Raw genomic sequence first — 144,179 nt, 5'->3', positions numbered from 1 at the left:
AGTAGACAGTAGGTAGTCATCATATTCATGTGGTGATATGGACCAAATGACAAAATGTCACAAAATACTATTATATGGCCTTGTAAAGCAATAAAAAATAGTAATGTTTATTGTTGTTTCTATCATAACATCACCAGATCCAGGTCCGATGTTGAGTTTGTTGTTATTTAGTTTGATTTTCAGACTTCCTTTGTGGTCACAGATTTGGGCCCACCTACTTTCTTCTTCTGTCCATGGCTAACTCCAGGCAAATATTTCCATAATATTAAACCCTGCCCGTTTCACCCAAAGTTAGAATTAAATGGTTTGGCTTGGCCACTAATTCCTTGAGGCATTTTTCCCTCAGCAAATTATCTATCTACCTATCTATCTTTAGATGGACCTGTATCTATATCTGTATCTATATCATCTATATCTATCTATCTGTATCTATAGATAGATCTATAAGTATATAGATAGATACATTTAAATTTTAAGATCTGGAAGCAACCTAGGTATCCATCGTTGAATGAATGGATAAAGAAAATCTGGTATATATACACAATGAAATACTATTCAGCATTCAAAAAGAAAGAAATTCAGTCATTTATGACAATATGGATGAACCTGGAGGACATTATGCTAATTAAAATAAGCCGAACAAATTGGTAATGGGAAAGCAAATCTCTAAATTGAGTGATTCTCTCAATTTATATATAATGTCAAACAAATAGTAAAGGAGGCACTAGGAAAATACTGGTTCACCTGTCAGGTGTACCCTTCTCAGGCTTCCAGAACACAGGCTGCTAACTACTCTTTGTAAAAACAAACAAACAAAACAAACAAACAAAAGACAGACAGAAAATGTGGTTTGAATTGCCTCTCCCTAAATTTCATATATTGAAGACTTAACTTCCAGTATCTCAGAATGTGACTATATTTGTAGATGGGTTCATTAATGAGGGAATTAAATTGAAATGAAGTCATTAGAGTAGACCCTCATCCAATAGGACTGGTATCCTAAGAAGAGAGAATTTGGACAAAGACTTATACAGAGGAAAGACTGTGTGAACACAAAGGAAGAAGATGGACATCTACAAGCCAAGAAGCGAGGCCTCAGAAGAATACAACCCTGGTGATACCTTGATTTCAGACTTACAACATTTCAATTGAAAGAAAATAAACTTCTGTTATTTAAGCCACCCAGTCTGTAGTACATTGTTATGGCTGTCCTAGCAAAGTAATGCAATAAATGTTTTGACTTTGTAGGCCACATAAGATTCTGTTGCATATTATTCTGTGTTCTCTTTCTCCTCCCTCTCTTTCACTCTTAAAAATTTAAAAATTATTCTTAGGCCAAATTTGGCCAAGGAGCATAATTTATCCTCTCCTAGGATATTCAAGGACTTTCAAAGCCTTTGAAAGTTTGATCAAATTTCCTACTTTGGTAAGGTGTTCCCTAAATTTTCTAAACTTCCATTTTATGGCAAAAGATACATACAAATGGCAAGTCTAACATACAAATGGCAGCAATTATTTTTCACGTAAAAAATGTAACTAGAGCAATTTCTTCTACCAATGTACATCCGACAATCTCAATTTGATGTAAATATCTACCTCAATATTTTAAGTTCACCGTTAATGGACACTTAAAAGCTTCAGTGTTAAAACGATATATGAAAAAAAATCATAACATATTTTTATGTTGAATACATTCTGTGGAGTAAAGACTATTACTAAACGTGTGTTTTCTCATGTTCATTCTACTAGCAACCTTCCAGAGTGCTTGTTATTATAATCATTTTACTAATGTGGAAATCAAGAAAGATGAAGCAACTGTCCATGATTACTTAGCATAAGTAGATTATGTGGTTAGCTAAGGTTTGGGTCAGAATCTTTGTCCCACAATCTCACATTTAACCACCATACTATAATGGCTCTCAAACCATGGCACAGTTTTATGTTTACTATGAGAAAAGCTATAAAAATGTAGAAAAATATGTATCACATAGCACTGTAAGTGAAAAAGAGGAGAGATAATATGGTGCTTATTTTAATCTTATTTACATGTTTAGGTAAATCACAGGTATGATGCTACTCTAGTTAATTATGTGATTTCTGTTTGTCTTTTCTCATAGAGTGTGTGACTTATCTTTTTAGCACTTTTTTTTTCTTCAAAATATTTTGGTGAATGAGTATGGATAAATAAGTCAGACTTATAGAAAATCTAAAGAACAAAATGGTATAATTTGAAAGTTACAAAAATTTTGTGTTCAATTCTGCAAGTAAATAAGTCCATGCTTAGTTTAATAATTTATATTATGTAGATAAATAATGAATAAGCCAAAATGACAAATAGTTATAAATATTCTAATACACAGGGAGTAGACTTGAATGGTTTTGTGGAGGGATATGCTTGAGGGAAATCTTTGCCAGGTGATAATTCTGCTTTGTTTTGAAGAAGCATATGATGTTGTGTAAATTCCTGGGTTTTCCTTTTTAAGTTCAGTGATGCATCTGATGTGCCTACAGTATTTTTTGTAGAACTGAGTTATATTTTATTGCCAAATTTGAATTTGGTAGAACATCCTTGAAAAGTAGGCCAGCACCCCCATGCAATGTAAGTACAGTTGATCTACTTCATAAATTATTCTTCTGTCACCTCGTTTTCACAACAGAATCTTTGTGATATTGTCAGATTCTCATATACAATACAAGAAATATAATCATCATAAAGAGGAAGATTGTCAATCACCTGCCCAAGTTAAGCAATGTAAATAAACAGGCTTAATAATTCCAGGTTTTAATTGTAATATCTATCATGCAAGTAAAATATATGCTTGTGCCTATGTAGAACCTTAATAAAACATTGTTATTATTTAGAAAATGGTTTTAATAGGCCCTGTTATCTTGTCTTTAGTAGGTTTCTGGGCACAGGAGAACAATACCAAAGCAAAATTTCTTTAGCTATTTTTATTTGGACACCTGGATAACTACGTACATTACATTGCATTGAAATTATTTTTATTTAATATGACTTTAGATTTACTATCTCTAGAATACTATCTCTAGAACGATTTTATGTTCATATGAGTAGGGATGTAAATATGTACATGTGAGGGTGTTTATGTACACATTGATGTCATGTGTGTTTGTATTTTTTCCAAGCCTTACTCACAGGAGATTGAAAAGCAGATTTTCAGTCTGCAGGAAGAATATTGAGAAGCATCTTCTTATCCCATCACAAATAGACCCTGAAGTGTATAGGAGTTGTAACATTAAACGCCCCTGTGGTTTATCTTGTAGCTCTCTGACACCCTGCCTCTACATAGTATTGTTCTTCACAGAATGATTCGAGCTTTAGAAAATGATCTACCAGGGATTTTTCTTCTTTTCGATTATCATTGTGGGTTCAAGGTTGGGAATATTCAAGGAAAATGGATATCTTTATGAGAATAGGTAGAATTTACATGTAGAAATGAAGATTAAAATGGCAAATTATTGAAAAAAGGTATACTCTTCATGGGTTGCCAATGGGGGTTGGCGGGGGTGGGCTGGATCTTGAAAATCAAGTTGGAAAAGGAGAAATGGCCATAAAATAACTTTCTGAGCATTTGAATTACTATATATTCTCCTCTGACCTTGAGATCAGTTGTATTTAGCATTTGTTTCATGTCTTGTTTTTATTTTAAAACTCCTTCTAGTTATCTTTAAACCTTTAGTAAATGCCCACATAGGCGATGAGGTAGAGGTTCTTTGGAAGTGTATAGTGGGGCTACAATTGCACATAAAACCTTCACAGCTCCTCTTTAGGAGGAGGGTAACTAGAAAGCAGAGGCCTGAGGTGTAGATATCCACCTCTACCTGTCACAAGTTTGTTTGTTTGTTTGTTTGTTTCATTAGGAGCCATCTTGTAATATAGACGCAGAATGCAATAGAGCATGGTCTTAAATAGGCTAAGAGAAGCTGGCTTTCAAAAAACATGAGTAATCTCTAGGTCCTACCATTATGTAGATTGGACCTATAGAGTTGGCAGTTACTTGGGAGATAGATACACACACAAACAATACTATACACACTAATCTCTTAAGAAACAATAATGATTTCTAAAGATAGTATTCACTAAATCTACATTAAAGGAAAAATCTTCACATATGTACACATAGATAGAGTCATGGATAGACAGACACTTAAACAGATACATACTCAGAGACCAATACATACAGCCTTACAGGTACCGAAACAGAGACAGGCTGATAAACACATGTGGTGACAGAATAACAGATAGAAATTAAAAATGGGGTAGGAATAGTCAGACCCCATGACAGGGGCAGGCAAACTGAAAGACAGTGTGAAACATACCACAGAGAGAGATGGATGGATAAACAAGTAGACAAGCACAAACGGGCATACAGGGGCAGAAAGAGATGGATGGGCTGACAAGAGGGACAGTGAGACTCAGGCTCAAGCTCAAACATGGGCAAGCAGTTCCAGTCATTAATAGACAACCTAACATAGATATAGACATGGACATATGTGTATATACTTGCATTATTCTTACACAGGAATTTTACCCTATATGTTCATGAGGTAAAATTCAGTAACAAACCATTTTCTTTTGTTTATTAAGGATACTTCTAAAGTATATCCAGCAATGCATTTTTTATTATATAAATGTAAAAAAACATTGATATGTATGTAAACATGCCTTGTAGTTTCCCTTCATTTTATCTAGTACTGCTGTCTTTGGGTAAGAAAAACAAATAAAATAGTCAAGTTATTGTGAGGTTGCTTTTGAAATGTTACCTTAAGGTCTTTTCAAGCTCTGTAATGTAAGAGACAAGTCCGAAAAGAAAATGATCAATTTTCTTTCTCCAGTATAAGTAATGACAATTATAAAAGAAACAAAAGAACAAAACACTTGTGCCTCCAAAACATTATTAATGTCAAAACCATTATTGCAGTTCTTAGTCTTTTTGCTATAGGTCACTGAAATCCTTTCTAAGTTATGAATACACTTGCTATTTTTTGTTGGAAATAAGATGAGGAAAACAAAGAAATATATAATACACCTAAGATTGTGTGAAATTTTAAAGCTTGATTGAATATATACTGGACCTTAAATTTTGTAGAAAGTTTTAACTATTGCATTATATTTAGCTTTGGATTTACTTGAAATAGTTACTCAGTCTTTCAAATGTTTTACAATTATAAGAAAATTTATAGGATGACAAAGCCTAATGGTTGTTTAGGAGCTATGTTTAGAGGTTTGGAAGGATGTATAGACTATATAATTAAGTGCATATGTTAAATAATATCATTAGAAAATATGTTGCAGGTAGTAACTACATGGTATTTGTAACCATCTTTTCTTTTCAATGATATGTGAACATAATCAGCCAGTATAAAACAATTTATCATATTATTTTAAATCTACTATTGTGTATTATATATGATACTTGAAATTAAGGCAAGTTAAGAATTGGGATTTGTGTTTTGCTATGAAGTTACTCTTGGGTGAGGCAACAAACAAAATTTTCCACTTTTTATTAATATCCAAAAAGTATAAATGTGTATATAATGCACATCCCTTTAAATAGCTCTGTTGAGGTATAATTTACATGCCATAGAATTCTTTAAGCATATAAGTCAACGACTTTTGGCAAATTTATATTGTCTACAACTATCACCATAATCCAGGTTTAGAATATTTTCATTATCCCAGAAAAAATCCATGTGTCCATGTATAGTCCTCTCATTTCTCACCCAAGGCAACCACTAGTCTCCTTTTTCTCTCTCTCTCTTTGCTTTTTTGGAAGTTTCACATAAATAGAATCATGCAATATGTAGTCTTCTGTGTCTTGCTTCTTTTGCTTTGCATAATGCTTTTAGGATCATCATACTGTAGCATCATTTCATTGCCCAATAGCATCCCATTCTTTGTACATACCAAATTTTCTTCATCCATTAACTAGTTCATGTACATATGGTTTGTTTTGGGGGTTACTTTTTGTGATTGTGCACTCTCAAAGAGTGAAGATGGTACTTATTTTCCTAGAATCTCTATTCACATTATGAATGTGTGTTTGAAAACCAACTAATGTTCAAATTAATTTACTCTATGTTGATATTTGTAAAAGTCATTTTTAAAAGCTAAGAATAAAGCACACAAAACAAATTTTTAAAAGTTTGTTATGAAAGTATATTAAGGTTATGCATAATGTTATATTCTAGCCTGATAAGATTAGATTATTTATTTTAGATATAAATAACTTAACTTGTTTAACATATCTCGGAGTAAAAATATAAATGATAAACATATAATCTAGTTAAAATTATTTACTATTTTGCTTGTTTCCTGTTTTAAATGAAAAAGTTATTTTCTCTTAAAAATGTGATGTTTTCTGATTGAATAAACTATTATAGACATATAAAAATCTACAAATAATTAGCTTTACCATAATATTTTATTCATAACAGATTTTACATTTTAAATGCATTTGATTCTATTTCTAAAAATTTTCTACATTTAATTTTTCCTACTACCATTAATTACTAAGTGAAAGCTCAAGTTAGTTTTATAAGTTTTTATCTTTAGAGATTCCTAATCTAATGAAAAAAAATGGGCGTATATTTCCAAATCATGTAGACATCTGAGGCTAATTGTAAGTTAGACTACTTATTGATAGGGTTTTTATCATGTTTTAAGTTACTGATTTCCCATAAAGCATACGAACTTTTTTCAATTTTATACTTAATGATAATTTTTCCACTTATTTACTTGTGATTAATTAACATGGTATGACGCCTTTATACATATTTGACTTTGAAATTGTCAACTTGTATATAAAGCAAAACTTATTTGACTTCTAAATGGCTTTTTTTCTGCCACATTTTTTGTCCGTATCAGGCAATGAAACATACGATTTACTACAACACTTCTTATTTGTTTAAGTATGATAAATGCATGTCTTTCCAAGGCATTTTTCTTTCGTTGAATTCTTAAGTATGCATTTCTCTAAGTGTCATTATTTGCTTTTATTTTTCTATATTTGCTCTATCTGGATAGTTTCATTCATTCTCACATTTTTGACTGTATCTAAATCTACAACTATACTCATTACTTTTTTCCTTTTGATTCTGACCTGGTAGTTATTGTTCAATATCCAACAGATATTTTGTTTACAGAAAAAGTACTATTGAGAAAAACACAGTAGGAAATATTCAGGAAAGTGTAAAGAAAAAATAGCGTCTACTTTGTTTGTTGAGAGAATACTAATATTTTTCCATTTTATGAGGTTTTTGACCATGCACATTTTTGCACCAGGAACAAAAAGATTTTGCATTCTAATTAAATGCTCCATCTCCTATCTTTGTTCTCATGGATGCCATAAAATCAACATGGTCTCTCCCTGCTGCTAATATGGCCAGCCTTTACTTGTTTCAATTAAAATGATTTTAGATAGGGGATCTCATACTGAAGCAGTTTTGCAATAAATAGAAATAAATATCTTGTGTCTGAAATGTTTTTGTTGTGATCCTCTAAGTGATATCATTCAATTTTTCTGTGTGTCTATTAATATATGAATTGATTTTTCTAAAGAAAATTAAGTACCATGTTATTTCTGTTATGTTAGAAGTATAAGGGATTAGTAGCAGAGATGTGTAGAAAGCTTCTTTAATTGGCTTTACAATCATTCTTTTTGAACAAAAAAAATTTTATTTTTCTTTGTATTTTAGACAAATACACATAGACTAAAATTATAAAAGCATAAGTATAACATTATACTTGAGAATATTTGGTGGAATCTCCCCCCATTTCTTTTTTGTTTCAGTTTAACTAGATTGCTAATTCCTAGGAGGAGTAGAAGAGTGCTATAATATATCAGCCTAAGGAGAATCATATGCACTCAAGTACATGAACTCTCTCATTCCCAGTCATGCCTACCCCCAACGAACCATGATTTCTGTTGGATTTTTAAAATTATAATTGTTACATTCTCATGGATAAAAAATTCAATGAACTGTTTTGGGTAAAAAAGACATTTGTTCTTAGCTTTTGTTTTGCAAGGTGCATTTAAACAAAAATATTGTGATGGCATCATTGAAACATGGATATATCAATAATACTTTGGGTATAATTTTTAATTAACTTTAATAATGATTTAAATTACCATATTTGTAAAATAGAGTCAACACCTACACTAGACTTTTGAGAGTCCTCAATTGCAGCCAGTTTTTATAACCTAATCCTGCCCTGTCTCCTACCAGATCAGCATGAAATAAATGTGACCTCATGACTTAAACTAAGCCCTGGAATCTGCAGTAGCATCATGAAAACTCTAATCAGTTTTATTTGGATGCCTATAATGGGGAGTCACGTAACGCAGGAAGTCGGTAGCGATTAATGGCTTATGCGCAAATTAGGCAGGGCAAAGCAGTTTAAAGAGAGCAATAGAGTAGAGGGAAGCTCAAGAAAGAGGTTGATGAGGTATCCCATAATTATGGAGCTGTAAGGTAGAGGCAGTATTAATGTGAGGAGCTTGTTGGGTCCTGGATACACTCAGTTTCTGCTGGATTCCGGGAGACATCTTAGTACTCTGGTGTCACCCCAGTTGATCTGAAGGAGGCTCTTAGCACTGTTGCCAATCACAGTAACTGTCCTTATACTACAGTCTCTTTTGGAGAAAATTATTTTATTTTCTTTCCTTTTTAAATCTCCAAGACCCCTTATTTTCATGTGTTTCTTGTTTTAGTCAGAGGAGATACTTTTTTATTTCACCTCCAAATATATAAATTTATGTTCACTTAACATCAGCCAAGGGGCACTGTAGTATCACACTGTTGTATGCTGGTAAAAAGCTTAGTTTCTAGAGCCAGTGATGATAAGTTTAAATCTAGCTCCATCATTTACTAGAACTATATATTTTATGTCTTTAAATATTCTGTCAATGACCTATATAACTAAAATTAAATATTCTTCATTAATGTGTTTCCATTTTTCCTTGTATTTCCTACAAATGTGTCTGTGTATATTAAAGCTCTTATGTGATATATAGTCATTACTATTTTTTCTTCAATGTTATTGGTACCCATTAATGTTATAAAGATCTCTGATTTGTCTCAGTTAATAGTTTTGGCCTAAATATATACTTGTTTGTTTTCGATACAGTGAACTCTGCTTCTTTATGTTTAAATTATCTACATCTCTGCACATTAAAAATTATATGAATCACTTTGCGTCAGGTTTATCTTGTATATAGCAAAGATTTAGGATGGTTTTGTAATATCTGAAAAGTTTTCTCTTTTAAATTATCTTACTGACTCACATTTATGGATTTGAGAAATGTTCATGAGCTCCATCTTTTTTGGATATTGGTAATTATTAGAAAAGTCAGTATTCCACATGCTTCCTGATTTCTTACCCTCTTTCCTCAAACCTTGGTGTTTATATCATTTCTATATTTAGGCATTAAGTACATACCTTCTATTTCTTCACCCAAAACCTCACATTACTTTGAATCTTACATCTATAGATAAATGTATAAATTCCTTCCTACTCTAGAGGTTTTTCTAGTCATTTTTGATTGACTTGTATTGACCTTTTCTACTTAGATCAGAAACAGTTCATGAAAATATTTCTTGTGTATTCCAAACCTTTTATTGCTTTTATTCTTAAAAGATTATTTAACTCAATATAAATTCCTTGGGTCATAGTTCCTTCCCTTGAACACTTTGAGGGTATTTTTCCATTTTAATCTAGCAGTAAAGGCTCTGCAAAAGAATTTCAAGATTGGCTTTTTCCCCTCTTGTTAATTTCAATATAAAAAACTTGTATTTTTTCTTTTCTTCTCTCTCTTTTTTTTTTTTTTTGTTTTTTGGCCTGGCTGTCTAAAGCATTTTCTGAATAAGAATTCATGTTTGATATCAAGTAAACTTACTGAGATACGTTCAGTGTTAACAGTTTGGGACCATTTTTTTTCCTCTGGGACATGACACCATCTTTTCAAGATACAGATTCAAGCCTTTTTTTGGATTACAGTAGTTCCATCTCATCTGCAGGGGATACTTTCCAAGACCCCCAGTAGATGCTTAAACTGCAGATAGCACTAAGCCCTATATACATGCATTTCCATCTTAACTATCATGTACTGTAGCCATAACTTTTGCAGTTTAAGAAAACTAGTACAAATTTATTTTTTTCCGTATTCACAATCTCCAAATAGAAGATTCATTCTTAACATAGATCTTAGCAACCTAAACATACAATTTATTTTTTCCTTATAAAGTAGATAACTTTGACTTTTTCCCTTTAAAAAATCACTTTACAGCTTCCTTTTGGCATAGCCAAATTACCAGCATCGCTACTCTTGTGCTTTGGGACTATTTTTAAACCAAGTGAGATTTACTTGAACACATGCACTGTAATATGCCAGGGTCAATCTGATAAGATTTGACTGCCACTGAGATGATCTGAGGCAGCCACTCAGGGACTAATGGGCAGGTGAGCATGGGTACCTTGAACTAAGGGATGATTCATGCTCTGGGTAGAGTGGAGCAGGACAGTGGAAGATTTCATCATGCTACTCAGAACAGCAGGCAAGTTGAAACTTAAACCTTGTTTATTTCTGGAATTTTCTATGTAATATTTTCAAACCGTGGTTGACCATGAGCAACTGAAAACCTGCATAAGGGAGGATTATTATATGAACTTTTTAAAACTATTAGTTCTGTTTTATTATTTCTATTTTATTCCATGGGAATACATTTACACAAATGTTAGCTCTCCTTATCTGTATTTCACTTCTACTGTTTTCTGCATGTCACTTATTAGCCTTTTTAAAAAAACCAGATAAAATGTTTTTTCTTTCACCTGTATTTTATTTTCTGTGTTTCTTTTGACTATTTTTTGCTTCTCTCTTTTTTATGTCTATCATTTTTTCCTTAATCCCTTTTAACTCTCTTTAAAAATTGTCTTTTTAATTTTTGCCCATTTTCTATCCTGGATATCTTTTTTTGATATTTTTATGATTGTATTTTACTTCTTCCCTGAGCTTTGCCCGACAATGTGACAACTATCCTCATTGTTTTTTTATGTGTTCCTAGAGATGGTGAAATTCTGGTTTGTGTTTATGCCCTGTAGACATAATTATCTGTTAATTTTTTTCTGTAAAGTTAGATTTTTCTGTAAAAATTAACAGATATTTACATGAAATTCACGGAAATTGTTTGATTACCTACTCTGAAGCAAAAATTACATAGGGTGGTTTACCTATTTTCTTTAGTTATTCTTTTACCATAGTTTCCCTTTCTCTTTTTAAAAATTATAGATTGCATTTGTGTTGATTTTTACTTATTTTATAGATGTTTAGATACCCTAAACTATTAATTTGCAAGTAAGTCCTGTAGGTGAGTGTCCAGGGCTGTGTCCCAGGCTAGGCAGAAATTTACTTTTGAGGGACCTGGAGAGGTGGCTCCTGCCTGCAATTTCAGCAACTCAGGAGGCTGAGGCAGGAGGATCGCTTGAGGCCAGGAGCTCGAGACCAGCATGAGCAAGATAGTGAGACCCTGTCTCTCCAAAAAAAAAAAAAAACAAACAAAAAAAAAACCCAGCCCACTTTGGTAGCACACACCTGTAGTTCTAGCTACTCTGGAGACTGAGGCAGGTGAAGTGCCTGAGCCCAGGAGTTCAAGACTGCAGTGAGCTAAACCCTAACTTAGTTTTACTACAAATGGAATTTTGTTCTTGATTTCTTTTCTTAATTATTGGTTTGGGATAATTTATTTGAAAAAATTAAATAAAAGTGAATGAGAGGGAGAAATCTCAACAGAATGTTATGCTGAGGCAAAGGGATTCTGGTTTGAGCCTCAGTTGTGTCTATGGTTAGAAGTCAGACTTATGGCGGGGGTAAGTGTGAAAGACAAGTGGAGCGACTCAACTAGGACCTATTGGTTTGAGGGGCTTAAGGGAGAAGTCACTTGTGGTTGACACTGATCTTCTAAATTGTATTCCCAAAGTTGCATCATGATGTACCAGGTTCTTGGCAATCTGGTCTGGACTTGCCAGCCATCCCATTACTCGTTTACAGGAATGACATTACAACAGCATAATGTCTTCTGAATGTATCCTACCTTTTTCCAGTGAAGTATTTTTGTTTATAAAGACCCATTCCTTTAGCATATTCTTCCTTCCATCTTAGTAAAGTTGTATGCATATTTCAAGATTCTTGTCAAATATTGCAGCATTCATCAAATTTACACAAATATTATTTTTCATCCCTTACAATTTTATCACACTTTTGTACCTCTTTTATGTTACTTATGTCATTTAACTTTGTATTATGCTAATGGTATTTATCTTATTCTTATCTTTCTCAGAAAGAACTCTCCTGATGCCCCACTTTAGATTACACCCAGTCTGTCTGTTATCCTTTTTCCTCATCATATACAAATTACAGTTATGGGTTTGTTTTGTAATTATGTCTGTCTTCCCATTAAATTATAAGTTCTAATTGGCTGGGTTGTATGTTTAGCAAAGAGCCTAATGATAATAAGTGCTTAATAAATATTTTTATTCATTCAATTAATTGAATTTATTACATTACCTTATTGTGGTTCCATATAAATTGCATATTGTCTTTTTATATCTTTAAAAAATGCCATTGAGATTTTGATAAGGATTGCATTAAATCTGTATATCACTTTGGGGTGGTACAAACATTCAAACAATATTAAGTCTCCCAATTAATGAATATGGGAGTCTTTTCATTTGTTTGCATTTTCTTTAGATTCTGCATCTATGTATTGCAATTTTCAGTATACAAGTCTTTCACCTTCTTAATGAAATAGATTCATTAAATTTATATATAAAGGAATTATATTATAAATATTATTGACCCTAATATAATACATATTAAATTTATGCCTAAATTTTGTTTTTGTAGGTATTATGAATGAAAATTCCTTTTCAGATAGCTTAATGTTAATGTGTAAGAAACGATGGATTTTTACATGTTGTTTTTGTATCCTGTAACTTTACTGAATTTTTTTATTAGTTCTAAGAGCTTTTTTAAATAGAGTCATTAAGGTTTTCAATATATAAGGTTATATTGTCTATAGACAGGAATAATTTTACTACTTTCTTATTTCGATGCCACTTATTTCTTTTTCTTGCCTAATTGCTCTGGCTAGGACTTCCAGTACTATCTTATGTAGACATGGTGAGATTGTTTATCCTTGTCTTGTTGGTGATCTTAAAAAGCTTTCAGTTTTTCACCACTGAGTGTGACATTAGTGGTGAACTTTACACATATAGTCTTTATGGTGTTGAGGTAAGTTCCTTTTATGTCTAATTTGTTGAGCATTTTTTACCATAAAAGCATGTCGAATTTTTGTCAAATGCTTTTTCTGCATCTGTTGAGATGATGATGTGATTTTTCCCCTTTATTCTATTAATGTGGTATATCACATTGATTCATTTATATGTTGAACCATTCTTGCACCTCAAGGATAAACCCCACTTGGTCATATGGTATAATACTTTCAATGTGTTGCTGAATTTAATTTGTTAGTATTTTGTTGGATATTTTTGTATCTATATTCATCAAAGATATTGGCCTACAATTTTCTTTTCTTATGCTGTCTTTACCTGACTTTGGTACCAGGGTAATGCCGATCTTAAAAACGAGTTCAGATGTGGTTCCTCCTAGTGTATTTTTTGGAAGATATTGAGAAGAATTGACATTAATTCTTCGTTAAAAGTTCACCATCATTTTCTAGTTAATCCTTCCTGTTTTGCACTTTTCTTTGTTAAATGTTTTTTATTGATTGATTTAATCTCTATACCAGTTGTAGGTCTGTTCAGCCATCCTACTTTTTATGATTTAGTCTTCCTGGATATATATTTATAGAAATTTATCCATTTCTTTTACGTTATCTAGTTTGTTGGCATGTAATTATTCATAATAGTCTCTTATGCTCCTTTTTAAATGTTTGTGATATAACTTGCAATGTCTCCTCTTTAATTTATAATTTTATTTGAGTCATCTCCCTGTCTTTCTACATCTTTTTAAATCTAAGTATTTGCCAGTTTCCTTTATTTTTTCAAAAACCCTAGTCTCAATTTCATTAATTTTTTTTCTACCTTTTACTTTTCTATTTTACTTATTTCTGTTTGAATCTTTGTTATTTTCTTCCTCATGCTAACTTTGGGCTTTGTTTGTTCTTTTTTGTTCTTGTTCCTTGAAGTGTGCAATTTGGTTATCTAGTTGATATATTTCTTTTTTTAATGCAGGTATTTATTTCAATAAATTTTCTTGTAATACTTAGTTGGTGCATCTCATTAGTTTTACTGTGTTGTGCTTTTGCTTTTCTTGAAGTATTTTTCTAATTTCTTTTTTCTCTTACCCAATGGTTGTTAGAGTGTGTTGTTCAATTTTGACCTATTTAGGAATTTCCAGTTTTCTTTCTAAAATTCTATTGTGATCAGAAAAGACTTGGTATAATTTCAGTCTTAATAAATTATTAAGACTTATTTTCTAACCTAACACAATTTGTCATAAAAAAAAATTCTATGTGCACTTGTGAAGAATGTGTGTTCTGCTGCTGTTAGGTAGAATATTTAGTGTCTGTTAGGTCCAGTTAGTTGATAGTGTTGTTCAAGTCATCTATTGATTTTTTGTATGGTTACTACCCATTCCTGAGTGTGGGGTATTGAATTATTCCACTCTTATTGCATGACTCTTTGTCTATTGATGTTTGCTGAACATGTTTAGGTGCTGTGACGGTGAGTGCACATAAATTTATAATTGTTATATTTTCCAGGCAACTCTTTTATCATTATACACTGACCTTTTTTGTATTTTGCTTCTGTTTTTGACTTAAAGAAGTCTATTTTGTCTGACATAAGTATAGCTGTCCCTGCTTTCTTTTTGTTCCCATTTGCAGGGAGTGTTTTTTTTTCATCCACTTACCTTCAGCCTGCATGTGTCTAAAGTGAGATTTTTGTAGACAGCATTTAGGTAGGTCTATTTTAAATATTCATTTGGTCACTCTGTATGTTTTGATTAGAGTTTAATTCATTTACATTCAAAATAACTGTTAATAAGGGAAGATTTCCTACTGCCATTTTGTTATTTGTTTTCTGTTAGTCTTGCAGTCCTTTTGTTTCTTCCTTTTCTACTGTCTTCATGTGTGTTTTGTTGATTTGTTTTCAGTGTTAAACTTTGATTCCTTCCTTTGTCTTTTTTGTAACTTCTATAGGTATATGTATTTTTTCTTTAATGTGTGTGTGGTGACCTTGGGGCCTACATCACATATATTATAACATTATATTTTAAGCTGATAACAACTTAAATTCAATCACTATCACTTACAAAACTCTACACTTTAACACCCTCATAAACATTATATTATTGTTGTCATAATTTATACCCATTTGTATTGTGTGTCTCTAAACATATTTGTTACCATTATTTTAATACTTTGGTCTTTAACTTTTTTACTACAATTAAAATAATGTACCTACTACCATTATAATAATATAGCTGTAGTGAGTAAGCAATGGCTAGATAAAGAATCACAAGCATGTATCAGTTGTCTTTCTCATATTATCTCCAAGCCAAAAAGACAGTAATTTAAAACCTTTGTCAAGGCTTTTTTGTAACTCTCCAAACAATTTTCATTAGACACTACTAAACCTAAATGTCAAGTATCCAAACCGTGGCTGATATTTTTATTTTTTAACAACTGCAGCAAACAGAAAGACAGTTCTAACCTATAATGAAACCTCCCTGGTGCACTTGAAAAAGGCTTTAAGAAAGGATAATCAATGGGTACAAAAATACAATTAGATAGACGGAATAAGATACAGTGTTTGGTAGCACTATATGATGAATATCATTAACAATAACTTACTGTATGTTTCAAAATAACTAAAAGAGTGGCATTAAAATGTTCCTAACACAAAGAAATGATAACTGCTTCAGGTGATGGATATCCAATTACCCTGAGTTGATTATTACAAATTCTATGCTTGTATAATATCAAAATATTGCACATAGTCCGTAAGTATGTAAAATTATACATCCATAAAAATTTTAAAAGATTAAAGGTTACTTAACGTTGTCCTCAATGTTTTGTCTATTTTTTTCACTCACTTATCAGTGCAATCTATATACATTTATAAAGTACCTGGCCAGGTACTTTTATAGTTGCTGCAGCTACATCAGTGTGTATGACTACATTGCCAGCCCTCTAAGGGTTGACATTCTGTTAGGACATTTCTTACCTTCTAAAATTTCTCTGCATGTATTACATACATACTCATTAAAGAATCTAAATAAAAGTAATTTTCTTGAATGCCTTGTTTACACAAATTTTTAACTTCAGTTATGCTTTGCCAAAGAGATTACACACCTTAAATAAAGGCTTCCAGCATGGGCTAAGAATTGCTTTCTATTTCTTATATACTAATATACTCCAACATGATTGAAGATATTAAAGCATTGTATACTTTCAATAGTTTTACCTATTGCCCTAAATAGGGTGGAACTACATTTGACATGCTGTGCATGGAAAATAGAGATACATGTAATATAAGTATTTAAAAGTAGTAACCAAATAACTCCACTGTGACTTAATATTAGTTTTCAACATTATATATCTATTTTCTCAAATATATCCTTCACACTGAACTCAAAATCTAATCTTACTAAATTCAAGATATTGTATCTCTTTTTCATCTTCTTATAAACCAATCTGTAGTGGAACCTTTGAAAACTCTATGTATCACTTTATTATTAAATTCTTTAAAAACTTAAAATTGAAATGACATATTAAAACTTTTATAAAATAGTTTCAAATAACTATTGATCATGATTATTAGGGCTATTCACGTATACTGTGATTCTTCTTCTTACAGGCAAATTATTAGATTGGAATTTACTACCACTTTAAGAAAGAAAAGAATACTAGATTTGTTTTAGCCCATGAAATTAAACTAAGTCTCATAGGTCAATCGAAAGTTAAAGGAATTGATTGATGGTGTCAAATTCCAACTTTTCTTTCCTTGTTGTAGAAATGTTATTTGTGTAGAAATGAGGTCTTTGTCATACTGAGTCACTGAAAAACCATTATAAATGAGATCTTCCCACCAAACCATAGTGGACATATACAACAAGTAAGAAATAACCTTTGAAATAGTGATCCAAATTTTGTGTTCTATGTTATAAAAGTAGAAAATTGCCCATTATAATAAAGGTAGGAAAAAATAAATATGTTTATGTTTGTTGAATTACAGATATTTCTTTTTATGAAATATCTTTAATCTTAAATCTTGTTAGATGATGCTCAGATTAAAGGCATCTTTATTTTTTGTACTATTTGCTTTCCATATTGTAAACAAAAATAAAAAATAAAATATATTTCCTCAGAATTATCTATAGCAAATTATCCCATTATAGCCTAATCTTCACAACAAAGGATCATGCTTAAATAATGTTTTTTGTTTGTCTGTTTTTGGAAGAATTTCTTCTTCATGGACAGCTTTACTTGTTATATTTGTTAAATACTCATTCTTATTAAGCATTACTCTCCATATTTGGAACTAGACATTTTTGTTTTTTGTTAAATAACCTTTTAAAATCTAAGCCTTAATAGTGCAAATTTAATCATTATTATAATTACGATTTAGAGCAAACTGTTGAAGATATTCTAATTATCTCTAAGTTAGTCCTGCAAATTATTACATGAAAAAAGTTTTCTGTATTAAAATACATATAGGTATTATTTACTACTGTACATTGTTTCAGAAATGTACATATTATTTGGCAAAATAAAGGTTTTAAATATTTTCCAATGAAGAAATAACTTTTATGCTTTTTATCTTAACTTTTCCCAAATGTATTTGACCACAGGACATATTTTTCACACATCACTTATTGACTGCCTCTGAAACTACTATTTTGCATTGGATAATTTAGAAGAAATCTATTATTACAAGTTTCTAGGGAAAGAATAAATTATACACAATTTGCAGTATAGTTTATTTTCTTTTTTGCATTTGGATCCTTAGAACACTGAAAATCTATGCAGCTGGCAAGAATTTGATTAAATATAGCAACCTATACTACACCACAGTTTAGAGAAAAAGGAAGATTCATATCATATATGAACCACTTACTGGCTGTGAGGGCTTAGACAAGTTATTTTAGCTTCAGTTTTTTATTTCTCATTTTAAATAGTTGTTGATGATGATGATACCTAAGAAACTGAGATATAATAATTGACTTCTTTCATGTAAATCTCTTATTTCAATGACTGCCATGTGGAAAGTACTAAATAAAAATATGCAATTTCCTCATCTATTTAGAAAAGAGAAAATTACTATAAATCTTACATTTTTGTTTTTCATAGTGGTAATACCATTTTGCATTTGCACCAGGAATGTGTGAGATTATGTACCCATCTCTGACTTTAAGATTTTTAAGTTGTCACCCTTCTAGTGGATATATAGTTGTGATTTTAATTTGCATGCTGGTAGTCAGCATTTATTCATATGCTTATTTACCATTCATATAATTATTTTAGTAAATTGGCTGTTTAAATATTTTGTCCATTCATTAAGAATGTTGTTTGACTTCATGTTATTCTTATTATTGAGTTCTAAGAGTTCATTACTGAAGTTCTGTGTCATATGTGTTTCTGTTCTAGCACTTGAGATGACAAAGGAAATCCAATTGTCCTTGCTCTTAAAAAAGTACTGTTGTCCTTTTTTCTGTAGAAGCTTCAAAATGTTTTATTTGAGTTTATTTTCTTCCCTGTTGAATGTCTACATGTGGATTTATTCCACACCGGAGCTGTTGTGCTTCTTGAAATTGAATAGACAAGAATTCTATCAATGCTAGAATCACCTTAATTACCTATTTAAAGTCAACTCTCTCCACTTTGTCTAATTCTTTCTTGTTAGACATCTCACTACAGTTTCCATGCCTCTAACAATTCACTCTTATTTTCTATTACTTTATCCCTCTCTGCTTCTTTATAATTGACTAGTTCACTAATTATCTTTTAATCTGTGCAAAAGAATAGTTTCATCTGTTCACTGATTTTTAATGTCTTTTTAATTTCTTCATGTTATCCAAATTTTTGTTATATTTGTTCTGATTTGTTATTTTATAAATTTGCTTATTTTTAAGACATATTTTTATGTTCTTGATGATTAATATTCTGTTATTGGTCTTGGAAATGCTAATTCTTTTACGTTTTGAATTCATGATGGAAATTTCGTCTTATGTTGCATAACTTAAAGAGTGTATCATTATTGGCACATTTCTCACCTGCGTAAATTTCATTCACTTGCAGTTGTGGCAATATCTGGTCAAAGTAGTTTTACATTAATTTATTTAATAGACCTTTTGCTGTTAATATTCATTTCTCACCTCGTGCAAATAGGGTACTAGGTTTATAGTTCTTCAGGTAAGTTATATTTATTTATTGTCTTGTTTGTTTCTTAAAACAAGAATTATGGCAGTGCCACTTCTGGGAGGAGCCAATTCAAATTCCTGCTTTAGGTAGTTTAAAAGGCCCACACTCTATCCTTGTGTACAGATTAAAATCAAAGCCAATAGCATATTAAGACGTATTTCCTCTCTCAAAATCTTTGCAAAGGGTACTACTGTGATTTTCAATTTTGGCTTTATTTCTGCCACAGTAATATTTCTATTAATTTTCTGAGACGACAAACTTTGCAGAAGAAGTCATTGTCAAGGATAAAAATGGACATTTCTAAATTATGGAAGGAGAAATTCACTGTGAATATAAAATAATTCTGAACTTTAATGCTTATAACAACAAAGGTTCAAAATATTGACCAAACTATCATGCCTATTTCTCAATAAATGCTAGATTAAACAGAAAGAACAATTTTTAAAACCATAGAAAAAAAGTAAGTGAAACAACTTCATTGATAAGCTTGATTTGATAGACTTTTGTCTGCACCCAACAGATGTAGAAGAATACACATGGAACATTCATCCAAATAGGAGGAAACAAAGCAAGTCTCCAAATTACTAAAGAAACAATATGAAACAGGTATCAAGATAAATAAAATACAGTGTAAAAACAATATAATAAGAAACAATAAAAAACACAATTTTTAATGATTTTTGCTTTATGTTAAAATGATTAACAAACACAATTTAAATATTCTATCAAAAGTGAAATGAATGTAAACTTAAATTAAAAATATGTAGAACTGAATGACAACAAAAGTATTAAATTCAACAATTGTGTTTGAATAAAGTAGTGTAAAATTAAAATATATATTCTCTATTTTATCTAATGAAAAAAGAATGTTTGAAAATAAGAATGCTTGAAAATTAATGTAATATGTATAATTCAGTGGGTTAATCATAGAAAGGCAACTGAATACACTGAAACAAAGAAAAAAAGGGGCATAAGAAGAAGAATGTAAAAGAAAAATCCAGAAACCAAAAATGAAAGCACTATATTATACATCAAAATAATTGTAACAAAATAAGACATAAAGTCATATCAAATTATTAGTGATATATGATTATACAATAATAACAGGGAGTAACAATAAAAGAATTAAAAATAAGCAAAATAAATAATAACCACTGATTAGTTCAATCAAGACAAAATGTTTGGTACAAAAATAAAAGTGAAAAATGATTGCTAACAACAAATATTGCAGGGACACATCCACCTGATACACAGACACACACATTAACACACAAAAATATTCACACTAATACAAAACTCACTGTTGTTCTAAAAAAAAATTTTAGTGGCACATGTTAGCAAATTCTCACATAAAAGATAATTTTTATCTTATCTAATTTTTTTAACCAGAATGTATTAAAAATGACAAATTTCTAGAGCACTTAATTTTGCTGGTACATAACCTTCATATCAAAGCTTGTTTAGGTCAGTGTGAGAAAGATTGAAGGTTAATGACATTTTCAAACATTAAAAAATTTTTTTAAAAAATTTGAAAAAGTAAAACATTGTGATAAAATATATTTTTTCTCGGAAATTAAGGGATAGCTTACCATCTACTAATTTAAACAAACTTATAACATATATTTAAAAAGTTATAAGTAGATGCACAAGGTTTATTTGGTCAATTTTGACACACAATTATGAAAAGAAAATAAAAACATAAAAATATATTCTTTGTAACCTACAAATAGAGGAGATATGAAAGAGAAATTCATTTACCTGATAAGAATATCTAACAAAAACTTGCAAAAATATATCATGTTTCATCATACAATCTTAGAAGCAGGCCCTTTAAAATTAAGGTCAACAAATTTTCTATTCAAAATCTTATTGGGGGACATGTTCAGGAAAATAAAGAATAAAGATCAGAGAAACAATAAAATTATTTGTTTCTTTTTTCTCACCCTTATGATTTTTTAAATAAGTTATTGGCATACAGGTGGTATTTGGTTACAAGAGTAAGTTCTTTAGTGGTGATTTGTGAGATCTTGCTGCACCCATCACCTGAGGAGTATACGCTGCACGACATTTGTAGTCTTTTTTCGCTTGCCCTCCCACCAGTCTTCCCCACGAGTCCATTGTATCATTCTTATGCCTTTGTGTCCTCATAGCTTAGCTCTCACATATCATTGAGAATATATGATGTTTGGTTTTCCATTCTTGAGTTACTTAACTTAGAATAATAGTCTCCAATCCCATCCAGGTCACTGCAAATGCTGTTAATTCGTTCCTTTTTATGGCTGCATAGTAGTCCATCATCTAATATAAATTACATAATATTACATAATATCACAGTTTCTTTATCCACTTGTTGATTGAGTTGGTTCCACGATTTTGCTTTGTGAATTGTGTCACTATAAGCCTGTGTGTACGTGTATTTTTTTTTTTTTGAATAATGACTTATTTTCTTCTGGGTAGATACCCAGTAGTGGGATTGCTGGATCAAACGGTAGTTCTACTTTTAGTTCTTTAAGGAATCGCCACACTGTTTGCCATAGTGGCTGTATTAGTTAACATTCCCACCAGCAGTATAGAAGTGTTCCCTGTTTACCACATCCATGTCACTGTCTACTGGTTTTTGATTTTTTGATTATGGTCATTCTTACAAGAGCAAGGCGGTATTGCATTCTGGTTTTGATTTGCATTTGCCTGATCATTAGTGATGTTGAGCATTTTTTCATATGTTTGTTGGCAATTTGTATATCTTCTTTTGAGAATTGTCTATTTATGTCTTTAGCACACTTTTTGATGGGATTGTTTTCCTCTTACTGATTTGTTTGAGTTCATTGTAGATTCTTGAGGAAGTCAAACTGTAATTATTTGCTGACAATATGATCGTTACCTTGAAAACCCTAAAGTCTCCTCCAGAAAGTTCCTAGAAATGTACATCTGACAAAAATTTTAAAGAGTCTCATTTTTTTATTTTATAATTTATTTATTTTTATTTATTTATTTATTTTTTATTATACTTTAAGTTTTAGGGTACATGTGCACAACGTGCAGGTTTGTTACATATGTATACATGTGCCATGTTGGTGTGCTGCACCCATTAACTCGTCATTTAACATTAGGTATATCTCCTAATGCTATCCCTCCCCTTCCCCCAACCCCACAACAGTCCCCCGTGTGTGATGTTCCCCTTCCTGTGTCCATGTGTTCTCATTGTTCAATTCCCACCTGTGGGTGAGAATTGATTTCTTAATTTACTCAGGATACTATAACAAAATACCTTAGACTACGTACTTTATAAAAATAAAAGTTTATTTCTAACTATTCTTTATTTATTTATTTATGTATTTATTTATTTTTTTGAGACAGTCTCGCTCTGTTGCCCAGGCTGGAGTGCAGAGGCGCAATCTCAGCTCACTGCAAGCTCCGCCTCCTGGGTTCACGCCATTCTCCTGCCTCAGCTTTCCGAGTAGCTGGGACTACAGGCGCCTGCCACCACGCCCGGCTAATTTTTTGTATTTTTAGTAGAGACGGGGTTTCACCGTGTTAGCCAGGATGGTCTCGATCTTCTGACCTCGTGATCTGCCCGTCTCGGCCTCCCAAAGTGCTGGGATTACAGGCATAAGCCACCACGCCCGGCCTATTTCTCGCTGTTCTGTGAGCTGGAAAATCCAAGATCAAGTTCAAGATATGCAGCAGATTCAGTGTCTAGTGAGAGCTTATTTCCTGGTTCATAGAGGGCACCTTTTCCCAGTTCTTCAAATGGTGGAATAGGTAAGGTGGCTCTCTGGGGCCTCTTTTATAAGGGCACTCATCCTATTCAAGGGGGCTTCTTCCTCATTACTTAATCACTGCCCAAAGGCTCAACCTCAGAATATCATTACATTGTGATTAGATTTCAACACATGAATTTCAGGGTAATACAGACATTCAGACCATAAAAACGATTACAGAAAATATCTAAGTAATCTTCTTTGGAATTAATATAAGAGAATTAATTGGAATTAATATAATTATAAGAGAATTCAGTAATTTTATTTGCTGAAAGAACATGCCTTTCATATATATATATGAATTATTTGGCATATATGTGTATGTATATATATACATACACATATATATACACACACATATATATATATATATACACATACACATATATGCCAAATAATTCGATAATAAAAGCTTAAAGAATAAATAATTTGCAAAAGCCATGGGAGATAACAGTGCTTAGAAATATATCTATCAGCCTGAGGTCAGGAGTTTGTGACCAGCCTGGGCAACACAGTGAAACCCTGTCTCTACTAAAATACAAAAAAATTAGCCAGGCATGGCAGCGTGCACCTGTAGTCCCAGCTAATTGGGAGACTGAGGCAGGAGAATTGCTGGAACCCGGGAGGCGGAGGTTGCAGTGAGCCAATATCACACCACTGCACTCCGGCCTAGGCGACAGAGCAAGACTGTGTTCCCCACTCCCCCCAAAAAAAGAAAGAAAAATAAATATATATGTATATCAAAATTATGCAAAACATTTACAGATAAAATTTTAAAATTCTATAGGGATAGAATGTTTAAATAAATGGAGAAATACATTTTATGGAAGAGAAGATTTGTAAAATTGGAAAATCTGCCCAAATTAACCTGTAAAGTAAGTGTAATTTCATTCAAATACACAACATAGTTTTTGATGAAACTGAACAAGGTGATTTTATAAAAGTGGAAAGTGTTAAAATCTAAGACAACTTTTCAGAAATATGTAGTGACTCACTGTATCAATTAAAAATGAATTATTATGGTTATAAAAATATTGTCATATTAACAGGGTGATAAATAAATATATTACCATAAAATTATAGCCTAGAAACACATATACATTGCATATGCATTGAAACCTATATGAAAAAAATGTGTTTAAAAGCATATATGTTACCATGAAAATGCACTAGTCTATGAGAAAATTTCAAAATTAGATTATTTCTTTAGAGTAAATTAAAGGAGGTGGATTAAAGATCTTAATGTCTAAAGGTGAAAACGCATGTATTTTGATAGAAAATATGTAATATCATGTGACGTCAGTGTAGGGAAAGATTCTTGAACAAGAATTAAAATGTATAAATCATAAGGAAAAATAATGATGAAATTGATAGCTCTAAAATTACTACTTTTAAGCTGTCCAAAAACAGCATCATTTCCAGTCTGGATATGATGTAGAACTATTTCTTCTTGCTTCTCCCTTCTAAGCACAACTATAAACTCTATAAACTACTCAAGAGGCAAGCAAAAGACAATGCTGACAACTGGTTTGGAACCCTGGATTTGAGAACGTTGCATCAGCAGTATATGTCTTGCATATACCCACACAACAGAAGAAGCCTTGCAGGCATTTCTTGACCTGAAACCTAGTAAAAGTAGGCATCCTATGTAGGCTAATTTTTTCACCATGTTGAAATGAATACCCTCTGATATCAGGTGAGTGCAATACCAATGGCAAATGAACGATCAGAAATTCTGGCATCAGTTAGTGGCCAGAAGAAGTGTTCTCCATCCCATTTAGGCCTGATATTTCCTTACTCCACTGGGATAGCCCAGTAAAGGTGGGCAGAACCAACAAGAGAGACCCAAGCCACAAGAGTCGTTCTTAGTGGACCTGAGACTCTTCCCCTAAGCAAAGTGAAGACATACCCTTCATATTCAACAACATAGGCTGATAGTTAAAGGATGGAAAAGGAAATTCTATTTAAAACATTAAAGATAAAAAGGAAGCATGTGTGACTTTATTAATATATATATGGCCTAATAAAGTAGACATAAAATCCAAGAAAACTATTAGAAATGTAATAATGACAGAAGATCCATTAGACAAGATGACCTAACAATCCAATTGTGTCCTCAGTAAACAAGAAACCTTCAAAATTCATGAAGCAAAAATGTCTAGACCTGAAAAAAGTAAAAAAAAAGAAAACAAAAAAAAAACACGAATATAATTGGAAACTGTGTCTCCCACTTAGCAACTGAGAGAATTACTAGATAGAAAATAACAAAGGATATAGAAAATCTGAACAGCACACTCAACCAGCAGGATCTAACTCACATTTATAGAACCCCTCACCAAACAACGGCAGAATACACATTTTTCAACAATCAACAGAACATTAATTGAAGTAGTCTGTATGCTAATTCATAAAATAAATCTCAATAAATTTAAAATAAACGAAGTCAGACAGAATGTGTTCTCTGCCAGCAATGACATTGAAGTAGAAATCAATAATAAAATGACCACAGGAAAATCTCTAAAAACATGAAAATTAAACAACACACTTTTAAATAGTTTACAAGTCAAATATAAAATCTTTTTAAAAATGTAGACCAGAATGAAAATACATATGGAACATACAAAAATGCAAGAGATGCAGCTAAAGCAATGCTGAGAGAAAAATTTATAGCACGGAGTGCTTACGTTACTGACAAGGACTAGTCTCAAACCAAAAATCAAAGTTTCTACATCAAGAAACTAGAAAATAGAAGAGCAAATTAAACTCAGAGCAAAAAATCTGGAAGGAAATATTCAGAGCAAAAATCAATAAATTTGGAAAATGATAGAGAACATTGATGAACACTGGTTCTTCAAAATAAAATTAATAAACTGTTAAGACTAGCAAAAACAAAAAAAAGAAAACACAAATTGTCAATATGAGAAATGAAATTGGGGATATAATATAAATTTACAGCCATTAATAATAGAATACTGACTGGGCACATTGGGTCATGCCTGTAATCTCAGCACTTTGGGAGGCTGAGGCAGACAGATCACTTTAGGACAAGAGTTCAAGACCAGCCTGGCCAACGTGGTGAAACCCAGTCTCTACTAAAAATACAAAAATTAGCTGGGCATGGTGTCAGGTGCCTGTAATCCCAGCTGGAGGCTGAGGCAGGAAAATTGCTTAACGTAAGAGGTGGAGTTTGAAGTGAGCCGAGATCATGCCACTACACTCCAGCCTGGGTGACAGAGTGAGACTCTGTCTCAAGAGAAAAAAAAAAAAAAAAAAAAAACTATGAATGCCTTGGCGAACATCAATTAGAAAAAAATGGAACCGTTCTTCAGAAAGCACAAATGACTGAAACTCAAACATGATGCCTTATAATCGATCATTTAAAAATGAAATTACTAATGTAAAAGCTCCCAGAAAAGAAATCACCAATCTAAAATTGTTTCACTAGAGAATCACAACATTCAAAGAATTAGCAATTTTAGAAGAGGGAATATTCATTAAATCATTTCACTAGGCTAGTGTTACCCTAATACCAAAGTCGACAAAGATAGTACAAAATCAAAGAAAACTATAGACAGATATCTCTCACAATTTTGTGTGCAAAAAAGTTGATATATAAGGAATCTCAAAATATTAGAAGATCAACTGTAATATATATGAAAATAATTATAGGCCATGATCAAGTGGGATTTATTTCTCAGTGCAAGGCTGGTTCAACACTCAAAAATCAATAATGTAATCTACCCATACCCACTAACTAATGAAGAAAAATCAGTTGATCATATCCATTGACACAAGAACATTTAACAAAATCCAATAACCATTCATGATAGAAGCTCTTAAAAAGTTAGAAATAGAGGGGAATTACCTCAACTTTTAAAATAACATCACCCTAAGCTTATAGCTGATATAATTCTTTATGGTGAAAGACTGAATGCTCTCCTATATGAGATTGGAAATAAGGAAAGTATATCTGTTCACTCTTATTCAACATAGTATTGAAAATTCTATTCAGTGTAATAATGCAAGATAGAGAAATACAGATTGAAAAAGAAAAGACAAAACTCACCATTTGTAGATTAGATGATTATTTCTTATTACATAAGAAATCCCAACAAGTCAAATTCCCCAAATGCCTAAATGTTTTAAGACTCAGGGTCAATTAAAAAAAACACATTTCAATATAAAAAAATGAAAATACAGAAATTTAATGAAAACACAATATTATGTACAATTACTCCAAATAATTTGCAATACTGAGGTAAACACTTAAAAGACTCTGTATGGTTTTTTACAATGAAAGTTACAAAATGCTGATGAAGAAAATCAAGTAGGCTTAAATTAATGAAGAGACATAACTTTTGTTCATGAGCTGGAAGAATCAATATAGTAGGGATGCCATTTGTCTGCAGAATTATCTAAAGCTGTTTAATGCAATTTTAGTAAAGGTGCTAGAAAGAATTTTCATAGACATAGACAAGTTTATTCCATAATTTAAATAGAAATATATAGGCTCTGCCAAAGATCTGTAAAGAAAATAAAAAGATCAACACCAGACAAAGCAAAAATATTTGCCAAACTTATATCCGACAAAGTCCTGTGTCTAGAATACACAAAAAGAAAAATCAAAATTCAACAGCCAAACAAACAAAAAAATCTAATTCTAAAATGGCCAAAGTTATGAAGAGGACATAAAAATGGCAAATAAGCACATGAAAAGCTGTTCAACATTATTATGCAGCAGGAAAATATCAAAATCAAAACCACAATATCACTACACCAGAATGGCTGAAATAAAATTTTTTAAAAAGTAGGACACCAAAGGCAGGTGAAGATGCAAAGAAGCTGGGTCAATCATATATTGCTGGTGGGAAGGTAAAATGGTGCATACACTCTGGGAACCAATTTGGCAGTTTCTTGTAAAAGTAAACATATAATCACTATACAAACTAAACTATCATTTGAAAACTTATCTTCTCAAAAAAACTTGAACAAAAATATTCATGGTAGTTTTAATCATTAGAGCTCAAAGTGGAAATAGCACAGATATCCAACAGGTGAACAAGTAAACTAACTGTGTATATACATAGCATGGAATACTACTCTGAATGGAAAAGAACAAACTGTATACACATTCAGTAACTCAGATGAATCTTGAAAGGAATATGCTAAATAAAAATCCACATTCATCTTATCCATGAACATGGGATGATTTTCCATTTCTTTGTGTCCTCTTTGATTTCCTTGAGCAATGGTTTGTAGTTCTCTTTGAAGAGGTCCTTCACGTCCCTTTTTAGCTGTATTCTTAGGTATTTTATTCTCTTTGTAGCAATCATGAATGGCAGTTCATTCATGATTTGGCTCTCGGCTTGCTGGTTGTTGGTGTGTTGGAATGCTTGTGACTTTTGCACTTTGATTTTGTATCCTGAGACTTTGGTGAAGTTGCTTACCAGCTTAAGCAGCTTTTGGGCTGAGACGATAAGATTTCCTAGATATAGGATCAGGATATCTGTAAATAAAGACAATTTGACTTCCTTTCTTCCTATTTGAAGAGAGGAATTTTTATTTCTTTCTCTTGCTTGATTGCACTGGACAAAACTTCCAATACTATGTTGAGTAGGAGTGGTGAGAGAGGGCATCCTTGTCTTGTGCTGGTTTTCAAGAGGAATGCTTCCAGTTTTTGCTTATTCAGTATGATATTGGCTGTGGGTTTTTCATAAATGGCTATTATATTGAGATATGTTTCTTCAATATCTAGTTTATTGAGAGTTTTTAACATGAAGAAATGTTGAACTTTATCGAAGTCCTTTTCTGCATCTAATTAAATAACCATGTGTTTCTTGTCTTTAGTTCTGTTTATGTGATGAATTACATTTATTGATTTGTGTATGTTGAACCAGCCTTGCATCCCGGGGATGAAGCCAACTGGATTGTGGTGGATAAGCTTTTTGATGGGCTGCTGGATTTGGTTTTCCAGTATTTTATTGAGAATTTTTACACTAATGTTCATCAGGGATATTGGCCTGAAGTTTTCCTTTTTTGTTGTATCTCTGCCAGATTTTGGTATCAGGATGATGCTGGCCTCATAGAATGAGTTAGGATGGAATCTCTCCTTTCAATTTCTTGGAGTAGTTTCAGAAGGAAGGGTGTCTACTCATCTTTGTATTTCTGGTAGAATTCAGCTGTAAATCCATCTGGTTCTGGTCTTTTATTTGGTTGGTAGGCTATTACTGCCTCAGTTTCAAAACTTGTTATTGGTCTATTCAGGGCTTTAACTTATTCTTAGTTCAGCCTTGAGAGGGTGTATGTGTCCAGGAACTTCTCCATTCATTGGAAAAGGTCTAATATCCAGAATCTACAAGGAAATTAAACAAATTTATAAGAAAAAAACAAACAACCCCATTAAAAAGTGAGCAAAGGACATAAACAGACACTTCTCAAAAGAAGACATTCATGTGGCCAGCAGACATATGGAAAAAAAGCTCAACATCACTGATCATTAGAGAAATGCAAATCAAAATCACAATGAGATACCATATCATGCCAGTCAGAAAGGCAATTATTAAAAAGTCAAGAAACAACAGATGCTGGGAAGGTTGCAGAGAAATAGGAAAATGGTTTAACACTGTTGGTGAGAGTATAAATTAGTTCAACCATTGTGGATGACAGTGCAGGGATTCCCCAAAGATCTAGAACCAGAAATATCATTTGACCCAGCAATCCCATTAGTGGGTATATACCCAAAGGAATATAAATCATTATTTTACAAAGATACATGCACACATATTTTCCTTGCAGCACTATTCACAATAGCAAATACATGGAATCCATCCAAATGTCCATCAGTGATAGACTGGATAGAAAAAAATGTGGTACATATACACTATGGAATACTACACAGCCACAAAAAAGGATTAAAATCATGTCCTTGCAGAGACATATATGGAGCTGGAGCCATTATCCTCAGCAAACCAAAGTAGGAACAGAAAACCAAACACCGCATGTTCTCACTTATAAGTGGGAGCTAAACAATGAGATCACATGGACACACACTGGGGTGCAACACACACTGGGGCCTGTCGGAGGATGGAGTGGGGGAAGAGAGAGCATTAGGAAAAATAGCTAATGCATGCTGGGCTTAATACCTAGGCAATGTTTTGATAGGTGCAGCAAACCACCATGACACATGTTTACCTATGTAACAGACCTGCACTCCTGCATGTGTACACCAGAATTAAAATAAAAATAAAAACTAAATAACATCCACATTCAAAAGGTGAGCAGCTATATTATTTAATATATAAGACATTTGCAAATGACAACATTTTAGAAATGAAAACAGGTTAGTGCATGCTAGTGGTTAGGGACAGGGACTGAATTGGAGGTAATCAGTGGCAGAGAATTGTCAGGAAGAGATGGGCATGGTGATATAAAGGCGACAGAAGGGATCCTTTTGGTAATGGAACTGTTCAGTATATCCTGAGTGTGGTGGTGTATATATGAACTTGCACATGTGGTAAAGTTATATAGAACTAAATAAACACACATATACTCTCTGTCTCACACACACACACACACACACACACACGCACAGATGTAAGTAAAGCTGGATAAATCTGAGTAAGATCTATGAATTGTAAAAACACCAATATGTTAGTTGTTGTTTTATAATATAGTTTGCAAAATTTTACCATTGTGAGAAACTGGATAAAGTGTACACAGGTCTTCTCTCTATTATTTCTTATAGTAGCATTTGAAACTACAATTTTCTTGATAACAATTCTAATAAAAGTATACATAATAAAATGCAATAAAATATATTTACAACCCATATATTTGCAACAAAGCATAGTATAGAGAATATATATATTCTATACATTGAAAATAAAAATAAAAAATGAATAAAAGTTTTTTTTACAAAAATAATTTTAAGGACAATGGAGAGGTAGAAACCAGGATTCTTAATTGATAAAGCAAAAGTTGTTCAAGACACTTCTCAAAAGAAGAGATACAAGTGGCCAATAAACTTATGAAAAAATGTTTAACATCACTAAATCATCGGAGAATGCAAATCAAAACCATAATGAGATACCATCTCACACCACTCATAATGGCTATTATTAAAAAGTAAAAAGATGCTGGCAAGGCTGCAGGGAAAAGGGAATGCTTATACACTGTTGGTGGGAAGGTAAATTAGTTAAGCCACTGTGGAAATCAGTTAAGAGATTTCTTAAATAATTTAAACCAGAACTACCACTTGATCTGGCAATCCCATTACCTGGTGTCTATCCAAAAGAAAATAAATCATTCTATCAAAAACATACATGTACTCACATGTTCGTTGAGGCAAAACACTATTCACAAAAGCAGAGACATGAAATCAACTGAGGTGCCTATCAATAGTTGATTAAAGAAAATGTAGCACATACACACCATGGAATTCTATGCAGCCATAAAAAAGAACAAAATTATGCCCTTTGCAGCAACATGAATGATGCTGGAGACGCTTTATCTTAAGCAAATTTGTGCAGAAATAGAAAACCAAATACCACATGTTTTCACTCATAAATGGGAGCTAAACACTGGGTACTCATAGACATGAAGGTGGCAAGAATACAAACTGGAGACTACTAGAGGGATTAAGGAGGGTAGGGAGCACGGGGTGAATACTTATCATGTACTATGCTCAGTACCTGGGTGATATGATCATTCATATTCCAAACCTAAACATCACACACTATACCCAGGTAACAAATCTGCACACATAACTGCTGAATCTAAAGTAAAAGTAAAAAACAACAAAAAAAGAAATAGTTGTTCAATCCCACTAGTAAGACAATTAACATTAAACAAACAATATCATTTTATATCACACAGTCATTGAAAACTAGTATTCATAAACAATATTAAAGTGGATACACAAAGGACAAATATTCATTTCTGATAAGAATATAATTGGCAACAATCACTTCATAGAGAAATTTGGCAACTCCTATGAGTGTTGAAATGTGTATCCTGTAAATTCCAGTAATCTTACTTCTGCGAAAGTGAAGTTTATACATGTAACAGTTAAATGCTTAACCAAAATTTCAATCACATCCAAAACTTAGGATGCCAGCTCTTGCATTACTTACCAAAGTTCGTCAAGTATAGGTTTTCTAAAGGAAGTAAACATTGTGAATTTATTATCAAAATTTTTCTTTAAAAATGTGCTGTAAGTTTGCCTTTCTATACAGGTAAAACAGCTGAACTGTTGAGAAATGTGCAAATTTCTTTGATGGCTTAGATAATTTAGAGATCTGTCACTTAAGAATTTGACTTAGAAATTACTGTAAATAAATTTAGTTGAAATCAGCATTGTCTTGTCAATGAAAAATACTTATGAAGTGCTATACATATAACTGAAGAATATATGTGTGGATATGAGGTACTATATTTTGTTTGTCACTGACAAAGACATTTCAATTACAATATAGCACTTATAATGAGAAATAGCCAAATATAATAAAATGATGTAGCTAATTCATAAAAGAATAATATATTTTTAAGATATAGAATAGCATTATTATTTTTGATGTATTATGTATTCTGCTACCTTGCTAAGGACACAGAATGCTTGAAATAATTAGTGAATAAATTAATGAATGATCATTTTCAAACTGTAGGCTTAATATAATACTATGTACAGAATTTTAAAAATTTTAAAAACCATAACTAAAGCACCTCAAAAAGAACAGAATATTTAGTTATATTTTTGGATTTTGAGTATCTAGCACAGTATGCATTCAATAATCACAGACTGAATTAAATGAATCAAACAAAATCATACCTGAGTAGCAAATCTGCAGATATCCTATTTAACCCAGGTACTGACAAAAGGCTGGCAAATTTAATGTTAGTAAAATACTCACTCTTCACTAATCTTTCAACAATTCTAAATACATGGCACCTTGTGTGGTATAAAGCTAATTATAGGTTTACACAGGTGTCAATTATACTTTAGAGAATGACTATTGACCATGATCCAGTGCCAGTCCTGAATTTCAGGATGACAAGTTTCTAAGAGTGGCTGACAGCATTTAGGAATGCAAAGAAATGAGGAAAACAATTGCAGTTAGTGGCTGGTAGAAAACAATGGGCCAGTTTGATATCTACATAAGGTTTAAAAAATTCCCATGGCAAATCACTAAAATCTGACACTCCATTAGGTGATAAAATAAAAATATTTCCCTTAACATTTTGTATTACCTATTTCTGGAAGAAAAAGCATTAGGTGTGATGGACATTTCTGGCTTTTCTGGATAACTTGTAAGTATTAAGAAATTGATCCTGTGTGGGAATGGGAAAATAATTCCATTCGAAAGGTAATACATGTCAGATCACAACCAATGTAATACCTGGAAATTGAGAGGAAAAGAATGACTCATTCCAACTTTATAAGCAGGAGTAACAGGTTCAGGAGTTCTTAGTCATCAACTGCCCATCTGTACTCCCCTTCACCTTAGCCCTCATTATCACTCCAAGACATAATACCATCATCTGCCTTGTAACCAACAGAAAAAATTCCTACCTGCCTTCAACAAACTCAGAACTTTCTATTGATCTCCTATCCCTTGGATTCTATTTTCTATATGTCTATATATCTGCTTTTCTCACTCACATTTATTACTGTTCCCGAATTTTGAATCCCTTCCTCTGAGTCCTTGGGAATTCAGTCCATACATTGGTAAAATCCCACACATTCTCAACGCACTCTCTGATATTCTCCTCCGTTTTTTATTACTTAAAAAGTGTTCTCCCTTGAGGACACTGCTTTTCTTGAAGCTCTCTCAAGTTGGGGTTGTCTTCTTTCCTGCAAATATATGAAATTTAGACAAGGAGAGCTGTCTTCTGCCCTTTCCATTGCCTTTTCTAGACCATTCTCCTCTTTCCTAAACAATGTCCTCCCTAATTTTAAATCAAATGCCTTTACACCACACACTTATGTTGCAGCCATAAGTGCAGCCATAAAGTCAGTGAATGAGAAACAGAAAACATCAAGGCTGGAGGTCAAGGTTCTAGTTAATCAGACCTAAGAGGATTTTTGCTGAAGGCAGGCCAGAGTGATATCATCTGAAGGATGGTAGGTGATGAGGATTTTAATCAGATATTGTGGACAATTAGATATAGAACATGGGTATTCTGGCTAAAACTGACTCAGCAGGATTTCTTCCTAAGATTGGGTAAGGCAGATATAGATACAGAAATCCAGAGGTTGGGGCCTAGTGGAGAAAATTACTCAGAAGAGCCTGATGAAATTTTGGTCATGGAGAAAGTCTTTGTCAGGCTCTTTTCAATACTCTGACCTCTCAGTTCCAATTTGTTTTCTCTTACAATGGCACTTTCCTCCAACTATCTTGGACATTAATTTCTATGGTTAAACTTAGTTATTATTAATAATCGTAAATGTAATATCCATTTCAAATATCCTATTGTCTGACCAGTTCCTCTCCTCTGGTTTACTCCCTCTGATACCTAACTCCAACAATTCATCTGCACCATCAGGACCTATATCCACTAATCCTGATATTACATTGTCTTTTCCTATATCTACCAGAGTTCAATAGGAAAACAGAAACTATTCTGGGTACTTAAAACAGATGGAATTTAATTCAAGTATTGATTATAAAGTGATGGAGAAGGCAAGCACATCACAAATCAATCCAGAGATTACCAACAGCTGGAGGCTATGACCAACTGGAGGCACCAAAGAAAGAGGCTGCCTTACTTTTGTGATTAAAGACATCAGGAGCCAGAATCACTCAGTGGAACCTGGTTTCATGACGGAGTTTCTCTAGTGAGAGTTGGAGCCATATATGTAAACTGGCACTGTCAAAAATGCTGCCGGAGGCTCAGGAAAAGGAGAAATACCCTGCTTTCTTCCTTTGTCAGTGACTGGTTGAGCCAAGCCATAAGTCAGCTGAAATGGGAGTCTGAGGAACACATCTTCCAAGGTTAATCGCCCTGAAGTAAATAGTAGGAAGGATGGAAGAGTCAATGACTACATCTGAGGGCAAATGGGCACTGAACCAAAGATTTTACATTTGTGTCACTCAGCACCCATTTTCACGTTTTGACTCATATTTAAACAACCCAATGCATCTGCCTAACATAAAACAATTATATATAACACAAAGGAAGATGCTCTCACTCTCAAGAGAGACACAAAATCCATTTGGTCACAGTGTCTACCTCATGTCACTATCTACAGGCAATATATAGTCCTCTCCATTAGGTACAGATATGGTTCTTAATAGTCTGATGACCTGCAACATAAACTACAAAGATTAACATTACCCGCAATCCACATAAAAATAGTAAGAGAAAAGGAAAGGAAATAAATGATTGACAATCACATATCTACATTAGGGCCAAACATTGAAGGCCATAAGAAAAGTCACATAGAACAAAATATGAGATATGATTTACTATTAAGAAGCTTCTAGTATTGTTCTCTCTTCTGACAAATTCCTTTCTTGAAATATAAAAGCTATTTGTGCATCATAAATAATGGTTTAAAAGAAAATTGACATAATGATAGCTTAAAGGAGAGCAGCTGTGAGAAAGTATTTGTAATTGAAACCTTTGCAGTATCCACATAGGAAATAATGCATGTCAGAGAATATTCTTCCTAAAACTGAGATTTTAAAGCACTATTTAAACCTGAAAATTTTTTTCTATTAATGTTCAAAGCAGTTTTCAACATGAAAACCTAGAGAAAATAGAAAATCAGAGAAATTGTGCCTTACCTAATTAAGAAATATTTTGAGAGCTCACAATGTCAATGTAGTTTATAACAAGCAGAAACCACTGGAAAAATATGTAAAGAGTAAGAGTCTTGGTGATTGTGCTGATGAGGGCAAAAGAAGGTAAGAAAATGTTGGGAGGAATAATTATCTCAAATAATTAGGTTAAATTTATGAAAATCAAATCCTTCTGTTCATATTGATTTTTGTATGCTGAATTTCACCTTAATATATAACAGACTTTGCTAATTTGTAACTGGTTCTTTTAACTGGTGGCCAGATGCTAGAAGGCAAATTAAATTATTTAAGCAAAGGTCCCTTCTATAAAGTGGCCCTGGTTTAGTAGCTTTTGCTCTTGAATGAAACTTATTTTTTAAGACATGGCAACTCTTACATCATTTGCTTCTTATAGAATAATAAAAGATGTTATATTTACCTTGATTTTTACAATAAATTTTATTTTATTCATATTGATATTTCTTCAAGACCTTACATACACTTTTTCATGACAACCAATTGAAGTGGAAAACAGTTATTCCATGTTTTAAACAACAACAAACAGCTGGTATTCTAAACTCCCAGCATTCAAGCATTATTACAATGGCATACTTCATTCATTTTTCACATATATTGTTTGGAATTAGAAGCCTATATGTATTGAGCACCTGCAAAATTGTATACAAAGACAAAGATTGATAGATAATATGGAATTACTGCCCCTAAAGGAATTTGGAGTATATTACGGAAGACTCTCTTATAATCAGATTATTATAAAATAGAGAAGGGAATAGGATAGAGAGATGCACATAATGAAGCTTGTGAATATCCAGGTTTATACAGTTGTGCATGTGCAGGGAGGGGACATGAAATGATTCCTGAGGTAATAACACTCGTCCAGATATTAGTCTAGAACATTAAGTCGGAAGTAAGTTCATTAAAGAGGAAGATGGGAAGAACATTCCTGGCAGAGGAGACAAAGCAAACTAAGAAAATGATGAACTACAAAGTGAATTATAAATAAAATTTAAAAATACTAAACAAAGTGTCTAAATTATGGTGAACGTAAGCAGTACATGCTGTTTGATTGTAACGTGAACAAGGCTGGTTTCATGGGCGTGCAACCTGTGATGGCTTCACGTGTCACGAAAAGGATCTGGTCAGTTAATCTCATACACAGGGGAAGTCAATAAAGGGTTGTATGTAGGGAAAATATATTATGTGATACACACCTTGACAGCAACTGGAAAGATGGTTATGGATAGTTATAGGTAAGATATGTAAGTAGGTGTACACAGGATATAAAGTGAACACAAGTTAAGTTAATGACATGATTATAAACAAAGATTAGGAAATCAACTCAGGAGCATATAAACAGAAATGTATATGAATTTAACAATCAATGAATGAATTGTAAGATTAAAGAAAGGCAGACTTTAACAGTGATTTCTAAGATGCTGGTATAGTGTCAGTAACTACAATAAAGAATATCAGAAGAAGAGAGGTTCAAATATCAAAGATTTCAGACTTGAACATCTTATCAATAAAGTGCCTTATGCTATTTCAGGACAAGTTACAGGATTGATTTTCATTAGCTGAAATCAGGAGAACTGTTTAAATTACCCAAATAATTAGAAGATGGCTACCGAAAGGACATAATGCTAAGGAAATGAAGATAAAACATAATTAAAGAGAAGCAGATAGAGCAGGAAATAACAGCTGCCTGTGGTATCCATGGTTGCAATGGGTCTACAAACAGATAGTAAAAAAAAAAAAAAAAAAAAAAGGCAAATCCTTCTGGGGTATTTTTAATAGTTGAATTGAAAAAAAGTATCTGTTACATTTGGCAATTATTGACTTTCATATGTGTGTATATAGTCATGTGGTGGATATAGAAGCCAGTGGTATTGAAATGATAGTTCAGTTGACTGCAAGGAAGTAGAAATGTCAATAAAAACTAAAAAACTTGAAAGAAAAATAGAAGAATAACATTGAATAATATCTCCAGAGGTTGTAGGATCATGGGGATGGCTTTTATAGTTATTTATTTTTTTATCATAGGAAGGCGCTTGAAATTGCTTATGACTTCTGGAGAGAAGCCAATAAACAAAAGGGATAAAAATTATAGAACAGAGGAGATAAAGGTACAGCAGAATTTATATGAATGATGGAGAAAGCAAAGCAGCAGTTTCAATGGCTGTAATTTTTCTCCAGCTGCTCTTAATTTCCCTTGTATTAGGAAGATGGAAATTAAATAATCATATACATTCTGGATGAGATATTCACTCAGTGTATTAGTCAAAAAGATAAGCCGTCCATCCCTACCACCTGGAGGCAGAGAAGCTTTTCATTTCCTTATCATGTTCTTTTTAAAAATTTTAAATTTTTTTAATGGACAGATACAATTGTATGTATTGTACTAAGTATGACATGATGTTTTGAAGTATATTTACATTTTGGAATGACTAAATCTAAGTAGTTAACATATACATTTCCTCAAATAGTTACCATTTTTGTAGTGAGAACATTTACATCCATGATGTTTTGAAGTATATATATATTGTGGAATGACTAAATCTAGGTAATTAACATATGCATTTCCTCACATTGTTACCATTTTTGTGCTGACAACTGGTACATCCATTCTCTCAACATTTTTCAAGAATGCTATATATTGTTAACTATAGTCACCATGTTATACAATAGCTCTCTTGAATTTCTTCCTTCTATGTAACTGAAATTTTGTATCCTTTGACCAATGTCTTTCCAGCCCCTGGAAGTCAGCAGTCTACTCTCTACTTCCGTGAGACTTCACAAAGGAGTGAGGTTATGCTGTATATGTCTTTCTATTTCTGGCTTATTTCACTTAACATAATGTCCTTCAGGTTCATCCATGTTGTCAAAAATGACAAGACTTTCTTCTTTAGAATATGAACCTTGCTTTGGCAAACACTGCAAGGGCATGTTGTATGTTATTTCCCACTGTACGTCTAGCACAAAGACTGACACTTAGTAGGTGCCCAAGAAGCATTAGTAAAGAAATGGAAAAGGAAGGAGTAAAGAACATAATTAAAGCACAGTAGTAACAAACAACCTGGCACGTGCAGAAGTAGTACAGTGTGGCTGGTGACACATCAAGTATGAGACAGCAGACGTGAAAAAAAATACAAGTCACAGAAATTCTTAAAGGTTAGGTCAAGTTCAGGTGCTAGAAACTTTTTTTCTATATCAGAATTATTGTATTTTTTTATACTTAGGTTCAGCTCAGCAAAGGATATTTAAGACAGCGTGTAAGTTTTTTGAAGTTCATGTGAAAATATGTATTTCCATGCTCTTAAAAATCACCAGTCTTACGTTGCTCTCTTTCTAATTTTCCATATGGCAGCATATGATTTTGCTTTCAAACCTAATTCTGATATGCTTTACAGGCATTCATAAAAAGATCTGCAGAAAGCAGTAGGATTTAAAATCTACTAATACATGAACAACTGTGCCATCCTGGAGTCAAAAATTTCAGAGCAAGTAGGCATCAAATTTTTCTAGACAAATAATTCCTGGAACAGATTTGTGGGGAAGTAGATGGATAGAAGCAGGTTTATATCAAGCAATAACTGAAAATAATCAGAAACAGCTTAGATGTATCCATCTCTCTTCTTCTTCCTGCACCTCTGCCTCCATATTTCTCTCTCTCTCTCTCTCTCTCTCCTTTCTCTGTCTCTCATGTCCTATATTTCCAAATACATTGACTTCAATGCCGTTTTTAAGCTTGAGTACATATAAATAAACGAACAAAGTTGAATTTTAAAACCTGATGTCACTTGTGGAGGTTAAAGACAATGAAATGCTAAAGATGAAAGAAATTTTGCTACAATATGCCTAATATTGTAGATATCACTCGGGTATTTGGGAATGGCAATATGGGCAGAAATACTGGAATGTCATTGAGAGCTACTGTCTTAAAATTTCACAAGTGTAACTACAGCAGTTGAACTCATCAGTGGTACACAGGCTATTTCTCTCCACTCTTTCTTAATTATGACATGGGACAAATTTTTTGTTTCTCCATTATTATTACACAAGAACCAGAACAATAAGATTGTAATTAGAATATAATAAATGCAGTTTCTAGTAGAAAATAATTTTGTCTTTAGTAATAAAGGAAAACACAGACTTAAAAATTAAATTGTTTATGTACTTTGAAAACAAATTAATATATTAAATGCTGTTAACCATGCAAATTGTTATAATAAATTAGTTTTTAAATTGAACATTATGCTTATATCATTTTAAATATATTTCTATAATTTACTGTAAAGTAATTATCAGGTCAAATATGTTTTTGAACCAAGTATTCAACAGAATGGGGTGCAGTGGTTCCATTTTTATGGAATACTGCTGATTTTCACAATGATATTGGCTTTTGTATGGCTAAAACATAGGTACAACCACAACAATGAAACTTTATAAATCTGAGTCATATTTTACTATATCAATAAGTCATATTTTATTGCATCAAACAAAAAAAATTGATCTCTGTTTGTACTCAGTTAATTTGGCGTTAACTTCTGAACAAATCACACTATGCTCTAGGAAAGTGAAAGAAGAGTATAAAGTTCCCTCAGAGAATACTTCCAAACATGTATTTAAGGAGGAACTTGTCAGATAATAATATGATTCCTCTTTGTGCTGCTTTATGTTAAGAACATTTTTCTATCTTGATTTCTTAACAGCAGTATTTTAAGGGGAGTAAAAATGATCAGTATCATAGTAATGTATTCTAGATATTAACTGCATGCTAAACAGTGATATTGAGTGGACTTCCTATTTTTAGAAAACAGATTGTAACTGAAGCATGAAATTTGTTATGGAAATGAGTGGATCTCATCACTTTTATTTTTCCATAGAAAAGAAACATAAATAAAATAAAATATTTCTAAAAGTTAGTTTTATTAAAATTTCTGATGATATCCATCAATATATAAACTAATTTCTAGTTCATTTGAGCAAGATTATTAAACGTATTTTAAAGCATACGTTTTAATAAAATGTCAAAAAGAACATAGTCACCCACAATATAGTAATATTTAATAAAAAATGTGTTGATGTCTGAATATAGTTTTATAAAATCTATTATAACTCTAAATATTAAATAAATCATTGGTGATGTAAATATATTAATTCATCATTGTATTACGCACCATATAGTCCTAATTTCTAGTTACTTATCTGTAAAAGTGTATATGTACTCCTTTATATATGTTTGAATTTAGAGTGCTGTATTTATATAAAAATATTAACCCAAACATTCATGCATCTCTTACTTGCTTTCCAAATTCTTGGCCTATTTATTTATTTGTTCACATTTTTTGTTAGTAATGTGTGGAAGAGTTCTTCAAATTTTTGCAACATTTACCAATATCAGTGTTTTAGTTTTCCAATTCAGCTTAATCTATAAAATATAATTGTCACCAACTAAGAGTTACAGATTGTGGCTGGTGGCAGGGGAATCTCTAATCATTTATTGTGCACAATTTAATGAATAATGTTTGAACAATAAATAAGCAAATTTAATGAATACATTAATAATTTTGAGAGAATTCTTATATGCTATATAAAAAGAAATATACTATTACATAGGAAACATTGCCAGGTACATATATGTGTAATCAGAAATTTTTAACTGAAAACAAATGAGCGTGTGAGTATATGTGTGTAATTGTAACTCTATTTTATTCATAGTTTTAAAATCATCTAGGTTTTATCTGGCACTATTCCAGTTTTAGTAAAAATGTCCATTCATTTTAGTATCTTTTACTTAGAAAAAATAAATATAAACAAAGTGAAAATTAAATAAAAATATTTCTAAAACCCAGGATTATTAAAATACTAATGGCAACAATATACATATTTTATGTTTAAAAAGAGTAGAGAGGTCAGACCAAGTGAGCATTCACTTATAATTTACACTTAGTTACTGAAGATTTAGTTTGCTTTAGTTACTCCATAAATCACTTCTTTTCTGAGTAATGATGCCCTCCTGTGAACAAAAGTTGCATCTTTAATAGCACTAAACAAAAATAATCCAAAAAAAGAATCCCTGCATAATTATCTTAAAAGAAGTGCTAATCAAATAAAAAAATTACTATCCAATTAAATGTCGATATAAATGATTCAAAATGTAAAGACAAAATGTGAGATAAGATAGTATTTTCTAGCAAATAAGCTGTAGGGTATTGTAAGTCGTGAAGAAAGTGCGCTATTTGAGGAATAGAATAGTCTCAAAATGTACCTATTAATTAGATTTCCTGGGTAATTAAATTTTAGCCAAAAAGATGTTATTTCAACCAGTTTTGTTTTCTTTTGTTTTGTTTTTTCACTCTGTTGTCCAGGCTGGAGTGCAGTGGCATGATCTCAGCTCACTGCAACCTCTGCCCTCCAGGTTCAAGAGATTCTCCTGCCTCAGCCTCCCGAGTAGTTGGGACTACAGGCGTCTGCCACCACACCCAGCTAATTTTGTATTTTTAGTGGAAATGGGGTTTCACCATGTTGGTCGCGCTGGTCTCGAACTCATAACCTCAGTTGATCCACCTGCCTCGGCCTCCCAAAGTGCTGGGATTACAGGTGTGAGCCACTGTGCCCGGCCACAACCAGTTTTTAAAATGCACAAGCTTGAACTAGTTTGTATGAGTCCATATATTTACTCAATAGTTTATTTTTTTTAATTGGGGCCTTAGCATTCTATCAATGACTTGAATTCCAGATATTGATATTTTGGGGGTAATATGTGTTTATGTGGATATACTAGGAGTATATGTTAGCTGGATACACCAGGAGATTTTCTCTTTTCTGATAAAATCCATGATAGCAGTGCTTTCTTTACCTGGGTAAAGGCTAAGGTGCATTGGCTCATCTTTCTAGGCAAGTGTCACATTTCCCTCAGCCTCAAATTTTGGCTCAAGGATACATTTTCTTCTATATTTAACATTTTAAACAAGTATCGGTTATTGAATATCTTAATTACTGAATGTTTGTAAATTTAATCTATCAATTCAAAACTACCTTTTAGGTAGTAAGTATGAATAGTGTATTTAGGAGTATAATAAATCCGAAGTAATTTTTCTTTAAATTGACCTAAGTTTTGACTGGACTCTTGATTTTACCTGACTGCAAGAAACTACTGCCTTAGTTGTTTGTAGTGCCTTCATTAGGTTTGAAAGCATTATGCTATTTTTCTGTCAATGTTGTACACCTGTAAGTACAAATTGCTATCAAATGTTATTGTTAATAAAGAAAAAGTTAGGTGCACATGCGCTGATTTCGTTTGGGAGTTTTGCCCCCTCTCCCCTCTGCTGCTGAGGACCCACAATGGCTGTGTCTCTCCTGCTTCCAGGCTCGCAATCACTGTGCTTTTCCCCAGCTATGAAGTTGGGTTCTTCTCTTGCTATTAGGCAAATTCCATCTGGATGTTTCTTTTCAGAGGTCTTTCTCTTTGCTTACAGTTTCCTCAGAGCACTCTGTAAAATTTCCTCAATGAGTTTAGACTTCTGGAACTAATGCTGAGAAAGGGATGGTTGTAGGCAAATGCCTTCTTTCCAGTCACAAACCTGTCCAGAAGCAAAGATGCAGAGTAATTGCTGTTAGAATGAGAGAAGAAAAAGGTCAAAAAATGTAGGGAGAATAAAATAGGATCTGTGAAATTAGAGTTTGTATGTCAAAAATGGGCATACTACCACCTAAATATGCAAAGGAAATAAAGCTTTTTATTCTGTATAATTTATGTACTTTTTCTCTTAAGTCCCACAACCTGCCCTCACTCTTTATCCTGATGTGGGTTAAGAGAAAAAAAAAAAAAAAAAAACCCGTTTAAAGTAGCATAGGGTTCTTTGAGTTAAAAAATTTTTTTCTTCCGTGTAAATGCTCAAATACCAAACCTGTATGACATCTGGTCCTTTCCAAGATGGTGTTTGGATATATCATGGGAACCTCAAATACTTAAGATATTCTAGTTGTTGTCGAGTAGCTCCTTTGATTTTCAGCCTGCATTGGTGACTGGATACTTGTTCTTTCTGACTTTTCAGAGAGAATTTTTGGCACCTGTTTTTGACATCTGTGGTCTTGGTCATATTTCTCATGTATAAAACCCCAAAATACAAAGGTCTCTTGGTCTTAACCATCACCCTTGAACCTCTCACCACCTACACGTCCCCTTACTAGAGCACACAGAAAGTTCTGAATTCATTGTTATCTATGTTTAGGGTTGGGAGAGTCAGAAAAGCTTCTTCAGGCTTATTTTTCTGGCAACTTCCCAATAACCCAATGATGCTGTTGCCTACACAATGGGAAAATTGGTTATACAGTGCTTTTTTTTTCTAGAGCAGTGTTTTTCAATATTGTCTGAACATTAAAAACACTGGGTATTTGTTTAAAAATAGGTATGCGCAGGCCTTAGATTCCATTTTTTTTTTTATAACTGAACCTAGAGTTAGGATTAGGGTCAGAAAATTTGAACATTAACATTGACTCTCTGAATGCAGAGATTCAATTTTGTTAGTCTATAATGGGGCCTTTGTACAGACAGTCTTGGGCTTGCCAATTTCTATTTCTCTGTGGCTTAGGTTTCTCAAAACTGTATGAAACTTCTTTCTGTAGCTTAGCAATAATGGTTTCAGAGATATACCTTCAAAACTATGGGATATTATCTGTGATTTAGTCAACCAGGATTGGCTCCCGATGTGTGAACGGAAGCTAATAGAAAATAGATTCTCATATCTATTTTTTGCGAACTCTGAGTTTTAAGATGATTTCTTTTTGGTATGCATTTAATAAAGAAGCAAAACCCAAAATAAAACTACTCATTGAAACTTAAACCTAGATTTTTTTTTTTTTATTCAATGTAGCATTTGCCCTCCCTCTTCTCCTTAGGTTCAGAGTCTTATAGTAGGTCTTTGACTATCAGGAAACATGATTCATGGGAAAAATAAAAATTCATCAAAGTAATAGACTCCAAATGCAATTGTGGCTACAGTGTTTGTTTTCAAATATATCCAATAACAGTCATTATATGCATTCATATATTCTAGTAGTTAGGACTTCCAGTTCTACCATCAAATAGGTAGTATTCTACCTTAGCCATTCACTAGTTTATTAGCTCAGAGTAGCTACTTAATTCTTGTGCCTCAGTTTCTTTATCTTCTGGGGAAAAGCACTCTGCATTTTCTGTGATAGCACTCAAGTACTTTCAGTACATGTGGTTTGCAAGTGAATGGTCTCACTAAATGCTCAAATAATGAATGACAGAACATTATAATGGTTAGTTTGTACCCTTTAGGGCCAGATAATTTCTGATGGAACCCAAATTCTGCAACTTAACAGATGGTTGAACAAGGTCAAGTGAATTAACCTCTCTGTGTGTACATTTTCTCATCAATATAATGTAGATAGTAATAGTATATTATGTGTTGCAGTTATTGTAAAGTTCTAAGTTAATCTATTCAAAGTTTTTAGAATTATGGAAGTAAGTGCTGCAAGTGTTCACTGCTCTCATTATGTTTATCATCTTTATTATTACTATGCACACAATTATATTGTTATAAATAGTGCAAATCCTTTAACACATGTCATCTCGATTATTACAGGAACGAGTACCATTCAATTCAGTTAAGGAGAATCAAGCCAAGACTTTACCATGTTCACAGATAAAACATTTTTTTATCTTTCCTCTGTATCTAGAGTTAGTTGAGTGTTCAATTGGGCTGAAATAGCCATCCTGTGATTGTGAGCAGTTAGGTATTGACAATTCATGAAAGAAAGGGGATTCAAGGTAGGGACTTGAAACTGTAAATGTCGTTTACATGTTTTAAGCCCATGCATTAAACTGCCCTTTAAGACAACCCTCTTCCAGGAAGTTTTATTTATGTGAGCCCATAAATTTCCTATTTGCTGAAGCAAATATAGATCAGGTTTGCTCTTCTTGTGTGATTAAAGAGTCCTGAGAATTACACAGCCTGTTCATATAGTAGTCTAGTGAAGATTAAGTGAGATAATCTACACAGTGTTCAGCACAGAATTTGGCACTTAGTTCTAAATACATTTCAGCTATTATTAATAGCAAAGTTATTGTTTAATGTTAACAAGAAGTGTAGTGAATACCTAACATATAAGTCAGTTGACATTTTAAATCATAAAAATAAGTCCTTTGCTTGATATTGTTTGTATCCTGAGTCCTTCCTTTTACTTTGCTCTTAACCTTTTATACTATTGCAGGAAAATTACTTGAATATGAATACACTTCTTGCCAGCTACACATTTTCAAGTAATTGAAAATATCTTCTTCATGCTCTCCAAAAATAATCTAATCCTTGATTTCTCAATGTAAATTGTTGATTTTATACATTGGCTACAAAAGTATGAGAAACTTATTCTTTCCAAGAATCCTTTCCAAGCATAGTTACTTTGTACATTGACAAGATTTCCTTCAAAAGATAGCACAGCATTTTCTACATAATGATGTTTTCAAATAACATCTATTCTATAATAACATTTTCCACTGGACAGATCTTTTGAATTTTTATTCCATCTTTGAAAACTACATGTGAGAAATAGAATCTTGCTTTATTCTGACTCCTAACACCTATGTGAAAATGTCATAGAATGTAATTCTGTTGGTTTCTGAATAAAGTACTTTAGTTTTAAGCAACATAAATTGACTCTGGCCAAATTATGGAAAACAAAAGGAATTTTTTGACAGGATCCATGGCAACTCCTAGATTTAAAGGAAAAGAAAAACAATCAGCCCTTTTATAGGAAAGGAAGTGGAGAAGTTTGTAGAAATGAGAAAGAAATCTGTTGATGTCATTGTAACTGGTGCTTCAGCTCCTTCCATTTTTTTCTCCTTGGGTCAATGATTAAGGTTCAAATTTCTGACAGACAAGATCAACATGATTTGCAATGTCAAGGGATATTTCAAAGATAATTCACGATGTTTTACCAAAAAAAAAAAAAACACCTAATAATGAATAAAATAAAAGCATATAAAAGATACAGGCTAACTAAAAACAGATACCCACTATAATTCCTAATCTAAACCCCTTAATTTGATATCCTATATATTACATATATATATCCTATATAATACATATATATGTATATGTGGGTGATATATATATATATATATATAGCACCCATAAATTTTAAAAAATATATATAAATAAATACATACATGAAAATAAAACTGAAAAGAAGAGAACAAATCTCCCTACCTCATGAATCTGATCATTTTGTCATGTCTCTTCTTCTGTTATCTATCCATGACCTATTCTCTAGACAAAGTTCAAAGCTTTTTAAAATCTAAACACAGTCCACATTTTCCTAACTGCAGTGTCTTTTACTCTCCCTTGGCCAAAGGTATTCCTCTCTCTTTACTAAGGCTACTCAGGAGGCTGAGGTGGGAGGATGGCTTAAGCCTGGAGGTGGAGGCTGCAGTGAGCTGTGATTATGCCATTGCACTCCAGCCTGGGCAATAGACATCCTATCCTGAAAAACAATGTACAAAGTACATCATTCTACTATAAGTTCTTTATAGATATCTCCATACTCTTTCCCAAAGAGGTTGCACTAATTTGCCTTCTCATCAACAGTGTATGACCAATCCCTTTTCTCCACATCCTTGCCAATAGCTGTTGTTTATTGACTTTTTAATAATAGTCATTCTGGCTGGTATGAGATGGTATCTCATTGTGGTTTTAATTTGCATGTCCCTGATGACTAGTGATGTTGGACATTTTTTTTTCATTGAATCCAGCAATCTCACTACTGGATATCTACCCAAAGGAAAATGAATTATCATATAAAAATATCCATGCTTGTATATTTATTGCAGCACTATTCACAATAGAAAAAATATGGAATTGACTCAATCAACAGACTATTTATGCATACACATATACAAAATTGAATACTAAGTCATAAAAATAATGAAATCATGTCTTTTGAGGCAATGTGGATGGAACTTGAGGTCATTATCTTAAGTGAGATAAGTCAGAAACAGAATGTCAAATACCACATATTCTCACTTGTAAGTGAGAGCTAAACAATGGGTACACATGAACACAGAGTGAAGACTCAGACTAATGGGAGGGTGTGAGGGGTTAAGGGATGAGAAATTACATAATGTATGCAATGTGCATTATTTTGTTGATGCTTGCACTGAAAGTCCAAACTTTACCACTACGTAATATATCCATGTAACCAAACTTTACTTGTGTCCAATAAACCTATAAAAGTAAAAAATACAAAACACACATTGTTTGATGAGTCTGAAGCTTATGATTGAGGGGCATAATCAAAGGGTGAACTTACTGATTACCAAAGAAGATTTAATTCAGTTCAATACAATAAATATTTATTTTGAATGTTGTGGAAAGTATTATAAACAAAATTAAAACACTGTTGGAGAAAATTTCCTGTTAAAATGTTTACTACCTAATTAAGGAGAGAATACAGAGAATAAGCTCAGCTGTATGTGAACAGGATTGACATAATACAGAAGATTATTCCTTTAAAACTTCAAAGATAGAGCAATTGAGCTCAGACAAGAAGAGATGTCTTCAAAAGGGCACCAGGCCAGGCCAAGATATATTTTCAGCCATTGTAGTTTTCCTTGACACAGATATTTATCAAAGATAATAAATACTATCCCAGAAAAAAAAAAAAAGTTTGAGCAGAAGTTTGGAGTTAAAAGTGAACCTAGGATATTCTGTGAAAAAATGAAACCCCTGACCAACTGAGACAGATTGTTAGAATCTCACCAACATATTTAATTTCTTGACATCTTTGCTTTGTTCTTGCTTTCTTCTGAAACAAAAAAAAAGAAAAAAATATTTTACTGACATCATTGGTTAATATATACTTATCTTTCAAAGCCCAATTTCTACTATTTCTTTTGTGAGAAACCTACAGATTCAACCACTTCATTATCTGTGTTCACAAAGCACTTTATGAATAAATGTTCGTAGTATCTACCACATTGCATTTTTGTCAGCTGTTTATCTGTTAGACTTCACCTGCTGCTTTTTTTAGTTTTTAGAATTCAATAATAATGTTTTAGCTCTCTTTTTTCTCCTAATGTGTAACACTTACCTGCCATATAGCACAAGTGAAAGTTGAATGATCATAAACATAGAATTGCTGTGACGGGGAATTATAGTGTTGTAGACAAAGCAGGGGAGCAAAGTTGTGTCACATTTGGGGAATTTTTGCTTAACGACCCAAGAAGAATGAATAAATGGAAATTTAAGTTGCATACTGGTTTTTTACTTGGAACGTTTCTTTGGACACTTTGTAATAAACTCTAAATCAACAGAGGAAATGGGAAAATTTTGGGTACCTAAAAAATTCTGAGCTTTTTTCCAAAGATTATTATCTTATATTACATTATATTATACATATGCACATATATACAGTATATATATATATATAATAGTGTAACCCTATATCAATGTTATACAAAATTATATTCTTCTTCCTTTAATAGATAACTTTAACATCAAAACGCTGAAATGATAATACCTTTTAGTTAACTTTATCATAGTGAAAGTGTATTTTATTGACTACTGTTATTTTTTATTGAATATAAAATATTTTTACTAAAACATAAAAAATTAGGTTTTAATTTGTTACTCCATATTCCAGAAAATTGTGCTTTGTGAGGTTTATCTAACCCAGATATAATTTTCATGACATTTGCACATTTCTGCATGGAATTTCACTTTTCCTTCAAGATAGGAATTTAATTTCTAAAAGTATTTAATTTTCAGGAAGAATTTACTAAATAGTTGTGCTTATACTTTAAACATGTTAATATTTTTCATGTTTTACTTTTTGAAATACTGAAACATTTGTTCAATTTAGAAGTTAAGAAAAAAATACACAAAAATAAAGAATAGATATTTCAGTGTCAGAGCAAGGGAATATTGCTGTTATCTTGGAATCAATATACTGAACTCATTTTTCTAGCAAATAGAGGCAGACATTTGTGATAGCTTAGTTTTCTCGTATTTGAATGATAAATAGTGCATGAAATAGCTCCATAATTTAGTGACTGTATTTATAGAGTTATTCCTGGCAGCTAATGGTGCCTTTCATTTGATGAAACCATGTAAAGGAAGATAATACAAAGAAGAATTTTTTTAGCAGTTATCAAATGTCCATTCGTCCAAGTTTATATCATGCATTGATCAGAAGGTCCAAATCTGTCTAATCCCAAGAGCATAATTACTGGTTTCCCATCTCAATCCAAAGCTGCCTACAATCATTTCCCTGTCTCTGTATTGCTTGAGTTATTTTTTCAGAACTGCATTTGATATTTTCCTTCCTCTAATAATCCTTACCCTTTAAGTAACGGGTATGAGCAAAGACACTGACCTTCGATGTCTTTTTCTTTTTCTAAGATTAATATTAGCTAGACTCTGTGTTATGTGATCAGTCTTTGCTTCCTGCAGGGCTACTCTTTGTTCCAGCTAATGTAGCCCCCTTTATTTTTTACTTTTACCTACTGTGGTACTCATTCATTCATTAATTCATTTAATGAAAGTTTTTGCCTATGTTCTGCCTCTATTATATCTCTTGTCATGATTTTAACTTCACTTATCTGAGAGAGGTAATTAGTGTTAATGAAATCACAAGGATGGAGCCCTAATCCTCTAATTACCTTTTTCAAGTATGTGATCAGTTTTTGTTTTTTTGGTTCGATTGTAAACTTTATGAAGTAATACATGACATTCCTTTTTTGCTTGCCAATTTTGTATTCTCTATGCTAAACCCAATACTCAATTCATAGGAAAAATTTAAAAATATGTTTACAAGAATAATGAAGGAAGGAATGAATGTTTTGGTGGTCTGCATGCCAAGTTTACTGGTTATGAGAGAAGGCTTTCTAACCTAGTCACAGAAATCATGCACCACTCCATATCTCTTTTTCCATCTCCTGTTGAAACTTCCCTAAAGACAGGCTTGTTAGTCTTTGGTTGGAAGAATTGTTGCAGCAAATTCCCCTTCCTAATTACATACTAGGGGAATAGCATTATTTAATTGCAATGAATATACTGGATAATCAGTTAGGCACCATCAGGAATATTGTAGATGAATATGGTAATGGAGGTGGAGGTGGACTCATGGCAGACCAAAAGTTCAAGACCTTAATATACATGTACTTAACTCTGGTCACCTTATCACCACAATGCCCTCAAATTTAAGCTGTAGAATCACCTCAATGAATGTTTTAGGGCATATGATTTTTTTTCTGTATTATAAAGAAGATTGATAAAGTCTTCCACCCTTAGTAAGCAGTCCTTGATGCCCAAAAGGAATAGTCAGCCAGTACTACTAATTTATTCCTTGCCAGTTTGAAGACTAAATTGATTTCCTTTATATTATATATTGTTTGAGATTGTAAGTGTACCAAATAATTTTTTCATGGAAATGATTAGGGTATATCAAATTTGGTCCTACTATCATTTTTAAAAAAAGAAAATGAGTGAGGCTTTTTAGTTGGTTCTCCAAAATACAAAACTTCAGGATCAAGGTAGAAAGTGCATTTAGTTGTTTTGGAGATTTGCATTTAATTTCAGTTTTTAAAAGTTCAAAACAACTACACCAGGCCCTGTACATATAATGAAAAGAGAAAATAAATACGGATCTTACAGTCTAGTGGGAGAGACAAACAATAACCAAAGAATTACACAAATAAAAATAAAATTGGAATTGTGGTCATTTTCTTGAAGGGAAGATGGATAAGAAGCTCTATGAGTTCATAATATTTTTCTGTCCTCTTGTTTTGATCTTCTTCTGGGTTGTGAGAGATAATTGAAATGATGTATGTGAAATAACTTTTTAATTACATCAAACTGTGTAAATATATGACATTCATACTAATAAGTATTTCCCTTTGTCAATCAAACTTTCTTTAATTATGTAACTCCTTCTGGGTTTAATTTTTCATTTAATTCTTATGGCCTTTCAGTCTTTATGCATTTAATTTGTATCTATTATGACTATGACATCAGAATCCTCAAACCAGTATGAGGATTTTCAAAACAGTGTTCTCAGTTTTGTGGAAAAGGTGAAGATGATGATGGAATCACACACTTTTCTGGCTCTCTGAATTATTAATATATTATCATTTTTCTTAAAATTATAACTGATGTATTTACAGAGTGTAATGAAGCTATGAGATAATTTAGAAGGAAATAACATAAAAACACAGTCCTTACTAGGTCTGTTATAAATTATATTAGTCTGCTGGAGCTGCTATAACAAAATACTACAGACTGGTTTGGATTAAACAACAGAAATGTATTTTCTCTCAGTTCTAGAAGTTGGAAGTACCCAAGATTAAGATGCTGGCGGGGTAGGTTTCTGAAACTTCTTTCTGGCTTGTACATATGCAGATAATCCAGTTTCTGTGTCTTCACATAGCTTTTCCTCTGGGCAAGAGATCATTGGTATCTCTTTCTTTTTTTAAATGACACCAGTTCTACTGGATTAAGTTCCCATTCTTATGATCTCATTAACCATAATTATCTCCTTAAAGGCCTTATGTCCAAAAACAGTCACATTGGGAGTTAGGCCTTAACAAATAAACTTTGAGGGAATATGATGCAGTTCAAAATATAAATCTTGCATTATTTTAAAAAACTCATTTACACTAATAACAACATTCACGAGATATTTATATTAACCCTATTCCAAATAAATCCTAGTTTTAAAATTGCCTATGACTAGGGCAGGGCATGGTGGCTCATGCCTGTAATCCCAGCACTTTAGGAGGCCAAGGCGGGAGGATCACGAGGTCAGGAGATCGAGACCATCCTGGCTAACATGGTGAAACCCTGTCTCTATTAAAAATACAAAAAACATTTAGCCAGGCATGGTGGCAGATGGCTGTAGTCCCAGCTACTCGGAAGGCTGAGGCAGGAGAATGGTATGAACCCAGGAAGCGGAGCTTGCAGTGAGCAGAGATCGTGCCACTGCACTCCAGCCTGGGCGACAGAACGAGACGCCATCTCAAAAAAAAAAAAAAAAAAAAAAAAAGTCTACGACTAAACTTTAATAAAAGTGTGGAGTTTTTTTCAAAGTTAAGTTAGGCAAAATAGAAAAAACAATACTGTTTTTAAATTTTGTATAAAAACACTTTAAGAGCGCTAGACACTAAGCAAACAATTCTATACAAATCTACACAAGTTTAGGTTAAGGCATCCACAACTATGGAAATTATCTAGCTTTAAAAATAATTTTTGAATAATTTGTGTCAAATTCTAGATTTGTTATCTATAGGAAGTAAGAGATTTATGATGGAAAATGCTGAATATTGAGATTATTGTCTAAAATGGTATCACTGAATGGAATTTTTATGAGGACAGGGATGTTGTCTTTTTTTCTGGCCACCGTAAGAGCCTAGAAAAGTGCCTTGTCCAAAATAAGTATTACAAAAATGTTTCTCAGTGAATAAATTTTAGTATCATTTACTCAAATTAGCTTCATTTCTTATAGCACTTCACAATTCACCTGAATCTTAACTATAATACCGTAACGTAGTTAAAAAAGAGATGTGGTTTTAAGAATCTATAGAGTTTTTGGTAGAATCTTCTATACTATCATTTTCTTTTGTTCTAAGTCAAGAGTGCTGAGTTCTCTCAATACTTATATCTACAATTTATACCAGTCAGAATGGCTATTATGAAAGTCAAAAAAAAAAAAGTGTTGATGAGGATGAGGAGAAAAATGAATGATTACAGACTGTTAGTGGGAATGTAAATTATTATAACCTCTAGGGAAAACAGTATGAAGCGTTCTCAAAGAACTAAAAATAGAACTACCATTTGATCCAGCGATCCCACTACTGGGAATCTACCCAATGTAAAATCAATTATTATATATAAAAAAAAAACCTTGTGCCTGTATGTTTATTGCAGCACTATTATATGGCATAAAGCTAAGTGTCTATTAACAGATGATAGGAAAAAGGAAATGTGACATACATACACACACACACACACACAATACTCAGCCATAAAAAGGAATGAAATCGTGTCTTTTGCGGCAACATGAATGGAATTGGAGGACATTACCTTAAGTGTAATAATTCAGAAACAGAAAGTCAAATAGCGCATATTCTCACTTATCAGTGGAAACTAAACAATGTATGGATATGTACATAGAGTGTGGAATAACAGACATTGGAGACTCAGAAGGGTAGGAGAGTGAGAGGGGAGTGAGGGATGAGAAATTATGTAATGGGTACAATGTGCATTATTTGGGTGATGTTTATACTAAAAGCCCATGTATTAATTCTTTCTCACACTGCTATAATGAACTATCTGAGACTGGGTAATTTATGGAGAAAAACCTTTTAACCGATTCATAGAACTGTAGGCTGTACACGAAGCATGGCTGAGAGGCTCAGGAAACTTAACATATCATGGCGGAAGGCAAAGGGAATCCATGCACATCTTAACGATGGTGGAGCAGGAGAAAGAGAGCAAAGGGGCAAGTGCGATTCACTTTTAAACAATCAGATATCATGAGAATTCACTCACTATCATGAGAACAGCAAGGGAGAAATCTGCCCCCATGATCCAATCACCTCCCACCCGCCCCTCCTCTAACACTGAAGATCACAATTCAACATGAGATTTGCGTGGGAACACAAAGCCAAACCATCTCAGCCCTGATTTCACTGCTATGCAATATATAACAAACATGGGATTTATATTACTTATGTAATAAAACCACACTTGTACCCATTAAATTTATACAAATAAAAAAATTTCTAATGTTGACCGAAGATCTAAGATTCATGGCTTTTGAGTTAGAGAATTTAAATTATATAATTAATGCAGCCTGAATTCAACTTTAAAGTTAAGGGTAAAGTCTTAAACAACAAAAATAAAAAAAATGTGATTATAAACATTCTTTCAAGTTTTGAGGTTGAATATAAGTCTACAATTAAAAAATAAATGGGGACTTGGCAATTATATTATTTCATTTTATAGGAAAGCTGTATTGCATTAATTTTGGCCAACCTTCAAATGTAGATATTACTATTTATTACAAGTGTATCTTTTTATTTTTATATTATTATTATTATTTATTTTTATTTTTATTTTTGAGACAGAGTCTCACACTGTCACCCAGGCTGGAGTACAGTGGTGCGATCTCTGCTCACTGCAGCTCCGCCTCCTGGGTTCACGCCATTCTCCTGTCTCAGCCTCCTGAGTAGCTGGGACTACAGGCGCCCGCCACCACACCTGGCTAATTTTTTGTATTTTTAGTAGAGATGGGGTTTCACCACGTTAGCCAGGATGGTCTCCATCTCCTGACCTCGCGATCCGCCCACCTCGGCCTCCCAAAGTGGTGGGATTACAGGCGTAAGCCACCGCACCCGGCCTTATATTATTATTATTATTTTGAGACAAGTTCTTGTTCTAATGCCCAGGCTGTAGTGTAGTGTCGCCATCATGGCTCACTGCAGCCTCAAACTTCTGGGCTCAGGCAACCCTCTCACCTCCACTCCCCAAGTATCTGGGACTACAGGCGTACACTACCATGCCTGGCTATTTTTTTTTTTCAATTACTTTTTGTAGAGATGGGGTCTCACCATGCTGTTCAGGCTGGTCTCAAACTCCTGGGCTCAAGTGATCCTCCCATGCTGGCCTCCCGAAATGCTGGGTTTACAGATGTGAGCCACTATGCCCTTCCTTGATGATCTCTATTTACAGATAATGAATAGTTTTCACAAAATTCTTGAGAAAAACCTGGGCCATACCTCAGTTGTTTATAATTTTTTACTCTGCCTTTTACCAATTTATATTTTGTCTTTTATATGGGCTAATTAGAATGAGAATGATGTAAGGGAAGAGTCCTAAATTTAGAATTAAACACAACTACATCTACATTGTAATTCCTGACAGCTAAGTTGCTTACCAGCTGTGTGTTTTCTGGCAATTTATATACCCTTTGTTTTCCCTTCAAGAAAAATCAGTTTTGTTTTGTTTTTTAGTGAAATTGTATGTATAATATGTATATATTTATATTATATAATTTAAAATATCAGGCACAATAAAATGGCTCTCATTATATTCTTTTAGTATAAGTTTTGTTTGTTTTGCAATAGTTTTGTTTTATATCAAACTGATTATTTAAACATTTATGTTTTTGTCTTTGTATTATATTAAAAGCAATTTAGAATTTCTTGACAGGAAAACTAGGGTAACTAATGTAAGTCTCTGTAAGTAATAGAACTCACTGCATTCTATGCAAGGGGAATTTGAAAAGTTTTGAAAACCTAAAAATCAATGTTATATGTTGGTAGAAAAGCTACGTCCTAGAGATCCTGTTCTTGATATTGGTATATGTGCAATTTCAAAACAGGGATGAGTCAAATCACATAAGGCTATGACTTTTTCCTTGTTATTTGTCACTTGCAAGCTTAGCAGTGGTGAGGATGTTGGAGATACATGTAAGAAACTAGGCCATCTTTGCTCATTTTGAATATAGTGGATGCCTCTTTCCTTATACGATTGTCAAATTAACCCTTTTCAGGTTGCCAGGTCTACTGTTTTAAATTATGTACATATAGATTTTTGTAAGAAAGGAAAAAAAATTCTCAAAGAAGTGTGTACTTGTGTGTCTTTTGTAGAATGCATCTAAACAAGTTGTCTAAAATTATACATCTTCTATTTATGCAGCTTATTCTCTTTTTTGTTACCTCAGTTTTCTTTCTCTCTCCCTGCTCCACACACTTGAATGAAGATTGAAAACTACAAATTCTCTTCAGTATTAGGACCTCTGAAATTGATCCTGATGTTCTAAATACATTATCCTTATCTTTCATCTTTCTTATGAGAGTATTATCCTCATTTTTATATGATAGAAAGCTGCTTTGAAAGGAAAAGGCCTTGATGCAGGCCAAGCAATTTGTAAGCTATGGAGGTGAGATATGAATCATAGTTCATCTGTATCTCTAGGCTGTATTTATCTCCTTCTAGAGAAAAAGGAATAAGGAAAAAAATGTTAATTCAATGATTTTAAAATATATTTATTATCATTATAAAGACTAATTGAGCAGTATTATTCAAAATTCAAAGTTTTGAGTTTTATATAGATAGTTTGCATGTATATAGGAGATGGACATCCCTGTAGAGCTACTTTTTCCTAAGTTTATCAATGTTTCTTTTAAGACTTAAGGTAGTCCTTCTATTCCAAATATGCAGAAAGCATTTGAACACATATTTCAAAGAATTTCTGAGAGACAGCCAGGAGTAGCCAATCAACTGAAATCCTTGTATGTCCTCCTGGGCTGAAATGCATGTTTCCTTCACTATATATTTCAGTTCTCCTGTTCCTCTATCTCAGCTCTCTAGTTTTCCAAAACTAACACCCTTGAATAAGAGAAAATCTGTGCCAAAGACTACTTGGGACATTTCCAATCACAAGATTCAGAGGGTCTGGCTGCCTCTAATTTAGTATTGCCAACATACCCATCGGTGACTCAAGCCAAACAGAGACCACGCCAGGACACTTTTTAATTTGCCAAAGCAACTTGTGAAAGAGGTAAACCAGTCCAATTCTGATAAATTATCTGCAAACAAATTAGATATTCTTACAGCAAGGAAGTGTCAATACTGTAACCAAGCATAGGTGACAGAATTCATAACATGTTTCAGCAGAATATATCAGAAAAATTATTTTGTAACCATGGTAAATATATTAAATCATTCTTCCAGCATTTTGTTAAGCTTGTATTTGGATTTAACAGCCATTCCACAATGAATATATACTTCAAAACATCATGTTGTGAAATATAAATACCTAAAATTTTATCTGTTGATTTAAAAAATAAATTTAAAAAAATTTAAATGAATGGGCTATATCACGAAATATAACACATTGTTGTGATTTGGCAAGTTGCCATTGAATTTTATATATTAGTCCTGTCAAATTAGGTAAGTTAAGCCTCTAAATTTATTTCATGAAGAAGTAGGTAGCTCCTAGATAGCTACTAGGTACAGTTTTAGTTGGCTATATTTTTAAATTAGTCAAATAGGTGATTTTTAAATATACTTTTACCCTACATTGATAATAGCCAGTCAAAAAAATTGAATCATTTAATAATTTATGTTTGTAGTTGCATTTTAGTAATCATCCTTTAAAAATTCTGATATTTATATGTCTCATTTGATTTGAATGTATTCAAAGTGTGAGAAGAAAGTAATCTAACATGTATAAAACACTATACTAGATAGTTTCATATATTTTAGCCAATTATTACTCACAATAATTTTGCAAAACATTATGCATATTTTATAGAAAGTAAAACTGAGGATTTTTAACATACAAGGTCATAAATCAGAAGGTAAGTATAATTCTATTTAGTAAAGTAATTTGAATTCTCCACCAGCCCATAGAAGACTTTGAGGAAGACATTGCTTTAAATGATCACTTAGAAAATAAGGTATTCATCCTCTCAAAGGCTATTTAGTTATATTTGAATAAGTTTTACTTCCCCTGTTATAAAAATGTTGAAGGGTAACATGATATCTTAAATTTATTCTTCATATCAACTTACAATTAACCTCATACATGGAAACATTTATACAAATTTAAGCCAAAAGGAAAAAAAAAACTGTTATAAGTGTTCTAATTCATCTTTGTTTTAGTAACATTAAATTAATACAATGTTTTATAAATAAATACTCAAATGCAATATATTCAAAACTATTTTTTATCATTCCCATTTCTGCTCTCTGAAACAGACTCTTTTTCAAAATGTCCTACCGTGGCAAGTATTTCCATTGTCAATGGTCCCTGAGCTAAAACACATTTAATCTTATATTGGCTTATTTTAGCCAATTCCCACATCTACTCAATCATCAAGCTCTATAGATTTTATTCTATTAATATCTTTATATTAGTCCCAGATTCTCACTCTCACCAGTTTAGTTCAGGTATTTATAAAATAAACAAAAACGTCATTGATTTTATATGCAAAGTTGGGAACTTTTAAGTCATAAGTTATTCATTCAGTCAAATTATTATGGATTATTCTCTTGAATTGTTTTGCAAACAAATCTATTGTGCAATATAAAGGAAAAAATAAAATCTCATGATTGATAATGACTCAAGTAATTACAAATATATTATATATATATATATATTTCAGGGTAAAGAAGAAAAAAAATCAAAACTTTAAAAGTTTAGAAAAATAGAAATAAGTGAAGATTCAGAAATACAAAATTATCTAGTCTAGCAAACGATAAGATTGTGCATTTGAGCACCATTATCCTTTTTCTTTCAAAGGTTACTATCCATGTGGTAAATAAATAGCAGTGCTTCTGTGAGACCGTTTTTTTAACCCCCTTCAAAAATGTTAAGTTCCCCTTCCTCCTACCTGTAGCACTTTCACATACCATTTTGATAGCATTTATAAAACTTTAGTTTATTTATTTGCTTGTATGTCTGACATCTGCATGAGACCTTCACCTCCTGGCAAGCCAGGACAATGCCTTTGTGCATCCATGTTTGTACTAGATACTCAGCAAGCATAATTTTTAAATAAATAAGTATATATTTATTTATAAATATTTTAATTACATATTATATCATACATCATATATGCATTGCTTGTATAATACATAGCATTGTTATCTATGTTAAATATATATATGAATTTAAAAATTGATGGATGTGCTTATGTTTATCCACATGGCTTTATGTTAAGTTTTAGAGTTTTATACTATGTTCAGTAGGATGGTAAATAGTCTGTAAACATGTCCAAGTTAAAGACACAGAGAAGTGACTCACCAATTTGCTAATTCACAGGAGACTCAGAGATTGTGTCTGTGCCTGTGTGCAAAGCATTTTAAACAATCAGTTGCAATGTTTATTTCATGGCTCTTTTTACTAAATAGAAAAATCCATTTACTAAAGGCCTGTTGCTTTCTATTATGCAATGTATATGTTTTTAAAAGACAAGGCTTTGGTATGTTTACAAAAGTTAGCCACCAAACAATTATTTCTGCTTAATAATACTTGACCTGTGGATAATCTATTACATTGATTCTTTTCTCTCAAATAGTTCTGTTTTAAATTTCCAAGAATTGGTTGCCTTTGTGTGTTAATTTATCACATAATGAAGTACTCACGAGACCTCATTATAGAACCAACTCTATTTCAATCATTAAATTAGTGCTCTTATTAAGATGAAGTATGAAACTGTTTGAATTGCTGCTTTCTTCAAAATGCTTTTTAAAATATTTAAAATCCTTTTGAATGGTAAATTAAAATCTTTTATAGTAATAAAGAATCATATTTACAGGTTAAGGAAAGCTAATTGGAATTAAATTGATAAATGCAGTGAATTATTTTATATACAAACTGCACTAAGGCAAACATGATTTCTTTTCTACAGGAGAAAAATTTGAGAATAGAATAATTATAGTCATTTGAGAATGCAGCCAAGCCAAACAGTGAGACAGATAAGTTTTCAAAGAAATATATCAAATATACCCATATTAACTGATTTCCTTTCACCTATGTTTAGGTGCATGGCTAACAGAAAAGAAAGAAAGAAAGAGAGAGAGAGAGGGAGAGAGAGAGAAAGAAAGAGAAAGAAAGAAAGAAAAAGAAAGAAAGAAAGAAAGAAAGGAAACTTAGAAGTTACTTTTTAAGGCTGGCTGGGTGTGGTGGCTCATACCTGTAATCCCAGCACTTTAGGAGCCCAGGTGGACAGATCACTCGAGGTCAGGAGTTCAAGACCAGCCTGGCCAACATAGTGAACTCTGATGTCTACTAAAAATACAAAAATTAGCACACCAGGATGGTGCACACCTGTAGTCCCAGCTGCTTAGGAGGCTGAGGCGAGAGCATTACTTGAACCCAAAAGACAGAGGTTGCAGTAAGCCCAGGTCATGCCACTGTATTCCAGCCTGGGTGAGAAAGTGAGATTCTCACTAAAAAAAAAAAAAAAAAAAGAAGTTACTTTAAAAAAATGTGAACCTGTTAAACTGACATGTTTTAGTTAAATAGAATTAATGTAAAATAACCTATACTTAAGTATTTTACATAAACTTATACAATGTGGAAGCTTTACATAATATATAATATTATATGTAATTACAAAGAAGAGTTTAAAAATATCCTTTCCATGAAAGAGCTCAAAATTAAAAGTATACAAATATATACACACACATGCACACACACATACATATATCACTTGCCTTATACATAGTTAAGAGATATGAATATAAATTATTAGATTTATTATACAGTAGAATCACATGCCCTGTGGTAGCTATAAATGTCAAATTTTCTGTTTCCTTCCTACTCAGCTGTAGGAAAATAGTAAGATAGGAAAATATTAATTCCTCAGTAGGAAAATATTAAGAAGTTTTTGGTTGGTTTGTTTGTGTTGGTTGCCTTCTATATTAGTTTGCTAGGGTTGCCATAACAAAGTACCCCAGACCAGTGACTTAAAAAGTATAAATTTATTTTTTCACATTTTTGAGGGTTGTAAGTTCAAGATCAAGGTGTCAACAGGGTAGGTTCTTTCTGAGGGCCAAAAGGGGAGGCTTTTTCCCTGGCTTACAGATGGCTGTCTTCTCCCTGTGTTTTCATATCCTCTTCCCTCTGTAGATGTTGGTAGGTCTACATTTACTCTTCTAATAAGGACACCAGTCATAGTGGACTAGGTCCTACCTTAATGAGCTCGTTTTAAGACATCAGTCATGTTGGATTAGGACCTACCCCAAATAACTCATTTTAACTTAATTATATCTGTAAAGTGATCATCAAATATAGTCACATTCTGGGGTACTAGGGATTAAGGCTGCAATATATGAATTGGAAGGGGAGAATAATCAGCCCACAGCATGTCACACTCTGCCCCCCACAAATGTATGCCGTTCTCACATGCAAAATACCTTCACCCCATCCCAGCAGCCCCTAGTCTTAACTCATTCCAGAATCCACTCTAAGTCACAAATCTCATTTAAATGCCATTTGATCCAGGTGTGGGTGAGACTCCAGGTATGATTCATCCTGAGGCAAAATTACTCTCCAGCTATGAACTTGTGAAACCAGACAAGTTATCTTCTTTCAAAATACAATGGTGGGATAGGAATTGGATATACGTTTCAATTTCAAAAGGAAGAAAACAGAAATAAAGAGGTTATGCATTCCAAGCAAGTCCGAAAGCTAGTAGGGAAAATTCTATCAGCTTTTAAATCTTAAAAATTATCCTCTTTGACAGCTCTGGAGCCAAATCTTACATCATCTGGGCCCATCATGGTAGCAGTCTTATTCTTTGGGCTCCCCCAGGATGGCAGCCTCATCTCCTCAGCCTTAGGTGGCAATGGCCTGTTCTTTTGAAACTTTAGAGGAGGCCTTGCCATTTAGAACCAAGGAGAAGACAAACCTACTCGTGGGCCTGTTGTAGTGGCAGAAATGCCAACTTCTGCACTGCCTGCAAGGTCATTCAATCTTTTTATTAAGGGATAATGCACATTCACAGCCAATTAATCTGTTTTTCCCTCCTGTAGAATTTTGTTCCATCCATTTATTTTGTTCCATCTCTATTTTCTTCAGTACAAGCTGGCTGTGTTTCAGCATGTATAGAATTCTCAAAAAATTTTTCTGGCCTCCATGCAATTCACAGACATCCAAGCCATCAAACATGAGGACAGTCCTCACAGATCCTTCACAGATCTTTCCTGGATAACCACATCTTCAATCCCAGCTTCTGGTGAGATGGTTGAATAGACCCATGAGCCATACATACAATCTCTTTAGCAAATGGTCATTCAGCCACAACCTTGATGTTTCCTCCAGAACAGGCTTTCTGATATTTTGCAATATGGATAGGCTGAAGATTTTCCATATCTTCAAATACTGGTTCCTTTTTGTTTAGCAATTCCCTCTTCCATTTATCTCTCTCCTTTAGTATTTTGCCATAAGCAATAAGGAGAAGGAATACTATCAATACTTTTTATAAAAAATACAAATCTTCTCAGCTAAATATCCAAATTTATAAAAGTTCTATTTTCCACAAAACACTAGAACACAATTTGGCTAAACTTTACATTACTGTATAACAAAGGTCATTTTTCCTCCAGTTTCAGTAATCTTTCTCTTTTCCCTCTAATACCTTACCAAAGCATCTTTAACATTCTACCAACATTCATATACACACACACACACACACACACACACACACATATATATATATACTTTTTTTTTACATAAACAAGTTGGTCTCAAACTCCTGGCTTCAAGTAATCCTCCCACCTTGACCTCCCAAAGTCTGGGATTACAGGCATCAACCACCATGCCCATCTTTACTTACATTCTGTACACAATGATATATGTATTTTTTAAGAGGATAGAGACTTTTTCTACGGCTCTCTTTTTTTTCTGAGTCCTTACCAGAGATTCCTTCAATGACCATATTTCTACCATCAATCTTTCCAAGGAAATCTAGACTCTTCATAACATACATTTTACAACTCTTCCAGCCTCTACATAAAACCCAATTCCAAAGCCACTTTCATATTTTTCAATGTGTGTTATAGTAGCACCCCACTTCTCAGTACCAAAATCTGTACTAGTTTGGCTAGGGTTGCTTTGACAAAGTGCTTCAGAATGAGTGGCTTAAACGTCAGAAATTTGTATACAATTCTGTAGGCTAGGAGTCTGAGATCCTGATGGTGACAGAGATGGTTTATTCAGAGGCCCCTGAGGAAGGGATATGTTCCAGGCCTCTTTCCTTAGCTTGAATATGGCTGTCTTATCTCCACGTCTTCATGTCATCTCTCTACAGATCTGTACCTAAATTACCTCTTCTTATAAGGACACCAGTCAGATTGAAATAGGACTCACCCTAATGACCTCATTTTAACTTAATGATCTCTGTAAAGACCCTATCTCCAAATACAATTACATTCTGAGGTATTGACAGTTAAGAATTCAACATATGAGTTTGGGGAAGGAGACACAATTCAACCCACAACAACTTCCTTCAAGTTCGTGTCATATTTATAATAATATATCTTATAACTAAAGATTTCTAGAAAAACAACTTAAAATTTATACACTTAATTCCAAAATCATTATTTTTCCCTTTTTCCAATTTGACTCCTACATTTCAAATAGGGAAGATTAAGATTATTAACTATATTCGAGAATAAAACTTTGGTCCTCATGTTGAAAAAATTCATACATAAGTTGATGCTTATGGTGTTTAACATATATTCCTGAATCATCTGAAATTCATTACCATTTTCTATGATTACTACATCATCTATGCAAATACACAGCCAACAATTATTTTTAAATTGTCTTTTAACTTCCTTCTGCAATTCTAGTTCTATGGATCATGTATAATTTTTAGTATGTTTTGAGAGGCCTAAAATATATATAAAGCAGAAATCATGGGAAACCATTATACAATGTTTCTTGAAACATTTGATTATTTAACAAAATACAAACAACAGAATGGTATTGATTAGATATTATTTAGTAGTCACTACTCTCTAGTATTGTACTAATACTGGGAAATAAGAAGATTAATTAATATAAATAATACATATATTTTCAAACAGTTTAAAGTCTGCATTCATAGAAATTTTGTATACCACGTATATAAATACAGTTACTGCTCCATATCTATACTATTGTTGTCACTGTAAATGGATATTTATATTCGAACTGCTTTTTCCACCTAATTATTCATAGAATACTAACGTTCTATGAAAAAAATAGTCTCTGTTTCTGAATATAGGCTAAATCATCCTCATCAGATCATAAGAATTAACATCAAATACTAAGCTTTAGATTACAAAATTTTTAATGGAATAAAGCTAATATGTCATTCTATTTTTTATTATTATACTTTAGGTTTTAGGGTACATGTGCACAATGTGCAGGTTTGTTACATATGTATCCATGTGCCATGTTGATTTCCTGCACTCATTAACTCGTCATTTAGCATTAGGTATATCTCCTAATGCTGTCCCTCCCCCCTCCCCCAACCCCACAACAGTCCCCGGAGTGTGATGTTCCCCTTCCTGTGTCCATGAGTTCTCATTGTTCAATTCCCACCTATGAGTGAGAACATGCGGTGTTTGGTTTTTTGTCCTTGCGATAGTTTACTGAGAATGATGTTTTCCAGTTTCATCCATGTCCCTACAAAGGACATGAGCTCATCATTTTTTATGGCTGCATAGTATTCCATGGTGTATATGTGCCACATTTTCTTAATCCAGTCTATCGTTATTGGACATTTGGGTTGGTTCCAAGTCTTTGCTATTGTGAATAGTGCTGCAATAAACATACGTGTGCATGTGTCTTTACAGCAGCATGATTTATACTCCTTTGGGTATATACCCAGTAATGGGATGGCTGGGTCAAATGGTATTTCTAGTTCTAGATCCCTGAGGAACCACCACACTGACTTCCACAATGGTTGAACTAGTTTACAGTCCCACCAACAGTGTAAAAGTGTTCCTATTTCTCCACATCCTCTCCAGCACCTGTTGTTTCCTGACTTTTTAATGATGGCCATTCTAACTGGTGTGAGATGGTATCTCACTGTGGTTTTGATTTGCATTTCTCTGATGGCCAGTGATGATGAGCATTTCTTCATGTGTTTTTTGGCTGCATAAATGTCTTCTTTTGAGAAGTGTCTGTTCATGTCCTCTGCCCACTTTTTGATGGGGTTGTTTGTTTTTCTCTTGTAAATTTGTTTGAGTTCATTGTAGATTCTGGATATTAGCCCTTTGTCAGATGAGTAGGTTGCAAAAATTTTCTCCCATTTTGTAGGTTGCCTGTTCACTCTGATGGTAGTTTCTTTTGCTGTGCAGAAGCTCTTTAGTTTAATTAGATCCCATTTGTCAATTTTGGCTTTTGTTGCCATTGCTTTTGGTGTTTTAGACATGAAGTCCTTGCCCACGCCTATGTCCTGAATGGTATTGCCTAGGTTTTCTTGTAGGATTTTAATGGTTTTAGGTCTAACATTTAAGTCTTTAATCCATCTTGAATTAATTTTTGTATAAGGTGTAAGGAAGGGATCCAGTTTCAGCTTTCTATATATGGCTAGCCAGTTTTCCCAGCACCATTTATTAAATAGGGAATCCTTTCCCCATTTCTTGTTTTTGTCAGGTTTGTCAAAGATCAGATAGTTGTAGATATGCGGCATCATTTCTGAGGGCTCTGTTCTGTTCCATTGATCTATGTCTCTGTTGTGGTATCAGTACCATACTGGTCATTCTTAACTGTATTCTAGATATACAGAGCTCAGCTAAATCCTAGATGAAATGATCTATAAGTATAATTTTAACTACCAATTATAGAACAACTATTATGTGTCAGGAATTCTGCAGTTACACCATACACAACACACACACACACACACACACACATTTATGTGTGTGTTATTGAGTTCAGTTGTGTATTTTTGTCCCTATACCAATAAAAAATTAATCCAAAGATTACAAAATGCTCAAAATAATGTGCAATATTGTAATTGGTTTCATTGAAATTGTCTACAGAATCATTATGAATTATTTTTGGATAGTATTCAAAGCATAGATATGGACATTGGTGATACAAGGATGTATAAAACGATTTCTGCTTTCTAGTTGTTTATAAGTTGAGTACATAATATAAATGAAGAAAGCCAATTAAAATCCAGTGAAACACATTAATACGATATCAAATGAGCACTGTATTCCACAGTATACATAGGTTTAGGTATGGTTGCAGTAACATGAAAAAAAATACTGCATATGAATGTAGACCTGAAAGGAGTAAAGTGGGGAAGTTTTACCCTATCTAGTTTTCAATATACCCTTGTAAAGGCAAAAGGAATTAAGAATAGCAGAATAGATTCATAATTTTGTTTATAAGCCAGAGAGATAATTCACACTTTTGCCATTCCCCTTGTCACTTACTTACAATTTGTTTTGAGTCACACTTAACATTTTTCTCTTGATAGTTTCTCTTTATTATTTCAAGTAAAATAGGAACGTGAAGTTGTGCTTCATTATGTTCTTTCTACACCAGTGACAAAGCCCTAAGATATGCTTTTTGTGTTAGATTTTGTTCCTTCTCAAAATATCAGAAAATGCAATAAGTTACATTTTGTAACAAAATCTCTTGAAGAAGCATAAATCCCATGGAGAACAGAAACATATGTCATAACGTGATATCTGATTTATATTGAACACCTGTAAACTAGAGTTTCTTGTATTTGCTTTTCATTTGAAAATGGCAGAAAGGAGCATTGAGCATCATCAATGTGGCTCTTTTATTTGTCTGTTTTGAACCTGCTACTGCTTTATGATGACATGTTTCTCTACTTTGAAAATGTGTTTATTATTTGTTAACAAGTGATAAGTAGAGGCTTTAAAATAGGACAAAATGTTTTTAAATGTCAAAAATATATTCAAAGGGCTTCTGCTTTTTCTTAAAACATGTAATGAAAGTATTCAATGGGTTTTTCATTCCTTACTTAACCAGGGGAAAATGCTGAGGGACACAGAACTAAGGTTATTTAAGATACCAGCAAAATGATGCGAGAAATTGTCCCTTGTAGATTTGAAAGTTTGAGCAGCTATGTGAGAGAGCCATATTACCTGGTCCTGAAGACAGCTTCTAACAATGAACAGTGGCTCTCTCACCTCACAGCCAGTAAGAAATGAGACCTCAGTTGCATAGTCTTAATTCTGTCAACTACCTGAATGAGTCTGGAAAAGGACCCAGGGCCGTATAAGAGTGTAGCCTTAGGGCCAGGCAAGGTGGCTCACTCCTGTAATCCCAGAGCTTTGGGAGGCTGAGGCCAGCCGATTGCTTGAGTTCAGGAGTATGAGACAAGCCTGGGAAACATAGTGAAACCCCATGTCTACAAAAAATACAAAAATTAGCAGGTGTGGTGGCTTATGCCTGTAGTCCCAGCTACTCGGGAGGCTGAAGTGGGAGGAGTGCTTAAGTCCAGGGGGTTAAGGCTGCAGTGAGCCATGACCATGCCACTGCACTCCAGCCTGGGCAACAAAGAAAGATCCTGTCTAAGAAAAAAAAGAAGTGCAGCCTATCCCTCACCATTATTTCAGCCTGTTAAGACCCTGAGCAGAGGACTCAGCTAACCAGTTGTGGCAGGCTAAATAATGCCCCCCTAACAAAGATATCATGTCCTAATCCTGAGGAACTATGAATATTATTCTATATGCCAAAGAGAATTTGCAGAGGTATTTTAAGAATTTTAAGAAGATATATTATTTTGAATTATTTTGTGGGGCACTAGATTCTATCACAAAGGTCCTTAAGAAAGAGAAGCAAAAAGCTCAAGAGAATAGCCATCAATATGAAGATGGAAGCAGAGGTTGGAGGGATGCACTCTAAAGATGGAGGAAGTAGCCACAAGCCAAGGAATGCAGGTGGCCACTAGAAGTTGCCACTAAAAAGTCAAGAAAATGAATTCTCCCATGAGAGCATACGAAAGGAATCAGGCTTCTCCTGAGCAGCCTGACTCCTGATATCTTTAATTCAACTTAATAAAACTGATTTTAGACTTCTGATCTCCAGAAATATAAGAGGATAGATTTGTGTTGTTTTAAGCAACTAAGTTTGTGGTTATTTGTTACAGCGGTAATAGGAAGTTACAGTGGTAATAGGAAACTACAAAATAATAAATTTGCATTGTATTATTCCACTACTTTTGTGGCAATAGGAAAAAATACAATGTCTTTGTAAATAATTACACTAAACCCATAATAATATTTAGCCTCAAACTACCTCAGTACTGTCACAATGACCCAAATTAACCAATATTCAAGCCAAACGCATCAAGTTACAGTCCTCCCAAAACCCTTAGCTTACTTCCCTGGTATTTGGAGTATTCATCAAAGAAAGGCTGGCCTTTTATTTCATTTTCTTTTACTAAGTGCTATCATTCCATGAAGGCCAGTCACAAAACTCAACTTTCCAAAACATTATGCGCGAATCAGCAATTTCTTAGTTTTATTGAGGTATAATTGAATTCTATAAAATATACATATTTCAAATGCACAATATATGTTTTCGCACATTTATACACCTGTGAAACTGAACAAAATTAAGATAGTGAACATACCCATCACCTCCAAAAGTTACCTTGTATCTTTGAGTTATCTCTTCCTACAAATCCTTGCCACAATGTGATCACTGATATGTTATCAATATAAATGAGTTTGCATTTTCTAGTTTTATATAAGTGGAATTATACACCACATATACTTTTTATCTGGCTTCTTTCATTCCACATAATTACTTTGAGATTCATTTGTGTTGTTGTAGATGTGGTTCTCTCCCCTGAGCTGAGAGTACTCTCAGCAAAGTCTTTTTAAGTAAGGGCATTTTTGAAACTTCAGTTGAATTCCCCTTTTCTTTTCTATGCCCTGGACATTCTACAAGGCAGTGAGCTGGAACATTGTGGAACTCACCATATTGTTTCTTATTTCTCTGGGATCACTATCCTTTCTTGCCTGGTGTCCCTAAAGCTGTTTCATTACAGATTGTGTATATATTTTTTGTTTGTTTGTTCTTTTCTTAGGTTGTTTCAGGCAATAAGATCATTTTTTACTCCATCTTGAATGAAGTGGAAGCCTCTAACAGTTCTGCATTCTCATTGAATTTGAATCACTCATTTTACATTTGGTATTTGCTGCTTGGAAAACCTACGTATCCAAACAAAAAACAAAAACAAAAACAAAATCAAAAACAAAAATCCATGCCTAAGTCAATGTCATGGAGCTTTCTTCTAGTTTTTTTCTAGTGATTTGATAGTTTTTAGACTTACATTGAGGTCTTTAATCCATTCTGAGTTATTTTTTGCATATGGTGAGAGATAAGGGTCTACTTTCATTCTTCTTCATGTGTATATACAGTTTTCCCAGCACTATTTTTTGAAGAGGCTGTCTTTTCCCCATTGTGAGTGCTTGGTACTTTTGTCAAAATTGATTGACTGTAGATGTGTGGGTTTATTTGTGAGCTTTATATTACTCCTAGTCTATGTATCTGTTTTTATTCCAGTACCATGCTGTTTTCATCATTATGACTTTGTAGTATGTTTTGAAGATAGGTGGTGTGATAACATAAGTTTTGTTATTTTTGCTCAAAATTGTTTTGGCTATTTGGGGTCTTTTGTGGTTCCATTGAATTCCAGCAAACGAAAGTAAATATTCACATATGAGATTCCATAGAACTAAAACATTTTACAAATCAAAGGAAATAATCAACAGAGAAAAGAGACAACCTACAGAATGAGAGAATATATTTGCAAACTCTACATTTGATAAAATATTAACATTCAATATATAAGGAAGTTAAGTAATTCAACAGCAACACACATACAAAAACCCTGTTTCTTAATGAGCAAAATACCTGAATAGACATTTCTCTGAAGAAGAAATACACATGGCCAACAGATACAGGAAAACATGCTCAACATCACTAATCATCAGGGGAATGCAAATCAAATTAAAATGAGATATAACCTTACTCCAGTAGTAATAGCTACTATTCAAAAATAAAAGATAACAAGTGTTAGTAAAGATATGGAGAAAAGGGAACTTTATGTACTTCTTGTGGTAACCTACGTTAGTACAACTATTCTGAAATACAGTAAGGAGGTTCCTCAGATAATTAAAAGTAGAACTACAGTGTGATCCAGCAATCATACAATTTGATATGTATCCAAAGGAAATAAAATCGGTTTGTTGAAGAGATGGCTACACTCCTGTCTTTATTGCAGCACTATTCACAACAGCCAAATAGGAAACAACCTGAATGTTCCTCCACAAATGAGTGGATAAAAAACACCATGGTATAGATACACAATGGAATAGTATTCAGCCATAAAAATAATGAAATTATGACAGTTGCAGCATCATGAATGAAGCTGAGGGCCATTTATATTAAATTAAATAAGCTAGGCACAGAAAGACAAATACCACATGATCTTACTCATATGTAGAATCTAAAAGTTGTTCTCACAGAGGTAGACAAAATAACAGTGGTTACCAGAGGTAGGGAAGGGAGGGGAGAGGGAGGATGATGAGAGATTGTCAACAGGTGCAAAGCTACAGTTAGATAGGAAGAATAGCCTGTGATGTTCTACTGAATAGTAGGATGAGTAGAGTTAACAGTAATGCAGTATATATTTCAAAATAGGCAGAAGAGAGATTTTTAGTGCTCTCATATAAATAAATGACAAACGTTCAAGGTGATGAATACTCTAATTGCCCCAATTCGATCATTACACAATGCATCCGTGTATCAAAACAGCATGTTTTAGTCCATATATGTGTTTGTGGAAGTTTGTGAGGTGTTCCTTAGAGTTACCAATTTTGCATAATAAAATAACCACCATATATAAATTTTAATATAATTCAACTTTTTTGTTCATGACTCACTATATTCATTTGAATATGAATATAGTTACATGCAGAAACCTATGAAGCCAGAGTGACTGTGTTTGAATTTTGATTTTGGCATTTATCTGAATAATATAAGAAATTTACTAAATGTTTTGTGCCTTAGTTTTCTTATCTATAAAGGGAAAAGAAAGTTCATACATGTATTTTTCTCAAAAAGTTAGGCAAGGACTTAATGAGTTAATAACATACAGTAATAAGAATTGTACCTAAGAATTGTGCTAATACTAATTAATTAGTTTCTTTTTTTTTTTTTTTTAAGGATTCGGACATAAAAATATGTTCCCTAGCTTTATTTTCTAACATTTTGCAGCTTATCAAAATTCCTTTGATTCATCTTTATCCAAATATGTGCTTCTGTGATAACCTGCCAAATTGGTCTAGTAAAACCTTTAGTGGTATATGATTGCAAAGTTTTATAGCAATTTATTTTTGTGACACCAGTGTAAGACCAAAGAAACTTTGGGTAATTGAAATGCAGTTTGTTGAGTTTCAGTGGAAGCTCATGATGTAAGGTCTCAATCAACAGCTGTGTCACCTATCATAAGAAAAATGTAAAGCGTCCCATGGATTGTGCTCAATATAATATGTTCTTTGGACAATTTTGAAAAGAAGCTGTTAGAGAAAGGCATTTTCTGACTTACTTTTTCAGTTCACCCTCGGGATACTATAGGTGATATCCATTGGTTCCGTGGTAACTGAATTTAAGAGGTTTTAAAAGTGACCAGATGCGACCCACAGAGGACATAAGAATTTCAACTGTTAAAATTGAGGTGAGGCTATGGTTTTAGCTGAACTGGAAACTGAATTACTACTCACTGTTAGACAAAATGTTTATCTTTTAGTGCCTTGAGGTTAAAGTCAGTGGGAAGGCACGAATCTAGGGTTTGTACTGTATTGTTGGGAGCTGTCTCTACCGTAGTAGTCATACAGTCCCATTGTGACAAACCTTTACATTTTTAAGCATAAATATCTATTCTAAGAAGAACAAAAATCCACCTATTGAAAATATTAAACTCTATGCAGGTATCACCTGGAACAAACATTTTCAAATCATTCTGGTAGCATGAAAAAACTAAGCTTTCCATGGGGATATCTCAGGGAGAAATGGATGAAGTGAATACAAATCCAGACCCCAGCATTTACACACAAGCATCTCTGCTGTACAGTATTGTCTTTACTTCAGGTGAAAAAAACATATGCTATTTAATGCAATGCACAAAGTAAGTTTTTGGCTATTTTTTAATATAGTAATTTATATAGAATTTTTGTATTATACTTTCAGTTCTGGGGTACATATGCAGAACGTGCAGTTTTGTTACATAAGTATACACGTGGCATGATGGTTTGCTGCACCCATCAACCCATCACCTACATTAGGTCTTTCTCCTAATGTTATCCCTTCCCTAGCCCCCCAACCCCAAACAGGCCCCGGTGTGTGATGTTCCCCTCCCTGTGTCCATGTGTTCTCATTGTTCTACTCCCATTTATGAGTGAGAATATGCGGTGTTTGGTTTTCTGTTCTTGTGATAGTTTGCTGAGAATGATGGTTTCCAGCTTCATCCATGTCCCTGCAAAGAACATGAACTCATCGGTTTTTTATGGCTGTAATTTATATAGAATTTTGAAGATATAGTATAATTATAACTTTTAAATAAACAGTAACAATCTTAATACAATTTAATTTGATTTGAAAAAGGCTTATTATGATTATGTTATACATGTGAAGTAAAGTAAGATCTTTTTCCCATTGGAAACCTAGCTGCTGCTTAGATTTAGGAAGTTATCTTTCAGGGTTTTGAGGGGAAAGTCAGTAGACATGCCAGAACCAAGGACTTTATGTTGCACCTGCCTTTATACTCTGTACTCCATATAGATATATCATCATTTTATGGATTTGAAGATGTTTTTAGGGAATGTGGTGTGGCAAAATAAGAATAGTGCAACAACTTAGAAATAGTTCTTGTTTCTGCTGTGACAGTTGTGCTGGGGAAGTCATTTAACTTTTCTAGTTTTAGTTTATTTCCCTCCTATGAAATATAGTGATATGCTATTCAGTTTATACTTGATATAGCGGCTGTTAAAATCAAATGAGACAAAATATGCAAGACTATTTTAAGAAATGTAGAATTCCAAGGAAAATCAGTTATTAGTATTATTTAGAGGGGAGCATATCCCTGTGGATTGAATTATGCCCCCAACTCAAAAAAAAAAATTGTATGTTGCAGGCCTAATTCACCAGGTTATGATATTAGAAGGTAACCGTGGTTAGATGAGGTCATGTAGGCAGAACTCACATGATGGGATCAGTTCCTTTATAAGAAGAGATACCAGAGAGCTTGATCCTGCTCTCTGTCTGTGTGAACTCACCAAAGAAAAACCTCGTGAACACACAAAAAGAAGATAGCTACTCGTAAGCTCCAACGAGAGCACTTTGAAACAATGGCCAGCCTTGATCTTTCACTTCTGGGCTCTGGAACTGTGAGAAATAAATTTCTGTTTAAACTGCCCAGCCTATGGTATTTTGTTATGGCAACCCAAACGACTAATACATATATTTTCAGATAAGATGAAATAAAACATTAAAAAAACTTTAAAAAATTATAAATATATTTTAAAATATTAATGATTATGATTATCTTAAAATAATCATGAAAATAGTTTACTAGACCTGGCGCGGTGGCTCACATCTGTAACTCCAACACTTTGGGAGCCCAAAGCTGGCCAATTGCTTGAGTCCAAGAGTTTGTGACTAGACTGGGCAACATGATGAAACTCCCTCTCTACAAAAACTACAGAAAACTAGCAGAGCGTGGTGGCACATGCCCTTAGTCCCAGCTACTCAGAGGCTGTGGCTGGAAAGTCACCTGAGCCAGGGAGGTTGAGGCTGTAGTGACCAGTGATGGCACTACTGCACTCCAGCCTGGGTAACCAGAGTGAAACCCTGAAAGAAAAAGAAAGGAAGGTAGGAAAGAAGGAAGGAAGGAAGGAAGGAAGGAAGGAAGGAAGGAAGGAAGGAAGGAAGGAAGGAAGGAGAGAGAGAAAGAGAGAGAGAGAAAGAGAGAGAGAAAGAAAAGAAAGACAAAGAAGAAGGAAGGAAAGAAAGGAAGAAAGAAAGAAGAAAGAAAGGAAAGAAAGAAGAGAAAGAAAAAAGAAAAAAAAAATAGTTCACTGAGTATTAATTAAGATGTTATCAGCTTTGGGGTGAGAAAATTACAGTGCCACAGTTCAGGAAATCAGGAATGATATTTCTCTGCATAGTAAATCTATGAAACCAGTGCGTATTATATTACTAATGTTATCAGTCAGGATTCTCCAGAAAACCATAATCAATATAATAAGATGTATAGAAATGTTGATGTAGATATAGACATATCACTATATTTATTGGAAGGAGGTGGCTCATATGGTTGTGGGGCTAACAACTCCAAAATTTGTGAGGCAAGCCATTCAGCAGAAAACTCATGCAGGAACGATGTTATAGATTTGAGGCAGAATTACTTGTCTGGAAAACCCGTATTTACTCTCCAGGCTTTCAGTGATTGCATGAGGCTATCCACATTATTGAGAATAATCTGCTCTACTAAAACCATGTTAAAGTTAACTGATTGTAGGTTTTAGACACATCTTCACAATGCCTTCACAGCAACATGCAGCTTAGTATTTTATTACATTATTGACTACTATAGCCTAACCAGGTTGAGATATATATATATCATTGTGTTGTATAGAAATTATTTGAGAGACTCACCGTGAATTAAAAACTAAAGTCTGACTGAATATGTTAACACAGGTAAAGGAAAAAAAATGACCATTATTTTTCAGACCATCAAGGAAGCAAAGAAGGTGAGTCACAGAGGAAAATATTGACAAAACTCTTCTTAGCGCTGTCCAGGGGACAGAAAGTTTGATGATCAAAAACATCACTAATTTTTAAATATCTGTGGAAGTCTGCCCTAAAACAGAGATGGATATATTGGGAATATATAGCCTAATTCCATTATACAGTGAATGTGTCTATCTTTTCTTGTTCTAACTTCTTACTTTACAATAAATATAGTTATTTTGTTTCCTAAATAGACTGTTTTCAGGGAAAAATATCTGCTTCTCAGGCTGCAATCCATGTGGCAGTTTTATTTTTCATGTCCCTTTACAAAATTGCCATTCTGATTGTGTGCATTCATCTTTTAAACAGCTTTATTGAGGTATAATTGAGCTATAATATTGCTACACATAGTTAAAGCCTACAATTTGATTAGTTTTGCCATATGTATACACCCATAAAACTAACATCACAATCAAGATAAAGAATATGCATCTTACCCCATTTGTAATGCCCCTATGCAATTCTTCCCTCCCTTCACTCCTGCTTGCTAGCAACCACTTAGCTGCTGTTTGTCTAAAGATGTTTGCCTTTTCTAGAATTTTTATATGACATTATTGAGTACATTCTCTTTTGATCTGTCTTCTTTTACTCAATACAATTATTTTGAGTTTTATTTATGCTATTGCATATAACAAGAATCCATTATATTTTACTGAGGAGTCAAATTCCATTGCACAGAAATACCACAAATTATGTATTCTTTCATCTGCTAATGGATATTTTGGTTGTTTTGGTTCAGGGTTATTATAAGTAGAGCTTCTATGAATGCTTACATACAAGTCTCTCTATATAAATATGCTTTCAGTGCCCTCAACTAAATATTTAGGAGTAGTACTTATTTGTTTGCATTTTTTAAAACTATCAAATTATTCTCCAAAGTTGTGTGATTTTTACATCCACACCAACAGTATGTGAGTGGTCCAGTTGCTTCACATTCTTTCCAACACTTAGTATGGTCAATCTTTTTAAATCTTAGGCAGTCTAGGTTTATAGTACTTTCTCTCTGTGGTTTCTTTTTTGCATTTTCTTAATGGCTAATGATATCAAGCATCTTTTCATCCACCTATTTTCTATTCATATCTTTTTGTAAAGTGATCAAACCATTTGCCTACCTTTTAAATTGAGTTTCTTTTTTAATATTGAAGTTTGAAAGTCCTTTATATGTATATATTTTACAAGTCCTTTATCAGATATATGCTTTGCAATAGTCTCCCATTCCGTGACTGCCGAGATCTTCTCGGATGGGAGACTCTAACCCAGTGGCGCTAGAGGAATTAAAGACACACACACAGAAATATAGAGGTGTGAAGTGGGAAATCAGGGGTCTCACAGCCTTCAGAGCTGACAGCCCCAACAGAGATTTACCAACATATTTATTAACAGCAAACCAGTCATTAGCATTGTTTCTGTAGATATTAACTAAAAGTATCCCTTAAGGGAAACGAAGGGATGAGCGGAATTAATTGCAGCAGGAACACGCCCTTAAGACACAGATCTCTCAGGCTTTTGTTTGTGGCTTAAGAATGCCTTTAAGCGGTTTTCTGCCCTGGGCAGGCCAGGTGTTCCTTGCCCTCATTCCCGGAAACTCACAACCTTCCAGCTTGGGCGTTATGGCCATTATGGACATGTTACATTGCTGCAGAGATTTTATTTATGGCCAGTTTGGGGGCCAGTTTATGTCCAAACTTTGGAGGGCTTGCTCTCAACAGTGACTTTTCAGTCTCTCAACATTGTTTTTTGTAGGTCACAAATTTTAACTTTAAAGAAGTCTAGTTTATAGATTTGGTCTTTGTAAATCATGCTTTTTGTAATGTATTTCTGAAATCTTTCTCTAACTCAACGTTATAGAAGTTCTTTCCCATGTTTCCTCTAAAAGTTTTATTGTTTCAGGTTTGACATTTAGGTCTATGATCCATTTGAAATAAATTTTTGTGTATGGTGAGAAGTATGAAATGAAGTTTACTTTTTGCATATGGATAGGCAATTGTTCCAGCAAGATATTTTAAAAAGGGTATATTTGTTCAATGAAGTGCCTTCATACCTTTGTCAAAAATCTGTTGTCTAGATATGTGTGGGTCTACTTCTGGACTTTCTATTCTGTTATCTTTAATGGTCATTCTATCTTAACTATTTAGCTATCTTGAATGCCGAAAGAAATTAAGGAAAAGCTAAATATATTGAGAGATATCCTATGTTCATGTGTTGGAAGATTAAATATTGCTAGGATATTGACATTCACTAAATGAATCCATAAATTCATTCATGTGTTCCAATCACATTTCTCACAAAGGAATTTTATGGAAATTGACAAGCTAATTCTAGAACTATTATGAAAATCTAAAAGACCTAGAATAGCCAAGGCAGTTATTAGTGGCAACTTGCTTGCTTTGACTATTCTAGATAACACTAGAGGATTAGTGTTATCTGATTTTAAGTCATTTTAAAACTGGAATAATCAAGAGAGTGTGGTATTTGTGTATGTATTCACTTTTTATGAAATTTTGTGTTCAAAATTCCTAATCTAATAAACTGTGGAACATTTGTGAGACTAAATGTCACTAACTGAATGATTGAACACTAGACACAGGATTTAATTAACTCAACAATATAAGCTTTATCTCACAGAGACGTCCAACAGGCCAGAAATATCTCTTTAGAGCACAAAATAACTTTTCTATATAAAATACATAAAAGCTTTTACTTGGCGATCATTACAATTTAATTATCTCATTCAATCTGGTGATACATCATTATTATATTTGATATGCTTTTATAAGTCTCTGTGTCTCATTGTGCTCCAAGACATATGAAAATAATATAAATAACATTTATTCTTCATATCTTAAAACATGTTATTGAATATATGGTTTATATCAGTTAAATGCTGAATTAAGCCTGGTCCTAAGAAAACTTTTGAGATTTTATAAGCCTAATTTTTCAATATACTCTTCTATTTCCTTATTACAATAGTATTCTCACATTTTATAGCAATTTACATAACAAAAGCTGAAGGAGGATAGGCTTGTGTTGATATTTTGTCTTTCTTAAGGCTTTAATTTGCTTATTGACATGGTATAATTTACTACAATTCATCAATAAATTAAGCAATGTGCTTTGAATTTTCTAAGACACCATCTATAATTTGTATTTCTGTAAAGAAGTTCATGGAAAATAGCAGTTATGCTAAAGCTATTAATTAGAGTGGTAGAAATAAGAAACTCAGGATATAAATATAAGTCACTTTAAATTCAAAGCTAGTCTGTCTTGAGATGTCCATTACTTAGCTGAGTGCAGGGGCTGGATTCAGGGAGTGGGAAGGAAAAGCTAAAATTTCAATGGTTTTTACCTATTCTTAATCTTCTTCGATTTTGTTCTAATTTTACATCTTCATAGGATATTGAATTTTCTACATCTGCACACTTACCTGGTTAATATTCATTAAAAGTACAGCAGTATTCTCACAAGTTCATAGACATAAGAAATCAAGAAAAAATGTAGAGTACAAGAAAATTTCTACAACCACATGGCTCTGTATTTTTTTGGATTGCTTTAGTGTTTTGTAACTGAAACACTGCAATAACCTAAGTTTCAACAATGTCCCTCAGTGAATATTCTCTAGTAGATTGTCTACTCGGACACTTTGCATACCAGTGGATTTTGTTGGAACTATTTTTCAAACCGGTGATGAACCTATTCCGTCCATTGGTTCCTCTCCTGGCACTGGTGTTCTAAGTTCCTAATCTGTAAGATCTCCTTACTGTGTTCTCATCCCCTTGGTTTACGATGTGCAAGGCTCTTATGGTATGAACTATTGAGGTAACTTACAACCGTCTCACAGCACTTTAAACAAACACGAGCTCTCATAGATGCTGGCTGGCCAGGCCATATTCTTTAATGTTTACCCTTGAGGTGCATTTCTAACTGTTAAAGTCTAGCATACATGTCTGGTCTGAAGTTTCTGAAAATTAATGCCTCCCAACCCTGCCCTATTAGTCTTCAACAATTGTTGACTAGAGTTGGTGAAATAAAATATATACTACCTCTTTTATCCTTAGGTTAGGATATCCTTGTTCTATATCTACTTGCAAAGCTCCCCAGAGAATTGAGGTCAAGTTACCTACATTAGTAACTAGCATAACAACACAACTTGCATTATCTGTCTTTTTCTCTTGTATTTCTTTCTTATTCCCTTAGTAGATTTTACTGTAATATTTTCCCAAATATAATATTTTTATTTGAATTGTTATCTGGGATCTTTTTCTGGGCAAAACTGAAAGGCTACCATGGACAAGTTTGTTTTATTGTGTTTTTGTTTGTTTGTTTGCCTAGGCAAGCATCTCACTCTCAAATGCCTTGGAGGTGAGTCAAAAAATAATAAAAGTAAAGCAGATCTAGTTTAAAATGATTGGGAATAGTGGGTAGAAAGCATAGCCCGTGACTAATGATATTCAAGTTCACTTTTAAGACACCATACAGTACAAACAAGAACATGTCTTCAGGCTGAATTCAGCCTCATCTATGTAGGGACTTTTCTGATAAGAGTGATTGGTAGTTTTAGCTTTTTCAGCTGAGCTATAACCTTCCTTGGACATATGTTCCTGCCTATGATATTCCACTTTAGCTCTTGTGAAAGGATTGGCCACATTTGAATAAAGTTACTAGAGGCTTACTTAAACAAAATTATTTCTTCTCTCTCTTAATAGATTCTTCTCAAGAAGCTTCCCATTTGTCTAAATTTTGACAAGATATACCTCATTTCAGTTTAGTCATATGGGAACTAGGGAGATAAAATCAACAATCCAACAAATACATTGATTCCTACTATGCTCAAACCATATGCGAGATATTCTTTGAGAGATTCAAGATGACCAAAGTTGCTCCTATAATCAAACTGAATAAACCTTAATCCTCACCATTCAACCCAAGCAAATCTATATTCTCAGTGCCTATTAACATACATGTAACTTGGCTACTGACATCAGTTAGAATATGTGCCCCAGCTGAATGGGACTCTATTATTATTGAAGAAAATCCTTCCTCCAAACAGGTAGAAGTCATTAAAATTTATGCAGTGATAGTCATAAGTTTTTATTTTCACACTGCACAGTCTCCAAAATTGGTAGCATTCTTTGCCATCTGATGCAATGTTTTCCATCTACTTAGAACTAAGGTGCTTCATATAAAAGCCAGATTTGTCTTTAATTATTTAGTAGGGGGAGGAAAGTTGTAAAATTGACATTTTTAAAAATTAAGAGAAAATTTTAAAATCTGATACATTGTTTGGTTTTCTTTCCCTTTTTTAACAAATTTATAACTTTTTGAGGGCAATGAATTGTCTTTTAAAAGGAAAAATCATATGAAAGTAAGATCAATGACAGATACTATTTCTTCATAAAATAATTGAATGAAGGTATAGGGTTTACGTTAGACATCTTACAGACGCAAAAGTTTCTATGTATTTTATGCAAATTAATGCAATATAATACAATTAACAAGACACAAGACTGGTCATCTGTTGAAGTACTCAAGAGGTTGAATATTGTCTTAATTTATTTCTATATAATAATAAATATTGAATAAAATATTTAAAGTGCATCTCTTATTTAGAAGAATGGAAAGTTAGCAAATAAATATTTGACTACTGAGAGAAACCATGATTCAATTATATCTGATTACTCTTAACATTACTTTAAACATGTTTGTTTGCAGCTATTTTTGCTGACTAGAAGATAATTGCTGAAATAAGAGTAGTTTAGGCAGGTTTACGATATGTAAACCAGATGGGGTGAATACCAGAATGAGTGGGTAGAAAAAAAAAAAAAAAACAATGTGTCAGCTACTTTTTAAATAAGCTTGGATGTAATTGAAAAAACAAAAGGTTAAAGGAAAATATATTCCTTTCAGCTTAAATTTAAAATTAAGCCCTCAACACTTTTAAATATTAATAACTATTGTGAACACCTACTAGCTTCTTTGGCTGAATTATCTACTAATATACTAAATTTTTTAAATTTTATTTATTTCTTGATAATTTTGTTAAGATATGGCTTTGTAAATATTTAAAAAATATCCATCTCTAGCAAGATAGTCAAATTCACATCTTATACAGTTAAAGTCTCTATGGATACTCAATTATTGATTACCATCTCCCTCTGATATGTTTCTTTGCTTTACATGATATTACACACTCTATATTTCTGACTCTGACTACTCGTTCTCCTACTCTGATTTCCAAAATTCAGCATGGCCTCCAGTTTTGCTCTTGGGGCTCCCCCTCCTCTTCTTATACATGGCCCTTGCCCTCATGTAGTATTTTTATCATGTAATTCCTAAATGTTAAAGTCAATTATCCTTGAATAGGTTTGCATGTTAGGTACATGAGCCAAAATTCTTAGAGATTCAACTTTCATTGAGGAGTAGACTTGGAAATAAAATGTTTAATTTCTGGCTCCTCGCCAGGCTTCCAGTTTCTATAATCATAAATTCTTGATATTATTCAGAGGCCACAGGCAAATTTTAAGGTAATTATACAATTAGAACTGTTTGTTACAGTTCTCATTGCCAATATTATGTGAAAATGAGTTGATGACACTGTCCTAATGACTAGATTAGTGTGCCTAGTAGTCAATTACTTAGTATGACTCTTTAGCCTATTAATAGGTCAAAGCTTAGCACCTTTTCTTTGAGCTACACATGGCTTGGTCAAAGGAATTTTGCACATATTTACATCTCTCTAATCAAATATCCACTGATGAATTGATAAATAATAATGCAGTGAGTTAAACACGACTTGGTTCTTATTTGCTTATAAATTTAGTATTGATGCTAATCAAATTAGCTTTCTTGACATTAATTGTTATGGGTAACTTATGTGCTGCAGAGCTAACTGTTAAAGACTTTAGCATCCCACATTGATTGTGTGGATAGTTTCTTTTCTGCATTTGTCACAGTACTTTGGGTCATTCCTTCCTCATATGCGCAACTCAGATCTGTTGTCTTTCAAATTGAACGTATCAGCCAGTTATTACTAGCTTTTTTTAAAAAAAAATTTCCTTCCAGCTACCACTGAACATAAAAGACTATTGGCAGTTTTTAATTTTACTTTAGACAGCGAAAGACGTATCTGCATGTTTAGAATGCCAGATATCTCTATAACTGTTATCAATTATATTAATTAAGAGAAAATTATAGTGAAATTTGCTCTGAAAAAGAAAAAGAGCATTGCCCTAAAACCTTTGTTAACACATAGCTGTCCATATGCTATTGTATTTTTCATAATTTAGCTATGTTTCATCCAATTTATGACAAAATTTTAGAGGACTTAAGAGAAAATACAATTTTAAAGAGAAATAATTGTGAAATTATTCGTGAGTAGCTAGCTTAATATGAATTATAACAACCTCCACACAAGTACAGGCTGATTAAATAGTTGAATTGAGTAATTGTTTTGAAATACACGCCTAGTTGGACAGCCATTTAAATTCTCTAACAAGCTGCACAGTCCAGAAAGTTTGTAGGCCATTTAGGAAAATGCAACTTATGGCTCAACAGCATTTCTACTAACATTTAGAAAATTATAGTTTGAATTGAAAATGATTTTAAGTGTAAATCAGTGTTTAAAGAGATTTTACATACATTAACTCATTTAATCCTCACTGAAATCCTGCAGGATAAGGAGCACTGGAGGATGCTCTGAGTTTATCAGAGATTTGTCCAAGATTACACAAATAGTATTGAAGTACAGATTCAAACTCAGTTCATCAGGTTCCAAGTTTGGTGCCACCCTCATCACTTCATTTATATTTAAGCACCTAGTATGGGTCATTACCTGGTAAGTACATCAGAGGATGGAAACCAATAACACAATTCTGAATAGGACAATATTTTTGCTTTCGAATGGCTTTAAATGTAGCAAGCGAAACAAGTAATTAGATCATACTAGTTTGTTAAATTATCACATCCAGGGTAAGTATAAGGTGTCTCTACAGCAACTCAGAAGGAGACATTAGCTATATTTCGAGGGGGCTCAGAGAAGATACCTAAGGTGATATTTGTTGATCTTCCTGTAATTAGTCAGGTCTATGGAGATGAAGGACTGTTCCAGAAGAGAAGAGTGAGGAGTATGTAGAAGGATCAGAGGTAAGAGAAAATGATAATTGTTTTTTGTTAAGTGAACTGTGAATAATTCACTGTATTTGAAGTTTAGTATTTCAGTGAGTAATAGTCCTAACTGAACAGGTTCTCCAGCCTTCTCAGGAACATTTGGGGGTCTCTGGAGATGTTTTTGTATGTCAGAATGACAGAGAAGCGGTATTACCAAGATTTAGTGAGTGTGAGGATTTCATTACAAGGGTAGTCCAGTACAGTGGGTAATTTTCCCACCCTTAAATTATAATTGTGGTCTCCTGAGCAACATAAATAACAGATCACCAAAAACTTTGGAGTATAAATCAGTACATTTGAGCTGTCTTCAGAGGCATTTAAAGTGTTTTAAGGCCCCTGGGACCCTAAAGGGTTTTAAACAGAGGTTTAACACAACAAAATTTCTGCTTTAAAAGGATCCTTCTAGCTGCCTTGTGGAGAATGGGTTAGAAGAAATGAAAATAGACAGACAATATCACAAGTGCTTGCTCTGCCTTGAATAGGAAAGTCTAAGAGAGCAAGAGAGATTTGTCCAGCACTAAGAGAATTTCACTGCATTGACTACTCACTGGGAAATGTGGATGCCAGCTTTCTGTGAGCAGAGTGAATGAGAGGGGATGAAATGTTCTAGAAGAACAAATTCCAATAATAGTCCTCACTGAGGCTAGAGCAAAAACCACTTCAGAGAATGGTGATGTTCCTTTCTTTAGAAATAGACAGCTCTATAATTCTGCTTCATTAAAACAAATGCCTCAAATCTTTGTTTGGCTTAAGTTCCTGAAGCTGAATTTCTATTTCCACAGCTGAAAGAAATCTTTATTGATTCATATGGGGGTATTTAGTCATTCCATATCTTGATTCTGACACAAATTCATTACCAGAGACAGAGACTCAGTTTAAATTTTTGTGGTTTTATTAAAAAGAAGATACTTTAATGGAGCCAGATTTACTCATTCATTCATTCAAGCACCATTAATCAAACCATGATTATGATGGGCATTGAGTTAAGCATTCAACAGATACAAATCATGCTAAAAGTTTGGTTTTCTAGGCCAATGTTTCTGGCACTCATATATTTTCCCCTCTATTTCCAAGGGTTACTATTATCTTGCTGTTTAACTTCCTTTGAAACTTAACCATAGTGTAAAAACCCATGCATACTATATTGTAAAGTTTGGACTCCAGAATAAGAAGTAGAAATGCAAAGTCAAAATTATATTCATAGAAGTATGTGCATATCTTCTGAAATTGGTACTTCATTTATACCAAATGTGTCTTTAGTTCTTCAAAGTAAAAAATACTTTGATTACACAGAAATTTGTTCATTCTCCAGATGCGAACTCCTTCACTTACATGACCATTTTGATTCTAAATATATGTGCCTTTCTTGGTATCGTTTAGTTATTCCAGACCTTCTATGTCATTTTAAAAGATGAAATGTCTTTCAATAGATGGTGAAGAGCCCATTTAAAAAAAAAAAAAAAACTTTATTTTACACAGGTGTAACACAGGTGGTACACCCTTTCCTCTCTGCCCCATAGGGTGTAGCTCTAACTACCCTCTAGGGAAGAGAAGGTTGGGTGAACAGCCTTACTATTTCTCCAGCTCAGTAATTACCTGCAGGCATATTCTCTTCACTGTCCAGGAGTACTTAAGGAAATTGCAGGCTGATGCATGCAGAACGGATTTGCATCACGGTTCTTCTTCCACAAGTCACTTCAGTCTCTTCCCCAGAACTAATACACATTTGAAGCTTATTATGTTTCAATTTTTTTTAATTGTTGGGTTTGGATCATTGTCATAAAATTGTTCATACTGTGGTTGAGGGGCCTCAGATGTGGTGCAGCTATTTTTAAAGTGACACACATGAAGGAGAGCTTTTACCACACAGAATCTCAGAGTGTGTTCTACAAAGGCACACCCACATCCATACTCATAGACTCCTAACTCTGGATTTGTTATGCTAAGAATGTCCTGGCTTTCATAATAAAGCACCTTGAAATAGTGAGTAATGAATAATGGGGACTCTAAATCACTTGTGATTTTTTATTTTTTACCTCATTATGAGAAGTGCTGAGAGCTGGCATTTATCACCAGTGGTTGCTTCAATCCATTAAACCAATCCACGGAAAGGCAGAGTTCCACTGGAGTTTTAGATGAACCAAAATGTACTATGAACTTGGAGTGAAGGAGGAGAGATTTTGAAAGATTCTTCTGTTTCTTTCCTGAAACACTGTGCAGGTGTGCTACATACACTCTGTTTACCTTTCTCGGTTTCCCGTTTATTCTTCCCCACCCTGCTTTGGCACCAGAAAACCAACCTTTACTGTCTTTATCAATCATATTTTTTTTTTTTTCCTTAGCAACCTATTGAGTCTCGGTAATGGAAGCTATCCTCAGGAGAGAATATGGTAGAGTAGAAAGAAGTTGAGTTATTTAGTTCCGTGGTTGTCTCCCTAACTGGCCATAAATTAGCCCTTGCTGAGTTTCTCTACCAAATTTTACAGCTCTTGTGGAGCAGTACCCTCTTGTAGTTGCAGCTACGTCACCAGCTTCAGCCCTCTGCAAATTTCAGTACATGTTCCTTCCCACTGCCTCAAGCCAAGTAATATTCATATCTCCTGCTGTTGCTCAGCTCAGGGTGCTTCCATACGCCTTGTTGGTTTCTTTGAACTTGCCCTCATACTTTGGAACTGCCCTTGCATTAAAGTCTCCTAAATCACTACATTTTGAGTGGCTACTTTTTCCTGCTGATACCAACATTCATACTACTTAATACTTAATAGCAATTTAATTGAGTAAGAAAAAAAGACAGCCACACTTAACTGTGAAAAATAAAAGTAAATTTAATTTTACAGCTGTCAAATTTCAAATGCCTGACTAGTATTTCAGGAGTCAGCTAAGTAGTGATCCTATAGAGATGGAAGACCAAAGAGGTATCTGGGATGGATATTGATTTGCAGTTTAATAAAATTTATGAACCTGGAAAAATCTGGGCTTCATTTAACAATCTGTAAAATTAAGGAAATGTATTCATTATTTTCTCTGTGTTTTCATCCCTGTGAGTCTTTATTTCATACTATCTGGCTAATAAGCAAAGCAGGAACTTTAGGGACCCAGAAATCTATCATAGCCAGAAAACTTATGTGAAAGCTGTAATGTGTTATTTTGTGCCAATACTTTCTAAACGTTTACATCAAGTGTAAAATAATCTTTTCAAGAGAAAGCTGGTTTTCCCCTGGGATACATTATCTCTTAAAATATAAAATGTATATGTACCATAAGTTATTAAATCACTGAAGTATGCATTGCAATTTTCAACAATATATAATTGAGAATATATTTTCTTTGTATATAATCTATCTCTAATGTTAAAAAGTTTTTAAAGTTACACAGTATGGCTATTTCCCTAGTTCTTTGTGAAGAAATGCTTGTATTAACCCTGCAATACTTATTGTGTCTGAATGGAAGCCAGAGAGTAACCTGAGACTGACCCCGAAATGACACTTCTATACACAAACACACACACACACACCCACAGGCACACACATACACATACACACATGCATACACACATACACACACACATGCATACACACGTACACACACACATACACATGCATGCATACACACATACACATACACACATGCATACACACATACACATACACACACGCAAAACACATACACATATACACATACACATACACACATGCATACACACACATACACACACATATATACATACACACGTTTTTCTTGGAATAATGAAAGTGTTACATATTTCGCTCTTTGAAATATTATGAAATGTCTGTACAGTATAATAGCTTTAGTTTGGGAATAACAAATCACCTGTGAACACTATTTAATCAAGATGGAAGATTGAAGATATGTTAGTATTCTTTTTTATTATTGATAACATGCTAAGGTGGTTCCTATCTTTTCATATTTATTTACAATCCTATTAAGAGGCTCTGAATATATACTAATTTACTATGCTAAAGAGTGTTTGCCATTTTTCTACCAGGATAATGCTGCATAACAAACCTCCAGAAACTCAATGGCTCAATAATTATTCATTTAATCTCAGTAGTCTTCAGGTCCTCTAATCTCATTTAGGCTAAACAGACTAATCTGGATCACAGGGTTTGGTTCATGTGTATTCATTCTGGTAATCTGACTACAGCAAAAATGGCAAACTGAGGCATGTCATACTCATGGAGCAAGGTGGAAGCAGAAACACCTAAATGCAACATTTCTTAAGGCACTATTAAGCAGAAACACATAAATGCAACTTTTTGTTAACTCTGAAGTTTCATCTGCCCCTTCTTTAATGGTTAAAGCAAGTCAAAGAACCATGCTTAATATTAATCAATTAAGGAAGCATACTCTACAAATACTGAACATGCAGCAGGCACTTGAGAAAAAGGAAGAATTTTTACAAACAATGAAATATACCAAATAGGGAGTGCAAAGATATATTTATTCTCAGTTGGTTTTAGTTAATCAGCAAATATTCACTATGCTTTTGTAGTCTTCAGAAACTTGTATCAGGGAGTGTACAGTGTGAGGCAAGAATCCCTGATAACCCTAAGCCCAGAAAGTGACCCAAGAAACCACAGAACTAAGAATAAATACATAAATTAACTACAAAGAACCATAGGCTAACTCCACCTTATTAATTTTCAATGTCTAAATAAATGAATAAGCCTTACAAGTTAAAGGTAAATAATCAAATATGTGAAAATAATGTTTAAATACAATACAGAAAACAATTTTGTAAAGTGTTTTACTTGTTTACTTTTAAATGTGTAGTCTAAAACTATGGAAGAGTTAAGTAAATTCCACCCTTCATGATAGTTCTTCATTATATTTAGTATTCTAAAGGAAGATCCTATTCAAAAGTACCATCTCAGGATTAGACGAGTCCTTAGATGACATGAAGATCTCAGGCAGTTGGGTAGGAATAAGAGGAAGATGAATCATTGTGCACAAGCAAAACTATTCTTGCATTAAATTTCTGAAATCTTTGGGGGTGCTTTCTATGTGTAGTGTCAGAGACTGATTCTGCATAGTCATTTTGTATTCTGAGTTAAAAGTAAATTTTATTTTGCCTCTTGACAATTATATAAAACAGTTTTCAAGCATTACTTACACTTCAGATAACTAAAATGCCACTAAACAAAACACGTTGGTTTTCCAATTTTTAAATTAATATTTCTAAGCCACTTTTTTGTTTAGTTACTGTTATGCAAAAAGTGAGCAAATTACAACATTCAGTGTGTTATTTTAACATAATAATATGCATTATAGTTTCAAAAGACAAAAGAGGATCATATAAAAAATATCATACAACAATTTCTACATTTGATAACTTGGAACAACCGAAAATAAAACCAAATAACTTAAAATATAATCTAAAACCATTTAAAATATCTTTATTTTAAGTTGTTTTTATCCCATCCACCAATGATGGGCCCTTAGGTCTTTGCTATTGTGAATAGTACTGTGATGAACATACGAGTGTATGTGTCTTTTTGGTAAAACAATTTATTTTCCTTTGGGTATGGAGAACATAATCCTAAGTGAATAAACCAGGAACAGAAAACCAAGTACTGCATGTTCTCACTTATAAGCAGGAGCTAAACATTGAGTACACATGAATATAAGGATGAGAACAATAGGCAGTGCGGACTACTAGATAAGGGAGGGAGAGAGGTGGGTGTGGGTTCAAAAACTACCTATTAGATATTATGCTCACTACCTGGGTGACAGAATTCGTATTCCAAACCTCAACATCACACTGTATACCCATGTAACAAACCTGCAAATGTACTCTCTGTATATAAAAGTTGAAATTACTTTTTAAAAATTGGATGCAATAATTTTTACTAAAGAACTGTGTGCATTCAAATAACAAATCCCTAGCATTTGTATCTAAATTACTTGTTTTGACTTGATGTCATTAAGGGTAAGACCAGACTGATATTTATTTTACAAGGAGAAGTGCTCTTTTGAAGGCCATGAGGACTTTAAGGCTTTTCTGAAATCCTGTGAACTCTGAGAAACCTAATATAGAAGTATTATTAAAACATACATTGACATTCTACTGTACAAACAACTCTAAAAGATGTACTGTGCAGAAACGGCTTTATGCATAAAAACTACAACATCAGAAGGGGCATTAAATTTCAAAAATATATTTTTTATTTGTTCTAATTTAATATCCTAAATTTCAAAAATATATTTTTTTATTTGTTCTAATTTAATATCCTAATTAAATGCACCCTCTATTATCTTCTTGGTTAATAAAAGCTTACATTTAGTCTTTCAGTTTTATTTCAGTGTTATAAACACACTTCTACAGACTTCTTCAATTTGGCTTTAAAATTTTCTACTGAGCAAAATCTACAAAAGAAAGCAAAAAGCATTATAAAAATATAATGAATCCTATCTTTATGACCATGATTATTTTTATAACTTTTGAACTATCACAAAAGTAGTATTTTTTCAAAGAAAAAAAGATTCTAAAACTCCACACTTTCTCATAATAATCTGAAACAAAATTAATTCTATTGTCCTCGTAAAAAGAGAACACAGCTTTCAACATTGTCTGCAAAGAATTTGGAAAAGGATTGAAATAATGAAGGGTTCTTGCTAAAATGAAAATGAACATTTTGCTTCAAGTATCTTTGTAATTTCAAAAATAATGATTGTGAATCAGCAACAGTTATGGACTTGGAGATAAAAATGGAGTATTCAGCAACCTTAGAGAAGCTTTTTAGCTATGAATAGCTCATAAGGAATATTATATTATAAATAGACTCTCTCAATTGACAGAAACATATATATATAATATGCCTTAGGACTTACGTGTGTATGTGTATATATATATATGTGTGTGTGTGTGCATACATAAATATATATACACACACAGGCACACACACAAAAATAGTTGTTCCTCAGTATCCAAGGGGGATTTGTTCCAGGACCACCAGACAGATAACAAAATCCATAGATGCTCAAGTTCCTTATATAAAATAGTGTAGTATTTGCATACAACCTGTGAATATCCTCATTTATAGTTTAAATAATCTCTAGATTACTTATAATATCTAATTCAATGTAAATGCTATGTAAATTGTTATTATTCTGTATTGTTTAGATAATAATGATAAGAAAAGTCTGTGTATGTTCAGTACAAATGCAACCATCCTTTTTCTTCCCCCAAATATTTTACATCGGCAGTTGTTGAACCCATGATTGTAGAACCCATGTATATGGAGGGCTAACTGTATATACATATTCTTCCTAAGTGAGAATATATACTTTATTTAATTTGGATGTTATTAAAAGAGTAAATGACTAAAAATGATTTATATCTGAATATATAAATTTTAATTTAAAATTGAATAAAAATGTATTTGAATTTGGAAATTTACTCTTTAACTGTGAATAAAATATAGACTTGTAATTATAATAGCATATCCTTAGGACAGGTACTACAAACATTGAAAAATGTTTGCTTTGCACTTAAGTTTTTATCACTTGTAGCTTATTTGTTCGCTTTCCAAAAAGCTTTTGTCTCAATTATAACATAGATTTTTTTTTTTGCACAAGGAAGCATAGCTGAATTAAAAATCTGCTTTACCCATCTTAAGGAGAGTAATAAGACAAAAATTAGAATGACAACAATAAATAAAAGTGGATATCCTAACGACAATCATTTGATGGCATTTACTCAATGCTTACTACACCAAAAATCTTCCTTCTGTCACTTTCTGCCATAGCTATGAATAGGTATTTAATAAAATTTTATGATAAAAGAGCTTTTTCCCAGTAATAGTATGGACACCATAAAAAAAGATAAAAGGGCTTTTGTGTTCAACTTCTTCAGTTTTAGAAATTCATAGGACCAGCTAATTTTGTGCAAGGTTGGAAATTCAACTCCAAAGTCCTAATTAATTAATAAGCCCAGTCTTGGACTTAATTTATTTTTACAATTGAAAGGCATAGACATATGTGTCATATTCTTAACATTTTCTATTAATAACCAGTCCTGAAATTGTATTGATACAGAGGCTGACTTCTAAAAGCAGTAATAAAATTGAACAATATGTAACGCACTCCTCGTATGAGCTGGATGAATGTAAACTGAATTTCATACTTGAAACTGACTATAAAATGGAATGAACGGCATGATTCATTTAACAAATATTAATTGAGTACCTGCTCTGTGTATTGACTTTGTGGATCCATTATTGAATAAAGCAGTCAAAAATCCTCACCTGTATGAAGATATTTATTCTAGAAGGAAAACAAATTAACCAAGGAACTATATAAATTATCCATATATTGAATAGTAGCAAGTGATAAAATTTTTTAAAAAGTTAAGGACATGTTAAGTCTAAGACTTAAAATAAAAATTTTAATTTGGGTAATTTGGCTGGAATACCTCACTAAAAACATTATTTAAAAAATTAAGATATGAAGGAAAACAAATATGTGTGAGAAGAGAATCCAGAAAAAGGGAACAACCAGATCAAAGACCTTCAGGTGGTGTGTGACCTTAAGGCAGTTTTGAAATTATAAAGGCGGAGTAGGCAATGACTGAGGACAAATGTTGTGGTAGATGAGGTCCATGAGGAGCAGAAAGTCAGATTAGAAGTAAGTTTACAGAACAAATAGAATACTCTAGCATTCACTTTGAAAAGGAAAACAGTGACCAATTAAAGCCTTTTCAGTAGTGTGGTATTGTGATCTGTCCTAAGTTTAACCAGGGTCACTCTGGCTTCCTTTTAAAATAGACTAAAAAGTAAAAGAAAAAGCAAGGAAAAAGCAGAGAAATAGGTAGAAGTTTATTCTAAAATTTAGGTAAGAGACTTGAACTAGTGTACAAGTAGTACTTACTAAAGTTGTGTATGTGAGAGAAAAATAAAAGACTAAAGGAAGGCTCTTTTTTTTTTTTTAACTGGGCAACTGGAAGGAAAGAATTGTTATTCACTGTGTTGGTGAAGACAAAACAGGAAATTTTAGAGGTGGATGTGAAGGTCTCTGTTCTTGACTTATTAAATTTTATATAACTAGCTTATGTAGTTGTACAAGTAAGTTTGGAGTTCAGAAAGGATAAGGAGCTGGAGACATAAATTTGAAAGGCATCAGGACTGGCATGGAATTTGTCTTCGAAACTGGATGAAATCATTTAGGGGAATCAGTATAGAGATATAGTTCAAAGATTGAATCTTGAGATAGCTTACAATTTAGAGTTTTCTAGATGATTTAAGAAAAAAGTAGACTGAGGAAAAGTAGTCAGCAAAATAGAAGGAAAATCAGGCCTGTGTGTTATTAGGAAAGAGGCCAAGTAAAAAAAAAAAAAAAAGTATTTTAGTTGGCTAGACTCATCAATGGTGCCAATTGCTTCTGATAGGCCAAAAAAGGTGAGTACTGAAAATTGACCATTGGACTTAACACTGTAGAAACAAATCTTAACAACAAAATGAGCAGTTATGCTGGAGCTGTAGGGATAAAAATTTGATGATAGCTGGCCCAAAAGGAAATAGGTAGAAAAATATTTAAGGAATCAAGCGTAGCAGCCATTTCAATTAGTTTTATTTTATTGATAGAAGAGAAATGAGATAATAGCTGGAAGAGAAAGTGGGCCAAGATAAATTTGTCTTTATAAAATTAGCAGGTTTTTTTAATATAAAAGTGCAAGCTAGCTTGATGTTGATGGATATGATCCAGTTGATGGGCAAATTTGATGGTTCAAGAGAGAGACGGGAAAATTACTAGAGCAATGCCAATGAGAAGGAAAGGGATAAGGTTATGTGTACAATAGAAGAACTGTATTTACTTAGGGTCCAGTCCATGCTAATAAAATAAATTAGGAATATTCTAGTATAAATGTGGGAAAATGGATGTGAAGAGACAGTTTTTGGAATTTGTCTTTCAAATGATTTTCTTTCTTCTGTGAAGTAGAAAAAGTGGTCACAGAAGACAGTGGATAATTTTGAGGCAAGAGGACATAGTACAAAAAACTTCTATATAAGTACAGTAAAAAAGGAATGAATTAGGATAATACAATGTGAGTGCGTGCTCATGATCTTAAAGTGGAGTCAGTCCTGGGTATTTGGTTTTCCCTCCAGGCTTGTTCACTGGTGGAGGTGCAGATGAATAGTATGTGGAGAACCGTTTTCAATCATTATTGGGGTGATTTAGTTAATATACTATACAAATATGATAAGAAACAATGTTGCATTTAAGGAAGTGATTTTACAGCAATTAGCAATAAAACTTAAGCTAGATAATAAGGGAACTATGAATGTTGGCGAGGAAGGAGACATAAAGAAAAATGATAAGATTTCAGTGGCTTCAAAAGATTCTTGGAGTTGGGTTCTAAGAGGGATTGAGCTGAAAAAATAGAAAATTATTAGACATGTTTGAAACTGAGGTGTTAGGATAATAGTAATTGTTAGTAAGCCAATGGTGTGGCTTACTGTAAAGTCATGGATATAATCACAGAAGTTAGTTTTGGAGTTAAAATGGGGACCAAGATGATTGAGAAGAAGAATGGAGAAGCTAGGTCTTGAACTGTGAATTAATTACCACGGAAGTAGTTTTGGAGAGAGTTACAATGAGTAAAGAGCTAAGATTATCAAATAACAAAGGAAGGGGACTTTTGATGACAGCAACAGAGAGAGGCTTTTTATAGAAAAAGTAAAGATAATTGTATGACTATCTCTTCAGGGTGGTTAATATAAAAAGACACTTACCCACTTTGGGTAAAAACATATAAAGTATGCAGAAGAAAGGTTATCACTGGAAAATAGCCAGGTTTAAGTTAGAGCAAGTCAGTGTGACAGACATTCAAGGAAGAGATTAAGGATATAGTCAATTTTGCTAATAACTGAACTTAAGAGAAAAACATGTAGGTGGTGGGAGGATGAACAGTCAGTTTCAGAAGAGATGTTGGAGTAGGATGAGATTTCAAAGATTATATGATCTAATCTTTTGTATCTGAAGATACAAAATAACTTCTTCACAATATAACTAACATTTAATCTTTATTTGAATATTTCCTGTGACTGCCTTCTTACAAGGCAGCCCATTCAAAGAAATGACACATTTTTCCATGTTCACAAATACTTCCATTTACCCCAAAATGAAATAGAAATCTATCCATCACAGATTCTTCATGATTATGATTCTCCCTCGCTTCCTTGTGCTGCTTCCAGGCAATTATTTCTGCTCAGCTTTAACCATCAGATTTGAACTGCCTGGCTTCCGTGCCTACCTCCCCCTTTCCTGTCTGATGTGGAGTGTTTACAAATTTTCCAGTTACTTCTTTCAAATCATTGATGATTTCATCAACTGAAATCATCACCTTAACAGCTACCATCATCACAAATGATTTCTACAAGGAGGGGCCCAACTCACTGACCCTCTCTCAGGCTTGGTCATCTCCCTAATACTTTCACACTCTTTCTTCACACCCAGCTTCTCTTCATTTTTGCGTAATACTTACTATTACTGTGTTTAAAATATTCTTGACTCCCTTGTTCTAATCTCGCACTCATTAGGCAAGATGGAAACTCTGGACAAAATCCCTGAATAGCAAAGCATCCTACAGTAGATTGGATTCTCTACAGTTTATGTAGAGAACCAAACTCAGGCAGGCTTTCCAAAAACACACAAAAAATCATGTTTCTTCAGCAACTTCACTCGGCCAAGTTCCACAATTAAATAACATCTTATACACAATATTTAAATGTTTTCCTACTCCTTTCCTCCCTCTGTTAATATCAGTATATTATTTCACTTCTTACCAGAACAAATACAGCAGATGGTAACTACATAATCTTTTTGCTACCGTATGTAACAACTGACCTGCTGCCTCTCTGTCCCATCAGTTCAGGCTTCTGTATAATAGAATACTACATATTTGGTGACTTCAACGACAATCATTTATTTCTCACAATTCCAGTGGCTGGAACATCCAAGATCAAGGCTCTGACAGATATGGTTTGCGGTGAGGGCACTCTTCCTGATTTGTAGACGGTGGTCTTCTTTTGTATCCTCATGTGCTACAGGGCAGAGAGAGGAGAAGCAAGCTGTCTTGGGTGTCTTTGTATGGGGGTTATTAATCTTATTATAGTGGGCACCACCTGAAGACATAATTACTTGTCAAAGGCTCTACCTCCTACTGCCATTACATTGGGGCTTAGGATTTGTATATATGAATTTTGAGAGGAGGGCACAAATCTTCAGCTCATCCTATGCCTCTTTCCATTACAATGAAGGACACACTGCTCTGATTCAAGTTCAGCCCCTGCATGTACATTCCCGTCTACTCCCACTGTTTTTAGCTGTTTTTGTTCCTGAGTCTTTAACATCTTAATTTCTGTCACAGTCTCCTTCTGATCAAACATGACCTCGTATCCCTAATCTTAAATAAAACATAGCATGCCTTGTCTTGACCTCATATCTCTTGTTAGCAATTATTTTTAATTTGTCTTTTTATTTCAATCTCCCTTCATAACGAGCTTTTAACAATAGTTTTTATTTTCTCTTTTATAAAGGCAACTTAAACTTTCTCAACTTTCATTTAATTTTGCCACACTAGGTTCTGATTCTATGTTACCAATTAGTAACTTGTTGCCAGATCCTACATATTCCCATCCTACCTTAGCTGTCAGCAGTATTTTACGGAATTGACCACGACATTTTTCTTGAGAGACTAGCCTCTTCATCTCCACGTGTAGTGGATACATATTTTGTAAAATTCAAGTGAACACAATATGTAATTCTCTTTATTTTAATTACATTATTTTTTTCATAAACAGAATTGTCTTCTAATTGAATTCCCATTTTGCTTAGAGGCAGAAAAAGTTAACTGAATCAATTCCAAGTAAATTCAGAGGTTTTAAAGGATTCTCAGGCATTTTGGGTTTTAATTCAGTTAAATCAAAATTGTCTCCCCCCCTTCTTCCTTGCTTTTTGGATTGGTTTAACTTCTGGAAAGTTCATACAGTACAATTATATTAGATGGTGAGGCATCTGGGAATCAGCCTTCCATTGTCCTATACCGACATCTATTGCGATGTACAATCATGTCTCACATACTCACCACATTGGCATCTGTTGAGGTTTCTGTATTTCCACCTGGTTTCTTGACATACATTTTATGCTACTCTTTGTTATAATGTCTTCTTATCACAACCACAGACCCTTTCAACATCTGCTTGCTTTCTCTCAGCCAAACTTTTTGTTTGTTTATTTGTTTCCTCTCTCTTGTTACTCGGGGATCATAGGATACTTGCTATGGCTGCCTTGTGCCTTCCCCTTCTTTAGCAACAAAAATACATCTTAACCGTTTTCATTGGGCAATTAGGGAATTCTAAAGCATAATTCGTTACACTGTTCCAGAAATAATTAAGGGAAAATGTGGTATTTTTAGAATTCCAAACTGTTCTCTGGGTTCTGTCAAAATCTCATGTACTTCTCAATGATAGTAGAAAATACAATGAAAAGAGTCTCTTCTTAGATCCCATCAGTTTTTAAATATTTCTCTCTAATGCGTTTTTCAACCTTTCTTTATACTGGATAGAGTAATTATCCTTTAGTTATAATGACAGGGAAGACTGATTTAATTTTTCATTCTTCCAAATCTGTGTCTATTATGTCGGTAATATCGCTTTTATTAAAATGAAAAAAAGAGAATTCTCATATCTGCTCTGTACTTTCACTTAATTACAGCTGGCTGGGCTGGGGGAAAAGGACCACATGTTAAAAATGAAGCTATTTGATGACTGTTAGTGGGAGAAACTTACCTTTCTGCAGTATGGCTGAATGGTTAATCTGCTCATCTTTTTTTATTTTTTATTTTATTTATTTTTTTATTTTTTTGCTGGAGAAAACAAACACAACATAAATGCTGAATATGTTAAAACTGGGGTCTCCAAACCCTGGGCCACAGATCAGTACTGGACCATGGCCTGTTAGGAACCAGACCACACAACAGGACCTGAGTGGCCAGAGCGCAAAAGAAGCTTTGTCTGTATTTACAGCTTCTCCCCATCAATGCATTACCAGGAGCTCCGCCTCCTGTCAGATCTGTCTTGGCATTAGAGTTTCATAGGAGTCCGAACTCCTGTGAACTGCACATGCAAGGGATATAGGTTGCACACGCCTTATGAGAATCTAATGCCTGATGATCTGTCACTGTCTCCAATAACCCCCAGATGGGACTTTCTAGTTGCAGGGAAAAAAGCTCAGGGCTCCCACTGATTCTACATTATTGTGAGTTACATAATTATTTCATTATGTATTACAATGTAATAATAATAGAAATAAAGTGTACAATAAATGTAATGCACTTGAAACATCCTGAAACCATACGTCCCCACCCCTGGTCTGTGAAAAAATTGTTTTCCACAAAACCAGTCCCTAGTGCCAAAAAGATTGGGTACTGTTGTATTAAAACATTCAAATGCATTGATGAACTAAATGGAAAGTAAAGAGTACTCCAAGGCATAATTAAATGAAAGGATAAAATGAAAGTGACAAGCAGAATGCTGATACTGGTTTCCACCTTGAAAGCCATTGCACATTCTAGTAAACTTGAGTTTTTGTTTTCGTATATTTTCAAAGCACAGGGTATAGAGAGAAAATATCCAGTGGTGGCCGAAAATAGAAAATTGAAAACATAACTCCTGCAAAAACCTAGGCCCACCAAATGGCCTAGCCCCTCCTTTAAGTGTAAAACAGGAATAAATGTCCACTCATTCAGGTTTTTATAAGGAGCTATACCTATCTTGACTTCTAGTCCTGAATGAAGGGGGAAAAAATTAATGCTTCTAGCTAAAAAACAGCCTTTATGTTGGATTGCAGCCTGAATTTCCTCGAATTGTGTGATGTGAAAACCTTAATGCAATACTACAGTTTAAAGTGCATCTAGGTTGGTATAGCCCCCAGTCACCTAGCAGAAACAATTGCATTTTTTTTTCCCAGAATAACTTATCTTCAGTCACCACAAGCAATTATCACAAATAAAAATTTAGAAATATAAATTTATACTAAAGAAAAATCAAAAAACACCTAAGGAAACAAAGTGCCACAAGCTGGAGCCTCCAAATATGAGAACAGAATAACATAACTAAAAAACAAATATACTTCGTAGGTTACAACAATAAACGAAGGTACTGAAAAAAATAAGAAAAGGGCAAAAGAATTTTAAAGAGACTAAGATGATTTAACAAAAGACTCAAGAGAATGGCTTGATATTGAAAAATTACTATTTTAGGTCAGTGTCCCTGGAAATAGACTCTTAAATATGGATTAACATGCAAGAAATTTATTTGGGTATATTCTCAGAGAAAACCACCATGAAGGAAATAAGAAAAGCTGGATTGGGCAGAAGGCAAGGGAGATGCAATTGCAATAGAATCTTCAGTTGATAATATCATAAGCTCTGAAGTTAATCACTCCTAAAACTACTACTAAAAACCAGACATATTTTTAGTGTCTCTATTATACAGAAGAGCTACCACCCCACAGACTGAATATAATAGTTATAAGGGAAAAATGAGATAACAGCCTTAAAATTTCTTTAAGAACTCTAAAAGTTCTATACAAATGGGTTATTTTGACATCTACACAGGAATCAAAAGAACAGCCACTGGAATCAGATAATCTCACTTCACTGCTGCCTTTGACACTCACTAACTAGTTGACCAAAAGCAAATTACTGTCTCTCTGTGACCAGTTTTTTTATTTCTAGAGTGGCATTAATGATAGCTGCTTCATAGAAGTGCTGTGGAGGATTAAATAAAGTGAACACATATGAAGAATAAGCACAACATCTATTATATAACAATAGTTTGTTAATAGCTGTTATAATAAAAATATTTTTTAAAAGGAAGAGGAGGATCATAATCCTTAATTTAGATTCTGCCTTAAATTGTCTTATATTTACTTAGATATCCTCTTTAACCCACAGTCATGTGCAGAACCTAATTCCTACTCCAAAAACACAACAGTATTTTACTGGAAATTTACCTTTAATGAAATATTCTGCAATAGCAGGAGATCCTTGACTCTTTTTCTGGCTCTTTGTATGAATTTATGGTAGAAAAAAAATTGCTCCTCTGATCTTTTTATGTCAATATATCACATATTTGCACAGAGACACTATTTCTGGGGTATTTTAGAATACGTTCAAGCTGATTCCTTTTATCCTACAAGTACACTGATAAAACAACAGCTTATAGCGTTGAGATTTGTATTGGCAGAAGCATTTGCTGTTAATCAAATACTCTGTAGCATCTCTGTACATGTTTTTTCTTCTGTGCCTTGAAAAAGATGATATGACTTTATTCCTGTGTTTACTTTTTATTTCCTACCCTTAAAACAAATTGAGGTGTGGTTTCTTAATTTAATAAATTCCCTTTTCTCTGGCCCTTTGAAAACAGCAAAATTACTGCTAATTTTAATCTATCAAGTAGCGGTTGGCATAAATATTATATGGAATCCAATCTGCAAGTTGATTTCTTTACAGTGATAAACAAATACTTTGTTTTATTTATGTTTGACCAGATTTCTTTGGTTCTTCTTTAATGAAAATCTGGAGCTATTTGGCTCTTACGATAAGCTGTCAAGATGAAAAATCTATGCTGTAATGTCAATTTGCAATGCTTGTGGTTCAAAGGGTATTTACAGCACATGACTTATTTTTCCATCACCTAAGATTTAAAAAAGAAACTATACCATGATTAATATCAAAAAAATGAGAAGTGATTTATTTTTACAACTTTGTCTTGAACAGTATCAAGCATGTTATTTCTGATGGTGCCTATTAGGAACAATAGCAATTGAAGTCTGTATAAACATTTTAAATCTCCCATTAGAAAGTCAACAACTTAGAAAAAACTGGAACAGATACTCTACTCCCATCTTGGGGAATGATTTCATAGATATTAGATGAAGTGTTGTACAACATTTTTTCAGAGCTTTTGTTATGAGAATAAGTGTCCATTCTTCAAATGCATATCATCCTTTTAACACATGATTGTTTCCACAGTTTTTTTGTTTTTATATTTAATATATATGCGTATAAATTTGACAAAAATAAGTTAGTTGAAATAAAAATTAAACAATATTTAAATAGCTCCTAAGCTTCAAATGCCCCCTCAATTTTAGGAAATAACTTATAGCAGTTCTTAGCATCAACCTAGGAAAATCTTTAGAATTAATCTCCCAGTAATCTAACACTATTCTATTCAGAATCAAATCTTTTACACCTGCCTTCAGTGAAGGAAGTGCTTGGCTTTATTAGTTATAAAAGTTTATTTCCTTTTTTGAAAACTTTTATTTTTTAAAATTTTTTTGTGGATACATAGTAGGTGTATATGTTACATGAGATATTTTGATACAGGCAGGCAATGAGTTACCAGGGTAACTGGGGTATCCATCAGCTCAAGCATTTATCCTTTGTGTTACAAGCAATTCAATGATACTCTTCTACTTATTTTAAATGTACAATTGATTTTTGACTATACTTACCCTGTTGTGCTAGCAAATATAATAGCGTCTATCATTGAAATTTACAAAGAACATCAATTCTCCTTACCATCTTTTACGTGTCTTCTTACAAAATCACTTTAGTCTTGTTATGTTTTAACTATAAAACCTTATATAATAATCAAGAGTTATAGTTAAATGCAGAATTATTCTCTTACTAGAAAGCTACGTGTGAATTAATCATTCTTATTCTTTTATTACAAGTATATAACCATTAAATAAGTAGATGTATTTGAATTGATATTGAAAGGTATCTAAGATATAATGCTAAGACCAAAAGAAAGTTAGAAAACAGTGTATTTTCATAATTATGTAGTGGTATCTATACATATATTTGTACACTAGACGATAATGTTAAAACACATTGGTATGTAAATAGAAAAAAGTGTGGCCTAATATGCAGCAAACTCAGTAGCAGTGAGTCGGAGTATAATAAATATTCATTTCTTTTGAGACGGAGTCTCACTCTGTCACCCAGGCTGGAGGGCAGTGATGAGATCTCGGCTCACTGTAACCTCTGCCTCCCGGGTTCAAGCGATTCTCCTGCCTCAGCCTCCCCAGCAGCTGGGACTACAGGTGCTCGCCACCATGCCAGGCTAATTTTTGTATTTTCAGTAGAGATGAGGTTTCGCCATCTTGGCCAGGCTGGTCTCAAACCGCTGACCTCAGGTAATTCACTAGCCTCGGACTCCCAAAGTGCTGGGATTACAGGCGTGAGCCACTGCGACCAGCCATTCATTTTTTACATCTTTGTATCTTACATATCTTTGTGTTTTTCTTTAATAGCCAACATTTCTATAATAAGGCATGAGAAGAAGACAGGCATGTAGACTCAAATATTAATAATGAATAACTCCACAAGGTAGAATTAAAACGACCTTAATTTTCTTACTTCTTGACAACATTTTAAAATCTATGTTCATAACAAGAGTTATTAATTTATGTAATACAAGGTAGAATCATTTCAGTGGACTGATATTAAAAAATTTTTCTCATTTATTGCATAAACACATCTCACTCCTCATAGACTTTTTCTGTGGAAATATGATTTTATAAATATAGTTAACTTTTATCTGAATAAAATGTATGTATCAATAAAGAACATTAATTGCATGAGCATTGTTAAATCACCAAAGTAACTCTAGTACATCACAACTAAGTTATTACTTGGCCTTCTCAAGAGCTTCTTCAGTTAAATTGCATGAGGATTGAGAATTAAGTGAGTTTTTTGTTTGTTTCTTTTTTTTGTTCTGGTGGTCATATCACCACTTTTGTGTAAAGTTACAAGTAATGGCAGTGAATAACAACATAGATCTTTTCATATATAATATTTTAGAAATATATTATGAACACTGATTTCCATGTATGTGAAATAATGAAAATAATAAAAAGCTTTAAAAAGTATTCTGTAAGCCCTTGTTTTAGATCACTTCTTCCTTTGTTTCAATAACATGCTTTAATAATCACTCTTTCTTAAGAACTATGTGAACATTTAGATTTTACTGTTTTAAAATTGTTATATCATTAAGTATGCATGCTTTATTTCCTAACTTTTTTACTGTTAATACTCTTTTTTTTTAACTTCTGGCTTTCCTTTGCCTCTTCAATCCTCTCTAGCAATATTTAAGATCTCTGATAGCTAATGGTAAATCTGAGAACATCTCCTGGATTCAAGCCAATCATAACATCTTTAAATAATGTTTATATATTGCAAGCTTGCCAGCTACTTATCAGGGCATAATAAAAGATAAATATACGCTCCTCTACTACCACCACTAAAAGAAGCCAAGTCATCTGACTGCTAGTGACCTAATTTTTACATAGCTGTTTATAATTCTCATCATCATGTTATAGCAATATGATTTATTAATCCTTCTGGCATTTTTCTCCTTGACAGCTTCTCAGCTGCTGTTACATTCTACTTGGATGGGTAAGTGCTATATACTATTTTAAAAGTGCACATCAAGTTTTATATGTTGAGACTTTATTTGCTTTGAACACTTACTCTCAACTAAGGTAGAATAATTTGGATTTAACAGTATAAATGGTAAAAATTATTGTTAAGGGTTCAACATAGATGAGAATGAAGAAAACATACATTTGAAGATGTGATTACAGTAGAGCCTTTCAATGTCTTTAACTTAGGGTGGGTTAAAATATAATTCACGTCTTAGTTTTTACTTCAAATGGATTTTACTTCAAATAGAAAATATACTTTTATGAGTAGGTTGCAAAAATTTTCTCCCATTGTGTAGGTTGCCTGTTCACTCTGATGATAGTTTCTTTTGCTGTGCAGAAGCTCTTTAGTTTAATGAGATCCCATTTGTCGATTTTGGCTTTTGTTGCCATTGCTTTTGGTGTTTTAGACATGAAGTCCTTGTCCACGCCTATGACCTGAATGGTATTGCCTAGGTTTTCTTGTAGGATTTTAATGGTTTTAGGTCTAACATATAAATCTTTAATCCATCTTGAATTAATTTTTGTATAAGGTGTAAGGAAGGGATCCAGTTGCAGCTTTCTACATATGGCTAGCCAGTTTTCCCAGCACCATTTATTAAATAGGGAATCCTTTCCCCATTTCTTGTTTTTGTCAGGTTTGTCAAAGATCAGATAGTTGTAGCTATGCGGCATCATTTCTGAGGGCTCTGTTCTGTTCCATTGATCTATGTCTCTGTTGTGGTACCAGTACCATGCTGTTTTGGTTACTGTAGCCTTGTAGTAGAGTTTAAAGTCAGGTAGCGTGATGCCTCCAGCTTTGTTCTTTTGGCTTAGGATTGACTTGGCAATGCGGGCTCTTTTTTGGTTCCATATGCTAATATCCAGAGTCTACAATGAACTCAAACAAATTTACAAGAAAAAAACAAACAACCCCATCAAAAAGTGGGCAGAGGACATGAACAGACACTTCTCAAAAGAAGACATTTATGCAGCCAAAAAACACATGAAGAAATGCTCCTCATCACTGGCCATCAGAGAAATGCAAATCAAAACCACAGTGAGATACCATCTCACACCAGTTAGAATGGCCATCATTAAAAAAATCAGGAAACAACAGGTGCTGGAGAGGATGTGGAGAAATAGGAACACTTTTACACTGTTGGTGGGACTGTAAACTAGTTCAACCATTGTGGAAGTCAGTGTGGCGATTCCTCAGGGATCTAGAACTAGAAATACCATTTGACCCAGCCATCCCATTACTGGGTATATACCCAAAGGACTATAAATCATGCTGCTATAAAGACACATGCACACGTATGTTTATTGCGGCACTATTCACAATAGCAAAGAGTTGGAACCAACCCAAATGTCCAACAACGATAGACTGGATTAAGAAAATGTGGCACATATACACCATGGAATACTATGCAGCCATAAAAAATGATGAGTTCGTGTCCTTTGTAGGGACATGGATGAAACTGGAAAACATCATTCTCAGTAAACTATCGCAAGGACAAAAAACCAAACACCGCATGTTCTCACTCATAGGTGGGAATTGAACAATGAGAACTCATGGACACAGGAAGGGGAACATCACACTCCGGGGACTGTTGTGGGGTGGGGGGAGGGGGGAGGGACAGCATTAGGAGATACACCTAATGCTAAATGACGAGTTAATGGGTGCAGGAAATCAACATGGCACATGGATACATATGTAACAAAACTGCACATTGTGCACATGTACCCTAAAACCCTAAAGTATAATAAAAAAAAAAAAAAAAAAAAAAAAAAAAAAAAAAAAAAAAAAACAAACAAACAAAAAAAAAAAAAGAAAATATACTTTTAAGTCCTCTGCAGACTCTTAGGTATATTCAAATACTTCTGTACAGAAGAAATATTTTTGCTATAATATCTAAAAATTTACACCTTTGTGAACAACATCTCTACATTTTCAAATTAATTTAAAATTGTCAATAATTAGCTATAATCACCAACACAGGTGGTACTTATTTATCTTTATATGTAACTACCACACTTTATTTAATAACAATAAAATTCGACTTGATGTTGCATATTAAACAAAAACAAGAACAGGACAAAAATATTAGAAAGGAATATGCACATATTAACAAGCAACCAATTAATAATTCACTACAGTTGTACTCTAAACAAGGTTGTGTTGCTAGAATGTATGGCAAAAATAGGAGAAACATTTAGATTATATAGTTCCCTTTGTCCAGTAAGAAAATCAACCATTTTTGCTTAATGTGAATAGACACATTTCCTCATGCCAGTGAATAAGAAGGAGTTTAGGCATATAAAATATATTAGGTAATATCGTATTGTCAACCACAGATTTACACAGCAATGTTATTCAAATGGGCAATTTACATTTTTGGATCTCTATCGGACCTGTCGCCTGCATATTGACATTCCATCTCTATAAATTTATGCCTTAAGTTAGAGAAACATTTTTGCAGGAAATAAAGATAATGTGTATTCATGTGACTTCTTTATGACCTAATTTAATAAACTTTTCTTAAATGTTAGGAGGAAGACATAGCTATATTTATGACTTTATCTTGCTCAAATTTCCAATGTTTTAAATTGCCTTTTGTCAAATGATAGATGATGTTTCTGTTGTAATTATCTGAATTTTTGAGATGAGCATTTGAAGGAGCTCCGGTTTCAGCTGGAAACGATCCATAATCTTTAGACACTGGACATTCTTTTGTGAAGGATTTGAAGTGTGATTATATATTTTCTCTAATATTCATAAGTATTCTATCATATTTATTCTAGAGGTAAAGCAGTTAATTCCTAAAAGTCTAGGAAAAATGCAACCGTAATGCAACTTTCCACATTTGGAAAGGTTGTTTGAAAAGCCAGAATTCTTCAGCATCTTACTATAAAGTCGTAATTTGTGTCTACCGTATTTTAATCACAAATGTGACAACAGCATTGTTGTATACAGAATAAAAAGGGGGTGCTGGGCCGGGCGCGGTGGCTCACGCCTGTAATCCTAGCCCTTTTAGAGTCCAAGGGGGGCAGATTGCATGAGCTCAGGAGTTCGAGACCAGCCTGGACAACACGGTGAAATCCCGTCTCTACTGAATTACAAAAGAAATTAGCCAGGTGAGGCAGCGTGCGCCTGTAATCCCAGCTACTCGGGAGGCTGAGGCAGGAGAATTGCTTGAACCCGGGAGGCGGAGGTTGCAGTGAGCTAAGATCTCCCACTATACTCCCGCCTGGGTGACAGAGCAGGACTCGGTCTCTACAAAAAAACAAACAAACAGACAAACAAACAAAAACAATGGCAGGGGGCGCTGATGATTTTAGCCTCCGTGTTTATCCAATTTTTGTGGAGTCTTTAATGTGGTCTGGTCTGACTCAAAATCATTGTCACTTACACCCAAGTTGTTTAAGGCTAAGAATGTGATATCCTTCACTGAGAATCAGAGAACTGGCACATAACTAACAGAGAATCAATTAAGTAACAATTTTCAGACAGCTCCTTGGTCATTAAAAAATAGGGAAAAGGAGGAAAATCTGGTGTACTCTAGCTTCTAAGGAAGTCAATTCCTCAGTTTAAGTATTTTCTTTTACAGCATATAATTAAGCAAATAAAGTGCTAGGCAATTCCATGATATTCAGATATTTTGACTTTCAAAACACTAGTTGTTAAGCTATTAATCACTGTGAGAGATCCTATTAAATTCAGGTGATGGTGATTATTTATTTTAAATGGACAGATAAAGTTTTATGCATTGTGTAAAACAATGTTTCAAAGAACTTATACATTGTGAAATGGTTGAATCTAGCTAGTTAAAAAAATGCATTACCTCATACAGTTATCATTTTTGTGGTAAGAACACTTAACATCTGCTTTCAGCAAAGAAATTCAGAATAAAATGGTGGTTACTAGAGGCTGGGCTGGTTTGGGTGCAGTACTGTTGGGAAAATGTTAGTCAAAGGATGAAAAGTTAGATAGGAAGAATAAGTTCAAGAGATAATGTTGATTTTTAAGCTTTCAGTAAATTAACAAATAACTTATGTTGACATTATAACATGACATTTCACCAAAATCAAAGGCTATCTTTCAAACATAGCACACCTTATTTTCATTTTGAACGTTACATGAATGAGCTAATACGTCACTCCAGCTACTGTATGTATTATGCAGAAGCTCAGGTAGTTATTAATAGTTATTATTAGTGAAAAAATATCATAATCAACCTATACATAATGCTGCTGTTTAAATACCCCATATAATATGGTAGGCCAGAGGAGGCAGGGGTCCCAGAAGATGGCTCTGCAAGTAATAACAACAAATTTAAAGCATTGGATGACCCAGTTTTTGAAACAGTTGTTATTGAGCAAGAGTCAGTTTCAGAAAATTATTAGAGATGCCTATAATTTTATCAAAGACCAATTGCATCATTAAAGCATTACAATTTGGGGAGACACAACAGTGCTGAGGAGGTCATTAAATAGGTGTATGCATCCTGAAGTCAAGAATTTAAAAGAATGCTTGGGTGTTGGAGTGCTCATTTGCCATAAACTATTTTGAACCATAATTAATAATGAAGTATTCATTTTAAATCATAAAGGCAATATTTCATACTTAAAAGATATATACATATATATGGTAAAATCTATGAAAATGTATTTTTATACAGGTTGGAGTTTTTCAGTATGTTATAAAAGTTAAATTTATAATGCATGGGTATTGTATCAAACAAATACATGTTCAAATTAAGGAAAAACTTTGCTTTCCTATTTTAATTGTTATCTAAACAAGACTTACCCATACACAATTTACGAACACACAATTTCAGAAATCTTTTTGGAGAGGAACAATTTACTTACGTGCTTTTTGCATATTTACCAATGAAATTTAAGGCAGTTGTTGCATTTTATTTGTATTACAACCTCCAGAGAAATGAAAAATGTTACAATAGCATTTTAACATTTTAATTCAAATATTTTAAAAATTAAACTGTTAAAAAAATGATAATGAAAAGGAGACTGTCTTTCAGGGATTGACTTGTGTCCCCCCCAAACTCATGTATTTGTTCCCCAATGCCATCGAATGTGACCTTATTTGGAAATAGTGCCTTTACAGAGGTATTCGAGTTAAAATGAGGTCACTAGAGTGACCCCTTGTTCAATATAATAGGTACTTATTAAAAGGGGAAATTTAGATGCGCATACTTACTCAGAGGGAAGACAATGTGAAGAAACACAGCAAGAAGATGGCCAGAGACAGACAAAGAGCCCCCGATGCTGCTAAAACCAGGAGACAGGCCTGAAACAGATCCTTTCCTGGAGCCTTCAAAGGGCCATCTTGATTTCAAACTTCTAGCCTCCAGAATTGTGAGACAATAAATTGCTGATGTTCTTAGCCAATCAGTTTGTGGCACTATGTTTTGGCAGCCCTAGAAAACTAACACATTATCTTAACAAATGTTTCTTGTCTAAGATAGACATTTTATTTCCATAACATCCACAGTGGCTTAGGGAATTTATGTGGGAAGTCATACACTGTAATTATTTATTTATAAATTTCTGAGGAACAATGATGAAACTAGCAACATTAGTTGTTTGATATTCTTAAAATTCAGAGTAGTAACAGACAACGTTGTTAGTCAATTGATGTAAAAAAATACTGAATAAATGTTGTGTGATGTGGCTATCAGTGTATAAAATAGTTGTACAGATTTGAACATGAATTCAATGCCAGTATTGCACATATGTCTCTATATTCTTCTCAAGAAACACAAATAATTAATAGGACAACACCTGGGTTTAGCACCAGAATATGGTGGATCTATATTTTCCATATGAATACCATATGCTCCCTACTAAAATATCTCAGACAATTTTATGTATACCAATTAGTAAGGACCCAGTTTCCATCCTTATATAACCTCCAAAGCCAGAATGAGGAATAGACATTTGACATACAGTTAATTTTTGAGGTGTGTGAATAAACCAAATTAGGTCACTGCTTTTGTTTTTATTTGCTACTCTGAGGGAACAGAGTAAAGCAATGCTGAGATATGAATAGAGATGTAGAATCTTTTAGTAACAACAGCCAATATATTCTGTTTTAACAAAAGCTCTGTTATTTTATGTTGACTCTTGATAAATCCCTTAAAAACTATTGACTTGGTAGGATATGATACTCTGGGACCTCCAGGTCATTCTTTGAGGTGGTCTTGATAGTGTGCTATGTGTTCACAAAATGTATTAAGATAGGGGAAAATAAAGCATTTCAATATATATATATATATTTTATAATGTGTGTGTTTACTTTTTCAGCAAGTTAGTTCATTACCAAGAGAAGGCCCCACAATAGAATTATAAATCTTCAATCTTTTGTTGGCATCTACAGGATGGGCCTCAACTTCAGACGCTTAACTGCTGTAAGGACACTGGCTCTGTTTTACTCTGTCCTTTAGGATCTTTGGGAAAAGATGCATGCTCAGAGTCCTCTCCAGCCTGTAGCAATGCTACAGTTCCCTCTTTCAGTTTGCTCCCTGCTTGCTTCCTGTCATGCACAGTTAACAGTGCCCTCCCTCCTGCTGTCATCCTCATTTCTCTAGTTCTTGAGCTCACTGGTGGGAGAACAGAACCATTACTAAAAGATGACTGCAAAGTGCTAAAGTGCTCACCCAGCCATAACGTTCTTCTATTTACTGTCCTTGTTATTTATGTTGATATTTGCTTAATCTAGGATGTAAGAGCTTGACATATGGGGTGATTTAGCAACACCAGGGAAATAAATATTATCCACAGTTCTATCATTGAATGACATGAGATTAATAATATCTGGGCTAACCATTCTACCTACATAAAATATCACAATCACAGATTTGAATATATTCCTCTAAAATATACGGTATTAGATTTCATTGAAGCATGGCGTGCTACATAAATAGACTTAAACAATCAGGGACGCAGTTTGGACCCTCTGGCAAACCGCATGTGTTTTTTTGTTCAATCTTATGTTATATAAAGCCTTATGGTCACTTTAAGGCAAAAACAGTCCCATTTCTGTAAAATTTGAATAAGCCACCCCATAGAATAATCAAATTCTGAACCTGATTTGAAGTGTTTTCCTCTTCCTCACTAGGGGACTTTGTAATGTAAGGCAGATAAATGATTCTTCAGTCTTCCCTAGCTCCCCAATCCACGCTAAACTTGCTAGCCAAAGATTCTTCTAAATCTACGGTCAAGGTAGGGGAGAGAAGAGAGGAAAGTGGATAAGAACATTTTAAAGGTGAATCCAAGCCTTCTGAGCCAGATGAATTGCTCTAGTCTACTTTTTTTTTCTTATGGTGCATTTCTATGACTGTCTCAAATTTTTCAGATTCCCTCTCTCTTGGTGTAGGCAGGGCCTCTCTTAATTATGTTTCTTCTAATTAATCCTCAAATGTTGACATAATGCACCAAGGCCTTGACTAAAATCTTCAGGTCCTGCAAGGTCATTCTTTTTGACAAGATTCTTTTTTAAATGATTACAGGCCAGTGTGCTTCCTGCTAGATCCACACATGGTGCATCACATTCTTGCACGTTTGACACATCATTGGGGCAAAACTGATTATTTCGCACTTGCCACCTTCTCTGTTTCCTCTTTAGTTTTTCAAGCATGAGTCAATAACCATTCTACACTGGCCCCATACATGTCAGCAAACACATATCAGATTCTTGATTGGTCAAAATTTCTCTCACCAACTTGGGATTAATTTTACCCTCCATTTTTTGATGTGAGTATATAAGTGGGAGTATGAGGAAGGGCAGAGTATACAACTTATTGCTCAGCTCTCTCCAAAGACATCTTCCTTAAATATTATGGTTTATTATTTCCCAACTCTCAACCACCATGTATCTTTGATGTGAGAGGATTCTTTTTAATTATCTTCTTGAATTTCTATAAACAATGCCTCTATTTTATAATGACTAAATCCAAATTTCATTTTCAACATGCTATTGATAGTCTATAATTGTGTTTCATATTTTAGAATTTTCTTCAACTAACTTATGAGTGCCTTAAGGTTGTAAATCATGTCCTGCATTTAATTTTTTTCTTATTGCTCCTTATCCAGGTAAGCCGTCATTAATAATTTTGGATGGATGATTGAGTCAGACTTTAAAAAGAGATATAGGGGAGTAAGGAGCTAGATCATGGTGGGAAAAACTTGAATCATGAACAGATGACATAGATGTTAATATTAATAGGACCTAATTGGGGTAGTACTTTAAAAGAAACATAACATATAGAACATTGCAGTAGTTTTAAATGTCACCAGTTCTTTGACTCTCCTTCCCATCAGGAGGTCAAGTCTGTTTCCACTACCTTGAACCTGAGGGCTTTGTAGGACTGTCTCAATAAATACATTGCAGAATAATTGATATTGTATAACTTTGAGGCTAGATTATAAAAGGTCATGCAGCTTCTGTAGGTCTCTCTTGGAACACATGATTTGGGAGACTTTAGCTACCAAGAAATCCAGCAACCCCAAGAATGCCATGTAGAGAGATAGCAAAGCAAGAAAGTCGGGAAAGTGTATATTTAATCTTAAGTCATATTTAGAGAAAATGGAAAGAAACCAGGATTTCTTTGTTCTTTTGCCCCGCCTGTCCACCTCCATAATATTTCTCAGTCCAAGGCTCTCTCATTTGCAAAATGTTTTTAAATTAAGACGTGTTTTATAATGAAAGATCAAATTCAAGATATCCCTCTGTTAAGGATCCCAAAAGACCTAAGGTTAAGTTTTGTAGACTCTCTCAAAGAGTCAAGAAGTCTTTTAATGATGCCAAGGTTGTTCCTCACAGATAATCTCTGTAAAATAACAGGAGATCTAATAACTTCAAAGACTTTCCCTACAACATCCTTGAGATCTGTGAGTGTGTATTTTTTCTAATAGAAAGAATTACACATTAATTCATTGAAAACCCACATAGTTTTATAGAAATTTTATCAGGTGGGAATGCAAGAACAGGGACAGTATAACATTTAAAAGGAAGTTGGATTTCAGGATTTCTGAGCAGAAAGCTAGCAGCGAACACTCAGCTGCAAACACCAATCATTTCTTATGTAAAAGGAAGGATGATTCAGACAACAAAATCAAGATCCAGAAGGCAGACCAAAGGGGTATGATAAGTCATTCCTAGGCAGTAAGACTGAGCCATCATCAAGAAACTGGCAGCATGTACTCAGCTGGATTTCAGAATTGCTATGAATCAGTGACTCTGATTGCCTCCCATTTTACCTATTTTGAATGGAATTGTATCAGTTCTTCTATATGTGAGCCATCATTGTATGTTAGCTATATGGTGGGCAGATAACTTGTCTCTTTAGATCGCAGATCTACAGGTTGAGAGAAACAGCACTGAAGGAGCTGTACTGAAACAACCACAGGCGCAGAGCTTCTTATGTGCATGGATCTGATTTAGATAACAGGATACTAAAACCTCAAACCTGAGTGTGATATTGCAATATATGAGACATTTGAAAGTCTTGAGAGGGAGTGAGTGTATTTTGCACGTAGTAAAAGTATAAGTACTTGTGATACGAAGGTGGACTGTGCCCTCAAGTTCTTGACAATCTTCATTCATTTAAGAGGTAGGGGCTATGTTAACTTTCCTTGAACCTGGACAGGACATTGTAACCAACATGAAAAACAGAATATGGTAGAAAAATACTGTGCAACTTTAGAGAAACATTTGTTCAGCTTGTGCCAGTCTTTCTGAGGACATTGTCTCTTTAAGAAAGTAGCCATCACATAAAGAAACCCAGGTACCCTGAGGCCAACATGTAGAGCAGTAGTCCCCAAACTTTTTGACACCAGGGATTAGTTTTATAGGAAAGAATTTTTCCATGGAGGGGGTGGGATGGTTTGGGGATGAAACTGTCCCACCTCAGATAAACAGGCATTAATTAGTTAGACACTCATAAAGAGCATGCAACCTAGATCCCTTACCTGCACAGTTCACAATAAGGTTCTGGTTCTTGCTCCTATAAGAATCTAATGCCCCCGCTGATCTGACAGGAGGTGAAGCTTATGTGGTAATGCTCTCTTGCCTGCTGCTCACCTCCAGCCTGGTTCCTAGCAGACCACAGACCGGTACTGGTCCATGGTCAGGGGATTGGGGATCCCTGAGGTAGAGAGATCAGGTAAAGAAACCATATACAGAGAGGTGATGTCCATGCAGCCTCTACTATTTCAGCACTAGTTGTTTAATGCTTTCTAGCTCAGGCCCCAGCTATGCAAGTGATAGGGCTTTTAAGATAACCCCATCCTCAGACAGTGTGTGACTGCTGCTGCATGAGAGACACAGGTGAGACAAACACTGACTTGCTGAGCCCACTCAAGTGCTGAGTTCATGAACAAAATAATTGATTGCTACTGTTTTAAGCTACTGTTTGGGGCTTTTATACCACAATAGGTAACCAACACAAGAACTATTGAAATACTGAGTATATTTGTTTGTTTGTTTGTTTAGAAAAAACATAAACAACGAGTCAGTTACAGAGTTTATTTTACCCTCGTGGTTTAGATCAGGGTTTCTCAACAATGGTGTTAGGCATTTAAAGCCAGGCAATTTTGTTGTGGGGGGCTTGCCTGTGCATTGTAGGCTGTTTAACAGCATCATTGGTTTGTATCAATAGAGAATACAACCTACCCATCCCCAATTATGACCAACAAAAATGTCTACAGACACTGCCAAATTTCTTCTGTTGATGAAATTCCTTCTGATTAAAATAACTGGTTAACATAAATTTTCAGAAAGGATAGTAAGGGAAAAAGAAACCTGGAAGAGAAGAGTATAAAACTTAGCCAAAAATTTATATCAAATTTCCTAATGATAAACTGTGAAGTAGAAACGGTATTGAAACAAGAACGTTCTAGAATTAGACGTCGTTTGCAAAATCATCAAAATATTCATGCTACCCATACATATATAAGTATGTAAAATTAGGTTTCCATTAAGTTATGGATTTGTTGAGGCTCACTTTGAGTGTTTATTTCTTGCACTTTTTTCCTCTTATTTCATGTTTCAGCTGATTTTTATGTTATCTTCCATAGTTTGAATAAAAACAATTTTATAAAGTAATGACTTTTCAAGAGATGAGTTTTTATTTTCTCTCAGAAAACCTCACAACTTAGCATTTTAGGCTTTTGAAATACTTATCAGGAAAAAATCACTAATTGAGACTAACAAAATATGCCATGTATTTCTGACAGCATAATCTACTTCTTCAAAATTTTGAAGATAATTGCAAGGCAACCTACAATTCGGAAAGGAAATAATATCAGAACTGTTAGTCATGGAAAAGGAACAAAGGGGTTAGGATTAAAGGTGAGGGAAAACTAAGTTTTAATACAAAATTCTTGCTTTCTCTTGTAGCATCAACGTTTTAAATTATTGACATGATATTTCTACTTTTTCAAATTTTGGGAATTTATGTTCTTATATAAGGTGTTTAAGAATGAACTCTGTGTAGTTTGTTGTAATTTGTTATATTTGCTTCAAATTTGTCTTTCTGAGCAATTTTTGTAATAATTATAATTACAAGTTTTCTTCTTGCTGTCTCTTTAAAAAAAAAAAAAAAAATGTGCTCTAAGGCAGAGGAAGTCCTTTGGCCAAAAAGAGAGCACAACATTTGATAATTTTTTCCCATTCTGAGGTCAGTTTCAATTGCTGGTTGTCACAAACCATGAGAAACCATGATTGGGTTAAAGCAAATTCATTTTCATTATTAGAGCAAATCTATCACTATTACAATGACAACAGCTTAGAGTATAGTATATAGTGCTAGGAGGTGAGAAGAATCAACTGCATATTTAAAGGGCAGGGAATACCCGAACTCTCCCAAAACTAACACACTTTTATTTACAGTGGAAGTCTAGGTAAACTAGTGTCTTATCCTAGTCTCAACTTAACTTTCAAATATATGAAACATTATCTTTCACTTGGTAACTGGCATCTCCCTATTATAAAGCATGCATCTGTCATCAGTTGTCAGCTACCACTTATCAGAGGAATAGGACTTTTGTTGCACAGAGCATTCAAATAGATTAAAGCCATTTTTCTCCTTTCTACAAACTTTGTATAGTGCAATGACGTGAATCAATTGGTAAACTATTAATAACTTATCAATGAGTTTACCCCCTTCATTTTTCAGAAGGGAAAGGAATTGAAGAGCTGGATAGATCCAGCATGCCAGTACATTTACCCGTTTACTGCTTTTCATTTTATTGTTACTATCTTTTTTGCAAGGGCAAGATACTAAATAAGATGAGATGATTTATACTTTATCATGTTTGCTTTCAAAGATTCATGAACACCACCAAAAGGAATAAAAAAAGATAATATTAGGTAGGGCCAACTTATGAAGCAGAGGCAGTAGTTAATATATAAACTAAAATTGCACTGTTGTCCAACAAAATGGTTTATTTCTTAATTTTTATGTTTATTTGAATTAATTTGGCACAAATTCAATAGTTTTAATTAATAGTAAATTAATAGTTTGTCCTGTTTAATGTTTATATGTACCTCCTGTATGGGATGACTGATGGTTTATAAACACCTTTGGCAATTAGTGGGCAGTTTACTGTATCTTTTGGAAAACCATTGGGACTATTTTTCACAATAGTAACAAACAAAATACAACATGCCAACATACTATATAGTTATCTGCCTGAAACAACAGATCTTACATTATGAGTAGATTAACTAATCTCAGGTGGATAAATTGAAGCAAATAATAGCACAATTTCTAGTTTTGTTTGCTCTTTCCTTTTCAAAAACACAACAAAACTACTTGATTTGAAAGTACATTTTTGTAAAAGCCCAATATTTTCCCTTTTGAAATTTAGGTAACATGATTACTAAACTTTAACCATTCATGCATGGAATAATAATCTAAAACTGATGCTGATCTAAGACATCAAATAAGTCTAGGTAAAGTATATTGTAGTGACAGAGTAAAAGGAGTAGACTTCCTTAGATATGTGTGCAGTAAATATTGCTTAGGACAAGAAAAGAGCACAAGAATGATGCTTAAGAGCCTAAGTGTAGAAATCTGTCAGCTTTGAGATTGAAGCTTGGGTCTGAATTTTTTTTGTTCTGTGATTATGCCTTGATGTTTGCACAAACCACAACATGGAGCAAGATTGACTCTCTAAAAGCTTAAACTTTTTACTCAAGTATAATATACATACAGAAAAACATACAGCTTGGTAGTTTGCACAAACACCAAACAATAATGTAATCAGCACCCAGATCAAGAAACAGAGCATAACCAACAGCCAGAATCTTCCCTTATGCTCCTCACCTATCAGCTACTGCCACTCCCTCTCCAAGAATAGCTTCTGCTTTAATTTCTAAGTGTACAAATTAGCATGCTTACCTTTTTGTTTCTGTTTTCTTGGTATGGTAGTTTACTTTAAGAAAAAAATTATAGAATAAAGTATGTTTAAGTAATAGAAAAGACAGCTGTTATAACTGAAATTCAGATTCTTGAAACCTTGTTTAAAAGATTTTGTGTGGGGGTAAACATGCCTGAATACATTAGTTTTGTTGTTATATCATTACCCACTTTTAAAAGTAAAGGGCTATTTAGGAATTATATATAATTATACAAAGTTTGATTTAAACATAGCGAGATAAGTTTCCATGTGACATGGTGAAATTATCACAACTTCTAATTATTTCTCAAATATGCTATATGTTATGAAGTGAACTTAAGGAAAGTTTCTGTTCATTTATGATTAAAGCGCTCTTTTTCTAACTCCTCATATAATAGCTATTATTGTTTTAATACCTTCCTTCCTTCCTTTTTCCCTTCCACCTCTTTCCTCACTCCTTCTCTGTATTATTCCATTTTCACACTACTGATAAAGACATACTGGAGACTGGGTAATTTATGAAGAAAAAGAGGTTTAATGGACTCACAGTTCTACATGGCTGGGAAGGCCTCACAATCATGGTGGAAGGTGAAAGGCATGTCTTACATGGCGGCAGGCAAAGAGCAAATGAAGAGCCAAGTGAAAGGAGTTTCCCCTTATAAAATCATCAGATTTTGTGAGACCTATTTACTATCACAGGAACAGTATGGAGGAAACCAACCCCATGATTCAATTATTTCCCACCGGGTCCCTCCCACAACATGTGGGAATTACAGGAGCTACAATTCAAGATGAGATTTGAGTGGGGACACAGCCAAACAATATCATTCTCTGCCTCCCTGCTTTGTATGTATTTACTGTAAATTATCCATATGTCAAATACTGTGGTAGACACTGAGAACATAACACAAGAACATTAGTATACTTGTCTTCAAAGTGCAGCCTATATATAGAGGTAGAAGAGACTTAAGCCAACAGAAAAATGAAATGCTAACCTGCATTTTGGTAAAAATACTGAAGTATTTTCTCTCTGTCTTTATTTTGTCCCTTAATTTCCATAACTGGAATAGATGTCCTTTATCCATTCAATGGATGCCTGTCAGATTTAACTTTCTAGCAAAAATTTCAAGTTAAATTTTTGTTAACATGATAATAAAATTTAGTGCTGTTGCATCGTATATGAAATTTCTGCAATGCTCATGAGGATTCACATGATGCAATAAAACATACTATGTGTAAACCATTTTCTAATATACCTAGCATACCTGTCTACATCACAGGCCAATATAATAAATGTTTAAAATGTGAATTAATAACTAAAGGGGGCTCTGAATTATATAATAGTGTAATACATAAGTCCGTAGGCGCTGAAGCCTAAAGTCAAATCTTTGCTCCTTCACTTTCAAGCTATGGGACTTTGGAAAAGTTACTAAAATTATTCAAGCCTCAGATTCCTCATCCTTAAAATAGAGATATCAGTGGTGCTGACTTCATAGGAGTTTTTAAGAAAATAAAATGAACTCATATATATAAAACTACTAATACATTGTAAAAGCTCAGAAAATAGTTTAGCTAATGTTTTTGCAATTCATAACTATTCATTTCCTAATTTACTCAATATTTTCATGAAACTACTCTTTCTTGTAGCATATAGTCTTCAAAAAGTTAAAAATACATATCTTTACTATAGAGGTACAAGCCCTTATAATTCCACAAATATTAATTTTGTAATATTAATTTAAACAGATGCATTCATTACGATGTGAGAACCCAAAAAATGAATGAATATTTTCAGAATAAGATGATACATCCTCAGAGGGTAGGGTGACCCTAATAGTTGTTGGTTGAATGTTCAACAGCTGTTTGAACATATTGTCATTTGGGAGAAAAAAGAACCAATTCATCAAAATCAACAGTACTCACAGAGGGAGTTGTACAGTCTCATAGCTACCTTTATATCAAATCTACTCTTTAAAAAACAGCATTTAAACAATCTGTTATACATAAAAAGACACAAGTTAACAGTAACACTGTTATTTTCAACGTAAGTGAAATCCCTTAATGTAATTGTATAAATAGCATGGTGTGTGTGTGTGTGTGTGTGTGTGTGTGTGTGTGTGTGTGTGTGTGTGTATGTGTATGCAGCCTTATGTATTTGAGTGGAACAATTCCATAACGATTAAATAGAATCAAAACTTGGTCTACGGACACTCTCAGAATAAATAGTAGAAAATTATAGATGGACTAAAATGTCACAATGCTAAATTTTAACAAAATTTCTATCCATGAAATGATTTTATCAATGCTTATTACTCGTCTTACAGGGGAAGGATAGCTTTTTGTTTTCTGGCTTAATGTTATGAATCGATAGGTATTGGGTGGTGGAAAAATATAGACTCCGTTAGACAATGGAGCCAGAGGAGGCAAAATTGTCTACAATTGGCAGCTACCTTTTCTGTGTGAACTCAGAGAAGCTTTTCCTTCCTGGTACCTGACTTGAGACTATAAGCACCCCGGCTACTCGATTCCCACCTTCTCCAAAATTAATTTTGTTTCTGTGTGGCTAGAAGATGAATATATTTTTAAAAACTCAAGTTAGTGATTCATGTTAAAAAAAAAAGCCAGTTTTCAAAAATGATAGTTTCGTCATGAGTCACAGTGACATCAGATGGCATAAAAGCTTTGTCAAGTGGATCTTACTCAAGAGATTCCAGCATCCCCTAAATGACTCATTGCTCCTGTGCTGATAAAACACAGCCCAGCATATTTATTTCCTCAGGTGTTTTGAGTTTCTCCTGTTGACTTATACAAACTGTCTGAAGATTTTCTTATTTTTTATGGTTAGTCATTGATTATGTTATTCATGGGTTGAGAACTGATAAACATCTTAATTTCAGAAAAAACTTTCTTGCTCCCTATGCCATCCTTTTGTTTTGTTTTTTGAGTCAGAATGTTTTATTTTATTGTTGCAGGGTAAAGAAGCGTAAATTCTTTATGTATACATTCCAAAAATATTTCAACTTTTAAAAATTGTGGATATCTTTTAAATATATGTCCATAAGTTATTTATTCTCCAAATGTGTCTTTTATTACAATATTAAACTGATTATCTTCTCATTTAATAAATAAATGAAATGGGAAACTGCCAAAAATTTAGAATCTAAAGGGTTTATTGTATGTGTAGGTACTTATGTAACATAAGAAATCATCACCAGCACATGGCAATATATCAAAATTGAAATCCTATCCATTTAAAATTGTAGTGTCTGCTCCCAGGGCAGGACAGATTTTGTGTGCATATGATCTGTGCAGTTAAACAATCCCCACAGTTAAAAGGTCATCATGGTTTGGCTCTGCTGTTGCTGTTTTGAAATTCTTAATAATTATTAACAAGGGATTTCACATTTTCATTTTGCACTGGGTCGTTCAAATTGTGTGTCTGGTGCTGATAGAAAACAACAAAAATATGAAACATATCAAACTCTTCGTTTTTGTGTAATTTAATATATTAGCAATTTAATTTAAAAATGTCAGCTTAATAACTAAATTTGTGAGATGAAAGTCTATCTTGTTTTCATATTTTATCTTCCATTTATCCTTTATTCCAAATTAATAGAGATCTTCTACTACTGAACTAAAAAAGTTGTACCACTTAAAAGAAAAAAAATATAAGAACCAATAACCAATTTTTAATTAGTGTTAACAGTGTAGTGACCAACTGTACACAAAATCTTGAGTACATATTTGTGATTATTTCCAAAACTATGTGGTAGATCTGTTTTGGTATACTGACTGAATCCTCTTTATTGGGCCAATGTGCCCATCTCCCCGTAAATATGAGTGTTGGTTGCTAATGTTCAAGTTTAGCCCTTCCCCAGCTCCTAGTACTGGCAGCTAAGATGGCAACTCAGGAGAGCCATGTATAGACTTTACCTTAGATGAATCCTTACCCCCTTTTGGCTCTTTCTCTATTCCCATGCTGTTTCTTTTCCTACATCGAGTCAATAAATTATTAGTATTATTTTATAACTAATTTATATTTTTATTTCAAATTTTTTGATTAACCCAGCCTCTTGGTAGCAAATATTACAACCAATTGTATTTCATTTAAGTATTTGAGGGAAATAGATAGGCGGACAAATTAGATAGATATAGATAGATGGATAGGTAGATAGATAGATAGATAGATAGATAGATAGATAGATAGATATAATAGATAGATAGATAATTAGGGAGTTTAGAGAATCTTGGAAGACCAAAGTGTCTGTTTTGAAGTCTATGCTGACAGGGACAATGTTTTAAAAACATTGAGGCTATTCTGGAAAAGGCAATACTTACTTGCCCTGAACAAATCCCAGAATCAAAACAAAGGTCTCACTTATTTGAATATGACAGGCGGGGCCTGGATAACATGCCTCCACCTTTTTCCAAGAAAAGGCTACAAAGTTTAATTCTTTATAATTTGAAAATGTGGAAGAAAAATATGGAAAGTTAACTAAAACAAGCTACTGCTTAATGTTAATGAAGAACAAGATATGGAAAATATTTATGACAGTGACATGGTTGGCATTGCAGGTGTGTCTATCTTGTTATACCAAGAAGCATTTAAGTCTTAGTAATATATCATGTGTTACACTCCTTCATACAGACTTACTGGATTCAAAATTCTTCTCCATAGTGACTTGAGGCAAGACAATTAATTTTACTACATGTTGCCAATCATGTTTACTGTCAACAAATGTTGGATAATAAAATTTGCCTTATAAGGTGATTGTTATAACTGAAGGAAATAGCTGAAGTGCCCTGTGTAAATAATAGGTGCTTCAAGACCTTGATTTTTTGTCCTTCTTTCTCCCTCATATGTTTTTCTATAGGTATTTATTAATACAGTGATGAGCACATAAAGTTAACCGAGACATTTTCTCTACTTTCTGATCAATAGATTTATTAATAAAAATTATAAAATAACTTGAAAGTTAATTATAGTAAACATGTATTTTTTTTCCATCATACAAAAACCCCTTTCCAATAGTATTTACTCATCCCATTTTGTGTTTTGGTCAAAGGTAAGGTCTGTGTCACAAAATAGAAGCCAGAGAGGACAGTTTCTATCATTCTCTATCCAAGCATAGCCAAAGGGCTGACTCATAACTTAAATTAGGAGTAACTTTTTTCTTCCAAGGTGGTAAAAGTTGATACCCAAGAATACGGTTAACTTATTCAATGGGATAATAACTTTTTCATACATTCTTTAAAAAGTAAATGAAATAATTCACAGAGTACTTAGAGCCTTGAATATAGTAAAATATAATTATAATTAGCTCTTATTATTTTGATTATTTCCCTGTGCAATTATTACTATTATATATTTACTATAAAAGTCATACTGTCCTTGGTTACTTTAAGCAAATTGTGGTCTAAAACAGTTGTGTCTATATGGAAAGAAAGTAACAATAAAAGCAGGACGGTTGCTTCTGGAGCTTCCTTGGTACCTGTTTGTTCTGTCTCTCATAAATTCTGAGAACTTATGATAGATTCCCAATATTTAAGCCCTTTTTATGAAGTTAGCTAGAGTTAGAACCTATTGCCTATATACCAAAACCTCTAAGTGATTAAAAATGTGAAATAAGTTTGTCTTTGAAATTTTAAGTAGAGGCATACATAGGAGATAATGTGGGTTAGGCTCCAGACAACAACGATAAAGTGAATATCACAATAAAGATAACCACACATTTTTTTATTTCCCTGTGCATATAAAAGTTATGTTTTCTACTATATTGTAGTCTATTATGTGTGCAATAGCATTACATTTAAAAAACCAATATACCTACTTTAATTAAAAAATACTTTATTGGTAAAAATTGCTAGCAATTATTTGGGCCTTCAGTGAGCTGAATTTTTTTTGTTGGTAGAAGGTCTTGCCTCCATGTCGATGTCTGCTGACTGATAAGGGTGGTGGCTGCTGAAAGCTGGAGTGGCTATGGTAATTTCTTAAAATCAAAAAACAATGAAGTTTGCCACATCTATTGACTCTTCCTTTTACAAAAGATTTCTGTATAGCATGTGATGCTGTTATACAGCATTTTACCCACAATAGAACTTTCAAAACTGGAACCAATCCTCTCCAATCCTGTCACAGCTTTATCAATTATGTTTATTCCAAATTTTTTGCTGTCAGTTTGGAACTGTTCATAGCATCTTTACCAGCAGTTTGTTTCATCTCAGAAAAGCACTTTCTTTGTTCATCCGTAAGAAGCAATTCCTCATCTATTTACGTGTGATCATGAGATTTCAACAATTCAGTCAAATCTTCTTCTAGCTCTAGTTCCTTTGCCATTTTTATCACATCCACAATTACTTCCTCCACTGCAGACTTGAACGTCTCAAAATTGTCTATGAGGGTTGGAATCAACTTATTTCAAACTCCTATTCATACTGATATTTTGACCTCCATCCACAAATCATAAATGTTCTTAGTGCCATTTATAAAAGTGAATTCTTTCTATAAGGTTTTCAATATACTTTGCCTTGATTTATCAGCGGATTCTCTCTCTACGGAAAATATAGTCTTAAAATTATATTTCTTAAATAATAAGACTTGAAAGTCTTGATCCATGGGCTGCAGAGTGAATGTGCCAGCAGGCATGAAAATAACATTAATCTCTTTGTACATCACCATCAGAGCTCTTGGGTGACCAGGAACGTTGTCAATGAGCAGTAATATTTTGAAAGGAATCTCTTTTTCTGAGCAGTAGGTCTCAATGGTGGACATTAAATATTCAATAAACCACACTCTAAACAGGTGTGCTGCTATCCAGGTTTTGTTTTCCATTTATACAGCACATGCAGAGTAGATTTAGCATTATTTTTAAGAGCTATAGGATTTCCAGAATGGTAAATGAGCAATGACTTAAACTTAAAATCATTAGCTGCATTAGCCCTTAACAAGAGAGTCAGCCCAGCCTGTCCTTTGAAGGTTTGAATTCAGGCATTGACTTTTCCTTCATAGATATGACAGTCCTGGATGGCATCTTCTTTTAAGATAAGGCTATTTCTTCTGCATTAAAAATCTGGGCCAGGCCTGGTGGTGTACACCCATAATCCCAGCATTTTGGGAGGCCAAAGTGGGAGGATTGCTTGAGCGCAGAAATTCAAGACCAGCCCTGGCAACAACATAGTAAGACTACATCTCTGAAAAAAAAAAAAAAAATTAGCTGGGTGTGTGGGTGTGGTAGCATGCACTTGCAAGACTCAGCTAGCTACTTGAACGACTGAGAGACTGAGGTGGGAGGATCTCTTAAGCCCAGGGGTTTGAGGCTGTATGAGCTGTGGTCATGCCACTGTACTCTTCCCTGGGCCACAGAGAAAGACCTTATTTGAGAGAAAAAAAATATGTTGTTTAGTGTAGCTATCTTCGTCAATGATCTTAGATCTTCTGGATAACTTGCTGCAGCTTCTACATCAGAACTTGCTGATTCAACTTTCAATTTTATGTTATGAAGATGACTTTTTCTTAAACTTCATGAACTTCTAACCCAGACCACTAAAACTTTCTCCATATCATCAATAAGGCTGTTTAGTGTTTTTATTATTAATGCATTCATTGGAGTAGCCCTTTTCATTTCCTTCAAAAAGTTTTACCTTGCATTCACATATTGGCTATTTGTCACAAGAGGCCTACCTTTCAGCCTGTTTTGGGTTTTGACATGTTTTCCTTACTAAGCTTACTCATCTCTAGCTTTGACTTAAAGTGAGAGATGTGAAAATCTTCCCTTTACTTCAACCCTTGGAGATCATTGTAGGGTTGCTAATTGGCCTAATTTCAATATTGTTGCATGTCAAGTACTAGGGAAGCCCAAGAGGAAGAAAGATTGGGAAACAGCTGGTTGGTGGAGCAGTGAGAACAAATATTAATGAAGTTTTACTTGTTCTCAAAGTTTACTGTCTTATATGGTTATGGCTCATGGCACCCTAAAACGATTACAATAATAACATTGAAGATCAAAGATCATTGATCAGAGATCACTATAACAGATATAATAATAACAAAACAGTTGGAAATATTGTGAGAATTACCAAAATGTGACAGAGACATAAAGTGAGCACATGCTGTTGGAAAAATGGTGTCATAGAGTTGTTCAAGGCAGAGTTGCAACAAACTCTTCAATTTGTAAAAAACTGTAACATCTACAAAATGCAATGAAGTGAAGTGTGATAAAATTATGTATGACTGTAATAGAAAGCCTTGGGTTTATTTAATCATTAGTTGAATGTATTAATTTTGTATTTTAAAGCATTTAGTATTTCCATAATTCTCAAAATGGATAGCAGACATGGAAGAATACTATGGCAAGGCTAGGTTTCTACTTAAGATCTTGAAACAATAGAGTAGTCTTATATCCTGTTGTTAACTTTTTAATATATTTTTTCTTACTGCATTTATATTTCTTGGAAAACTTTACATTATATTTTGATAAAATTCACTTCCTCATTTGCCAGTTCCACAAGATTGAGGGAATTCTCTACTATCAATAAAGCTTAATTTTCTTACTGTGAAAAAGAAATGTAATACTATTTTCTTCCTGGTGTATTTGTTTTTGGAATGAATCACATGAAGTATTATGTACAATGTACTAAGCAATATTGGTCTTTTAAATAAAAATATTTGCAAGAATCAATACTTAGAATAACAAAGAATTCTTAGTTTTAATTACTGAGGCATTCCACAGGAAAGTTATGGTCATTTAGTCTCCAATTTAACCAAAAAATCTCTTTTATTTCTGTTTCAGTAGATATAGATGTAACTCTATATGCACCCATTATTACACATATGTAATCCTTTCTTGACCTTACTGAAAAATAATACCATTGGAAGGGCACTTCATTTAAATTATATCCACTATTTCCTTTGAGAGTTATTAGGTTAAGGTACAATCACAAGGCTGTAAAAAGCTTAACTTGCTTTACATGAAGTCTAACTGCATACGTACCTTACACTTTCGTGTATCAAGGGTCAGGTAGTAATATTTGTGAACAATTTCACTTCTGCATGTTTATGTCTGAGCTTACACACACACGCACAGTATCTCTCTCTCTAAAATTAACTCTGTTCTAGTCAATATATTAAGTGACTTCAAACCAATATGTATGCTTTGCTGACCTAAACTGCCATAAAAATTATGCATCAGTTTATGCTAAAGCCTAATATATCTATCTATCTATATTATCTATCTATCTATATTTGACCCTTGAGCAACATAGATTTGAACTGCATAGGCCCAATTATACACATCTTTTTGTCAATAATTACATCGAGTGCGCCTACCTCTCTTGCCTTCCATTCCACCTCCTCCACCTCTTTTGCCTCTGCCACCTGTGACACAGCAAGACCTCTTTTTTCTCCTCCTCTTCAGTCTACTCAATGTGAAGACAATGAGGATGAATACCTTTATGATGATCCACTTCCACATGGTAAATAAATTTTCTACTTTTTATGATTTCCTTAATGATGTTTTTTTCTCTATCTTACTTTATTGTAAGAATATATAGTATATAACATGATATAACATAAAATATGAGTTAATCCATTTTCTATGATATCAGGCATCCAGTCAAAGTAGGCTATTAATAATTAAGTTTATGGGGTATCAAAACTTACATGTAGATTTTTTGACTGCACTGAGATTAAGAGCTCCTACCCCCATGTTGTTCAAGGGTCAATCGCATGCGTGTGCACACACACACACACACACACACACACACAATCTAAACTTAACTCTGTTCTGGTCATATATTAAGTGACTTCAAATTAGTATATACACTCTGATGACCTAAATTGACAAAAGTTATGTATCGGTTTATCATCAAAATCTAATCTAAAATTATGTGAATAAATCAAAATACATATATTTTTTCTTCTTGAAAGACATGGAAGTAATTGTCTCTTGCACAGCAGAAACAATCTAAGTGCTTATATTGCTAAAGCATATTGATTTTCTGACTGTAGGATTCATCATAATTGGATAGTAAAATATCCTGTTTAATTTGTGGCAGTATTGTTAGAAGTATGTAATTTAGAATTATACATTACATGAATTTAAATAAGTCCCTTGGATTTATTTATTTATCTACCTCATTTGAATTAAAATGTCCTTCTGTATGGTAATAAGAAGATATAGAACTCCTATTTAATGATGAAGAATGATTAGAATGTTAACATTTCTTTTGCAATATAAATTTATCCTCTAGTTAGTAAAAAAATGGAGAAGAATATGCCTTGTTGTTCTAAAGTACTTAACACAGAACGCTATCTTGCCCATTAACTATGAGCTTACTGCCTCTTTTTCCTTGCATGTTTTTCTAATCAAGGACATACTTTCTCCCCTGAGGCACGTGGGAGTTTAGCAATTACTTGCAGCTCTAACACTAGGCCATTTCTTCTGGGACCGCAATCTGTTAGAGTTCAATTTTCTCAACCACAGACAAAATGATCAGAATGAATTCATTCCTTCAGAATGAAACCAAGTGAATAAACTAAATGTGATTGAAATGAACTTATGTGGCACTCATACATAAATGAACAGAATACCCCCCCACACAGTTCAGCTGTACATACTTATGACATGAGTTTCATATTCCAGCAATTTTTTGACACTTTTTTGCCCTAATCCTCCAAAAAGCATATTTAAAGTCCCAATAAAGTTTAATATAAATGTACTAATTGTAATTTCATATAGATATTGCTGTCATGTAAAGAGATTGCATTACATTGCCTGCCCTCCAACATTGGAGATGTAAGAGAGCTGCTGTAACAAAACTGTACTAATTCTGTGTTAACAAATGTTTTTGTATTTGCCAATCTGTTAAGTTCACACACATGCATACACACACACACACAGACACATAAACACACATACACAAACACAAGTTTTTAAAAAATTTGCACTTATTTAAAGATGAGAAAGGCTGAGTATTTTTTACTTGTATATTGGTCATTTATTTAGGATTTTTTGGTGAATCTATTAATACTCCTATACAATCTTTCAGTTGAATTTTTTTTTTCATTTTCTTTGTTCTTTGTAGCAGCTTATTCCCATTTAAAGTATTGAGTCTCTTGTCATATGTGTTGCAAATATTTCTCAAGATTCAGCTACAACACAGACATACTACTCCAAAAAAATGATATAACAAATACACAGGTTTATAAAACCATATTTTGTCGCATTATTGCCACATGCTGGGAACTGTAATTCGCACAAATATGGTGAACAGAGTACTGATTAGGTAAATATAATACATCTATTTAAGAGAATATGAGGTTATTACAAAGAATGAAGCAGATCTATTTGTGATATACAAGATACATTATAGGAGAAAGACAATTCTGAAAAGTGATTTTAGATGACAAGTAAACATTAGAGGCAGGAATGAAAGTTTTATGTTTTATTATATAACCTTCAGTATTTTTTAAAATTTATTGTAATATACTTGCATTACTCTTGTCATTGTCATCATTATTGTCATCAACATTATCAACATCATTATTGCAGTTGTCATTGTGGTCATCATTATTCAAGTACAGAATAATTCTTGTTTAGCTTGTAGTAACAAATTTATATTTAAGTATAATTTATCATGTAACTTTTCTAGTTTTGGTTCTTCCAAAGAAAAAGATCTGAAACAGCAATAAGTTCTAAAGGGTAAGAGTGAGTGGGAGACCCTTTGAGTGATTACATTTTTTTTTTTTTTTTTTTTTTGAGACGGAGTCTCGCTCTGTCACCCAGGCTGGAGTGCAGGGGTGATTACATTTTGTATAACGTCTTGGATAAATATTATTCTGATTTTTCTAGGTGTGACTTTTTCTTTTGTCATGGATATCTTTTATTCTCAAGAGTCTCAATCATACTGTACATATAAAATGAGAAATTTAGACTTAGAAAAATGCAGTTTACAACTGTATCCAGCTATCTACGATTCCCTGTCTGTTACACTTTAATATTGTCAATTAGTCAAGATTGCAGAAACACTCAGCATATATGAATGGTAAAGTGGCCAGATCACAAAGCAACTGCATGAGTTTATGAGACTACAAACAGAGAGAAATATTGCATGTAATCTCTACTTTAGCGAATATATTTAGGAAATTTTATATATATATACCTATATTATACATAAGGTCATGATCTTTGGGTTACCAATCACCTATGTAGAACTCATGAAGCTTATGAAAGGACTGATTGAATTGACAACCAAAGGAAATATTCCTTCTCATATATAGAATTTACTACGTTTATCGATGCATTTTTCAATTCTATAAAATAAGGGTTTATCAACTACACACGGTAAAATTTGAGGAAGTTAGATAATGAATCAGAGAGAGAAAGACAGAGGGAGAGCACTTGTTAGGGATGGATTGTCTTCTAATATTTATTTGTCTGATGATTTTCCATAGTTCAGAATATAGCTTTCTTACTTATAGATTTGAAATCTGATTTTGTCTTCACACTAAAAAGCAGATTTCTTTTTGTTTAGTGGGCTCATATTAAAAAAAACTCGTGAGAATGATGCTAATTAATCATAATGCCACATGACCAGTGTTATTTTGATCTAGACAGACACATAAGGGAAGCTAAATCAAAATCTGAAGCTTGTATGGATATCACAGCTTTGGAATATAGAAAGTAAATTTAAGATTAATGCAGAAACTAAAACAATCTGTTGCATTCCTTTCCTCCAAATGAGATGGTCATAAAAAATGGCACTGGTATTTGCAGAATTCGTTCAATGAATATTTTGTATCCACCTCCAAAAATGGATGGACTTGCCAACAGAATCATATTTCTCAAAGGCCTTTGCTTAAAGCGTACTTACGGTGAAACAGTGCTTGAGATGACTGTTCTGACTTTTACTTAATTATTTATTTATTGTAAAGAAATTGGTTAGCTATTCTCATCTTTTGACTAACCACTTTTTTTTAGTTTTTAATTTTTGTGGGTATGTGGTAGGTGTTCATGAGATATTTTGATACAGGCATGCAATGTGTAATAATTACATTATGTAAAATGAGCTATCCATTACCTCAGGTATTTATTCTTTGTGCTACAAACAATCCAATTATACTTTTTTTTTTTTTTTTTTTTTTTTCCTGAGCCTCACTCTGTTGCCAGGCTGGAAGGCTGGAATGCAGTGGTGTGATCTCGGCTCACTGCAACCTCTGCCTTCCAGGTACAAGCAATTCTCCTGCCTCAGCCTCCCGAATAGTTCGGACTACAGGTGCGCACCACCACGCCCAACTAATTTTTTTGTATTTTTAGTAGAGACGGGGTTTCACCATGTTGGCCAGAATGGTCTCGATCTCTTGACCTTGGATCCGCCCATTTCAGCCTCCCAAAGTGCTGGGATTACAAGTGTGAGCCACCACGCCTGGCCTGTACTCTTTCAGCTATTTTTAAATGTACAATTAAATTCGTATTGATTGTCACCCTGTTGTGCTATCAAATACTAGATTTTATTCATTTTTTTCTATTTTTTTGTACCTATTAACTATACCCACCTTCACTCTCCCACCCCCTAACTATCCTTCCTAGCCTCTGGTAACCATCATTCTACTCTCTGTGTCGATGAGTTCGATTGTTTAGATTTTTAGATCCCACAAATAAGTGAGAACATGTGATGTTTGTCTTTCTGTGCCTGGCCTTTTCACTTAACATAATGATTCTCAGTTTTTTCATCCATGTTGTTGCAAATGACAGAAGCTCATTCTTTCTTATGGATGAATAGTACTCCATTGCATATATACACCACATTTTCTTTATTCCTTCATACATTGATGGACATTTAGGTTACTTTGAAATTTTTGCTATTGTGAACAGTGCAACAACAAATATTGGAGTGCAGATATCCCTCCATATTCTGACTTCCCTTCTTTGGAGTATATATTCAGCAGTGAGATTGCTGGATCATATAGTAGCTCTACTTTCAGTTTTTTGAGGAATCTCCAAAGTGTTCTCTATAGTTGTTGTAATAATTTACCTTTTTACCAACAGTGTGCAAGGGTTCCTTTTTATCTATTTCCTGGACAGCATTTTTTACTGCCTGTGTTTTGGACAAAAGCCATTTTAACTGGGACGAGATGATATCTTATTGTAGTTTTGGTTTGCATTTTGCTGATAATCAATGATGTTAAATACCTTTTCATATGTATGTTTGCCATTTACATATCTTCTTTTGAGAAATGTCTGTTCAAATCTTCTGCCCAGTATTTAATCAGACAACCTGATTTTTTCCCATAGCGTTGCTTGAGCTGCTTATATATTCTGTTTATTAATTCTTCATCAGATAGGTAGTTTGCAAATATTTCCCCCCATTCTGTGAGTTGCCTCTTCACTTTGTTAATTGTTTCCTTTGCTGCTTAGAAGCCTTTTAATTTGATGTGATCACATTTGTCCATTTTTGCTTTGATTGCCTGTGATTTGGAGGCATTACTCGGGAAATTTTTTGCCCAGACCAATGTTCCAGAGAGCTGTCCAGAGGTTTTCTTGTTGTAGTTTCGAAGTCTGAGGTCTTAGATTTCAGTCTTTAATCTTTAATCCATTTCTATTTGATTTTTGTACATGGTGAAAGACAGGAGTCTAGTTTCATTATTCTGCTTATATACAACAATTTCTTTCTGATGTGTAAATAACCTTGATAATTCAAATCCTATTGGAATGGGAAGATTGCAATCACTTCTAAAGTGACCCTGACATGATATATTTTTATCATTTTCAAATAATTTTGAAAGATATATCTCATTTGAATTACATCAATCAAAGAAAAAATACATCAAATTATATAAATATTAGTAATGTACTAATTCTGCAATTGTTACAAGAAAATTCAATTCCTGTTCTCTAATAGCTCACTAAATATTTTTGCAGCTCTGGTTCTCTAATGTCAAGATAGACATAATATCACAAAATTATTTTAAAAAGTTATATTAAGGGAAACAGATTTAATGATAACCTCTCACATTTTGTCATGTTTAGAATTTATTTTGGATATATAGAAAAGCCATTTATAAAAAGTATAGTAGAAGAAGAAAAATGACTAGCTTACAAAGGGTAATTGATATAGAGGTGGTAACTAGGGCAGAGAAAAGAGGATCTGAAATATTTGAGCTACGATTCACTAAGAAAGTGCTGGAAAGACACATCAGTTAGAGTTTGGGTCATGATAATGTATTTGGAAATTTATCATAATTTATTCAGAACCAGTACATGTGGCAGAATAGAAGCTACATGTTAAAAGTGTTTTCCTCCTTATATTGCTTTGGATTTATAACAATAATAAAACATGTGTTTTTAAAGTTCAAGTTTTAGAAAAGAAGCTGACAGGTAATGAATGTCATTATTGGTGAAAGGTCTCAGACATTTACACATCAGTATTTGTTGACAAAAGAAAAAATAACTGATGAGTCTTCAAAACAGAATGAAGAAGACTTCTAGGGATTGTATGCCAGACATGAGACATATAATTATATCTCCTAATGAGACATAAATAAAAATATATTTTATGATTGAAATAATCAAAAATTGAAAATTTCTCTCCATTACTTAGAATTTTTGGTTAAATATGACTAGCTAGAGAATGACAGTAAAATAAAACTAATTATATTTCTTTAGTCTTGTTACATTTTCTTTGCTTCTAAAATTACAACTATCATCTAATTGTTTTTCAAGAATAACTCATTTATTCTCTATCTATATACCAACTGGAGTATTTGCACCAAAAAAGAATAACTTGTGAGCCCAAAGCTAATTAGCTAATACTTATCAGAGCTGACTATTAAACTTAAATAGGACTGATGTCAAAACTATCAGAATTAACCAGATACTGACACATTTTTAACAATAATTACAATACAATTCATAGTTTGGCCTCTAATTTTCCACCCTCATTTGTTTAAAAATATTTATGGAACACTAGTTTTTGTAAAATATATTATTAGAGAAAAAATAACCAAGGGATGAATTCCTTGCCATTATTAAGTTTACTGGTCAATGAATGAATTAATCAGTGCGTACATGACAGATAATAATAAATCATATTTTTAAAATAAAACGGAGTGAAGTAGATACACTGACGCACCTTCCAGGTCTGCCTTCAGAAACTGCTGCACCTGCTGAGAGTGCTATCTGAATATGGCCTTCAGCTATCAATCCCTTCAGATATTAACTCAGCTGAAGAGTGTCAACTCACCCTAAATTATCTCTCTCTTCCAAGGGTGGCTCATATCTAATGGCTGATCCAATCAGTAGTGTAGAGGTTTGGCTACCTTAGCCCAGTGAAGGACCACTCCGTCAGGCCACTCTAGTTACAGAAGGTCCATGGGTTCATTCAAAACTGTTGTTGGGCCTGAATCACAACTTGGTATTTCCCTCTGCTTGATGTTCTTCCGTGCCATACATGCTGATCCCAAGCACACTCCTTAACAAACACATTGTGTAGTACACTCGTCTCAGGTAGACAACCAATCTAGCACTCTTCATCAAAAAGACTATCCTCTTCTCAGTGTCAAGTAGGGCTACCTTTTCATAAATCAAGACTGTATAGGTGGATCTGATTCTGTATATTCTATTCTACTTTTAAAAATCCTTGCACCACTATTATTCTCTTTATTTCTGTGACTTAATGGTAAATCTTGGTATGTAGAATGGTAATCTCATTTTATTCTTCTTCAGGATGGTCATATACCTCTGTGATTATTTTCATCTCCATAAGTATTAATTTTCCCCTTAAATTGAGCTTGGGTTTTATTAGCATTGTGTTGAATTTTAAACAAATTGGAGAGAAATCAACTCTTTACAAAATTGGGTCTTTAAATCTACATTTTCCATTTATTTATGTGTTTAATATTTATCAATAATGATTGTTTTTTGAGTAGAGACCTTACACATTTTTGTATTTCCTTATAAGTAGTTGGTGGTTTTGATAATTTCAGTATAATTCTATGTGTGTATATATGTGATAACGTGTAATTATATTATGTACGTACTGTGATTTTTTTGTAATTATACTGTTTGCATCATTGGCTTAATGTGTTTTTCACATTTAAAGATTTTCAAATAGTCTGTCTTTAAGTATTGCTTATGTCCCATTCTCTCTTTCATCTTTTCTTGAAACTGCACTTGCAAATATGTTTCCCCTTGCTACCATGACCACATACCTTTAATAATCTTTTCTGCATTTTCATTTTTTAAAAAATTTCTCTTCATGCTTTTGTTGAAATCTTTTGATCTGACTCATCTTTTAGCATAACAATTTCCTCCTCAGCTGTGACTAATATGATATTGAACCAGTTCACCATTATCTTAATTAAAGCAATTATATTTATCAGTTCTTAATTGTCACATAATTATCTGTATATACTCAGAAGTAGAACTATCAATTGAAATTTCATTTTGTCTTTTAAATACTTTAATGCAGATATTTTAAAATATATATAATAATTCTATTATCTAGATTTCCTATAAATATATTTCTATCATTTAGATTTCCTATAAATATGTTTATATTGTATGTATTTTTATGCGGGTGTGTGTTTGGATACGTTGTATGTCTTATATATAATACTGAATGCCAGATATAAATATGTGAAAAGTGGAAATAATTGAAAAATCTGTATAATGTTATATTTCCTCAAAGATGATTTATTTTGCATCTGGGTGATGGCTAATATATAGATTGTCTATCTTAATTCAATTTAGAATCGAGCTGGTTGGTAACTGGGCTTCAGTCTCAGTGTGAACTGGCTATTCCATTTCACTCACATTTGTAGGGTATAGCCCTTTGGATTCCAATTTAAAGCTTAAGATATTTGCCAGGGTGTCTTTTTCTTCTCTCTATCTCATCAACAATTTTTGTGTCTTCAGCTTAGTGACATTGCTCAAGCTCCGTTCATACATCTCAAAATATCACCTGTTGCTTTTGGAATCCACAGCTCAAAGGGAAAAGAACTTTTATACTCTGAGGTTATTTCTCTTGGGACTATTCTTTTGGCTTCTCTCTTCTACCGAATCTTGACTCTGCGAATTCTCACTGCTAGCTCCACTATGCTTTAAACATATATTATTTTATCAAATATTCTAGTTGTTCTCAAGATAATTGTTCCAAAACATACTAGTCCTTTATTGCCAGTAAATGGAACTAGTAAGACTTAAAGATGGGTTGAATATAGACAGATCATAGGAGAAATATCAAGGAAGGCTCAAAAGTTTAGGTGTTGAATAACTGAGTAAAACATCGTGCCATTTATTCCAGTAAAAATAGTAAACAAAGAGCAGGTGCAGAAGTTGATGAGATCAAGGTTTATGGTAAAGAATATCAAATTTGAAATACAATGTGGACAGAAATATACAACTCTAAAACTTATGCAAACTAGGTTAAAAAATGTGAATTTCAGAGTCATTAGTCTAAACTGTAATATAAAGCTATTGCACTAGATAAGATGAAGGACCATTAAAGGTAGAAAAGGAAAGTGATGAAAATATTGAGTTCTGAGAACATCAACATTAAAAGTTGAGATTGGTCTTTCCAGGGCAAGATAGCCAAATAGGAACAGCTCTGGTCTGCAGTTCCTAGTGAGACCATCACAATTAAAAGAACTAGTGAGACATCACAATTAAAAGAACTAGAGAAGCAAGAGCAAAGAAATTCAAAAGCTAGCAGAAGACAAGAAATAATGAAGATCAGAGCAGAACTAGAGAAGCAAGAGCAAAGAAATTCAAAAGCTAGCAGAAAACAAGAAATAATGAAGATCAGAGCAGAACTGAAGGAGATAGAGACACAAAAAACCCTTCAAAAAATCAATGAATCCAGGAGCTGGTTTTTTGAAAACATTAACAAGATGGACAGACCACTAGCCAGACAAATAAAGAAGAAAAGAAAGAAGAATCGAATAGACACAATAAAAAATGAAAAAGGGGATATCAACACTGATCCCACAGAAATACCAAAGACCGCCAAAGAATACTGTAAACACCTCTACACAAATAAACTATAAAATCTAGAAGAAATGGATAAATTCCTGGACACATGCATCGTCCAAAGACTAAACCAGGAAGAAGTCAAATCCCTGAATAGGGCAATAACAAGTTCTGACATTGAGGCAGTAATTAATAGCCTACCAACAACAACAACAAAAAAGCCCAGGACCAGACGGATTTGCAGCCGAATTCTACCAGAGGTACAAAGAGGAGCTGGTACCATCCTTCTGAAAATATTCTCAACAACAGAAAAAGTGGGACTCCTCCCTAACACATCGTATGAGAACAGTATCATCATGATGCCAAAACCTGGCAGAGACACAACAAAAAAAGAAAAATTCAGACCAATATCTCTGATGAACATCAATGTGAAAATTCTGAATAAAATATTGGCAAACTGAATCCAGCAGCACATCACAAAGCTTATCCACCATGATCAAGTTGACTTCATCCCTGGGATGCAAGGCTGGTTCAACATATGAAAATCAATAAACATAATCCATCACGTACACACAACCAATGACAAAAAACACATGATTATCTCAATAGATGCAGAAAAGGCCTTTGATAAAATTCAACACCCCTTCATGCTAAAAACACTCAATAAACTAGGTATTGATGGAGCATATCTCAAAACAATAAGAGCTATTTATGACAAACCCAGAGCAAATATCATACTGAATGGGCAAAAGCTGGAAGCATTCCCTTTGAAAACTGGCACAAGATAAGGATGCCCTCTTCCCTACTCCTATTCAACATGGTATTGGAAGTTCTTCCCAGGCAATCAGGCAAGAGAAAGAAATAAAGGATATTCAAACAGGAAGAGAGGAAGTTAAATTTTCTCTGTTTGCAGAAAACCCCATCGTCTCAGCCCCCAAACTCCTTAAGCTGATAAGCAACTTCAGCAAAGTCTCAGGATACAAAATCAATGTGCAAAAATCACAAGCATTCAGCCGGGTGCGGTGGCTCACGCCTGTAATCCCAGCACTTTGGGAGGCTGAAACAGGCAGATCACGAGGTCAGGAGATTGAGACCATCCTGACTAACACTGTGAAACCTCTTCTCTACTAAACATACAAAAAAAAAAATTTAAATAAAATTAGCCAGGCATAGTGGCAGGTGCCTGTAGTAGGATATAGATATGTGCAAAGACTTCAGGACTAAAACACCAAAAGCAATTGCAACAAAAGCTGAAATTGACAGATGGGATCTTATTAAACTAAAAAGCTTCTGCACAGCAAAATATACTATCATCAGGGTGAACAGGCAACATAAAGAATAGGAGATAATTTTTGCAATCTATCCATCTGACAAAGAGCTCATATCCAGAATCTACAAGGAACTTAAACAAATTCACAAGAAAAAGACAAAAAACACATCAAAAAGTTGGTGAATGATATGAACAGACACTTCTCAAAAGAAGCCTTTTATGTGGCAAACAAACATGAAAAAAAAAGCTCATCATCATTGGTCATTAGAGAAATGCAAATCAGAACCACAATGAGATACCGTCTCACGCCAGTTAGAATGGCGATCATTAAAAAGTCAGGAAACAACAGATGCTGGAGAGGATGTGGAGAAATATGAATGCTTTTACACTGTTGGTGGAAGTATAAATTAGTTCAACCATTGTGGAAGACAGTGTGGCAATTCCTCAAGGATCTAGAACCAGAAATACCATTTGACCCAGCAATCCCATTACTGGGTATATACCCAAGGGATTATAAATCATTCTGCTATAAGGACACATACACACATATGTTTATTCCAGCACTATTTGCCAGAGCAAAGACTTGAAACTAACCCAAATGCCCATCAATGATAGACTGGATAAAGAAAATGTGGCACATATATACCGTGGCATACTATGCTGCCATAAAAATTAATGAGTTTATGTCTTTTGCAGGGACATGGATGAAGCTGGAAACCATCATTCTCAGCAAACTAACACAGGAACAGAAAACCAAACATCACATGTTTTCACTCATAAGTGGGGTTGAACAGTGAGAACACATGGACACAGTGAGGGGAAAATCACACACCAGGGCCTGTCAAGGGGTGAGGAGCAAGGGGAGGTAATGAATGACCTCAAGTGATCTGCCCGCCTCAGCCTCCCAAAGTGCTGGGGTTACAGGCATGAGCCACCCAGCCTGGCCCAGACAATATTTTTGAGTAATTTCTTGAAAAGGGTAATGAATAATTGGGTGTAGATAGAAAGAAATTCGGAAATTGTTTAAAAATAATTCTACTCAAAGGAAAAAGCAGATCATATGAGAAAGAAAGGGGAATCGTTGCATGAGGTCATTCACAACTAGGGAGAGGATATCCAATACAGGGCACAAGAAGAGGTTGGAATTAGATAAGACAGCAGACAGACAGCTCATCAGCTGCAACAAGAAGGAAGGCAGCATATGAGCGCAGATGCAGAGGTTACTGGTACTGAGTTATTGTGATCTGTTGAGGACACAAACATTCATCATGAGAAGAAAAGGAAAATGATTTTAAGCTTTAGGAGAAAAAAAACATGGGGAGAAATTTTCAAGGGATTGGGCGAGTGAGTTAACTAAAGAAATATTATAGGAAGATTTTATCAGGGTTGTGGGTTCACTCTATGTCTGTTTTTAACATGAGACAAATTAGCATAGTGGTGAGTCATGGTGAGGATTTTTTTTTCATAGTAGTGAGTTTTTTTCCAGCCTCATTCATATCCAAACATAATTTAGTTTGGATTTAACAAGTATTTGTCAAATGGCAGGGCAATATTTTAGGTAAGATGGGAAGAAGTAGTTGAAAGGATAGAGAATAAAATTTAAACTAAGCAAACCCAGAGATGAAGATATGAGGATGCTCATTAACTATGTAAAGTTCAGTAGATGTCTATTAGGTACACTTGCTGCAGAGCTGAGTTCAATTCCTGGGTATCCTTGTTAACTTTCTGTCTCATTGATCTGTCTAATGTTGACAGTGGGGTGTTAAAATCTCCTATTATTATTGTGTGGGAGTTTAAGTCTCTTTGTAGGTCACTCAGGACTTGCTTTATGAATCTGGGTGCTCCTGTGTTCGGTGCATATATATTTAGGATAGTTAGCTCTTCTTGTTGAATTGATCCCTTTACCATTATGTAATGGCCTTCTTTGTCTTTTTTGATCTTTGTTGGTTTAAAGTCTATTTTATCAGAGACTAGGATTGCAACCCCTGCCATTTTTTGTTTTCCATTTGCTTGGTAGATCTTCCTCCATCCCTTTATTTTGAGTCTATGTGTGTCTCTGCACGTGAGATGGGTCTCCTGAATACACCACACTGATGGGTCTTGACTCCTTATCCAATTTGCAAGTCTGTGTCTTTTAATTGGAGCATTTAGCCCATTTACATTTAAAGTTAATATTGTTATGTGTGAATTTGATCCTGTCATTATGATGTTAGTTGGTTATTTTGCTCGTTAGTTGATGCAGTTTCTTCCTAGCCTCGATGGTCTTACAATTTGGCATGTTTTTGCAGTGGCTGGTACCGGTTGTTCCTTTCCATGTCTAGTGCTTCCTTCAGGAGCTCTTTTAGGGCAGGCCTGTGGTGACAAAATCACTCAGCATTTGCTTGTCTGTAAAGTATTTTATTTCTCCTTCACTTATGAAGCTTAGTTTGGCTGGATATGAAATTCTGGGTTGAAAATTCTTTTCTTTAAGAATGTTGAATATCGGCCCCCACTCTCTTCTGGCTTGTAGAGTTTCTGCGGAGGGATCAGCTGTTAGTCTGATGGGCTTCCCTTTGTGGGTAACCCGACCTTTCTCTCTGGCTGCCCTTAACATTTTTTCCTTCGTTTCAACTTTGGTGAATCTGACAATTATGTGTCTTGGAGTTGCTCTTCTTGAGGAGTATCTTTGTGGTGTTCTCTGTATTTCCTGAATCTGAATGTTGGCCTGCCTTGCTAGATTGGGGAAGTTCTCCTGGATAATATCTTGCAGAGTGTTTTCCAACTTGGTTCCATTCTCCCCATCACTTTCAGGTGCACCAATCACACGTACGTTTGGTCTTTTCACATGGACCCATATTTCTTGGAGGCTTTGTTCGTTTCTTTTTATTCTTTTTTCTCTAAACTTCCCTTCTTGCTTCATTTCATTCATTTCATCTTCCATCACTGATACCCTTTCTTCCAGTTGATCGCATCGGCTACTGAGACTTCTGCAATCTTCACGTAGTTCTCGAAACTTGGCTTTCAGCTCCATTAGCTCCTTTAAGCCCTTCTCTGCATTGGTTATCTTAGTTATACATTCATCTATTTTTTTTTTCAAAGTTTTTAACTTCTTTGCCATTGGTTTGAATTTCCTCCCGTAGCTCGGAGTAGTTTGATCGTCTGAAACCTTCTTCTCTCAACTCGTCAAAGTCATTCTCCGTCCAGCTTTGTTCCGTTGCTGGTGAGGAACTGCGTTCCTTTGGAGGAGGAGAGGTGCTCTGCTTTTTAGAGTTTCCAGTTTTTCTGCTCTGTTTTCTCCCGATCTTTGTAGGTTTTTCTACTTTTGGTCTTTGATGATGGTGATGTACAGATGGGTTTTTGGTATGGGTGTCCTTTCTGCTTGTTAGTTTTCCTTCTACCAGACAGGACCCTCAGCTGCAGATCTGTTAGAGTTTGCTGGAGAAGTTTTGACTTATTTCTTGGAATCTGTTTTATGATTTGAAAAACAAAAGTAAATAGATGATAGATAAAAAGATAGATTATAGATAGATAGGTAGATAGATGACAGATAGATAGTTAAATAAATTTCCTTTTATTGAGTCTTTCTTTTGTGCCAAATAGAGTTCTATTTCTTCATATTTTTAGTCATTTAATACTATAACCCTACGCTATGAGGTATTTTATGTCAATTTCATAGAGAAACTGAGGCACAGGGATATCATATGTTTATCCTAAGTCACAAAGCTAGCAGTGCCAGAGTCAGGCTTCAAACCCAAAGACATCCTGCTCAGGATCCTAGTTTATTGAACTTCGTATTGTTATTTCAATCCAGTGAAATATCTGTCATTTCATAAAGTTTCAGGAGAAAACTGGAGCAGTCTAAGTTTACATACCTACATAATAAAGGGAAATAGATAAAAACAATGTTTTAAATACAGGAGATGGTGATAATGTTGTTCAGACAAGCACATCATTCTTTATATCTCCTAAAACTGTAGTTAGAGAGAAGAGTGAATCCAAATCAAAGTTTTTAACTGGAGGTTATTTTGTTATAAAATATATTTACTAAATATTTGTCCTTGAAGGCCATGGGCTGTGGAATCATTTATTCTCTGTGGTGTCTGCAAGTGCATTTTGTACTAGTTCATTTAATAGCAAGCTCAGAAATTTCTTAATAAAATGAATGCATAGTATTGCAGGTTATAATGTGACAAGAAAGTTTTTTTCCCTAGTTTGGCTTCCACATTTAGTTGTCATGGTAGTTGTTGATGAAGATGAAAGGAGCTTAAATTACCAGTGTTTAATTATGAAATGCATAGCTATAGCCAAATAATACCACCTACCAATGCAAAGGATCAAGACTACTTTTAAATATAGATCTTATTAAATGGTTCGGAGAAGAAAAAAGCTATATATGGCTTATGAAGAAGAGTAAGAAGCATGCCTTTCATTGGAATTATTGTGTAATTATTAAATTGCTTAGCTTATTTCTTATGCATGTTACCTCTTCACTCTGAACCTCAACCAAGAATTTTGTTATGATTCAATAAAATATTGCATCTAATAAAATTAAATTTTATACTATTTAATAAATATTAACTCCTATCTACTGCCTGTTTTTACTGCTATTAAAATGTAAAATTAATAAGTAAACATGCCTACAAAACTTGCTCATAATGGTTGTTTTAGAATTGTTAGAACTATATATGAAACTATCAAAATTTTTCATTCTGTTTTGCACAACCATGCACCTGTATTCAGATTTAAATTAAAACACAAAAATCTGTTCACAACCCACTGAAGATTATTTTTGGGTGCTCTAATGGCCATTTTGTGCATGCTGTCTTTCAAAACTATATTGTCTTTATAGGTTAATTGTGCACTAAGAGAAGGTGAATTGGAATACCAGTATTCGCAGAGAAAGCTGCCTGGGTTTCAAGTCATTTTTGTTCAGTAAATTTCTACTTTCCATGTTCTAGAAATCTCTCTGAAAGCTCAGAAATTGGCTTTTACTTCCAATCTAATGGGGAATAGATATTTCATGTTTGAGCTTATGTTAACCTTGTAAAAATTTTCTATGTATATCAGAACTGCAATGTATTAATTTATAATAAGAATTATAATAAAAATGAACTGGAATATAACTCCAATACCAGTAGCTGTTAGGTGTCTGGAAAACTACATGATAATTGCTAATTTCTTTGCTTGTGTCATTAGGATATAGATTTCTTTAGAAGATTGAAAATTTCCTATTCTTTTTTTTTTCTTTTTGCTCTAAGCAACTAGCAATAGTACTCAATAACTATAAAACTGCTTGATAAATAAGTGAGTGAGTGGGTGGATGAAATTTACTGGCATTATCTTTAACCATCATTTATAATTAAAAGAAAATCTGATTAATTGAATTGTGAAGGCACAATGTAGGTAAGCTTTCAATACAAATACACTATGAAGAGGAAAAATATAGCACACCATGACTGCAAATGTTATAGCCTATAAAGTAATTGTCATAAGAGACCAGCCTCCTTTAAATAAAGTTTTATAATTTCTTATATATAATGTGTATTTTTAAAAATCACCTCATCAGCAAATTAGTTAGTCCTAACATGGTTACTTCAGAGGCTATTTCTATTGAATTCACAATGAAATCTAAATTCTTAAATATATGATGCTAGAGGATTACATGGATAATAAATATAGCATCTGTACATAGAGAGAATCACATATATCACAGAAATTACTAAGTAATATATGTTTTATTTTCCATGAGTAACAGATCCTTTCTCATAATTTTTATTTAAGTAAGTATGCTAAGTAGGTTTTGAAATAAATTACCATCATCTTGGAAACGGAATGCACAATAGTCCCATGAGCATGATGTATCACATACCAGAAAAAAATGCTTGCAAATTTACAATAAATAAGATTGTTTTCTTTTTGTTTCTTCCTGATTATTGGATTCAAACAGCTCTAAATTCACAACTATAGAAAGAAGAAATGAAAAGAACCACAATATAGAAGCCTAAAATTTATAAATTATATATAATAATTTTCCTATCACATTCAGTAATACCAATCTTATTCTGGCTCAAGTGCATGGTTATGGATTTACCTTCGGAGCACTGTAACAAGGAATGCAATTTCTTCCACATCAGAAAAATTACATAGGTTAATTGCTATTTTATGTCTAAGCCCTTGTTTACTTAGAAGATAATTTATCTGAAGAATTTACTTTTTAAAAATGCAGTCATGTTTGTGAAACTATGTAACTCTATGGCCAGAATTTATGCTCTATGTATCTTTTAGACTATATTAAACAAAACAACTGCACATCAGTCCTGAAGCTTAGCTATGTAGGAAGAAGTCCATCAGATCTGGGATTCCCCCCAGACTCTAACAATTCAATATGTGAGACCTGGGAAAAGTCATTTTTTTCTCTCTCTTAGCCCCATTCTCCTCATTTGTAAAGTGAGGATACCTAAATCTGCCTAGATTATGATAATCTTATGAGATAGCCTGTGAATGTAAAATAAAAGAAATTGTAAAATTTTCAGTTAGTTTACATACTATAATTCAACCACCTAGATGTTGCTAAAAGTATATTAGCGACCTTCAAATACAATGTGTCTGCATGCATTTAAAATTATGGGCTCATTCATCTCATAATATGAATAGATCATCTACTGTGTGTCAAATAATCTTTAACATAGTGGGGATTTAGCCAAATTCTCTGCTTATTGGAGACTATGTTTTAGGAGGGGAAATAAACATACACAGGAAATTATACAACCAGAAAAGGGGATAGAAAGAGGTAGCAAGAGGGAAGAACTGTGTGATCAGTGACATTTTATCAAGGCCGTGAATGAGGTGAGGATACTCTAAGGCAAGGAAACATTAATTGCCAAAGACCGTCCTAGAGAATAGGTACTGACTTCTCTTTATATGGCAGATCCAAACTAGTCTTGGACCTTTCTGGCTACGATAACAAAATACTCTAAACTGGTAGCTTATAAACAGCAGAAATGTATTCCTTACAGTTGTGGAGGCTGGGAAGATTAAGATAAAGACTACAGCTAATTTGACATCTTTAGAGCTTCCACTTCTTGGTTTATATGACAGAAAAGTAGCTTTTTGCTGTGTCCTCATGTGGTAGAAGGAGCTAGATAGCTCTCTGAGATCTCTTTTATAAGGACACTAATCACATTCCTGAAGGCTCTGCTCATGACTTAATCACCTCCCAATGGCCCCACCTCCTAATATTATCATCTTGGGGGACAGGATTTTGACATATAAATTTTGGGGTGCACAAACATTCAAACTATTGCAGTCCCTAAAGAAAGAACAATCTTGTCATATTTCAAGAACCATGAAAAGGCCACAAAATAGTACACTGTAGCTCATGGTTAAGGGTTTGCCTTTGATGCTAAGTGTGACAGAAAACCACTATAGGATTTTGAACAAGAAGACATGATCTATGATCTGGTCTATATCTTAAAGA

This window comes from Symphalangus syndactylus, chromosome 13, assembly GCF_028878055.3.
Source record: "Symphalangus syndactylus isolate Jambi chromosome 13, NHGRI_mSymSyn1-v2.1_pri, whole genome shotgun sequence".
In the NCBI taxonomy this organism is placed as follows: Eukaryota; Metazoa; Chordata; class Mammalia; order Primates; family Hylobatidae; genus Symphalangus; species Symphalangus syndactylus.
Note: the sequence above shows the minus strand (reverse complement) of the source record.